General features: G+C 43.8%; 3 protein-coding genes and 1 non-coding gene across 8 annotated transcripts; 1 reads left to right on the top strand and 3 right to left on the bottom strand.

Annotated features, from left to right (window-relative positions):
- Window positions 1-1,401: 1,401 nt before the first annotated feature.
- On the top strand, window positions 1,402-19,284 carry PGAM5 (PGAM family member 5, mitochondrial serine/threonine protein phosphatase). 3 transcript variants are annotated; one of them, XR_009555965.1, is made up of 7 exons: window positions 1,402-1,831; window positions 9,424-9,602; window positions 11,226-11,351; window positions 13,510-13,598; window positions 14,538-14,671; window positions 17,874-19,099; window positions 19,139-19,284. XR_009555965.1 is itself a non-coding variant. In XM_060249490.1 (6 exons), the coding sequence occupies exons 1-6, from the start codon at window positions 1,557-1,559 to the stop codon at window positions 18,022-18,024; spliced, it is 954 nt and encodes a 317-aa protein (XP_060105473.1). In that variant the 5' UTR covers window positions 1,402-1,556; the 3' UTR covers window positions 18,025-19,284. The 3 variants fall into 3 exon arrangements, 2 of the variants coding, with proteins under 2 accessions (XP_060105473.1, XP_060105474.1); XM_060249490.1 differs by having other exon boundaries at window positions 17,874-19,284; XM_060249491.1 differs by having other exon boundaries at window positions 14,541-14,671; window positions 17,874-19,284.
- A 1,685-nt stretch (window positions 19,285-20,969) lies between these two features.
- ANKLE2 (ankyrin repeat and LEM domain containing 2) lies at window positions 20,970-50,091 on the bottom strand. Of its 2 annotated transcripts, none has more exons than XM_060249281.1 (13): window positions 50,062-50,091; window positions 43,028-43,480; window positions 40,599-40,793; window positions 39,568-39,761; window positions 36,670-36,858; window positions 34,167-34,289; window positions 31,933-31,999; window positions 31,436-31,617; window positions 30,530-30,636; window positions 28,629-28,822; window positions 25,081-25,789; window positions 24,502-24,633; window positions 20,970-23,341 (listed from the first exon to the last, which is right to left on the bottom strand). In XM_060249281.1, the coding sequence occupies exons 2-13, from the start codon at window positions 43,467-43,469 to the stop codon at window positions 23,101-23,103; spliced, it is 2,775 nt and encodes a 924-aa protein (XP_060105264.1). In that variant the 5' UTR covers window positions 43,470-43,480; window positions 50,062-50,091; the 3' UTR covers window positions 20,970-23,100. The 2 variants fall into 2 exon arrangements, with proteins under 2 accessions (XP_060105264.1, XP_060105263.1); XM_060249280.1 differs by lacking the exon at window positions 50,062-50,091 and adding an exon at window positions 49,728-50,011.
- On the bottom strand, window positions 29,552-29,618 carry TRNAS-GGA (transfer RNA serine (anticodon GGA)). The gene has a single exon. It is a non-coding gene; the product is annotated as a tRNA-Ser (tRNA).
- A 4,654-nt stretch (window positions 50,092-54,745) lies between the features above and the next one.
- GOLGA3 (golgin A3) lies at window positions 54,746-115,239 on the bottom strand. 2 transcript variants are annotated; one of them, XM_060249013.1, is made up of 24 exons: window positions 115,182-115,239; window positions 109,348-109,677; window positions 107,976-108,134; window positions 105,503-105,615; window positions 103,472-104,154; window positions 100,185-100,296; window positions 97,601-97,907; window positions 95,392-95,594; window positions 94,107-94,244; window positions 93,196-93,357; window positions 85,557-85,925; window positions 84,141-84,218; window positions 82,917-83,180; window positions 81,758-81,852; window positions 77,872-78,088; window positions 76,536-76,679; window positions 75,456-75,653; window positions 74,498-74,614; window positions 72,117-72,256; window positions 69,908-70,040; window positions 67,754-67,876; window positions 66,280-66,444; window positions 62,591-62,754; window positions 54,746-61,466 (listed from the first exon to the last, which is right to left on the bottom strand). In XM_060249013.1, exons 2-24 carry the CDS (start codon window positions 109,466-109,468, stop codon window positions 61,259-61,261), a joined length of 4,413 nt encoding a protein of 1,470 aa, XP_060104996.1. In that variant the 5' UTR covers window positions 109,469-109,677; window positions 115,182-115,239; the 3' UTR covers window positions 54,746-61,258. The 2 variants fall into 2 exon arrangements, with proteins under 2 accessions (XP_060104996.1, XP_060104995.1); XM_060249012.1 differs by having other exon boundaries at window positions 107,853-108,134.
- Between the last annotated feature and the right edge of the window lie 1,756 nt (window positions 115,240-116,995).

Below are 116,995 nucleotides of genomic sequence, written 5' to 3' on the forward strand. Positions count from 1 at the left end.
CTCAAAGACAGAGGCTGTCGTGACACTCAGCCTGCAAGGGAAGCCTCTCCACCAGTCCCAGAGATAATTTCCAGGCCTCTGCCATGCAGGACTCAAGCCTGGTCCTATGGCTGCCCCCTCCCCCAAACCTGAGAATTGCCCGCTCTGGGGTTGCCAACTTCTAGGTGGTGGCTGGAGATATGTTATTGCAACTGTTCTCCAGGTAAGAGATCAGTTCACCTTGGAGAAAATGGCAGCTTTGGAAAGTGGGCTCTATGGCATTATATGGCATTCCCTCCCCTCCCCAAACCCCACCCTCCTCAGGTTCTACCCTCCCCCCCCAATCTCCAGGTATTCTCCAATCTGGAGCTGGCAACACTAGGAGAAATAGCTGGAGATGTTGGGATGGAGCCTGGGCTTGGGAAGGGGATGGACCTCAGCTGGGTATATTGCCATAGAGTTCACCCTCCAAAGCAGCCATTTTCTCTAGGGGAACTGATCTAGTTTGGTAGATCAGCTGTAATAGTGGGGGATCTCCAGGTGGTGCCTGGAGGTTGGCATCTCCCAGGACCCTTTTCCTGCCCACAGAAACACCAGTAGCAGAAGGCTCAGGCTGGGATGGTGGCTCAGTGGTAGAGCATCTGCTTGGTAAGCAGAAGGTCCCAGGTTCAATCCCTGGCATCTCCAACTAAAAAGGGTCCAGGGAAATAGGTGTGAAAAACCTCAGCTTGAGACTCTGGAGAGCCACAGCCAGTCTGAATAGACAAGACTGACTTTGATGGACCGAGAGTCTGATTTAGTATAAGGCAACGTCATATGTTCAAAGATGGCAAGCAGGCTGGCAGCACAACACGCCAAGGGTAGAGTTAGGGTTACCAGGTCTGTGTTGGAAAACACCTGGAAATTTGGAGGGGCGGGAGAGGGCAGGGTTTGGGGAGGGGAGGGGCCTCAGCAGGGCTTATTTTGTAGCAGGAACTCCTTTGCGTATTAGGCCACACACCCCTGATGTAGCTAATCCTCCAAGAGCTTACAGGGGTCTTCTTACAGGGTCTACTGTCAGTTCTTGGAGGATTGGCTACATCAGGGGTGTGTGGCCTAATATGCAGAGGAGCTTCTGCTCCACAAAAAGCCCTGGGCCTCCGCATGGTACAATTCCATAGAGTCCACCCTTCAAAGCAGCCATCTTCTCCTGTGCCAGCTGAAGATCAGTTGTAAAAGCGGGAGCCCTCCAGGCCCCACCTGGAGGCTGGCAACCGCCTGGCACCTGATCGATGAACCCTTTCCTCTCCTGGCCTAAGCTTGCCTGGCCTTCCCAGTCGAAAGGGTTCTTTCTCCTCAGAGAGCCGCGGAAGAATCTTGTCCCGCGCCGCGCTCCGTCCGAGGCGGGAGAGGCGAGGCCTGATCTCCTCTCCTTGCCTCGCCTGGGCCTGACTGACTCGCCAGGGCGGCGCTGTGAGGGGGCGTGACGAGGCGGGCTGCCCGCGGCCGGCTCTGCCTCTGGCCCGGATAAGGCGGCGCTGCCGAGCCGCCCCCGCTGCTTCTCTCTCGCCTCGTCTTTCTCTCCCTCGCCCGCCTTCATGGCGTTCCGGCGCGTCGTGGCCGTGACAGCCGCTGCCTGCGGGCTGGCGGGCGGCTCCGTCCTCCTTTCTTCGCTCGCCATCGGGAAGCAGCAGCAGCAGCAGCTGGTCAGCAGCAGCAAGGCCGGCGGGGACGCGCCCGAACCGCTCTCGGCGCCTCCTTCCCCGCAGGGCTTGCTGTTTCTGCCTTCGCCCGCTGCTTCTTGCCCCGCCGCTCCCGGCTGGCTCGAGAGGAGCAGCAACGGCTGCGGCTACTGGGATAGCAACTGGGACAGGTAGGAGGAGGGCAGGCCCCGAGGGGCAGCGGGGGGCTTTGTCCGGAAAAGCCGGTTCACACGTGCCGCTCCGAACACCGCGTGTTAACCCGCCGTTGCTGAGCACCCGGGAAGACGCAGGAGGCTTTACATCAAGGGTGGCCCCAAACTGCAGCTCGGGAGCCACATGTGGCCCTTTCACACATACTGTGTGAAAGTCCCGAACACCCCGTCCACAGGCTTGGAGAAGGCATTTCTCTCTTTAAATCACTTCTCCAGACCAAGCCAGCCAGCGGCTTGGAGGATGCATGTATTCATTATTTATTGCTTTGCATTTAAACTTGCTTTCTTCCCACCTCTCCCTCCCCCCTCTGTTTGCCTGCCTGTCTTGCGGCTCTCAAATTTCTAATGTTCATGCCTTGCAGCTCTCGAACACCTGACATTTATTCTGTGTGGCTCCTGTGCTAAGCAAGTTTGACTACCCCTGCTTCAAATGCACGAATATAAGGTCTCAGTAGGGAAGGCGAGGCGGCGGCGTTCAGTGCCTGTGTCTTGGTAGCGATGTGTGAAGATTCAAAATATGCGTATTAAAATGGCTGATCGGTTTACGGGTGGATGAGTGTAGGTACACGTCTGACGGCAGAAACGGAAACAGCTTTCTTTAGATAAGACGTGGGACAAACAAACCACACGTCCTGAACGTTTCTTGCAAGGTTTTTATTGTGTCGGTAAGACTAGTAGCCATGGACGGATCTGTCATCCCATTAAAGTGTGTGTTGTAAACCCTTTCAAAATTGCCTTGTCGAGGCCTACCATGTGTTTCTTCTAAAGAGTAGGCAAACTGAAATGTGTTTGTAATCTATTTTACCTGGTTATTAGTTGCTTGGGTAACAGTGCAGCTTTAAATACACTAGTACGTGGGTTTTGCAGTGATTGATGGCTAGGCGGAAAGGTGCCTTACAAGCAGCTCTCGAACTTCCTCTAAGCTGTGGAGTTTTATGAGCAAAAAATGTTCTCTGCGAGCTACTGGTATTAAAGTTGTGAACTACTGCATAAATTATCTTGCTCTGGGACCATTTTTCCTGAGCTAAGACAAAAATGTGTGATCCAGAGGTTAAAAAACTGAGCTAACTCACACTAACTCATCTTAGAAAGAACACTGCTTACAAGAATATTTCACCTCTGTTGCACTTCATAATACATACAGGACAAGCCAGTCGTAAATGTCAGTAACTAGCCATGATGAACAAATTTTGAGTCCGGCGGTTTCATTTTACTGCTTCAGACCAACACGGCTGCCTACCTGGATCTATAGCCATGATGACTTAAGGAAAATCCACAGCCAGAGGTGAGAAACTTCTGAATGCCAGTGATGGGAAGCATCATTAGCAGGAAGCTTTCGTCTTTGCGCCCTGTCTGTTGGCCTTGAAAGATAGCTAGGACAGTTTGATGGGTGTTCTGTAAAGCAGGATGCTGGACTTTAGTCTAATCTTCCAAGACTATTCATATGTCCTTCACTTCTTCTGGTGTGGTGAGGGGAAATGTGTTTTTTGTGTGTTCTGAAGTGCTTTGGTAAATTGGATATAAATCCAATATCATCATCTTCTTTTTAAATAATTCCTTCATAGGTTACAAGATGGAGGTGTTTTTCTTTCTTTCCAACATTACTGGTTTCTGTTTCACTTCTTGTGCTGCCTTTTCTCAGTCTTGTTTCAGTAATATGAAGCAGCTAGCAGTAGAAGAAGAAGATATTGGATTTATATCCCGCCCTCCACTCAGAAGAGTCTCAGAGCGGCTCACAATCTCCTTTATCTTTCTCCCCCACAACAGACACCCTGTGAGGTGGGTGGGGCTGGAGAGGGCTCTCACAGCAGCTGCCCTTTCAAGGACAACCTCTGCCAGAGCTATGGCTGACCCAAGGCCATGCTAGCAGGTGCAAGTGGAGGAGTGGGGAATCAAACCCCGTTCTCCCAGATAAGAGTCCGCACACTTAACCACTACACCAAACTGGCTCTCCAGTATAAAATGTTTGTTCGTTGCAGCTCATGTGTTTCTGCAACCCGTATCTTTTTTAACACAAGATTTTTATTGAAGTGTGTCAGTAACACTGTACATGGATAAAAGTTCTGGTAATTTGTCTTGTGGTCATATGTATACCTGTCAGGTAGACATGACTAAGATGCCAGAGATGTGTAGTAGCAAGAGCATGCAAATGATTGGTCAGACCAACTTGTTTTCAAAAGATAATTGAATATATGTTGATCATGCTTACTATGCATCACTTCAAGGATATTTTTTTCTATGAGTAAGAACATCCTCTGGCAGTGAATTCCACATTTTGAGTTCTCTTTGTCAACTCTCTCCATCCCGTGCATAATTTTATAAATCTTTCTTTTTATACGGAAGGTGCTCCAGCTTCCTAGTCATCTTGGTTGTCCTTCTCTCTACTTTTTCCAGCTCTGCAATGTCCTTTTGGAAATATGATGACCAGAACTGTACACAGTGTTTCAAATGAGGCCATACCAAATGAGGCCGTACTATACAGGGCATTACAATATTAGCTGTCTTATTCTCAATCCCTAAAAAGCACTAACATCGAGTTTGCCTTTTTCATTGCTGCAGCATACTAGGTCGACACTTTTATTGAGCTATCTACTATGACCCTGACAATGCTGATTCTAAGCAGAGCTGTGCCCTTTTAAACCCATTGACTTGTATGAACTTGAAAGGGTGTGGCGCTGCTCAGGGTTGCATTGTTTGTGTAGGATTCACATAACTGAAAACCAGGTTTTTAAAAAAAGTACAACTTTTAGTTAAAAAACCCCACTGTTATAATTTTTGTTTTTTTATTATGTGTCTCTCTGTGTGCATGCATGTGCACGCCTGGAAGTCATGGCAACTTCTGCCAATCCCTACTAGGGCATGGAGGATGTTCAGAGAAGTGGCTTGATACAGCCTACCTCTGTCTCCCACCCCTGGTATTCCATCCAAGTACTTGCCTGCTTAGTTTCTGAGATCTGACAAGATTGGACTATCTAGGTCAGGCAAAATCCGTTTTATTTTTAAAAGCGTTTGATTTTTATCCACTCTGGAGAGATTCTGTTGACTTATTCTGGATTGGGTTATGGCTGTCACCCTGCCAGTTAAAGAAATTTTAATCAAGAAATCATATGCATATGTTTGCATGTGGATCAACAGGAGTTTTGAGTTAAGCCCTTTATGATGTCAAGCTATTATAATGATTGCAGAGTGTTTATAGAAGAGTGAAAAACCGTGATACATGTTCCTTTTCTGTGTTTCAGACACTTTTTTTGGTGTGCGTTCAATATCATCTAATACAAGCAGCTGCCTCTGTTAAATGGCACTCTGATCCCCTTGTTTTACTAACAGTCAGGTTTATCCTTTCCAACTGCTCATGTGGCTGAAGCGTGGATTCTAATCCGCATTGGTTTTTCTCACCTTAGCACTAAGTAGTTGTTTTTGCACTTTGAATAATTAAAACAGGGTGCATGAGAATATGATCCTTGATATGAGTTGTCAAACTTGTATTCCAGTTTATCTCAGTGGTTCACAGTGCCTGAAAACATGCATTTACATTTTTTATATTAGCTCTTCCTGCAGAGAACTTAGATGTTTTGGTTTTTTCCTATCTTCACAACAGCCTTGAGAGATTATGACTGGTCCAAGTGTCCCTGTAAACTTTGTAGCGGAGTGGGGATTTGAACCCAAGCCTTTCCAGTCATAAATCCAATACACTAACCACTGCACCATGCTAATATTTAATCTGCTGGCTGGTGCATATGTGGTTGAAGGGCTCATGATGCTAAGGAGGTGTTTGGTTAGAACCTGGGTCGGAGATCTGTATATGCTACTTTGAGTTCAGTGTTGGTGGATAAGTGAGATTTTTAATTTATTGTCTTCTATTGAAATCCCTCCCCTTGGGAATGCCCCCAAACAGTTTACATGTGGTGTATATCTGTGGTTTGGATTGCAGACATTGTCAGGGGGTAGCTTGCATAAATGTGGTAGGCTGCTTTTGCTCTTGGATGCTCATATATTGTAATAACTGCAATAGATACAGGGAATCCAGTTAGTATAAGGGATTCCACTGCACTTTTCCGTCAGTTTGCTGCTGTGAAGGAACATGGTTACTTGCTGGAATTTGCCCTTGCTTAGGGGCATAGATATAGTGTGAATGAGCCCTAATGAACTGTGAGCTGCCCCTGAGCTGCTGTCTACATTTTGGCCTTGTTTGTTGAAATGCTGTTCTACCTGGCCTGGAGAATGGAAATTGGGCTGTGTTCTAATCACTTCCAGTAGAAAGTGGAGTCGTTCCGTTGAAATGCAAGGCGATTTAGACTGAGGTACACCTACAGTTTTGGCTCAGATACCTTTATTGTTAACAAATAATCCTTCTTCTGAGAGATAACCCAGCAAACATAATTAATTTCTTATTTAATACATTTTATGGCAACTCTGCTGTGAATTTCTGTGGATCCTTGAATCCGGCAGTAGATTTTATATATACATCACTTTTAATTTGGGATTGAAGAATGATTGTTTAAGCAGATGAAAAGAGAAAGAGTCTAGTAGCACCCTAAAGACTAACAAAATCTGTAACAGGGTATGAGCTTTCGTGAGTCACTGCTCACTTCTTCAGATATCTCACTTCTCTGCTCACTTCAAGTGCTAAAGGGTATGGAATAACCTTTAGAACATGATTGCATTGAGATTTTGTAATTAACCCATTAGAAATCCAAGCTTTCGTTTTTATTAAGCTCTTCTCTGGAGGTGTGTCCAAATTATCCAACCAGTCTAATAACACTAAATAGGAGCAAAAATCCGTCAGGCTTTTAATTTTCTAATAGGCTCATTGTGAGGAGTGTGGGGAATATAAGTATTAGGCTTATTACAAACTAGTTATGTGGTAACATCTGATAATACTTGATACTCTGATTATTCCTCTCTGCCCCATGGCACTGTAGTTTCTCAGCTTCTGTTGGAGGGGTAAAAATATACAGGTCTCCTACTTTAAATGATACTAAATACATGCCTAATTCTGTAGGGATGTTACTCTTTAGTAGGAAAATGTACTCCGTGAAGCGGTATTGCAGCCTGATGTGAATTCTGTTTTGTTGTTGTTTACTCTTTTGCATGGAGACTGTCCATTTTGGCTGGTGTAAATGACAGAAGGGCATTGTGGGCATATGAGATATGTTAGCAGGTGTGTAGGTGGATGAAGCTGAAGAAGATGATGATGATATTGGATTTATACCCTGCCCTTCACTCTGAATCTCAGAGTCTTAGGGCGATTTACAATCTCCTTTACTTTCCTTCCCCACAACAGACAATCTGTGAGGTAGGTGGGGCTGAGAGAGCTATTTCAAGGACAGCTCTGCAAGGCTATTCCAGCAGCTGCAAGTGGAGGAGTGGGGAATCAAACCTGGTTCTCCCAGATAAGAGTCCATGCACTTAACCACTACACCAAACTGACTCACTTAAGTTAACCGTATGGCTAGGGGTACTGTGACATTGTCACTTAGTTGGACATGAGAGGACAAACTTTAGCGCTGGGGTTTCTAGCAGGGGCTGGTTTGTTTATCTAACAAGTGGTCCATCGTTGTTTCGTTCCCTTGTGCTTCCTCTGATTTGATACATGCTGTTATGTTTTGGCCATGCCCTTCTTTTATTTACATCGGCGAAACCAGGCAGAAGTTTTTTTACTAAAAGATTTATGTACACTATTCAGATGTCTCTTATTTTTGGTCATTCATCACCAGTTGGCAATGGTTTACACCCATTATGATAGATTAGATAGACCCCAGTCCAATAGCACCTTTGAGACCTGCAGAAATTTTTGGGTATAAGTAGGGCTGCCAACCTCCAGGTCACAGCTGGAAATCTCCCACTATTGCAACTGATCTCCAGGTGACAAAAATCAGTTCACCTGGAGAAAATGGCTGGTTTGGGAGGTTGACAAAATGGCATTATATCCCCCTCCCCAAATGGACATGCTTTTGATTTTTTTAAAACAAAGTTTTAGAAGCCTGCCCATGCTTTCTAATCACCAGCCCATGCCTGCTATCATAAACTTCAGGTCACTGCTGCTTGACTTGGTAGACGTGGCTTGTTTAAATAGCAACGGTCTGTATTTTGCAGTGCTGTCATTTTGGAGATTAAGGAAGGTAGATCCTAACCATCATATTATGTTTGCACATTTCTTCTTAAGATTGCGCTGCTTAATTTGTTTTAACCTTTAAAATCATTGAGAGGATTGACATGGAGGGGGGATGTGATTGTATGCAAAACACATAAGCAGAAGTGAAGAACTAGACAGCTACTCTGACTGGCGCATTTTATTATCTTGACCAATATTTTAGCTTTTCAATGTAGTAGAATATTAAGTGGGAGATAAATAGGTGGCTGCCCCATAGAACTACCTTCCAGCAGACTGGCAATATAGATTGGGGATGTTACTGTGGTAGGGATTTCTTATTACAGGCTTTGTTGTTTACAGTCTGCCTAAATCTGTTATGGAAGCTAGAGAGATGTGGTTCTCGTATAAGATCTATTTCTGGGATTAATAAAAGGTTAAGACACAAGAAACTTAGTGCCAAGAACACTGTTCAGTATGCTACCATCAAGAGAGCAAAGGCAAACAAATAATGTGCTCATCTTTAAGCAAAATGATGGATTAAATGTTTTTATCTTTTAGGTTCTACTGCTATCAGTCTGGATTTTACTGCAGATAAGGCACAAGACAATGCAACCAAATTGTTCCAGTAATTGTCCAGTGAACAAGCATCAGCTAATAGTTCCAGATGTTTGGGAAGTTTAAAAATTCCAGAAGCCTCTACCCATAACATTTGTTCCGTACTGTGTTCTTTGCACAGCAGTTTCTTCCCTTAACTCCTACTAAGTGGCAGAATGGTTTTGCGGTTGGTAAAGCTTGCATAATTCTATTATGATATTGCATGGTAGTTCTGGTGGTTAACATACAAAGGTCAAAAATTCCTTGGGTTGGTTGTGCCCAAGCTCTTGGCCATCCCTAAGTAAAATAGCTCTTTGGAGATCTGTGATTGGGCAGAGAATCCTACCTTAGCTGTGGTGTAGCGGTTTAAGAACTTCAGACTCAAATCTGATGAACCAGGTTTGATTCCCTAGTACTTCACATGCAGCCAGCTGGGTGACCTTGGATGAATGAAGCTTAAATTGGGTCAGTGAGTCACAGTTCTTTCAGAGCTCTCTCAGCCCCACCTACCTCATAGGGTGTCTGTTGTGGGGAGAGGAAGGGAAAGTGATTGGAAGCCGCTCTTGAGACTCCTTCAGGTAGTGAAGGGCAGATATAAAACCAACTCTTCTCCTTTCATTATCCTGATTTCACAACCATACATAGTAATGAGGAATACTGAACTATGAATAATCTTGGTCTTGGTTGCCAGCAGCACTTGAGTTTTTAAAGGAGGAACTGTCTGGGAAAGTTGGTGTCTTCCAAACTGAAGCTCGTGCTCTTGGTTGCAGAAACCTGTAGTACCAAAAAAAATGAGTTTGAGCATGTTCAGTCACCGTAGTATTTGTTGACACAAAGCAATAACTTTTAAAATTGTTTTCAGGAGAGAACCAGTGGCTCTTATTAATCTGAAGAAGAAAAATGAAGAGACTGGGGAAAAGGAGCTCTCATCTCGCCTAGACCACTACAAAGCAAAAGCTACCAGGCACATATTCCTCATACGCCACTCTCAGTACAACTTGGATGGGCAAGCGGATAAAGACAGAACTCTGACTCAGTTGGGTATGTATACTTGGCACTTTGTTGGATTTTGCATGCTTCGTACCAGAGAGATCTTGTGCTTGCTGTGAGGCCAAACCCATAGGATCTGTTACAATGGAGATTCTTTGAATCTATGGTAGAAAAAAAGACTGTTTCTGTGCTGTAAAAGTCTTTTATGTAGGTACTTAAAACGTCATCAGAGACAAGCCATGTAAACTACTACTCTGGGAGCAATCACTTGTACCCTGTATGCCCAGACTCTTCATTTGTGGTTTATTTTATATAGAGAATTCTAGGCAGCCTCTCCAGAGACCTGCTTGAAGTGCCTCATGAAGTAAAAATAAAATAATCTAAACATTAAATCTACTGCAGGCATAAAAGCAGTTTAGTTTGCATGTGAAGTGCCATCCACTTGCAATTGACTTACAGCAACCTCAGCAAAGAGCTTTCAAGGCAGGTGAGAAGCAAAGGTAGTTTATCATCACCTTCCTCTCCAGAGTCTTCCGTGGTAGTCTTCCACACAAGTATCAACCCTGCTTAGCTTCTATGATCTGATAATGGCCTGGAAAAAACTGGACAAAAGCAGTTTTCTTAAGACTTTTTTCTAATTTTGAGAACCATTAAAAAAACCCCTGTACAGAACATTTTTCTTTTCAACTAAATAAAATGCTTTTTAAGGCAAGGTTTTACTGAAATATGCAGTATCAGATTAAAAAAAATTTTTTTGAAGTGCTGAGTAAAATTCCTGATTTTTTTCTTTCGGAGTGAGTAAACTGTAGCATAGGTGCAGCAATTTTCAACTCTCTCTCTCACTTCAATATTGGGTTATTTGTAATTTTGCTTGTAGAAAACTAAGGCATTTATATTGTTAAATTCCATTCATCAGTTCATACAACTTTATGTGCTAAGATAAATGATACATTTCATGTTGTTAAAGTAGCAAAATGGGTTTAGGGAAGAATATTCCATAGATTTCAGTTTCCCCCCCAAAATTCCAGGGTTTTTTTTTGTTTCGGGGTTTTTTTTTTTTTGGAAACAAGGATTTTTGGACATTCTGCAGTCTTACTTCTGAGGCCTAGGGAATGACTTGAGTAATGATCTGAGTAACAGTAGGAAAGGTCGTGAGGTTTTAGTTGCTTCTAAGGTTTTTGTTGTTGCTTTGGGGTTTCCCCAGTTGGGCCCACACCACTGCCTGCATCTTCTATTAACTTCAGAAATGATTACTTGCTCTTTGAATGTTTCATTATTTGACAAGCCTGCTTTAAATGGATGATCATCTTTAAGAGTGACTTAAGAGGAAGGAACCTTCCCTAGACCTTCAGAAAAACAAGTTTCAACCTATGCTGCAAATGTTGCAATCCTTTTATTAATTAACAAGAGTTGTAAGATAAGTCGCCATAAAACAACATGCTTACATCTATCTCCAAAGTATAAGCAAGATTTCATGCAATAATTTCTGTTATCCAGTTGGGTAAAGAATGCAAGCGGGAACAGTGATAATGATATTCTGAAAATCTTGCATGTTTTTGTGTAAAGAAGAAAGGGAGCGGTACATGCTTATGTCAGCATTTATTATTTTCCTGTGAACGTGCCAAAGTAATGCACTGAAAGTATTAGCAACTCACACGTAATCCTTCTTCTTAGGACGTGAGCAAGCTGAGTTGACAGGGAAAAGGCTAGCAAGCTTGGGACTGAAATTTGACAAAATCATACACTCCTCTATGACCAGAGCGTCCGAAACAACCAACATAATCAGCAAGCATCTTCCTGGTGAGTGACTCCTCTCAGCAGTCTTGGGGTAGAATTTCTGCTGAACAGCTCGTGTGGCTTTTAGCCAGTTGTGTTCTAGAGCCCCAGTGGGTTGGATGCCAGGAGCTGCAAATGGGAGGAATGTAGTGACTAGTGCTGCTGGACAAAAGCATGTGTGCAGTTCCACAACTTGCTGCTTCTTGGGGAAGGGGAAGAACATCTTTGAACTGATCCAGGTGGGCAGCCATGTTGACCTGAAGCAGTAGAACAACGTTTGAGTCCAGTGGCACCTTTAAGACTAACAACGTTTTATTCAAGGTATGCTCGGTTATATGACCCTGAGCATACCTTGAATGAAACGTTGTCCTTTTAGAGGTGCCACTAGACTCAAACTTGGATCTTTGAACTGAGTTTTGAACTAGTTATGCAACACCAAGTATACCTTGAATAAAACTTCGTTGATCTTCAGTATGCCACTGAACTCAGACTTTGGTTTTTGAGCTGAGTTTTTTCTCATGTGCATTGTGAGGCACAAAAGCTCTTTTGGATGTAGAAGTCCCCACCTGTCTGTGACAAGCCCTGGTAGCATGATAAACTTTTTTAAAAGACCAGAAGGATTATCAGAAAATGAAAAGGCAAGGCTGCAAGCTGCAGGCTGCTGTCTGCATTCTTAATCTCTAAACACTGTTTTTAGTTCACTTTTTGAATTCCTCCTCCCTCAGGTATGCCTTTTTTATGGTTTTGTCCTAATTGATAGCCTACTCAGTTTGGGACAGTTAACTACTGTTTGTTTGGTTTGTCCTCTGTCTGGAACACTTAAAACTACTGTTTGTTTGGTCTGCCCTGTCACTGTGCTTGAACCAAGGAGCAATAACTTGACTTTTTTCACACAGTCCTGATAAATATGGTCAAGGATGCCAGTTTTGCAACTCTGTTGGCTCTTGTAACTTTAAGAGTGGAGTAGACAACAAGACAGTCAGTGACGGCAACTTGTCATGTTGCAGGTTGTTTGAAAATCAGTTCTGGGTGGACATTTCCTCTGGTCAAAGGCGCTTTGGCCCAGTGTTGAAATGCCAGTTACCTCCGAGGTTGTGTCCAGAGATTAGTTGACAGAGGTTGATAGTAGGTTAGTGATCTCCTATGGCAAACCTCTTCTAGAAATGCACAGCTCCCTTTAAGGAGTAAGAGGGTCAGAGGATGGAGCTCCTCATGCAGGAGATGCTCTGATGATGGGTTCTGAAGATTTCATGACAAAGCTGGCAAGAGTCTGTTAGAACAAACAAGTGCCAATTTGGGATCGCTTTCAGGAATAAAAATTAACTGAGACACAGCACACTCGGTAGTGGGGAGGCAAACAAGTACCAGCTGTCTTAAATCCTGCTGAAAAGGTTTCAGTATGCTACTGAACTTCGAACCTTAGAGAAAGAATATAATGTTGTCTTCGGCACTGATAACTATGTGCGTCCTAGTGAAAGATGGGTTCCAAATTGGTAGTCAAGGGTTGCCTGAATATTGTTTAGAAGATACTCCATGTTCAGATCCTTTGTGTATTAGGAGCAATAATCTTAAGGGGCTCCAATTGGGAGAAATGTCTGATGAGGAGTGTGACCAAGTAGTAGATTTGGATGGAGAGTTGATAGCACAGCAAGTGGAACTTTCTGATAGTGGCCCTCCAGGTTGGCTAGAAAGGTTAGGAGCTCTTTCTTAAGTTTGCTCTGGAGTGTCCATGGACCTTCAGGAATAGATGTTAGTGATGGTCAAAAATGCATGTGATGACACCACTGGAAACTAGATAAGGGGAACATGCTCAAACTACAGGAGCAGCTGAGAGCACTCGGAGTGGAGTGTGAGCACTCAGGGAGGACTTAAGCCGATTGGGCAGTGAGAAGTAGCTGTACGGACTTACGGCCAAGATTGTCATCAGATAAAGGGAAATAAATAAAATAAAGAGGACATCTTGGAAGCTGGAGGAGGACAGAGTGGAAAAGTGGCACGATAAACTCAGATAGGTTAGGAACCCATCCCATCAACAGACTGTGTCTACTAGTCTAATGGCCTTTGTGGGATTTTGTGTGTTGGGGTGGTACCTAAAACGAGACAGAAGAAATCTCTTGTAAAAGTTGTAATGTTTGGCGGGGTTTAGAGGCTTGCTTTGTGACACGTGTGTTTTGCTCCTCAGGGGTGAAAAAAGTGAGCACCGACCTGCTGTGTGAGGGATCTCCTATTGAGCCAAACCCTCCCATCTCTCACTGGAAGCCAGAAGCGGTGGTAAGAGTTTTGGGTGACTGATTGCTGCAACAGTCTTGTAATCTTGTGCTGTATTTCAGAATCGCTCAAACATCCACCGAATGGGTTTCTGTAGCACTGATTTCCCACCCCCTCCCCTTAAATCACACCCTGTTTGTCTCAATGTAGCCTGGTTTGGAAGCTGAGTAGCTTTTTATGTCAAAGAGCAGGGCCCACTCCATTCAAGGTCTTGCTCTTGCTGCATTGTGACTTTTGTAAATTGAAGAATTTGAAGGAAAGGACTTGTATATGAGGAAGCTCATTGAGGGCCCTCAATACCGACAGAACTAGTCTGTTGAGAGTTCTGTAGTCCCTGTGAATAGGTGGGCCACTACATTCAACACCATCTGAAGCTCTCTATCTTCAGAGGCAGCTCCACGTAGACCATGTTGTCATAATCCAAATATTTTTAGTGTGGTTGGTAGTCCTTAGGGTTTAACTAGAAAAGATAGAATAGTTTTATTTATTTATTTTATTCAATTTCTACCGCGCCCTCCCCGCAAAAGCATGCTCAAGACGGCTTACCATGTTCATGGAAATACATGGAAATATAAAATCACATTAAGATATAAAAACATAAAAATCAAACCATTTCAAGTGCTATAATGATCTTTGAACTGTGCGAGCTCTCGCAGGGCCCTAACCTCAGGGAGCTCGTTCCACCAACATGGGGCTACAACAGAAAAGGCCCTGGCTCTAGTTGTCATGAGCCTGGCCTCTTTAAGGCCAGGGATTGAGAGCAGATTTTGTGACCCTGACTGAAGTGCTCTCCAGGGAACATGTGGGGAAAGGTATGCAGGTCCCTGACCATATAGGGCTTTTCTGCATCTGACTCTATCCTTGAAAGGTGAAGGTGCAAAGAACATTCTTTTAAAATATATATATATATATTCATTTCAATAACCTTTCATCTGCCCTCAGCAGTATTATGAAGACGGGGCTCGCATCGAAGCTGCATTTCGAAACTACATCCATAGGGCTGACGTGAAGCAGGAAGAGGATAGCTATGAAATCTTTGTCTGTCACGCCAATGTCATCCGCTACATAGTATGCAGGTAATTATGGGACTGCAATAATCCGCTAGGGGAGGGTGGGGGTGCCTGCTGAGAGAGTAGCCCTTCCAACTGGGTAAGGGCACAAACCGCAGCAGTCAATTAACACTGGGCAGTCGGGTGCATTTTACAGATCTAAGGTATTTGGCGGGGATGAGTGCCCAATACTGTACGAACAGCTGCCCACAAAACATATGACTGCGGGATTAACTTTAAGCATTTGCTCTAATCCCTGTTTCTGAGTAGAGATTTTGAAATAACAGTCCTTCCATACTAAATTATTTTTGATGTTAAAAATGGAAAAGCATGAGAGCATAAAGATTTCCTCTCTTGCTCTAGCTTGCAGGCATTCCACATCATCTACCAAAGTGCAGGTTGTTATTAGCACGGTACCCCCTCCTTTCTGAGTGATCCATCCAGGAGGTGCCTGTTGGCCTTGTAGAGTCAGAATAAATTTCTTTAGAACACTTCATATTAAACAATACAAAAAAGGCAGAGCTGAAACAGGATAAGAATGAAGAGTTCATCATTCAGCTCAGTAACCTTCTAGCTCCTGCATGGGCTTTCCCTCCTGGCTTCTCGACACGCTTTTTTGCAAAGGACCCTGGCTGTTTCTGGCATTACAGCCCGTTCACTTGTGCAGCAGAACAAAACAGCACAACTGTACTGTCTCAGAACTGTGCTGAAGTTGCAAGCAGACAATGCTGAACTCAGTTTAGGTTGCCTGTGTTGGAGGGGCATCTGCGAGAGCTGTTGTGATGGTTAAAGATGCCAAACGGTGCTAAGTGGGCTATAGTTTTACTCTGTGCTCTGAACAGTCTTCTACTGAAGCACTGGAGGATGGAAGCATATAGAGCACTGCTCCTGCGAACAGACTTTGTCACAGAACCTAGCATGCTGGTGCAGATGTTAAAGGAACGCAAGATTGTTGAGTATGCCTTATTTCATGTGATGCAAGAGCCATCTGGTAGCAATAACTTGAATTAAACTGCATATTCACTCCAGCCCTCTCTGACCCAGAAGACTATTTTGTGTTCCATCTGCTTTTTAGTAATTAACAAGCAGATGTTGAGAGGAGAAAGGTGGGCAGGTGCCGAGGCGTCCCAGGCTGAACCCTGTGGATCCTTTGGGCAGTTGTACCCAAGTAACCAGGTGATTGTTTAATAACAACAACAACAAAAAAAGATTTATAAAGTTTATTTCAGTTTCTATCAATATGAAAATTTATTCTGTAGCCAACACATTACTCTGTAATCATGAAGCTAGAAAATAAGAAAAGCTATCTTATCTAACACTTTTTAGAATTTGCATTAAATGGCACAAACCTTAAATTCAAAGATCAAAGGCCGAAGCTCAGGCGTTCTCTGTGTTGCTAGCAATTGCAATTCAAGCATGCCATCATTCAGGCCCAGGGTCTATCAAAATCCCAGCTAGTTTCTCGCCTTCAGGGCCTTAGCTCAGCTATAGTTTTGAGGCCCAGCAATGTCAGGTGAGGATGACATCCAATCAGGATGTGTTTTCAGGAAAAGTCTCTAGAACAGAGGTCCCCTGGCCATGGACTGGGACCTGGGCGGACGAAAGAGGCAGTGTGGCTTTGCTCCGAAGCTACCTCCCTTTCAGGGGAGGCAGCCTTGCCACCCCTTCCACCTGCCCAGGACCTAGGCAGATGAAAGAGGCAGTGGGGACTTGCTCTGCATTTATAGACCCAGCCAATCAGCGGGTCTTTAAATGGGAGACAGATTGGTCACTTCTGCTGCCTGGCAGAAGAGCCCCAGTCTCCCCCTGCCCCAATTTAATGATCCCCTGGGGGGGGGGCAGCCAAAACCCCAGCACCACACACATCCACCGGTCTGTGGAAAAATTGCCTTCCACAAAACTGGTCCCTGGTGCCAAAAAGGTTGGGAGCCACTGCTCTAGATTACCTCATCACACCCAATTCTCCCCCTCCCATCACACAGACTGCAGGTTCTCATGAGAAGCTAATCACCACACTTCCATCTGTGGCCTTGAAGATGGTAACTGTGTAGGCCAAGAGACCAATTAGTAACATGTGCAGGATGGACCAGGCCCATTACTGTTCACATCAACCCTTGAGGGCAGGCCGGGGGTGCTTTGCCTCATATCCGATAGCTGAACCTCAGTTCTGGTCTTAGAAATATGGCCTAACAACATGTGTTGAAATGAGACCTGGCATCAAAGGCAAGAGGTTGCGTAACATCTGCTACAGGTAGAGCCTTTTTAGTTTGAAGCTTTGTACAGTTGACTGTTGATAACAGGCTCTTCTGTAACCTCCCATCAGAACATGGCTCTTGCTGCACACAGGTAGAAGCTGGAAATCATTTTAAGCATTAGGTCCAGAACACTCAAAGGTGAATCTGTTAGTTTTACTAGCATTTTCTATCTTATCAAAGATTTCAGGTTTTCACGGCTGGTAACATCATTAGGGTTTGTAGAGTCTTTCGGGATCAAGTGCCGAGTGGGAATGCACTCAATGCACAGCAGCCTAGAAGGCCTGAGCACCTGCTCCGGCTGCAACGCCACTGAGGATGTTCTCCGCAGCTGAGAACGAAACGTCTGGAAGGAAAACTTTCTCCAGTAGAACACGGCACTTGATCCCGAAAGACTCTACAAACCCTAATTTTCTATCTTGTATGTGAGAAACCCAGAAATCACTTGAAATACTTTTTCCAGTAATCATTCCCATCTGCTAACTTAAATTTAAAATTAGCAGTGGTATGTGCTTGCATTTGGTGGCGCATTTAACCAGGTTAATGCGCAAGCTGTAATGGGCATACCAAGTTTTCCTGTTGACACACAACAGATGGTGTGTCAAAGCGCTCCCATGGAGTCATCTTGGTCTGATGTGTACAAACAGAACTATTGGCTTCCTGATGAATGCCTCTGAGAGCCAGTGTCGTGTTGCAGTTATGAGCAGTGGATTCTATTCTGGAGAACTGGGTTTGATTCCCACTCTTCCACATGAGGCCAGCTGGGTGACCTTGGGTCAATCAGAGTTCTCAAAACTCTCTCAGCTCCACTTACCTCACAGGGTGTCTGTTGTGGGGAGAGGAAGGGAAGGAGATTGTAAGCCAATCTGAGACTCCTTTGGATAGTGAAGGGCGGGGTATAAATAACTCTTCTTCTCTGGATTGGTTCAGATCACCACAGTAACTGCTTTCCCCTCTTTGTGTGTGCGTGCGCATAGAGCATTACAGTTTCCTCCTGAGGGCTGGCTTCGGATGTCTCTCAACAATGGCAGCATCACTCACTTGGTGATCCGTCCCAGCGGCAGAGTGGCACTGCGAATGCTCGGGGACACAGGGTTTATGCCTCCAGAGAAAATCACACGCACCTGAGCAAGCAACACGATGGTCTTTCTGGAGCCACAGACTCTCCGTGCACATGTGTGGCTGTGGTACAAAGTTGTGGCTCGGTAGGATATCGAGTTTCAAAACTCTGCTTAACATCACCAAAAAACCCCAACTAGCCCCTCCCTAACTTCTGCATCAGCAGGGAGGCCTTCCAACATGGAAAAGGGCACATAAGGAGACACGGCACTCCCAGCACATTCCACCAAGCGCTACTGTGCATCTTCTGCGTGTCTTGCTGAACTCTCCTGTTCCATTGAAGTGAATGGAGCCACTGCAACATCACTTAATGGACTGAAGAGATGGAAAGACAGGAATCTACCTACTTAGCAGCTGACATGACAGTAAGCCTTGCCTTGCTGCAAAGGGAAAACTCCTGACTTCTAACCAAAGCTTATTCCTGTGCAGAGAGGCTTCTTTCTCCCTCTGCTGGGAGAGTAAGTATTCTTTATTCCACTGATAAATTAGAAAGGGTTGTAAATACTATGGCTGGACCTGTGGGAGCGGTGTTCTTTCCAAGGGTAGCTGAACTTTCAATATAGCTTTAGGACTTGTAGGTATAACTCTTCCTGAACTTGTCAGCTGTATCTGGTAAGATTGGTGGTGGTGGGGGGGTAAGGCACTAAGAATTTTGGGCAGCAGTGTCTCCTTTAACCTGGAGCTCTTCATTTAAAGCAAATGATACCCAGGAAGATGGCTTTACTCTTTGGCAATGTTCTGGGTAAAGGTGATCAAAGACAGAACACTGTTCTTTTCTCCCTCATGCCCACAACTGAACATTTTTAAACAAGTGTTGCCTTACGTGCACCCCGTTCACAGCTAGGCTAAAAGCTTATTCTAGGTCCTGTGCCCTTAACAACTACTGTGGCTACTTGCATTCTTCTGTTACCATACACCTTAGGTTAAAGAGCACATCTGAGGCCACTTGGTGCTATTGTACGAAACTAAAAAAAAAATATTTAAGTGAACTTCTTCCCCCTAAAGAGCACAACACAGCATACTTCTGAATCAGAGCCGAGGCGGGTAAAGCAGTTCTCGGGGAAACTCCTTGCCTAGCAACTTGGTGTGCACTTAGAACTGTGGCCCCAGAGCCAGGCAGGAGCGGGGGCGGGAAGAGAAGATTCTTCTGTACTTGTGAGAAATGGTAGTGGTCTGTCTTTGATCAATGCAAAAAATTTTTAACCTATTCCTAACTTTGTAAAATGACTGAAAAAAAAAATAAAAGAATGTTTGTCTTAAGAGTTGAAACAGTCGTCTCCACTGAATTTCATTTTGTGACTTCCTTGTCCGTGCCATCAGTCCTGCAAAATTAGAATTCTTCCTACCCAGATGAAGGAAATTGGATGTCCTCTAAAGCAGGGGTGGTGAAACTTAACGTAAGAGTCACGTAGAAAAAATGTCAGATGTAGGTAGGAAGGAAAATAAGAGGTGGAAGGAAAGCAACTTTAACTTTAAATGCATTCTCCAAGCTGTTGGCCCTGCTCTAAAGTGTTCTGATAAGGTTATGGTGGAGGTAAGAACGGAGATACTTCCTAAGTCACAGATGGCTGTCTTAGCTATTGTTTGGTATTTGTTCTTAATAGGTTTTGGTATAAATGACTATTCATCCTCAGTAACGTCCAATACAGAGATCAGAGTTCTGTATGAATACTGAAAGCCTAACAGTTACTATAATTGACCTTTGGATGGCAGCAGAGAGTTGGCCCCCCACGTGTGACACATCCATGAGCTGGGGGTGAAGCAGATCCACACTGCCCAACATTGCTTACACTACCCACCGTCACTCCTTGGGTTCACACCAGGGTAGAGTCAGAAACTTGGGGCGGTCCAGAGGTCTGATGACAAGTGCAGAATCCCCCCCCCCCCCCTCCAAGTGTGGGACAATTGCCATCATGTGCTCTCTGGGCAGCCCTGAAGAGGAAGGAACCCCACCTTGTGGAACAGCCTGGCTGAGGTCAAGAAGGTCCCCACCCTCCTGCAAATTATGCAAAACTGAATTATTCAAGAGGGCTCTTCTATGCAGGCAATACAGCTGTAATGCACCAAATGATTCACAAAGTTACTTAGAAAAATTACTAGGAATTACGGTCTATACTACTGTGTATAGCTTGCTCAAACTAGGATTGTACTATGGAATTTTGCATCATTTGGTTATGCTGACGTGTAGGTTCTGCAACCCTAATCCAAGTGCATTGATTATAGAATGTCCCATCTGTCAAATTGTATTGACTCACTCTGTGCAATCAGCCTTGAGTCCAAGATTGTAAGAAATGCAAATACTGGAGCAGCCTGCTGAATCTGAAGTCCTCTTCAACAAAGAGGGCCTACTGTGCAATGCAGGCAGCTCACCAATCATGTGTTTCTCCCTCTTGAGTTACCTATCTCTGCCTGCTCCTTGGCGTGCTGAAGGTCCCAGGTATAATTACAGGCATCTCCAGGTGAAAGGATCAGGTAATAAGTGAGGTGTGAAACTTCTACCCAAGGTTGTGGAGAGCTGTTGTCAGTCTGAGCAGAGAAGACCTGTCGATGAACCACTGTTCTGATTCTGTAGAGGACAGCTCCATGTGCTTCTCTCTGTTTTTTCAAAAAATTAAGTGGCTACTGGGTAATTTCTGGGTAAAAAACCTGCTTTTGCTGTGGTTCTTTGCGAGGATCTATATTGAAGCAAACAAGAATGGCAAGACTGTGCTCTGGTGGGATTGTGGGGAAGACAGAATAGGGGACATCTTTCTATCCAGACTGCCTGATGCTATAAAAGAGAAAAGCAGGTTTGGGAAATTGCATCAAGGATGGGGGAGGCACAACTGGGCCACAAACATCATGTAGATGTCCTACTTACCCCCCTGCCCAAGAGTACGGAAGCAATGTGGAAGCAAGCACAAGGAGCAGGGCCTTGCTTAAGACTGATATACACACAAACTCAATGCTAATAGTGTTTTTAAATAAGCAAATTTAATAAGGTGGTTAAAAAGTCAGGTAACACAATTGACCAAAAAAAAAAAAAAAGACTCAAATGTGAATTCTAGTCACATTAATGTTACTCTAACACCAACCCTTTGGACCCCTCCCCACCAACACACAAGTGTTACAGAGTTTGTGCTCCAGAAGTACACACTTAAATACAAAAATGCATACATATCACAAGGGCAAAGAAGAAGATATAAAACACTGTTGGTTTAATTTTTTTTTTAAATCAACGTTCTGCTGATGTTTCCTAGTGAACATTTTCAATTTGTTGACAGAGTTCTACAAGGACCTTTGAATGTGTTCAGTAGTTGGCCATACATAGCTAAGTAAAAGCATTCCTGTCTGGTTTGTTTCCAGCTTTGTCAGAGATACAGAGTGGGGAATGGGTTTCCCAAGTCAAGTTTGGACTTCTTAGCAGAGAATACCACACTGTAGTATTTCTAGAAATTGAATTCTAATGTTGGCAATGTTGCCCTCCCACTGGAATCTTTAGGAAACTTCTTTCCACACTTTTGCAGAGCTGAAATCCCTAATATATCAAGCTGTCAAAACTAGCTTCTCGCTGTGCAGGACAACACTCTTGCAATCTGTTTTGCTACTTAAGGGTAAAATGTGAGACTATTAATTCACAGGCAAAATATGGAACAAACATATAAAAGTAAAACAGTTTGCACCATGTTTTGAATATCCAATTATTTAAAACTAGGAAGTGATACATAATAAATGGGTTATCATAACTGCAAATACATTCATTAGTTTACATGTAGGCCAGCTATATAACCTATGATTTAAAATAAATATACTATGTAGCAAAAAGCTGTTTCCAGCCTCTCCGAACAATGTAAAAAAGCTTAAAAACACTTTACCTAGGTGTTGGAAAGTTAAAATGAACCGAAGTGCTTGCATAAGGGAACAGCACTTATTATTAAACAACATAAAAATGTTACAAAAGGCACTAATAAAATTGGAAGAGCCTTAAGTGCGGTTCTGGAGTAGAGTACTGGAACAGTATAGAAAATGGTTATTACACCTGGTGTAAGAAAGACACCAAACCAGTCAACTGACACAGTAATGATTCCAAGCCGGATAGTCTCCCCCTTCTCCTCTCACTTTCTCTTCAAGCACTATGTTGGAAAAAAAGTACCTCTTGCTAGATATATTCTAAATAACATATACATGAGTCAAGACAATGGATAGCTTTATGGGCAGCTGCAGAATTATGCTGCTATGAAGGCTCATCGATACAACAAAAACATGTTGGTTCATTCCTAAAATTGCTACATCTTTAGCTCTCAAGATAAATTACAAAGTATTTTAGTGGGACCTTTCTGTTACCTATTCTGGGAAGTTCAAGCAAACCAGTTCCCATCGTGTGATAATAAATGAGACCACAATAGAACATTTGGAAAATGTTGTAATGTTATTGCTAATGCTGACTGTATGTGGGAACTGTAAAGTCTGCCCATGACAAATGCATGGGTGGTGGGACAGAAAACTATTCGAACACATACTTAAACATTGTCATTAATTTCTAACATTAGATCTTGCTTATAAAGTTTCAACATAGGACACTTAAGTGATCACCTGCTGCTTTTTTAGCCAACTTTAATTTTAATTAAACAGTCATCCATAAATCTGTTGCCTATGTACACTGATGAACAGTTCAGTTTTCAAGCAGACTGGGGGAAAAAAAGCCATTCTCTCTCACGTCAACTGGAAGACTCATCTTAGTACACAACCTGATATCATGAGTGTTCTGTTGTCTACACCGGCTACTATGAAAAGGTTATGAATGTGGAGACGCTAGAGTAAAGCAGACTTGGCGACAAGCACTTCTTGTTGCACAAAAAGGCCATCCTTTCTAGCCAGGATTACTTTTAGGAATGTTTTAGTTCTACTGTTTAGAAGGAGACCCTCTCTTTACAAACACATAACTTACTAATCTAATCTACTAAAATGGAATGAAGACATTTTCTGCAAACAGCCCCTTCTTCCAAGAACAAAAACACACCACGTCAAGTGTTTCAACACCATAATTTTCCCTTCAGTTTAGAGAAAGGAAAAAACCTTTCATTATTAAAAAAAAAAAGTTCTATTCTAATGAGTCGGTGCTCCTGAAAGATGATGCAGTTTGGATAACAGAATGTGGTTCACATATGCTGGGCTGTACCGTCCAGGGCTCACAAATTCTGGAGAAAAACTGGCAGCAGCTGTGCTGTACTTGCCAGGGCTATTGAATACCAGAGAGTTCATTCCTGGGCTACAATACAGTGGACCACCTGACGGGCTTCGAACTGTTTGTCTCTTGAAACAACCTTTCGGTGTTGGACTTGACCAACTGAGGAGGAAAAAAACAAGTTTTTGGAGATACCACAAAAAGATGAAACACTGAATGTAAGAAGCAGCCAGGTCAGACCACTGGTCCATCTAGGTTGACACACTCTACTCCAGGGGTGTCGAACTCATTGGTTATGAGGCTGGATTTAATGTACATGAGAACTTGCCAGGCCATCCTTTATACATAATTCCCTTGTGGTGGTGGCAAAATCGAGTACCCTCATTGGTTGGAACTTTTCTGCATGAACTACTGGCTCATGAACCATCTATCACCGTCTCTGGCCTCCCACTGGCTGACTCCCCTGCAGGCCTAGGAATGTTTTATGGCTGCACCACCTTTACTGTCTTTCCTGCCTCTTTCCTGTCACTCCTGTCTCTCCTCAGCTTCACCCCAGGATGGTTAGCTGAGAAGGAGATAAGGTTGCTAACTCCAGGTTAGGGAATTCCTGGGGACTTAAGGGGTGGTGCCTGGAAAGGGTGGGGTTTGGGGGGGGGGCGGAACCTCAGACAGGTAAATGGCATTTCCTTCTAGGAAACCACTGTTGCCAATCTCCAGGTGAATTACAACTATTCTCCTGATGGCAGAGATCAGCTCCCATTGAGGTGTGTGTGTGTGGGGGGAGTGAATGCCTTCACTTGGGTGGGAAAACAGCAAGGGGGGGGCACTCATCCAGAGCCTCTTTCTAGAGCCCACTGTATTTCTTCTCCACAGCAGGGTTCCCAACATCTGCTACTTTTGATCCTTTATTTGGTTTACCATCCACCCCGTTATAAGAGAGGGCTGAGTAGGAATGGGTACAACCCAGGAAAATGGCATGCCCAGTTCAGGAGCCATGAACTTTCACAAACTTTAGGTGCCAAAGGAACCAGTTTGGTTTGTGACACGATAGAACAGCTCCCTGGTGTGTGAGAGACACCAAATTTGTCAGGGATCTCTGGCTGACTCTCCTCTACCCCCCCCCCCCCCGCAAAGAAGGTGCCCCCAGGAAAGTGCTAGTTTATGAAAGCGTCTGCCACAGGTTACAGATGGCCTCCTCTTCCTTGTTGGCATGTGTGGGAAAAAAGTAGCCTTTCTTTAATCTTTAAGGCAAGCCATCCACACAAAGAGCACAACATGAAAACAACCAGCTGACCAACTTGAACTAATAAACTTGAGTGTACCTTTGCCGGTCAGAAGGTGAGCAGGACTGTACAGATGCAGACCACCTATAGATAGTAGGATATCTTTGTGAGTCAATCTCTACTCCGTTTAGAGCTGTTAACACATCATTGTCCAACTTGGATGGCTTCTCACTAAGAAGAAAGAGAACTCAATTAAGAAAACTGTTCTGGCGGTTGCTCACTGTCTACTATCCCAGTATTTTTAAATAAGTCTGCTCAGACCTTATCAACTTAGTCCATTTCATTAAGACATGATTCAATCTTTGGCTAACCAACCGTTAAGAGCAGATTAATGGATAAAAAGCACCTCTGACTAATCATTTCTAGGGTTACCAGGTTGACGCAGATAATTGGGTTGAGACAACAGAGCCTGGCCAGCCAAGGAAACCAGTGGGTATGTTATGTCCACTGCAAATACTTAAGAATTGAACTTCAGATATACATGGCCCACCCCCAATACTTAAGTTGAAAACTTGTGATTCCAACACCCTAGCATGTAAAATTAAATGTTTAAATGTGCCTGCTCACAGACAAACACACATGGAGCACACAAAGGAAGCAGCTAGTAGCTGGCCTTACCCTAAAAGAAACAGCTTCTTGACTCTTTCAGGTGAGTTCTCTGAGAGACATCCTGGAGACATCTTGGGCTGCAGTTCAGAATTGCTAACCTGCTTTGTCTCTTTGCACCGGACATCCATTTCTGCTGATGGTCTTCCATCAAGTGGCATTTTCTCGTCTGTCCTTATTTTTGTGCCCTCTGTCTTTCCAGCAGCTGTACCCGTCTTAGTAAGGTGGTCCCTGGGTTTCCTAAGCTGCCTCGTGCTTTCTTTCTGAAATCTCTTGTTCTCACTTTCTGAAATGGCCTGGCTTGCCTTCCCATCTTCTTCATCTCCCACTGCGTGCTCCTGACAAGCCAGTTTATCAAATTCTTCCATTAAGTTAGAGACAGGTGACGGAAGGGCCTCTTCTCGGCTGGGATGTCTCCCGTGAGTGCTTACTGTCCTATCCCTCGGCACAGAACTACAACATCCATTTTTACTCGCTGGATTGCCATTCTCATAGTGGCCGTTAGAGATGTCGGCCATTGGTATTATCCCTCCAGTATGTGCAATGGAAAGGATGTCACGCTCTGAACTTCCAATGTCACTGATTGTCGGCTCACTGGATGCATTTGCCCGGCTGTAGTTCCGAGCTGCGTTCTGCCTGTTCTTAACTTCTTCCAAGCTCATGTCATCGTCATCTAAAAAAGCTCCAACAGAGATAGAATTGCAGCTTTTTTTACCTTTGCCTAAAAAACACAACCAAAGAATGTGGATAGCCAATGGCCCATCTGATGCAAATTTGACTCTTTGCTTAATCTTTGCATTCCATGTTATTCCACAGGGCCCCTGGAGGGAAAAAATCAGTAGGAATCCCCCTCCCCCCCAAAATAAATTATGCCATACTAAAGAAATAAGTCCACTCACACTGGCAATGTCAGCTGTTCCACATAAGAGATTGCCAACTAATGGTGCTTGGACCAAATACAGAATAATATTGTTTTCATTTGCTTACTTTATTAATATCCCACCTTTGCCCCCTGGGGGTGGAGTCTAAGGTAACTTACATTGTTCTCCTCTCCACCTTTTTATCTCCACAGCACCCCTGTGAAGTAGGTTAGGCTGAGAGTGTAACTGACCCAAGGGATACCCAGCAAGCTTCCATGGCAGAGTGAGGACTCAAACCTGGATTCCCCACTTTAACTATTACACCACACTATATTATTATTATTTATGTGCCACCATCTTCCCAAAAGTTTGGACCTAAGGCAGGTAAGAATGAGACAGAGGCATTAATTTATAAGTTCAAGGCAACTTAGTGTACACTATACAATGTACATTGCCCCTTAGTCTACTTTCTTGCTTGCTATCTCAGATTGGACTGCAGGGGCAGGTAACACTTCCTTCCCTACTTGGTGACCCTCGTTTCCCAAGAAAATGCCTTGTGTTCCATGTTATTCCCCACTAACTACTACACCACAAGCAAGTGTTCCAAGCGCTTTGGCCCCACTGCTTAACTGAATAAAAGAATGAGTGAGAATTCCACATGGCTTTCTAGGAAGCAGGCATCCTCCCCTCAATAGGTAAGCTAAGTGAAAACTCTGTGTGTGTGTCTGCACATGCACACTTAAAAGTCTGTTTTCCAACTTTGATGGAATTGTGCTAGCTACTGAGTAAAGCCAACGCAAAACATGCCTGGCAGCTTGCCCAGTCTTGGGATGAGGGAGCCATTCTGTCTTTGCTACTTAAAAAGGGCTATGCTCAGCAAAGCTCCTCATCAGAATAAAAGAAGTCCACTTAGCCTCAACCTGGCCCAGGGCATTTTCTGCCCTGGCCCCTACCTGGTGCAACAAGCTCCCATTGGAGATTAGGGCCCTGCAGTTCCGCAGGGCCTGTAAGACAAAGCTGTTCTGCCAGACATTCAACTGAGGCAGTGGACATTTTGTTACTCTGTGGCCTCCCTGCTGCAGGGATCCTGATGAAATTCTGTTGAACTGACCCACAACATTAAGGCAATGTCATCTGTCTTATACCATCTGGGTGATGTATGGGAGGAATGGATGCAATTTGGTATCGCCATCAGCAGAATTTGATCTGTTTTTAAGATTGCCACATTGTTTTATTGTATGAATTAATTTTAACTCTGTATATTTATTAATGGTTGTTCCCTGCCCTGAGCCCACTGAGGGAAAGGTGAGGTTATAAACTGGAAATAATAAACAAATGATAAATAAATATATTCAGATGAGCCAGTCTTCCCTTCTATGATCTATTTCAGTCCCCACCTTTCTGCCCATGTAGCCATTATTAGCCTTATCTCAGCTCCAGATGGCACATATCCCATATCAGAAGAAAAATGCATTTAGGACAGCAGAGGTGTGCTTTCTCATACCATCTAATCTGTGCTGTATAGCACCTTTGCCCCACACTGCAATGTCCGGTAATGACAGCTATTTCTGGATGACAGCAAGCCATTTTGCACTGGTATGATGGCCCTTTGTCCCTATTCACTCAAACACAACACTGGCATGTGCATGATTTACAATGCCATAGCAATTTATTATGCCCCTTCATGTTTGCTCTTTCACTACATGTATAGTCAGGACCAAACATGAATGATACTTCTCTCTCCCTAACGTTCAACTGAAAACATAGCCATGGGAAGAGAAGATAATTTTAAAAATCATGGATGGTAGGAATGATTTTAAGGAGAAGAACAATAGTCCAGCAAGTCTGCTCAAGTATTTTAACATTACAAGCTAGATTTGAGCCCAGTAGCACCTCAGAGAGCAAGATTTTTGGCATATGACCGTTCAGGAAAGTTCTCTTCATCAGAACTGACTCCCGAAAGCAAATACCCTGAAAATCTTGTTGATCTCTAAAGGTGCTACTGGACTTTAATTCTAGCTGTTCTACTGCAGACCAACACAGCTAAGCTCTGAAATTAACTATACAAACAACCTTTTGAAAACACAGATTTCATATTCTGCAGTTTTGTGAAGATGTTAGGTCTTGAGTTCATGTGTATGGCAGAATGGACTTTGGGCTTCTAGACCGCTTAGGCCACAATCAATGTGTTAGTTTTTTCAGGAGCTGCAAGACAGAATTTTTGCTGTGAGAGACTAATCCACAGGTATTAATCCTTGCTCTTCCATGGAGCTCAATGGGTCATCTTAAGCTATTCACACTCTTGCAGCCTAACCTTTGGTTGGGAAGGAGAGGCAGAAGAGAGAGTCACACATGCCTTCTTGGGCTCTTGGGAGGACAGCAAGAAACAAAAATGAGTAATGAAATTATATGAGGGTCCTAAAAAGTGGTCTAAATCAGTGTTCCCCCTAAGCTGAGTTAGTGTGAGCTAGCTCACAGTTTTTTAGCCTCCGGCTCACACATTTTTGTCTTAGCTCAGGAAAAATGGCCCCAGAGCAAACCAATTTCTGCAGCAGCTCATAACTTCAATGCCAGTAGCTCACTAAGCAGATTTTTTCCTCACAAGACTTCACAGCTTAGTGAGAGCATTTGTCTATATTCCTACCAAACCTTAGCATTGTTCCAAGCCTCAGAAGATTTCTAAAAGACATTTTTCTTTACCAGAAAGTTGTGCAGTTTTGTGTCTGTTGTGGGTTTCATTCTCCCCTGTTTCTTGCTGAGCTTTATCGCTCATTTCCCGTTGATTCAAGTATTCTTCAAGAGTTCGTAACCCCTCCTGGGAAGACAGATCAACAAAACAGCCCAGAAATTCCCAGTATTCAACCCATGGGTACCCCCGTTCATGAGCTAACTCCCTGCAATAAATAAGATAGAATGAATCATTTGTGAAAACATCAAACAAGACAAAGTTACTGAACATGTTTTAAAAAATAAACCAGTGCAAAGACTGGGAATCAAGTATCAAAAAATATTTTTAGTACAACTCAAGCACCATCACAAGCTTTCACCATAGATTTCGTTTAATTTTTACATGTAATTCTCACATAAAACTATTTGGTAGGACTTCCAGCATCCTGCTGTCAAAACAAATAAGTAAGATGAAAAATAGGGCTGTTAAATCCAAGAAATGCTCCCTTCCCCAAAGATAACTCCTTTACAAGAAATTAGAAATTGATCATTCATATGGCATACAAACAGGCTCTCAACATTAAAGACTTATGCCTATGTGCTGCAAGAGCCAAGAAACTGAAATGGAACCTTTTCTGCTTAAGTGTGTAACATTATTTCAAAATGCAGCTGCATAGTATATAGGTGCATGCACCAAATTTGTAATCTTGTAGTAGTATTACTACTTCTACAATACATTTATTTACCCTTAAGAATGATACAGCATACAAAAAGGGGTTGTGGCAGTGAATGCAACAAGGTATGGGAATGGCAGTTGGACATATGGACATATGAAGCTGCCTTATACTGAATCAGGCCCTTGGTCCATCAAAGTCAGTATTGTCTACTCAGACTGGCAGCGGCTTTCCAGGGCCTCAAGCTGAGGTTTTTCACACCTGTTTGCCTGGACCCTTTTTTGGAGATGCCAGGGATTGAACCTGGGACCTTCTGCTTTCCAAGCAGATGCTCTACCACTGAGCCACCGTCCCTCCCCCAGTTCAGAAGCCCATTCGCAGGAAGGACAGGATATAAATAAAAATTAATAAATGGGTTTAACTTGAAAAGGAAAAAGGTAGTCCCCTGTGCAAACACCAGTCGTTTCCAACTTTGGGGTGACGCTGCTTTCAAAACATATAGATGACTGGGGAAGGCGATGGCAAACCACCCCGTAAAAAGTCTGCCATGAAAACGTTGTGATGCAACGTCACCCCATGGGTCGGAAATGACTGCTGCTTGCACAGGGGACCTTTCCTTTACCTTTTAACTTGGAAAACAAGGGGGAGGGATGGCATGGGGAAGATTAGCTTGTCAAACAGAGGGCACCTGTTCCAGCCATAGATAGTGGAAAGCAGGGCATTTTTTAGCAGGAACGCACAGGAATGCAGTTCCGGCTGGCTCAGCATCAGAGGGTGTGGCCTAATATGCAAACCTGCTGGGTTTTTTCCTACAAAAAAAGTGCTTGGCAGGAAGTGAAAGGAAGGAAGCCTTGACTTCTAAAATTATTGGAAACTTGGAACTGATACTGAAAACGACAGTGTCAAATAAGGGGAGAGAAGTGACATGACAAAGATTATAGTAAAGCTCTTAAAAGAAGCATACCTCTCTTAATTCTCCCTATTCACTAACAGAGCACAGCATCATCTCCACTGCACCCAGAGGACACAACTGAGTTTTACTTTCCCATAACCCATTCCATCTACAAGGAGAGCCCAAAGAACCATAAGGCGGGTTGTTTTCTTCTAAGTACTGTTACTTTATCATGGTCCTCCAATACTGCTGCTTTTAAATTTATATTCATGTGCAGAAAAACCACACACGTGAGAGGAAGAGCATATGCACACACACAACGTTCTGACTACTGCTATATCGTCTCATGCTGTGAGGTGGTTCAATACCTTCCAACTCTTTCAACCCCTCTTTCCAGATCAGATTTTCGAAGATTGTGAAAAAATCCTGCTCTCTCTCGAGGTGGAGTCTTCCAAAGCCTGCGGAATTCATCTGCCTTTAAAACAAACCAACAAACAGTTATGCAACACTACTACCAGGAATTATAACCTAATCCTGTATCTTCTTGAAATCTGAAATAAAGTACCTTTCCAGAGGTCTAGAAATATCTAGATCCAAATTAAAAAAAAAAATCACAGACAAAATCTGATCTTAAACCCCCCCACACCAAAAAACTTAAGGCCTTTTCAAAAACTTAGGACCTCTTCTGATACTTCCTTTAGATGCAGCTCTTTTGCCAGTTTGGTGTAGTGGTTAAGTGTGCAGACTCTTATCTGGGAGAACCGGGTTTGATTCCCCCACTCCTCCACTTACAGCTGCTGGAATGGCCTTAGGTCAGCCCTAGCTCTCGCAGTTGTCACTGAAAAGGCAGCTTCTGGGAGAACTCTCTCAGCCCCACCTACCTCACAGAGTGTCTGTTGTGTGTGTGGGGGGGTGTAAAAGAGATTGTGACTGCTCTGAGATTCAGAGTATAGGGCAGGATATAAATCCAATATCATCTTCTTCTCTTTACAATGCTGCCAAGGTCACATCAGAAACTCTAAGTCACACGTGAGGAATCCACAGTGTGGCAACCTTCAACACCCCATTTTTAAGGAAGAGTTCTAGACTTTTGTTAGGCAACAGTTACCGAAATCTAAGAAATAGCTTAGGACAATTTGTACTTGAAGTCAGGTGCTTCAGGTCAAGCAAGAGAAACTGGAATTGTATCCAGTTTCATGGTAACTTTTTAAAATTCATAGTCTAAAAACACTGAAAGAGGAGAACTCAGTATCTCTTTGTGTGATTTCCATTACCTTGGAAGGGCTCATTGGGCCAGCGTAAGCCCTCACTGTTAGCACAGGATCTTTAGGGCTGCCTACACATCTGGGCAGAGAAACACGTGGGCTATCATCTGTCTGGTCAGGTGACCAAGGTGATCCAATCACAGGTGGTGAGGCATTGTCTTCTGCCCGAAAGAGCGGCACATAATACTGACCTAAGTCACAAGTAAACATAAGTGGTGTTAAGGGTTGGTTAACATACTTAAATATTATTCATATCTATTTGCTCAAAAATTTCTGACAGGAAGTTTTAAAATCACATATGATTACTCTGATATCAGATCACTTTAAAGCCATACAAAGACAGGCATCAAGTTGCAACATTGTACTACCTCTTACCATGACATCACTTAATACAAATCTTTTAAATCAGAAAACTACCGGTATTTGAAATTACTTTAGCAGAAGTTGCCAAAACAATCAATCAGAAACAAAAAAAGAATCACAAGATCAACATTCTAAATGCAAACCTTTCAAATATTCCCTGATTTTCTCTTTCAGATCCACAGATTTATTTTTGCTCCTCTCACAAATTACCTGTAGGAAAATATGCAAGATATTAGTTAACAGACACTGTTTCGAATTCCTCTCCGCCCCCGGCAAAGGGAACAGAAAACATTTTCTCAGTCAACATCTTTGCACGTACCATGTTTCAATCATTCAAATCACCAAAATTAAGCAGTTGTTAATTTTCAGCCATCCACAGAAGCATAAAAAAACTAAAGGGATTTCACTCAAGCATGCCAAGCAGATGGTGCCATTGAAGACATACCACTGAGAGCAGATTCTCAAGACCCACTTGCTGTGGGCATGTTCTGTTAATCCAAGCAGACAAAAAGCCCTCCCCATGCCACACCATCACACACATACACCTTCCACCATAGCAAATGCATTCTCTTCCACACTTCCACCTCAACCTCTTCCTTATTCCAACCCCAAGAAGGACAAGAAGTGCCACTGTTTGTTCATGGCCACTTTGCTGTCAACATTACTCTATCAGTACACTATGTCGTGCCATTTCTGAAGGGCTTCAAAGCGGGGGAGGAGCTAGCTCATCTGGCAAAAATCAACACCGAATGTATGAATTAGGTAAATGACTGTACAACTGATATAAATCAAATTTAAAAAGCAAGCTTAGGGGGAAAAGGGAGGGGTGTCTTTAACCAAAAAGAGGGGGAAACACATAAAAATTAAACATATATAGAAGTAGGACTGTGCAAGCACCAGTCGTTTCTGACTCTAGGGTGACGTTGCTTTCGCAATGTTTTCATGGCAGACTTTTTATGGAGTGGTTTCCCATTGCCTTCCTCAGTCTTTTACACTTTCCCCCCAGCAAGCTGGGTACTCATTTTACTGACCTCGGAAGGATGGAAGGCTGAGTCAACCTTGGGCTGGCTACCTGAACCGGCTTCCGCCGGAATCGAACTCAGGTCGTGAGCAGAGAGTTCAGACCACAGTACTGCAGTACTGCTGCTTTAGCACTCTATAAATTCAAAAGTTTCTCAGACATGTAGTAAACAAATTGTAATCCAACTACAGTTAATGTAAGCCTTTTCAATAAAAAAAAAAATGATGATTTATACCTCACCCTTCACTCTGAATCTCAGAGCGGTTTACAATCTCCTTAACCTTCCTCCCCCACAACAAACACCCTGTGAGGTAGGTGGGGCTCTCTCAGAAGTTGCCCTTTCAAGGACAGCTCTGCGAGAGCTATGACTGACCCAAGGCCATTCCAGCAGCTGCAAGTGGAGGAGTGGGGAATCAAACCTGGTTCTCCCAGATAAGAGTTCACACACTTAACCACTACACCAAACTGGAATATTAGCATTCAATATCTGTATTCAGTTCAAGTGCTTGTGTAAATCAAATGTGTTTTCGCCAACACATATCCTCATCAGCAACAACAGCATGTGGCATGAATACATTAACAGAGTTAAAAACATTTACATTCTGTTAAAATAACAATGTAATTACAATTAAATAAACAAATAAGCAAAACAGTTAAAAAAAGGAATGAAATTAGATTTTTAAATTCCGTTTACTCAAATCTGTTGATTAAAATGTTTAATTTAAGCATGTACGGAATGTTAATTCCAGCTGTGTCAGTCTCTAGACACAGAATAAAGCAGGAGTTCAGAGCCAGCTTAAAGACTAATGAAACCTATTCCAGCACAAGCCCTCATGAGCCAGAGTTCACTGCATCAGATGCCTAATGAGGTGAACTCTGACTCATAAGAGTTTATATGCTAGAATAAGTTTTGTTAGTCTTTACTTCACCAGTGAACCTCTGTTTTGGTCTACAGAAAGTTAACAATCACTTCATTAAATGTTATATTTTACAGCCAATGTGGGGTGGTGGTAAGAGTGTCTTAATAGGATATGGAAGGCCCAGGGTAAAATCCCCACTTGGCCACAAAGCCCCAATGCTAGCTGGGTGGCTTTGGGCCACTCATGCACACTCGGCATCTCTAAGAGTTGCTGCGGAGATAAAATGGTGAAAGAGAGAGCAATATATGCTGCTCTAAATTCCCCTTGGTGAGAAAGGTGGGGTATAAATGAAGAATAATAAGAAAATAAAAGCTCTAGGTCAAGTATGGTCTACAGACTACAGCCATTAAGTTGAGAAACTTTTGAAACTGCAACCAGTTGGTTATTTCCTTACGTGCAGTTGATCTTTTGGTATGAAACAGGAAGAACAACTTACGTCTGCTGGTGCTTGTTCATACTTGTTCTTTGAGTGCTTTTCAATATCTGGGTGCGAGGTAAGCACACTAACGACATCTGGGTTCCCAAACTTGCAAGCAAAATGCAATGGTGTGTCAAAACCCTAAAAGGAACAAAAAATACCAATGTTTTAATGCTCTGGAATCTCATTCTATACAGTATGCATTTGAAAGTTCCTGTGAACTGACTGATTGTATCTCAGAATTCTACTTTGGGTGAGACTGGAAGCAAACTTTGGGTTCTCCCCTCCCCAACTTTCTCTATGGGTGGAAGTAAAACACTGAACCAGCTAGAAACTCAGAAGTAAAATTATCACCAAATAAATTTTATGTGCTATTTCCTCCTTTAGCAGGTTTTCTGGCGCTTCCACATGTCTTAAATGGAAATTTCTGATTCACATAAAAAAGGAACCGCTGATTTAAACTGCAGAACGATGTTTAATTGTTAAAGATGTAATAACCTTTTATTGTTAACAGATTATCACTAATATTAGGAAAGTTTTTGTCTATTCTTCTAAAGAGAGAATGCATTCTGGAACACTATAATAATGATGTTCAAATATCTGCTTCTATATATGAAATTATCTGAATATTATATTAAAGGAAATGAAGGTATTGGTTATAGTTTTAATCTTTTTATTAGCAATCTATTTATTAGCATATAGTTTTAATCTTCCACTAGCATTTAAGTATTTAGTAAGAATAAGTCTTAGAATCTGACAAATGATTAATTTAATATACAGGTTTTAAGGATGATTTAAACTCAGTGCAGAAATTTGTTCTGCTGTTGAGATGTTATTTAACTGTTAAAGATGGAATCTGTTTAACTGTTAAAGATGGTATAAACCAGGGGTGCCCAAACTGTGGCTCAGGAGCCACATATGGCTTTCACACACAGTGTGGCTCTCAAAGCCCCCACTGCCCCATTGGCTGACTTGGAGAAGGCATTTCTCTCTTTAAATCACTTCTCCATGCTAAGCCAGCCAGAAGCTTTGAGAATGCATTTGAAGTTAAAGATGCTTTCTTTTCACCTCCACCTTCCCCATCCATTTTCCTTCCTTCCTTCCTCCGATGTTTATGTTTTGTGGCTTTCAAATATCTGACATTTATTCTATGTGGCTCTTATGTTAAGCAAGTTTGGTCATTCTTGGTATAAATTTATTTTTTAAAAGAGAGAACTCATTCCAGAAAACTGTGTTAATGATGATTTATTATCTATTTCTTTATCTGAAACACATACTTGTTGTACATAATATCTGATCATAACTTAGATGAATTTATATTTTCCCATACCCCCTTTTCTGTACACCCCCCCAAAAGAAAGAAACTGCAATGCCTGTCCAGAATAAACATCCTGCATGGTGTAGTGATTAGAATGTCAGACTAGCATCTGGGAAACCTGGGTTCGAATTCCCACTCATGCCATGGAAGCTCACTGGCATACCTTGGGCCAGTCAGTCTTTCTTAGCCTAACCTTACTTCACAGGCTTGCCTGTTGGGAGGATAAAATGGAGGAGGGGAGAACTATGTTAGAAACTACTCTGTTATGTTATGTTAGAAACTACCACTGGGGAGAAAAGCACTGTATGAATACAATTAAACTGTATTATACAGCAGTGAATTATACTGATTTCAATAAACACACTTTCAATTACACACGCCCAGAACAGTCTAAAATATGTATTGCAGCACATTCTTTCATTGCTGCTTTAATAGTCTTAACAGCAGGACACTAAAAAAGAGCATGTGTGGTGTTAGTGGTTAAGAGTGTCCGACTAGGATCTGGGAAACCCAGGTTTTAATTTCTGTTCTGCCATGGAAGAAGAAAATATTGGATTTATATCCTGCCTTTTACTCTGAATCTCAGAGTCTCAGAGCAGTCACAATCTCTTTTACCTTCCTCTCCCCCACAACAGACACCCTGTGAGGTAGATGAGGCTGTGAGAGCTCTCCCTGAAGCTGCCCTTTCAAGGACAACTCCTGCGAGAGCTACGGCTGACCCAAGGCCATTCCACCAGATGCTTTCTGAGTGTGCCCTTGGTCCAGTCCCACACTCTCAACCTAACCCCTACCAGTTTGGTGTAGAGCCAGTTTGGTGTAGTGGTTAAGTGTGCAGACTCTTATCTGGGAGAACCGGGTTTGATTCCCCACTCCTCCACTTGCACCTGCTGGCATGGCCTTGGGACAGCCATAGCTCTGGCAGAGGTTGTCCTTGAAAGGGCAGCTGCTGTGAGAGCCCTCTCCAGCCCCACCCACCTCACAGGGTGTCTGTTGTGGGGGAGGAAGATAAAGGAGATTGTGAGCCGCTCTGAGACTCTTCGGAGTGGAGGGCGGGATATAAATCCAATATCTTCTTCTTCTATCTTCTTCTTCTACCTCACATGGTTGTTGTGGGTATAAAATGGAAGAGAGAAGAATAATCTAAGCTGCTTTGGGTCCCCATTGTGGGGAAAGGTGAGGTAGAATAAAAATTTTAAAACGAACCATTTTATCTGGTGTATTAAGATAGAGGTCAACTATGTATCTGATACGCTTCTGTAACATGATCATATCATCATCCGGATACATCATCCGCATAAATTCAGGATTTTCCAAAGTGTCCAACAGCAACCGGCAGATACCAGCCTGATTCTCCTTGGCTGCCACATGCATGACATTGTACCTGCAGCCTTCCTACAAAAGAAGACAGATATTCACCATACATAAAGTCTAACAATCTGCTCCCTATTTGGCATCAAAATATAGAAGTCATCTTTTTAAATCTGATGACAGCGCATCAAAACTGCACAGTGGAACTTGTTTTAGAATCTGCAGAGTCACATAACAGAATGCTGTGCTAAGACTATGAGGTTTAAGATCACTAGCACTACCAATTAGAAAACCTTTTGTTCCAATTAACAACTCTATGCTAGCAGTTTGGGTCCACTGCATTAAAAACAGCAAATTTAATTAGATGCCACCATTATCCAGGAGTAACAACGCCATGGAACATTGGACAAGTCTGAGGGGAAATGTTTTAAGTCCAACAAAAGTTGGGTTTTTCTCATGGTTATGAGTGTGGATGGCTGTTCCCTTCAGATGGTATGTATACAACTTCTCCAGTTCAATCACAGGAAAGAGTTGTATGGTTTTAAAAAAATAGATCCAAGTGGGCAGCCTTGTTGGTCTGAAGCTATAGAACAAAGCAGTAGACAAGTTGCACTTTTAAGGCCAAGTTTTATTCAGAATGTAAGCTTTCGTATGCTCTTAAGCAGACTGCTTAAGAGCATATGAAAGCTTACATTCTGAATAAAACTTAGTTGGACTTAAAGGTGAAACTTGTCTACTGCTTGGTTTTTAAAAAGTTAAAGCAATCCTACAGATTGTCAGTTAGATTAAAAATACTGCAAGCAAAGGTCACAGAAAAGATTTTGTCCCCTTCCTGCTACAGTCTCTCAAACAACCACCCCTGAAAGGGAATCCTCTGTGCGAAATACGATTCTCTGATTCTATATGACATGAAGAGGGGGACTCCAATGAGAACTGATCGAAATCCCCACCACCACCACTACTCTTGCATGAATAGGGCAAGAGTTGGCAGAAGAGTGGGAGGTGTGCAGCTTCCACCAATTCCTAATGAGGCGGTGGCAGCTACAAGCATAGCAAGCTTCAAGAGGGAATTGGATAATATATAGAGCAGAGATCCATCAGTGGCTATTAGCCGCAGCATATTGTTGGAACTCTCTGTCTGGGGCAAGTGATGCTCTGTATTATTGGTGCTTGGGAGGGGCAACAGTGTGAGGACTTCTAGTGTCCTAGCCCCACTGATGGACCTCCTGATGGCCCTTGAGTTTTTTGGTCACTATGTGACACAGAGTGTTGGACTGGATGGGCCATTGGCCCGATCCAACATGGCTTCTCTTATGTCCTCATTTAGACCCCATGTTCCATCTTCACATTATCACCCAATTGTTTGAGGGGTGAAGAACATAAGGAGAATAGCTATCCTGGATCAGGCAATGGCCCAGCATTGTGATTTGAACAGCTGCCAGTCAGACCTACAAGAAAGCTCACAAACAGGCTCATAGCCCCTGCCCACAGACTGTTCTCAGCACAGACAATCAGAGGCATTCTCTGTCTTTGAACCCAGAGGTCCCATCTAGCCATCATGGCAAATATTCTATTCCTACATTTTGTGACAGTCAGTTTGCCTGTACTTGCTGCAAGAAGCGGTTCTTCCCTTGTCTTTCTTGAGAGGCTGCAGAAAGCAGAGGAGGCAAAAATTTGGTCCAAGATCTTCATTCCACTCTTGGTAGTTTGGAACCAATTCATGAAAGAAACTAAGCTGTTGCTTTAGCAGGACTGTTTTTTGGTAGAATTGTGAACACCTTATACAGCTGCTTTGAACTTCAACTCATTGTTTTCTGGCCTTTTATATGCAAAGGCATGTTACATTAACCAATAATTCTGGTCTGAACACTATAAAGTAACAGGCCGTCACTATAATGCCAAGGTTTATCATGCCACTCAAAGAGGAGCCAAATTAAGCCCTCTGGTCTTGTTGCTTTACTTAATAGGCAGTGCTCTGTCACTGGGATGGAGTCATTTCAGTAAAAACTCATCATTCTGACCCTAGCAACAGACATATTTTATTTCCAAACTACAAAAGCATCCCAAAGCAGTTTGTGACAAATGGCCTTAGAGACAATCATCTTATTTTCAGCTCCAATTTTAAAGTTACAAGCCAGTTCTCACCGTCAGTGAAAAAAATGAACAAAACACTTGGATGCATTCATGTAACTTCTACCGCAGGTTAGACTCACTTGGAAAAAACTTTTTGTCTCCCTTACTTAAAGGCCTCTTTTTTATTTTGGCTATTTTCAAGTCCAGAAGATACTTACTTATCTTTGCACTTTGGCAAAAACAAGATGGACATCCAAAGGAAGTTTAGAATACTAGTAAGGGGCCAAAAGTTAAAAAACATCAATAGTTATACACAAAAGTACATATGTTTATTACAAAAACATATAAAAACCTTGTAGGGGCCCAAAATCATCAAATTGACAAATGCACACGAAAGAACCATACATGACCTGATCCATTTCGGCCTGCAGAGGCCTTCTTCAGAGGTCAAATAGTAGAAATTACAACTTACAACAAAGTCCCTGCTACACTTGCAAAGCAATAAACAATATAGGACTCAAAATATTCAAATCTGGAAATGAATGACACAATTGTTTTGGAAGGTCACAAATGTATCTGGCCTTATGTCAGCAGCAATTACATATACAGGAAATACTAATATTGCAAATATATACCTTCCAGTTTAGGTCCTAAGAGTAAAATCCTCTTCTCAGGGCCAGTGTAATATCAGTATGCATGCAAGATGGACAACAGCTTTACCTGGACAATTGTTGGGTTGTCTCCAGAACCAATGAGATAGCGAGGATTACTCCAGATAAGTTCCAAGAATGCAGTTTCATCTCCTTTCTCAACAGCTTTCCGAAGTTTGGCAGTCAGATCCTGTGTACGGGGACTTTTAAAACTGTTGGCTCTCTCTTTACTAACTGTTTCCATCTCAGGAGAGCATAACCCATCTATAAAAATTTTAAATATATATATATATTATTGCTGATGGAATCTAGCTGTAGGAGGCTGTCAAGTCTTTTCAAGGGTTGTGGATTCTACCCCTATCCCACAACTTCACTGAGAACAGTTTGAAGCCTTCCTTCAGCATAAAGATCTTTCCTTCAACTAAAGTGGAGGAAGAGTCACTTAACCTGAGGAAGTCTTTATCAGCTAGAGAAAGGATTCTTGGAGGAGGACTGGAAGTAAAGAAGCAGGACACTGCATAGATAATGAAAGAAGCAAAACTGGCAACCCCAGAAAGGGCAGACACCTCCAGTTACTTGCAGTACTCCAAGAATGCAGGAAAATAAGATTAAATTAATGAAAAATAAAAATGCTTTCAAAAACCTGCATGTTGAGGACTGGGAAAGATTGAGAAAGGATGGACAGTTGAGAACCACTGACTGCCAGTTAAAAGAAAACAGCAAAGGAGAGGGGAAAAAAACTCTACCTCTTCAAAACCCTAAAAGATTATGAAATCCTGAAAGGGGAGAATCAGTGCTATGATTTCCAAAATGCAGCCTCTTCCAGATCCCTCACTCTGTACTTGCATTATAAAACTCAAACATATTTTCTTCAAACAAGAGAGAAAGAAATAGACCAGATACTTTAACTAGAACTAATTTAAAAACCAAGAATATTTAAGGTCTTTTCATTTACACAGGGATTCACATGCTCTATATCAGAAGACATTTCAAAATTGCTTTCAAGGGCTGGAGGCAATGCTTGAAGTAATTACAACAGACTCAAGCATGAAAGTAATTTAAAAGGCTTCAGAATTGGACCATATTTAAGCTTCCACTTACCTCTGTTAAAAACTGAGCAAACTTTCACAGGAGACAAGGCTAAAGAGGACTTGGTTGGAGAGGGGAAATAATCACATATTCCTTTAGCAAATTTCTCTGCATCTTCTCTGTTTGAGAAAGCTTTAAATCGTGAGCCTTTTATCATTTTAACAGTTTGCAAAGCTTCCTTTTTATCCTCATACACATGCACTCTCTCTAGAACAGAAAACAATAAAACCAAATTAATTTTTCTCCATGACTACAGTTGCCAAGGTCACACAAGTTCAACAGATCTGGCCTTGTAAGCTTTGCTTCCAAATTCAGCTTGACTACCTAGCACCACAGCAATCTGCAGAAGAAGATATGCAAACCAGCTTTCAAACTGACTTACTCTCAGGGAAGAGGCTGAAACCAAGAAGCAAAATAACAAAACCTAGTTTGGTTCACTGTCCTGTCACATCTCTGCAAATTTGCCAGGGTCTTCAGCTAGAAAGAGGCCAAGGAGTGCAAGAAGTGTACAGCAGTGTTCCTTTGACACAAAACTTTGCTTGATAGGAATTATCCTCATCAAGGCTATGATGCAATCCCTTGTCCTTTTCCCATCAGCAAGAAAACAATCGCTGCGACAAAGGGCAAGTCTCCCTTCCAAATTATTTCACTTTTACCTTACTCAAGGTAATCTTGGTAGCATTATCAGTACTGAAACACAGCACTATATCACACCTAGTTACTGCTGATGTATATACACATGCACTCCATTTCATGGTCATACCAAACACAGCAATCTGTATTTTTAGTACAAGAACTGCCAACACAATCTGCTCCAAAAATAAGCACTGATTCTTGAGAAACCAAGTTTCCGTTTTCATGCTGAACAATGTTTATTGTGCCAGTGCACAAAAAAAGACGATCTCCTCCATTCTCAGTTAATTCTAGCAACCTGCAGCTGCACACGGGACAGGCATCTGGGGGGGGGGGACAGCCTAAGCCGATAAGACCCCCATCTCCCTGCTACATTTGTGTTTAACTGGATGTGAAAAAGAGGCTGAGGCATTTCTTTCACCTGAGTTACACTGGGCTTATGGATGCTTAGTCTGACAAACCATTATATCTCCTGCTTGCCCATGCTCCACAGCATAATCAGAAACCAGATTAAGAAATAGGAAATGAACAAGAGTAAAATGGGTCAACTTTCAAGCGCCTGCATGGAAGAATTTAGGGACTTCCATGAAAGCAAAAAATAGTTTGTCCAAGCACTGATAATCAAGGCAAAGGGCAGAATGAGTTGGCTGACCCTTAGCTTAGAACTTGCATAGTTACCTGCACCTTCTACCTCTTTGGCCTGACTTCCTATATGCACCTAAACTCATATTGAGGTTATAGATCCTGCTGTAATCATCTTTTCTACAGAAGGTACTCCCCCCCACAAAAAAGGGTCCTTTACCTAGGTACTCATCCACGAGAGTCAAGGCAAGCCACCAGCACAGTATAAAAACTGGGATGGGAGCACACCGTCGAAAATAAGTTAATGAATTATTAAGCAATCATTAAAAAGTACAGAAACAATTTGGCTAATGATTCCTGTTCACAGCATCTTAGCCAAAGATTAATCACCATTCATCGAGGAAAATAAGGTGAATTCTTTAGAGAAGTTCACATTTGATATTCTTGTGAAAGTTGTCCAACATGTATTTACACGCTGTAGGATGAACCATCTAAAAAAAGGATTCACCACTTCCACTGCTTCAAAATTCATCCCCACAAAAAATGACGGGTACAGTTGTGATTAGTCTCAATTCTGAGTCTGTCCTAAGAGCCATTAACCTGTGGTTGTCAGGGATTACACTTCACTACACCACATCTTCTTGAAAGGGCAAAAGTCGTTTCCTATTTCTCATAATTACAGATCTTTGCAATACATGTTGAAAATGGCTTGATTACCAGAATTTCTTTTCATTTATTCATTTACCTACTTCATTTCTACCCAGCTTTTCTACACAAGACTGAAAGCTGTTTACATTGTTCTCTCCTCCATTTTATCTTCCCAACAACCCTGTAAGGTAGGCTAGGCCGAGAGTGTGTGATTGGCCCAAGATCACCTAGCAAGCTCCCATGGCAGATTTGGAACTTGGTTTCCCAGCTCCTAGCCTGACCCTCTAATCATCACATCACACTGAGTCTCTAGTTCAGTTAACAAATAGAACGGTTTTAAGCCATGTCATTAGTAAGTCACTTATCTACCAAATCCTCAACGTTTAATATTTTAAATATATGTCATAAATTTTAATTTTGAGAGTTAATCAAGGAACAACTTATAGCAACAGCACAGATCACATTCATCAGAAATGCTAAAAAGCATAAGTCATCTGAAGCTTCTCAGAGTTTCCTTTAGTGTACACGCTATCTTTAGCTTAACAGCATTATATTGCCAGAAACAAAAAATATATTACCATTTCTCGCCAATATATCATCATAAACTGGACATACTCCATAGTATTGCTGAGGTTCCTTAGAAGGAGTCTGTGAACTTGTTGGAGAATCAGCTCCAGCAGCTTCATCACTGGATCCAGGACCCATCTTACGCATTAGGGCTTCCTCTTCTGGTGGGTTTAAACCCATACTGTACCCAAAATCAGCATCTTCAGAAGAGCCTACATGACCATTTTGACTCACAGGAGGCTTGTTGGTTTCTAACTGGCCATTATCAGCTGTTGCAGTTCCGTTTGAAACAGATGCCTCTCCTTGCTCTTCCCACAGTGACTGGGCCAGTCTTTTTTCAAAAATTGACCTAGTGGTTAGTGTAATAGGACCACATTTCTGTCCTGCCTTGACAATTTCTTCTCTCAGCTCATCAGGAGTTAGCTGCTTCAGGCGTGACAATATGTTATCCATTGTTATTACCCCTAGAACCAGGGAGGGAAAAAAATCCAAGTGAATCATCGACACCAAGGCCCATCCCTAACACTGTATTTTAAGACTGAGGATGAGTATTAAAGAACTTCCTTAAATACAGGTTGTCTGGTCTTATTCCAGGGCATATATTTAAAAGTGAAGAGGCAATTAAGATTATATGATCCAATGGTAAGCCTTAAACCCCTCCAAAAACAGAAAGAACAGAAAACTAAAATGTCTCCAATAAAAAACCCTTTGGCACATTACATTCATGCGCGCTTCTCTGGGAAGTTCTTCCCCTGTTTTAAGAACTTTCAGGTCTGCATGCACAGGTGCTGCATCTTCTCTCACCCAGCTGCTCAAGCATCTTATTAAAGCCAGGCATAAAGACAGTGCTGCTGAAAGCAACCCTAGAGAATACTTTTTGCTACCTGCAAGTCACAAGGGGGGGAAAATTTATCAGCTGCCAGGATATGGAGCTCCTTACAAAAGTCCTCACAATGCCCATCTGGTAGTTAAGTACAGAGATGGCCACGTCTGAGAGGCAACAAGCATCCAGCAAGCAGTTGCTCTGGGTCACCACGTTCATAACTTCTCTATTTTTTTCATAACGATCAAAATGAGAACGCCCACCATTTTAAAAGCAAACACTGAGACGTAGCAACTGCACTTTCAGTCCCAATTTCTGATTTGCATCATCCACCCTTGTATTACTTTTGTTTTTATGTTCTTTTTAGCTCCTTACTACAGCTGGCAGTTTTATGCAATGGATACTGTGTTACTGCTACTCTATGGTTAATTCTGCTTCATGTTTTTAATTGCGACTGAAGACACCTACATGGCTGCATATTGCAGGACATGCCTTAAAACAAGAAATACTTCCAGGGTAACCACATGCTGAAGCAAACAAGAGGCATTGTGTTGAAGGTGCCAACAGGATGGAACAAATTTAATGGTGATTTCATATGTTCAAAACAAGCACTCTCAGAGGTGAGGGGGCGCAAGACAGGACTCAGTTCCTAGCATTAACCTCCTCTGCTAATTTCATCTATGCAGTCAGCATAAATTTAAGATCAGTCATTGAGCACAATCTCTAATTGTCATATCAAAGTTCCCTCTCTAGTGCCATCTCTTGCTACAGGGAAAATGAGATGTTCTTTCAGAACAGAAAGTACGCTTAAAAGTATGGATCAGAGGCTTTGTGGTATCTTCGTAATCACCTTTTAGCATTCTAGAGCACTGGCAATTCTGCTCTGTAAACAAAAATTTGGATTAATAATATATGCACCATTTAACCCAACATCAGGTAAGAACACTGTGCAACTAGATTTAAACATGATCTGTACCTATATGATCTCAATTTTGGAACGTTCACTACCAATTTAGGAATGTTAACTATCAACAAGACCAACTAGTGACTATCAGTGTTTGGAACTGAGATGATCTAATTTTTTTTTTTATTTTCGGGCAATCAGAACCAGAAAGTTTAACTTTTATTTTACATTCCCCATACAAATGACATCACCTCAAAGGCTCAGGAGAAAATCTGCTTAGCTTCTTATTCACGTGCAAATCATGATACATAAGATAAACACTTCATAGGTTCACTTGAACATAGAAAAGAGGTACAGAAATAATTTAATATAATAAATGTTTTATCTGCAGACCAACTGGGTAATTAATTATTTTCATATGACATTGTGTGTAAAATAAACAGGAGATCCTAAGATTATCTGGAAGCAAGAAGTTCTGTCTCTTTTAGTGTCATGCACCAACTGGATATTTTACACTGAAAGATATTTAAGAGGCACTTTTTTTTAAAATGCCCAGTAGTTCCATTCAGCACCTATCAAAAAGACTAAGCAAGACAGTCATGCTGCAACTTAAAAACTGTGGCCCATAAGCGTTTATACCACACAATAAACATGATAATATTTAAAGTATCACCATTTCTTTTTTGCTGTGGCTGCAACAGAATGACAGGGTTGCCATTCTGGAATAAAATACCAGGTCCCAGAAAATGCTCCACATAATTATTTCCCAAAACTGCACAGAACAACTACTTGTTTTAAAAACCTGTATAACTAGAACGGTACTCTGAAGATTCAGTTTCCCCTAGGTAAAAAGCAGATAGGCCATACTACATAACAAGAGGTTCATGATGTCGATACTCCTGAAGACTGCATTAGTCAGCTCAGTGCATTAAGGAACTTGGCTTTGAGGATACAAAGATAAGTGTCTTCCTTGGATAAGCAAAGCAACTGTGTATGCTGCAGCTAAAACACGAACATAGAATATTTATATGGACATGGAAAATCAGATAAGCCCAACAGCAGTGCTCTCAACTCTCTCCATTTAGCACAGCATCTAATGTTAGCAGCAAGCCTACTGAGCGTCATTTCAGATCTTAGTCATGAAGCATCTGGCAAGAAGCTTGAGCATCTACTTCTCCTTCCCTACTTAAAAATAGAATGAATCAGAAGCAATCAACAAACCATAAAAGGATGTAAGGGGGAAAACCAGAAAAGAGTATTTGAAAGAGATGGACATAACCAAAACATAAGTAGAATGTAAGAACACAAGATATATTCTACAGTTCAACCAATTAGCTCTGTTTTTAGAACAAAACACTACATCATTTTACTCTCCCACGGGAAATTTTTCAAACATTCTAATGCACATTCTCATTTCAATCTGAGCAGTATTGCAATCCAGCATCGCTGTACCTGAAATTGAGGGTGTCCTAAAATGCTCCTCCATTCTCTGCAAAACATAAGGGTTCAGCAGCACGGGCACCTCACCAGAAGTTATACTGTTATTGAGTCCTTTAAAGCATCCAGGGTTGACAATCTAAGCACCTTAGCTTGGGAGTAAGTCCCACTGAACTCTGTGAGACTTGCTACCAAGCAGACAGGCACAGAACTGGCCTATAACAATAACTGTCTAGATTTCATGAAGTTGTTACAATACCGCATATTATGGCCAGCATTGGGTATATTCCAGCAACAGACATTATCTACAATTTGTGCAGGAGGTTCTAAATTCAGATGTTTCACAGAAAGGAGGTCTCCTAATTAGTTGGGGAAAGTTAGCTTTAATGGAGACAGAGTAAGAGGCAGGAAACTTGGGATCTCCACCAAGGTATGCTAGGAATTTCCCTTAGAGAACACTCAGGTAAGCCAAGCAGATGTTCAACTGGAAAGGCTCTTTATTGAAAGAAAAGTAAAAGGGCTACACACAGACAGAAACACATACAAAAGCTAATTAAGAGGAAATCATGGAGGAAAGAGGGAAACTTTTTTTGGGGAGAAGGGTAATATTTACCAATCTGCAGAGGTTCTGGAGGAAGCATATAAAATGGCTAGCATTTCACAGGAGAAGACAACCCACAGAGTGGAAGTGTGGCCAAGAACACACACAGAGGGACTGTGAGCTTTATATAGGAAAGTTATTCCCTGGAGCTCTGCTAACATGATCACCCTCCAAACAACACCTTGGTGGGTTTGTCTGGAGAATCAAAGAATTGTGAGAAACTTGTTTCATCTTCCTGAGGTAGACAAAAAGTATAAATATTTCTGGATGCCTGTATATGGGGAGCTAAAGGCTGCTTGATGACTCTGCAGTTGCTGGATAGGAAATAACCAAGTTGTTGTAAATGGTATTAGACAGCTGTAAATCAGCGTTAAAAGGGTTAGGATGAAAGTTAGTTCAGAGTTTTCCTGGGAAACCCTTTGTTCCTTTGTTAGACATCTCTTTAAGGGAGTGTAGAGAAGTGTTAAGCCAACTGAGCATTGACTTCACCTTCAAAAACCAGGAATTTTCCCAGGGCTGTCTCTGGTTTGACCCTTGCTGGCATCTATTTTGTGTGACATTTCAGGCCAAGAAGTGTATGGTTTCTGTAGGTGATATTAGTATGAAGGGCGTTCTCCTTTCTCTCTGACACTAACTCCCCTTCTGCAGGAGGGGTCTGACTGCTAACACAGTGGGGTGTTACTCTGCATTCCTTTCTGATGTGACTCTGCAAATACCATGCAGCAACCTCAGCATACCTCCACAAATACCATGCAGCATAACCTCAGTTAGTTCACTGGACTAACTGTTCCCTTACCCTAGCTCTCCAAAACAGTGATATCATTTGGACTGAGGTTTCGTCTTAGATATGAAAGAAGCATTTTAAAATAGAATAAACATGGTAAGCAAGGAGGAAGCTTTTTTTAGGGATGCTACAGCAGCTGCTTGCAATTCAAGAACAAGTTCGATGTCATTCTCATAAAATTCTGTGCGTAAGAGCCCCAAATCATGAGTATAACTAGCAATCAGAACTACTGTCTTGGTAAGTACTAAAATTCTAAGATAAAAGGGCACCTGCTATATATACACACACATACTCAAACCAGTCTCCAAGCAGATTTTCCAAAACTTAGAGCAGTACTAACAACAGGAATATGATTTTATTAATTTTTTTTTTACTCAAGTCTTACACATACTGCTGTGAAATCAGTGTGAGTAGGTTGGCCTAAAGAATACACCTGTTAGGAGTCAAGATCTATGTTTCTCAACAAATGTATTTCCCCAAGTGGGAGTTAATTCTTAGATGATGGTCTGCCAGTGGCTCTATCATATCAGAAGTCAGAGAAGCTGGTACCTCCAAGAAGCAGAGATGACAGGTTAAGAGTGGCATATATAAAGAGAATCTGAGTTTGGAACACACGAAACCACACAGACAACAGAAAGGAGCAGCAGGGAGTTGCCTGAAATACCTCTGGAGTGCAACATCTCTCTCTGGGGATCTGATGCAGGGCAGTGAATGTGTTCCCATGTTTGCCTCCATCTCTGCTCTACTTACATATTTACAAATAAAGCAAGTACAAAAATGGTATAAATAAAGCAAGTACAAAAAATTCAAAAAAATAAATAAAATAATAAATAAGTCTTCAGTGCGTTCTCATTCAAAGGGAACTGGTCCAAATAACTCTGACCTAAAACTTTTTCAAAGTATAATAATATTCATTTTGAAACACATCTCATTTTGTTCAATGGGACATGATCCTGATGGCTCTGAAGCAAAAGCCATGCTTCAGCTAAGATTACACACACATCTGACACAGCAAGCATAATCTCATATGTAAAAGAGAGGAGGAAATACCTTGTCTCTGGCAACATTTGCTATCTATAGTCTCTGGTAAAAATACTTAAAAAAAAACAACTGATGACCCGATTAATTGGGGTTCCTCTTTAATAGATAAAAAGGTTTCCAACCTAAACCTCATTTAACACTGCAGCCCTAAGATAAATCAGCATGTTATATTATGGGCAAGGATGCACTCCTTAAAAGAAGGGGGGAACTAAGAGATTCTTACAGCCCCTTCACGAACAGATTTATTGTGACAGAAGTTTATGTGGGGTTGAGCCTACACAGGGTTCTTGTCCACTAAAACGTCTGCTATCTTCTATCTGTTAGCTTCTGAGGCACTACAAGTTTCCTTTTTTTAAGCACTTATCATAGTTTGCTGTAACTGACTGAAGCTTTTCCCTTAAAGCTCCATTCTGCCAGCAACCTCAGACCAATTTCACTCTAGACCTTTAATGCTGGTTTAGCCCTGTCTCCAAGCTGATATTCTACACTGAAACCATAGAATCATAAGAGTTGGTTTCTCTGATTCTACTGCAGAATGTCAGTTTGGGGACAGGGCTAAACCAGCATTAAAGGTCTAGTGCAGGGATGGCCAAACTTGCTTAATGTAAGACCCACACAGAATAAACGCCAGATGTTTGAGAGCTGCAAGACATCAGAGGAAGGAAGGAAGGAAGGAAGGAAGGAAGGAAGGAAGGAAGGAAGGAAGGAAGGAAGGAAGGAAGGAAGGAAGGAAGGAAGGAAGGAAGGAAGGAAGGAAGGCAAATAGAGAGAGGAGAGAGGTGAGGTGGAAAGAAAGGAAGCTGGCCGACGGGGGGGGGGGGCGCTTTGAGAGTCACACAATATGTGTGAAAGAGCCACATGTGACTCCCGAGCCGCAGTTTGGCCATCCCTGGTCTAGTGCGAAACTTGGTCTGTCTTTAAGGCTGTCGTTCTCGTTTCCTCACCGACCTCAGGGCTATTGCAAATACACACACGATTTGTCCTGTTTGGAAGGGAGGGAAAGCCACAGGAAGAGCCTTGGAGAAAAAAAGGAATGACTGCTCTTTGGGGGAGTGTGTGGCCTGAGGGGGTAGCCTTTGTTCCCTCTTCTTCAACAGTCCTCCCCTCCCTCTTTCTCTCACCTTGGCGACTCCCCCGGCAGCTGGGCTTCTCCTCAGGCCCAGGAGTCGAGCCCGGCGGGGCAGCCCCTGCTCCAGCTTCTAGGCCTCGGCGGCCCCCGGCTCTCCTGTCCCACAAGCGCAGCAGCAAGCCCAGGGCGCCGATCACGGCGCAGGCGGTCAGCAGCTCCCATGCCGGCCAGCCCGCCCAAGCGTTCCTCCACGTCCCGCCCCAGCCCGACCACCCTGCCAGAGCCGCCGTCGCCGACGACATCCACAGCTCCATAACTCCAGCCTTAACCTAACCTAACCCGACGCGCGGACCGCTCCGAACGCCCTTTAGGGACGGGACGAGTACCTCAGAAGCGGCCTCCCGGCTTCCGTCGCTTCCCCCCCCCTTCGCGCACGCGCGTCTCCCCCTCCCCCGCGCGAGGACCCCCACCACCACAGGGGTCGTCTCGAGTCTTTCCTCTCCTCAGCAGCCGTCGCCACACCCCGCGTTGTCCTGCGAACTGCCTGTCTCAAATTCGGGGAGGGGGGAGGAGAGAAACCGTCTCTTTACCTATCCCCCGATTTATTACTTTTTAAAAACTGTTTCAAGGGCCGCAGCCTGATAGAACATCCACATGTGCCGCGACCGAGAACCACATCCCCAGCTAATTCTGAGCCTGTCTATTCTGATGCCTGACGGAAACCATCATGGAAGATCAAAACAAAAAAGACGGTTAGCCAAATCGCTCCCCCCGGTAAGAATGCCCCTAAGACCTCCCCCTCTCGACTACTCTTCCAGGTTTCTGACAGGAATTTAGCAAACAAACAAAAAGAAGAGAAGAGCTCTCTGTAGCTAAGCGACACGCTATCCAATAGCATCGCGGAATGTCACTTTTTTGTGCCGCGTTGTATGATGGGACAGGAGTTCTGAGAGTGGCCGTCTGTAACAGCTCGCCTTCTTTCCCAAAGAGGAAAAGAACAAAGTTTGAGTCCAACGCCAATAAAAAAGGGGAAAAAATCAGAGTGTGCGCCAGGGTTTGAAGGAGTGGCTCGCATTGCCTGATGGGAAAAACATACCCAAGGTTCTTTGGTTGCCGTGGTAACACCGAAAAGTCTAAGGGGGACGGGGGACGGAACAGCACTCAATGAATTCGAGCATTTCTGGTTCCTTGTTTGAATATGCAGAGCAAGCCGCTGCAAAGAACAAGACAGCCGAGAGATTTGGGGGTGGCCGTGGGGAATAAAGAAAGGGTCACGGATAATAAATATACTTTCGCCCCGCAGATAGTCGTGTTCAAATGGGAACCGGAAGCGATTGTTATATGCAACCTTTCCTTTTTTGCTTTGTGCGAACGACGGTAGATCTCAATTTGCCACGTGGCTTTTTATTTTGCAGTGAGGCTGGGCTGGCACATGCAACGGCTTGGAAGCGGTAGGATGGACTATACCACTACAGACTGAAGGGGTGGCACTTTTGGATTGGTCCCCCCTTTTTGGCAGGGTGGGAGAGAACTCCCTGCAAATAGAAAACCCACATGGCAAGGGTGACGTTTCTTAGCCGGTGCTTTGCCTATTAAACGGATTTTCTGATAGGATTTTTTTTTGTGGTGGTGGTTGTTGTTAAAGAGAACCAACATGTGATCTCCCCCCAATGGCACAGCCCGTTACAGAGCCTCGCTCCGTTGCCTGTGTGCGAAACCTCCTTTACAGGCATTGCAAGTAACTTACATCAGACTTGCCTTAGCCCTGCGGGAGAGGCTTAGTAGAAAGAATTCCACCATTTCAGACAGCAAAGTCGGAGGAAGCTATTTTTGGATCCTGTACCTATTCAAAGACTTCTTGAAAATTAAAAATAAAAGGCCCAGGAAGAAATATAGTTCAGCCTACCCGCTTCTTTGCTAGCTTCCCACTTGCACGGAGTTTTGGAAATAGAAGTACATTTTAAAAATTCGATTCTTCACTTGTACTCCTGAGTGCTACTGTCCAAGCCAACACCCAGGAATCTAAGGCTTAACTAAGCTGAGCTCCTGCGTTAGGCTCCGGCTTGATTTAAGTAAAATGCTTAGCGTTGCAAGCCTCCATATGGGGCCTTGGGATCTTTCAGAATAACCATTGATCTCCAGACTATAGAGATCACTTTTCCTGGGGAGGGAAGGCTGATTCGGAGTGTGGACTCCATAGCATCACATTCCAATTAAGGCTCTGCCCCCAAATCTCCAGGAATGTTCCAATTTGCAATTGGCAATCCTAAAGATGCTAGTTGGGAATTTAATTCACCTTTGCAACTTGAAGCTGCATAACAGCTTCCTTATTGGGCTGCAACATCAGCACACCACCTCTTCAAGATACAGTTCTCTGGCTTCCTAACATTACAGGTGTAATGGCCAAGGGCCCAATTTAAAGTAAGATGCTAGGAGCATCCTGTGAAGGCAGAAAAAAGCTTGGCCTATTACACTAAGATGTCTATGGGAGGAGAGACCACTAAGGCAGGGTTTCCCAAACTTTTATTTCCCGTGACCCAGTTATTTTTACACTTCTCCTTCGTGGCCCACTAAAATTTGGGGGTGGAGCCAGGAGACTTTGGGGTGGAGCTGAGACAGGAATTATGTCATTTCCTGTGGTGTCACTTCCAGGTCAAGGGCCAAGTAATGTCACTTCTGGGGCACACTGAACCAAAACTCCCACCTTTTCCTGTGATGCCACTTCCAGGGCACTCCTCCAAACCTGCCTCTTCTGAAGTAACTTCATTTTTAGAAAAATCTCTCTGAAACTCATGCTGAGCCAAAATGGGGGTGGAAAGTGGGCGGTACTCTTTCCACCCCCACACCTGCATGCACCTATCCGTTTGTGTGTTCTTCTCCAGCTTGGAAGCATTCCTAATGTCCATGTTCAAATTGCCTGCATCACCTACACCCCTTCCTCAACAGCACTGGCCAGTGTATGTAGTTGGGAGTGCTGTTGCCATTGCCATCAGGAATGCTGGCACTGTGTATCACCCACACTGGTTCCTAGTAGCTGCTCTATCTCAAAATATGCTGATACATTTAGTAGGCCCTTCCTTCAGCTGCTACTACTGGAACCCTGCCTCAAGCTACAACCAAGCCTGCTTGGTTTCAAGAAAATCTTTGACAGCTATATTTTTCCTTGGCTGAAACACTGGGAAATTGCTGTGAAAGGTAGCAGAAAATTGTACTGCAATTAATGAATTAATTTCAAGTTATGACATTCACACAAGCTTTTCTGCAGTTATCCCAAAAAGGATATTTATGAGGGGCTTGCAGCTTTTTACTGGCTGTGTTTCCCATGCCTTTAAAAGCAACCTGTTGTGCATATATTTAGCCAGTGAACTTCTTTCACCCTTTTTAATATCTTCAGGAGGAGTTTAATTTTGGTGTCAGACAGCTGTTAAAAGCAGGACCAGTAAAATGACGCCAAGTTCATAGTACCATCACTTCCAGTGCTGTTGAGATATACAGCAGTAATCTTCAATAATCTCTTTCTGCCCCACACCTCTTACAGAAATCTAATAGAAAGGCCAGCTGCCTACAACTCGGTGTCAACTTTTCATTGGCAGAGCTCCTATGTCTGCAACAACAGTATGATGAATAGAAAAGTTTCATCCAGTAAAAATGGAAGGAAAGAAAGAAAAAGAGAGAGAGAAAGAAAAAAATGGAAGGAAAGGAAAAGAAAAGAAAGAAATGGAAAGAAAGCATATAAGAGAAGCCATGTTGGATCAGACCAGTAGACCATCCAGTCCAAGATTCTCTCATACAATGCCCCAAAAGCACCAGAATGTCCACCAGTGGGGCCAGGGCACTAGAAGCCCTCCCACTGTTGGTTTCCCCACCCCCCAGCACCAAGAATACAGACAGAGCATCACTTGCAGGGAAAGAAAGAAAGGGGGGAACAAAGGGGGGGGGGAAGCCTTACTTACCATCAGATGACCTCAGTCAGCAACAATTCTGCACAGGGGTCATTTGGTTAAAAAAAAAAGCTACTGGAATGCCCACTCCCTGCCCCTCCCAGCTGAAAAAAACATCCCCCCCCCCTCTTTGCCACCCAGGCCTCCCAGGGAAATCTCAAAAAAACATACTGCAAGGCACATGAAAGCTCATATCTTGAAGAACACTTCATGGGTCTAAAGTGCCAGTGGACGCCAGTGTTTCTCTCAAACACTGGGAGGGGGAGAGAAGGAATGAGAGGCAGCCCAGCTCCTCTCTGCACAACACAGAGACAGGAAGGAAGGAAGCCAAACGGAGCTCAGGCTTTGCAGCCTGTGTTAAGTCTTCAAGGGTAGTTTTTCTCTGCACAACAGAGAGACGGGAGAAGGAAGGAAGCAGAGCAGAGGTCATGTTTTGCTGGGGGCGGGGCTAGCTTTGGTTTTTCTTGTGACCCCATGGTGAGGCTTCCATGGCCTGGTACCAGGTCACAACCCTGTGAATGGGAAACACTGCACTAAGGGATTCTCTCAAGTTATTCCAGAGAAGGAAGGCAGCTTTAGGGCTGTGAAACAGGGGGCAGGCCTAAACTACCATTTGGGCTAGGACTAAGCAGCAAAGCAGATAGTCTGCAATTTTCAGCTCAGGTATCATAAAAGTTTCTTATCACAGGAGAGGAATCACTGATTAGTTGGGTCTTGGTGGGAAACGTGCAGCCAAACCGGCAGATGCAGAGGAATCGGGACAACTCAGGCTGCAGTAGTGGGTTGAGTTTCTGCTACCTTGAGCCCATTTTCCAAGAGGGGACAGAGTTGTCAACTCCAGGTCCTGAAATTCCTGGAGGGTTTTGTTTTTTTGCCTGGGGGGGTGGGTAGAGCTTAGGCAGGCTGGGGTTTGGGAAACAAAGAGATCTCAGCAGGGTATAACAAATCATTGTTCTTTGTCTTAAGTAAGCCTTCACAGCTCAGCTGCCTTCATCTTTTTTCCCATTTGCTTTGTTTAGACGTTTATTTTGACCCTATTGCTCTGCTCTCTCCCAGTTTCCCTTTGGCTTCAGCTACTGCCCCCCCCCCCCCACCAACCCAAATTCATCATGAAAAAAATAGGCGACCATTTATGAAAAATAGTTTATTGCACAAAACCTTCCAAGAATGTTTATGCACATCTTAATCCTTTTTAAATTAACATGCTTTTTTTAAAAAAAAAATCTTTGTCACAATCATTAATCCAGAGTCAAACACAACTTTAACTATTCCCTCACAGCTGGATCTCCCAATTAAAATTGTTACAGAGGTGATTTATTTCCCCCCTTACCAATACAATCTGACTCAGCAATTGGTTGGAAACGTGGACAAAGAGGCAACATTTTGCATGATAACATTCAGAAGTTATTTCCAAGAAATTTATGCAGGTCTACTTAGGGCAAGTCCAAGGGGAGTGCGGTTAGAAGGGAGAAAATGCACTCATTAAATATATTGTTTTTGTTATGTATGTGCATTAAAGTGTGTACTTCCTGCCGGCTCATTGGAGCCAGGAAAGCAGAGCTTAGGAACTTTATAACAATGGATAGTGGGATCCAAATACCTACCACCCTGCACCTATCATAGACCCCTGCCTGTTTGAATGAACCAATAGCAGGCTAGCGCGGGAGATTAGAGTTGTATATAAGTTTGCCCCACAGGCCCTTAGTCAGTCTTTGCTGGAACAGCCTACACCATGCTTTTCCTAATAAAGAGTTGTCCTCACTATGATCTCGTCTCTGCAATACTTTGAACCCACTATATTACAGTGGCGACACAGGTGGGATCCTGGTAGGCGACACAGCAACCGGCAACGCACCACGCCTCGCAGCAAGCTCCCACTCTGCGCATCGCACCACCGTTGCTCACAAAGGTTGCCACGCCAGGGCAGGAGATGAGTCAGAGCCAAGCTTCTGGCTCCCCCAGAAACAACTTCTCCAAGGGCCAACCCCGACCAGGCCGTGGCACTGCAAGGCCACGCTTATCCGGTGCCGGTGGTGGGTCACGTGTTGGCCTTGTTGGCAGGAGCTAAGATTTTTGGGAAGCTCAATTTGCCCCGGGCTTATCAGTAGCTTCCAGTAGATGCCGCCACCGCAGATGCAGACTATTATCACACACAAGGGGGCTTTCAGGGTCAAACGGCTGCAGTTCGGCATCAGCGTGGCCCCAGGGATCTTCCAGAACTTAATGGACTCCCTCCTTAAAGGCGTTTCCGGGGTGCAGCCCATTCTTTGATGATGTGCTGATCGCCGCAGCCACAGAGGAGGAATTCGCATCCCGCCTCAGAGCAGTTTTACAGCATTTCGACAGGGTGGGGTTGAAGGTCAAGAGAGAGAAATGTGAACTGGAGGTGACCAGCATTGACTTCTTGGGGTACAGCGTGGATGAATAAGGGATTCACCTGGCTAGGGACAAAATTAGGGCAATTTGTGATGCACCAGCCCCCAGGAACAAAGCAGAACTACAATAATTTTTGGGACTTCTCAACTGCTACCACGCCTTCCTTCCCTACAAGGCGGCAGTAGCGGAACCTCTGCATTGCCTACTGGACAAAAGGGCTCTGTGGGTTTGGGGTCGCTGGCAAGCATTGGCATTTCAGGCGGTAAAGGACATTTTTACTTCCAACAGCTTGCTGGCACACTTTGACAAGCGACTGCCAGTTGTCTTGGCCTGTGATGCATCACCATATGGGGTAGGGGCAGTCTTAGCTCACGTGCTGCCGGATGGCCGCGAGGTCCCTGTGGTATACTATTCCCGAAACTTGCAAAAGCTGGAGCGCAACTACGCGCAGATTGACAAGGAGGGTCTGGCTATAGTTGCAGGGGTAAAGAAATTTCATGACTATTTGTGCGGCCGGCACTTCACAATACACACAGACCACAAGCCCTTGCTAGGACTGTTTGCCTCCGGCTGCCAGACACCACAAATGCTTTCACCGCGGGTCTTGCGGCGGTCCATCTTCCTTGCGGAGTACCAGTATGGCCTGCGCTACTGACCAGGGAAGGTTATGGGCCACGCAGACGTATTCAGCCGACTGCCGCTGCCTTCCATGGACCCAGAACCTGCCCCAGCTTACCAGATCATGTCATTGGGAGTCCCTTCTGGGCTGCCCGGTACACGCTACGGACATTGCCCGATGCTCCAGGAAAGACAAGACCTTCTCAAGGGTTCTGGACTGGGTATGGAGGGGATGGCTGGCGGCCCGGGTGGGGTCAGAGTTCTCTGCGTTTGTATCCCACCAGGACAAATTGTCTGTACACAAGGGGTGTCTGTTGTGGGGAAATAGGGTGGTGGTACCCCTGGTTTTAAGGCAGCGGGTCCTCAATGCACTATATGAGACACACCCCGGTATTGTGCACATGAAGGTGCTAGCCCGCAGTTATGTCTGGTTGCCAGGGATCGATGTTGCCATTGAGTCCTGGGTAGCTCATTGCCAGCCATGCCAGGAGACTCGGCCAGCTCCGCCTAGAGCCTCAGGTCAGCAGGGGAACACACACTAAACCCCTGGTCCTGCCTGCATTTAGATTTTGCGGGGCTCTTCCAGGGACAGGTATTCTTCCTGATCATAGATTCCCAGTCCAAGTGGCTAGAGGTAATCCCGGTAGCATCCACTTCCACCAGGGCGACACTAGGAGCGCCCCGAAGGATTTTCGCCACACACAGGTTGCCAGACACCCTTGTCTCGGACAACGGGACAGCATTCACTTCAGCCGAGTTCCAAGACTTTTGTGGCTGAAATATAATAAAGCATATAAGGTTGGCCCCCTTCCATCCCGCCACAAACTGCCAAGCGGAGAGGATGGTGCGGGCTACCAAAGAATCGCTTCGCCGCATCGTCCAGGGCGACTGGGACGCCCGTCTAGCTGAATGCCTGCTCGCCCAACACTACACCCCTAGTATAGTAACCGGCCGAAGCCCAGAAGAACTGCTTAGCACATTACTAAACCGCATGCACCCAGACCGGGCCCCAAACCTGCAGGAGGTACTGGAGATGGTCCAGGTGCCCATAGGGTTCGACACAGGGGACCTGGTGTTCACTAAAAACTTTGGAGGGGAAGTGGCATGAATACCCGCCCAAGTCTCCAGGGTACTGGGGGCCATAATGTATGAGGTCACCTCAGAAGAGGCGACACATAGACCAGTTACGGCCCCGTGAGGCACCAGGGGGCAGGGTAGCAAGCCCTGATACCTCATCGGCTGCCAGTCCGGAAGTGGAGACAGAGGAAGCAACAGCTGACATCATGGGCTGTAGTGTGGGAGGAGGGGCTAGTAGGAAACTGCAGAAATCCACAGACACCTTCAGGGGTGGAATTCTAGCGGGAGCTCCTTTGCATATTAGGCCACACACCCCTGATGTAGCCACTCCCCCCAAGAGCTTACAAAAGAGCCTTGTAAGCTCTTGGAAGATTGGCTACATCAGGGTGTGTGGCCTAATATGCAAAGCAGCTTCTGCTAGAATTCCACCCCTGGACACCTCCATTAGTGAGCAGAAGAAATGCATTCTATGTGAGCCGCTTTGGATTCAGCTTTAGATCTGCAAGTCCTTCTTCCTCAACAGTCAAAACCAGAAGAGATGGCAGATGTAACTAATTGGGGAAGGGGAAAAAGGTGGTCCTGCAAAGGAAAGTCTATTGGGTATATAAGGAGAACTCTTGATTTCCTTCAGCTAAAATACAACATAAGTTGCCGTTTTCCCTCTGAGAAGGAAAACATGGGCTTAAGGCTACACTGCTTTATAAATACACAGTCTGGCTTCTTTTAACAAGCTGGCCAGGAATTGGTGAAACCTTGAAAACTGGTTTAACTAATTCAGCAGAACTAATTCAGAGAATTAATTCGGTATCCTGGAAACATAAGGTTGTTCAGCAATTGCAAATGTTTCAGCTTCTTTTATGCTAAATAAATCCTTTATGGGCACACAAGGTACCCAGCTGAATATTAATATATATATTTATATATACATACACATACGCACACATATATATACCAGGTCCTTTCTTGTAAATAATACAGTGTACTGAGAAGCAATATGAAAACCTCACTGGTGTAGATTCTGGAGCCGCATATATATTAAACGATTACAAAGTATTAACTTTGGTGTTTAAACACTATTTTTTCCCCTTTTTTAAGTTAGCAGGTACATAAACTTCTAGAAGGTGGAGGACAGCAGCAAAAAAAGAAATCATACATTGCTATTTACTTGGTAAAACAGACTTAGTAGTATAAGCCTTCAGTGTATCTGGATTAGTTAATAAAGCTTTTGGGTATTTTCTTCCTTCTTGATAAGTTGATTAGTATTACAAAATAGCTTACATCATGTTCAGAGAGAATTTTCCCCACCAATGCACAAAACAAAACAAAAAAACCTCCTCCAAACCTTCTTTACATTTAAGTGAGTACCTTTCCTTCATATATTATATGCAACAATTATAACATCTTACTAGACTTTCAAAAAATCAGTTTTTTTCAACAGCAAATATGTTCCAAATGCAAGTAAAAAAAGAAGCTGGAGAATCGGCCAGTTATTAAAAAGCAAAATGGGAAAAAAAGTATATATATAGTTCCCTGTCAGTGAAGGAGAGTTAGAGTTGGGCCAACTCTACATCAAAACTTTAGTGCCGTTGCTGGATGTTACGTGAACTGGGTCATCTGAAACACTCCCAATGTTAACAGTGCCGTCCGAAGCAGAGTTACACTTAGTGAAGTCAGTGGGTTTAGAATGGTGTGACTTTGCTTAGGACAGCAACGCAAACATTACCCTCCACAAAAAAAAATGTACCTGCCTTTAAGAAGTTTGATTAAAAACAAATCTGCAGATCATGCTGTTTCCAGAGGCAGAAATCCTCAAGCCACTTCCTCTAGGTTTTTCACGTCTGCCATGAATAGATCGGTCCTATCGTTAAGCTGGAACAGGACATTGTAACGTACACACAGCTGCTGCTGAAAACAGCAGTTGTGCACCCAGTTCCCTCATCTCCATAATATTTAGTACAACATACTCATGGTTGTTTGGGATGCTGAAGAGAGGAGTGATCCAAATGTTATAAGGCTCAATGAACTGAACACTACAGCCTAGACTTCCACACCTTTTCAGCCTCTACCATGCTTTATCCTACATGCCCATTCATTTCTCCTTGCTGGAATTTTCTCTAGCACACCCTAAAGTGCAGTTCAAAGGACGAAGCCAGCAAAACCAGGGCTGTTTGCTTTGAAAGCTAGTGAGATGGGAGCAAGTCTTTGCATCATCAGCTATGGGACAGGGACGGAAGAAAAGTCTAAGGCATGTCGCTTCAGCCTGCTGATGTTAGATGTCAGATCAGCAGCGGTGTCCGCAGACAAGGTTACATGAGCACCAAGCTCCTAATCGGGCATTAGAAGGAAGGAGGGAAAGAGTTAAAGCTAACAAATAGAGGTTTATAGGCAATATATAACATTCGTCTTTGAAAGTATTCTATAACTGAATTAATTACACTGCTAAAAAGCTGATTTTCGGGCTAGCTTTCCTGAGCCCCTTATATACAATATTTTCCAAACACCAAACTTAAGATGTAATTACATTTAAAAACAGCAACAAAAACTCAAAACCCTGGCAGTTTGTGACCTATAATATATAAGCCCCTTAAAATATATGCTCCAGGACAGGTTAAATATTTATATAGACCCCAGCACTGGAGTTGTCTTCTGCCTAATCCCCCACCCTGTACCCCCAAAAAGTGCAAATAAACTTGCCAAAGTAAAACAGAGCTCTCTGCTGGCTTTTGGTTGTGAATGCGTAATTCATTTACTCTGAAGCAGACCCAGTTGATGCAATGGAACTACTTCAGAGTGCGTGATGTCAAGACTCACAGTTACAGAGAAGATATGCTTCATATGGATCATCTGCTATTGTTAATGCAGTAATCAAGGGTCTCTCTCAACAAAAGACATGAAACAGAAAAAAATCTCCAGGTGTCACAAACTGGCTCATATTCCAAAATCTGGACCAGACTGAGCCATTTTCGAAGACATTTGCCAGCTCAAAAGAGGCAGAAAAAGTAGTCCTTTTCAGATGTTACTTTCACGCATACTGGGAGACCAGTAATCATATATAGATCCTCCCAATACATGCAGTTGCCATCTTGTCTGAATGGAGCAACATGCTTATTTTGCAGGTGCAAATCTCTTTGGCAACCACTGGATTTTCTGAGTGTATCTGGAAGATCATGGGTAGCGTGGACTCCTGATAAGTGTGTGTGTGCAACATCTAGGAAAAAAGCCATTTGTCATGAAACCCAGTTCTTTTTGCAACCCAATTCTGCCTCCGTTTGTTACAGAATTGGGGGTGGCAGGGAGAAAGAGAGAATATTTCTCTTGGAGACTTCTTGGTTTACTGAAGTCTCAACTCCCTACCAAATTATGACTCCCTCTCAGATAAGATGGATTTAAAAACAAGATTAATAAAGTTCTGCCTTCAAGTAACATTTTGCCTATTTTTGTTTCTATTAAGAAAAGAAAGATGGAGAACTCGAAAGTCTGTTCTAAAAAAACACAAATGTGTTGATAAAAGTTGTTTTTTTTTTTTTAACATACTTAGAACGGTTATCAAACGAAGCAACGAGGACTGAGGTCACTGCATCAACCCTTCCTTCCCACCAGCATTGTGATTATGCATCTTTAGATCTCTGTTGGGAAGTTCCTGGTTGCCTGATGCAGAGGCAGGGAAGGTTGTAGTAAGGTCTGTTAGCTGCCCTTCTATCTGCGTCCATGAAGACATTGATTCGTGTACCGTGATCGCGTGCTCCTCCATTTGACGCTGAAGACTGTCCATCTCCTGCCTTTGGAAATCAAAGTAGGAAGGGGGTGGTGACGGAGAGGGAAGCAATCAGTCAGATGATAAACACTAGTGATGGACAGATGTCACCAGAGACAAGACAGAGTATAACTTCCCATCTGAACCTGAAGTGCTATTTGTCGGGTTTTCTTAAAAAAACGTTATTCTAGATGACCTTCTGGAACTTGTCTTGGGTCTGATAATTAGTGATCATATTTGTATTGCCTCACATTGGAAAACAAATCAGTACCCAATGCAAAATCCCAAATTTGCTTGTCCAAATATGTTGTCCAAATCAACATATTATGGAAGATTAAAATCCCTGCTGTAACAAATTCACTGACAAACAGGAATTATTTGTAAGGCTCTGGAATTGTAAATAACCATTTGCTTGTTTGTTTTGTATCAGCTGGTTAACTTGATAATTACTGGGAGAGGACTGTCAGCTATATGTATTGATACACTGTGTACTTGCTTGTGGGTGTAGATAATTAAACCTGAAACTAAGAAATTATCTCAAGTGAGGGATAAATGGGTGGCATCCCATAGCAAACAAACCAAACATTCTCCTAAAAAACTCGATTTGACTAAGCCCCAAGAATACAAGCCTGTTGGGTTATAATGAGGCCATGTGATGAAGGGGTCAGAGCCTTGCAATCAGGTTTGAATCCCTACACTTTCATCGGACCATGCTGAATGACTTGAGGCCAGCCGCACACTTTCAACCTAACCTACCTTACAAGGTAGTTGTTAGGTCAAAATGGAGGAGAACAAAGTGGGGGGGGGAGGGACTTATGGCCTGCAGATAAATAATGGCTTGGTCAATTTGACCAATCTTTTAGCATTCAGCTAACAGAAGGGGAGGTTCAGTATTTTTCTCAGTCACATTTTTGCTTGGGTGTGAGCCAGTGGATTGCCAGCCATGCCATCAATGGGTAGAAGTCCCACGTCTACTCCTGATATGGCCTATGGTGCTGGAGACAACAAAGAATGCCCCTCCGGTTCCTGAGACTGGTTTCTCATGATCCCATTTGATCAAACTTTTGGATCAAAAGCTCACCAAAGCCCTCAGACACTGAACGGGACTGCTAAATGTTAATGACACACAGTTAAACGAGATTTACTCACTTGAGTTGCTGGAGGCAGCTGTTGAGGTTCTTTAAAGGCTCTTTACTCACAGCTGCTGGGGGCTTCAACAGCTCTTCCAGCAATGCTGCGGGGACAGGGCAGTCAGGGATCTTCACCGGAGTCACGGGATTTGAAGAATTTGACTCTCCCTTCAGTTCTTTCCTCTTTGAAAGGGGGGAAAACTCATGTCAGAAATAAGCAAAGCAGCTTTCTTAGTTCGTAAGCCATTCCAAGCAGGCCTCTGGTGAGGCAGCGTACATTTTCCCACCATAAATAAAAGGACCTTTCCTCCATATGCATGTGGCTCAACAGCAGAGCCTCTGCTTTGTGTGCAGAAGGTCACAGGTTCAGTCCCTGGCATCCCTAGTTAAAAGGAGCAGGTAGCAGGCGGTGTGAAAGTCTTCTGCCTGAAACCCAGGAGAGCCACTGGCAGCCAAAGTAGACAATGTTGACTAATACGGACCAGCAGTGTTCCCTCCAAGGTGAGTTAGTGTGAGCTAGCTCACAGATGTTTAGCCTCCAGCTCACACATTTTTGTCTTAGCTCAGGAAGGATGACCCCAGAGCACAATAATTTATGCAGTAGCTCACAACTTTAACGCCAGTAGCTCACAAAGTACAATTTTTGCTCACAAGACTCTGCAGCTTAGACGAAACACTGCTGACCAGTGGCATGACTCAGCATAAGGCATCTTCACCTGTTCATAGTAGCCAAGTCGAAACTAGAACATTTGAAGTCAGACTCTGTGATTTCTTACCAGTAACAGTTCAAATCAAGATGATCACAGAAAACTGAGAAAAGTCAGTTTGGACTTAGCAAATAATAAGGACACGTATAGTACTGTTGTGTTTAAAGCACTTCACCTACACTCTTGCAATCTCTATGACAAGATATTATTCCCAAACTAAAGCTAGCTAGAGGCAAGATTCGTAAGCTCAGCCCCTCAGCCACTGTGCTTCAATAATTTCAAGAACACTTGTTCTGTAATTGATGGCGTTTGAGAGAGTTGGAAAGGAACCATGAATTATCAAGGGTTCACTCCCAAGCCACAAGCACTGCTGCGGAGAATAGTAAACCAGCTGGTACCTGTGTGGGCAACGCAACAGACAAGGTTGAAATCTCTGCTTAGGGAACTCAACAGGCATGCAGGAAGTTATGACATTGCAGATTAATCAAATGGGGGGAAGCTGCCTGATAAAGAATGAGTGTACTCCAGCAGGAACAGAAAGGAGAGAGTAGCTGAGAGGCAATTAAAGGGGAAACTAGTGGCAGGAGGGGAGTCTACCTGCACAAGCCCCTGAACACTTTCAGAATGTTGGAGAAGAACGGGGTGGGGGGTGGGGTGGTAGAAAAAACCCAGCAGGAACTCTTTTGCATATTAGGCCACACCCCTGACACCAAGCCAGCTGGAACTGAATTCCTGCTCAAAAAACCCCCCTGGAGCAGAATATTTGGAGGGATGGGATTTTAAACTGTTCCACCCACCCCTAATATTTCTCACAGGACCCCCAGTATGTATTCCTAAATGGTGTTCCTTCAAGTCTCGGCTTAAACATCCACAGAAGGAGGCAACACAACTTGTAGATCGTCAGCAGTCCACTACAATGATCTGGCTAGCCTATGACGAAGGAAAATATGGAACTATGGTAAGCTTTGCTAAAACAGAATGCTGCCATCTAGAGGAGGAGAAAGCCTGTCGCGTAGAGCAGGGGTGGCCAATGGTAGCTCTCCAGATGTTTTTTGCCTACAACTCCCATCAGCCCCAGCCATTGGCCATGCTGGCTGGGACTGATGGGAGTTGTAGGCAAAAAAAACATCTGAAGAGCTACCGTTGGCCACTCCTGGTGTAGAGCATCTTTATGGGCAAGAACTGTGGCTGGCTGGATCCTGCTATTATTATTATTTATTTTGGTAGATTTATATTCTGCCCTTTTCCATAACGGGCTCAGGGCGGATCACGAATATAGTAAAAGCAGTTAAAATCCAACAATAAAATAATAATATACAGTTAAAACAGCACAGCTCAATAAGATATAACATAGGCGGGGCGGGAACATTTTGCAGATTAAAACATAGATATCAGCCCAAATATGATAGTTAGTGTTTCCAATATATATATTAGAAACACTAACCATGAAAAATAGAATATGAACTGGTTCAGTGATGTGAGGCTGATTTGTTTTATGCTGGGAAAGGAAGACAGTAGTGTGGGGTTGCTTTGCAAGTGGATTCCAAAATCTACAGTGAGGAAAGCAGGTTGGTCCCACAGAGTGCAATACAATGCAGAAGTGTGTCTCCCTTCAGAAAATGCAGGAACTACTGCTCCAGGGGATGGGAAGAGACAATTAGAAGCCTGCCAAAGAGAACTAAAAGGATTTCTGGGTGAGGTACTGTCTGTACCTTGAGGCTGTCTGAAAAGAAGCGACTGTGGGCCCTTTTCCCCAGCATCTGTCTGAAACTGCCAGTGCTGGGAAGGAAGGCTGGGCCCAGAACCCTTGAGGGAGATAGACTTGAATGCAAACACCTGCTGCTCAGGCAACACTTCTACTGGGCATCAGATCACCCACAGGACATGGCTAATGCCAAAAGGCAAAAAAACCTTATTGTTCACTGGCCACTTAACTTCAAGAAGCAGCTCTTGAGCTAACTTTTAACCTTTCACATTACCCTTGCTTTCCTAGCAGAACCAGAGTTCGCACTCCATCTCCTTTCCCATATTTAAATAACAAAACCTTGTTTGGAAATTATACTTCAGGCTTGTGAATGTCATAAGGGCCCTAAATGCTGGGAACTTTTATTTTTAAAGTTAGCTTCAAGTCCAGGAGCACCTTTGAGACCACCAAGGTTTTAGAAGTATCAGCTTTCAAGAGTCAAAACTCCCTTTCTTCAGATACCAGGTATCTGATGAAGGGTGCTTTGCGGGGGGGGGGGGGTTTAGAAAAAGCCCAGCAGGAACTCATTTACATATTAGGCCACATACCCCGACATCAAGCAAGCCGGAACTGCGTTCCTGTGCATTCCTGCTAAAGAAAAAAAGGCCCTGGTTCTTTGACTATCAAACGCTTACACCCTGAAAATCTTGTTGGTCTCTAAGGTTCAACTGGACTCTCAAATCTAGCTCTTCTACTTCAAACTAATACGGCTACCCTCCGTATTATAAACTACTTATTTTGAGAGACAGACAGACAAAATACATCTTTCTTTCTTTCTTTCTTTCTTTCTTTCTTTCTTTCTTTCTTTCTTTCTTTCTTTCTTTCTTTCTTTCTTTCTTTTCTATTTTTGCACAGAAATTCATAGGCCTGGTTAAACATGTCATGGTCTATCTTAAGTTACAAAATATCCAAAAATGAAAACTGTTGCAGCAAAAGACAGTCTTGTGCCACCTTGAAGATTAATGTGTTTCTTATGGCTTTTGAGAAACCAAGCCAACATCATAAAATGCATGAAGTTGGCAGATTTATATACACATCCAGATACATGTTTTGAGAAATAAAGTGTTGTTAGCAGCTGGGTGACCCCAACAGCTACCATTTCCCCCTACCCTCGTGGGTGAGATAAGCAAATGAGGATAAGCGGGTTCTGTTCCTCAAGAGCTTTTGTCGCTATGAATAATTTCACCGGACTCCCTTCTCCTCCTGTTTGACAGTTGCTCCAGGAGAAACCAGCTCCTTTCCCCTTTTGCAACATACCTTCTTCATCTTCCCATGTTTCAAGTCCAGCTTCAGCTGCTGGTTCTGTTGGAGCAGCGTCTTCATGCTGTTCTTCAGTTCGCTCACTTTTGCCTGAAGCATGAACCTATCCTTCTGGGTTAAGGACAGATCGTCTCGAACCATCTCCAACTCCGCCTTGATATTCTAGGAGGAGGAAAGAAACGAACTCCCTTGGAGCCTTCCACGTCTGATACAGAATTTGAAGTCAAGGGGAAGCTGGGAGAGCACGTAAAGAACAGCACCGGCTTTGCTTTGAAGACACCGTAATTGTTAGACTCTTGGATGTTCTGGCCCAGGGTTGCCCAACACGGTGCCTGCGAACACCCTGACACCCACGGAGGTTTACAGACAGGGTTGGCGTGTGGGAGTTCGCAAAGTAGGTGGCTGCTTCGGGCGCCACCTCACGGCAGGGGCAGGTACCCCCTCCCCTTCTCTGCTCACACCAACCCTTATCCTCTTTCCAGCTCCCTCTGAAGTGGGAGAGGGCCGGGCACGGGGAGAGCCGAGCCGTGCGTTCTTTCTGAGAAGAGGCTCTGAGGAATGGGCGGCCCTCTTCCTGGCTCACTCTGAAGCAGGAGAGGGGCGGGCCAAGCTGTGTGTTCTTGAAGTGGGAAAGGGCCGGGCACAGGGTGGCCCAAGCATTTGCACTTTGTGTGCCCTAATGATGTCACTTCTGGTGACATCATTGGGCTGTGTGTGCGAAGCAATTAGAGCACTGGGGGGGGGGCGTGGGGTTCGGCCTGGGGTGCCAGAAACCCTAGAGCCGGGCCTGTTTACAGACAGCAGCTGAGGCCACTGTAGACAGGGCTTGTCATTGACTGCTCGCATTGAAATAAAAGGGTTTTCCACTGAAAGATGAGGCGTGATAAGAATTGCAGATTTATACCCCATCCTTCTCTCTGAATCAGAGATTCAGAGCAGCTTACAATCTCCTATGTCTTCTCCCCCCACAACAGACACCCTGTGAGGTGGGTGGGGCTGAGAGGACTCTCACAGCAGCTGCCCTTTCAAGGACAACCTCTTCCAGAGCTATGGTTGACCCAAGGTCATTCCAGCAGCTGCAAGTGAAGGAGTGGGGAATCAAACCCGGTTCTCCCAGATAAGAGTCCGCACATTTAACCACTACACCAAACTGGCTCTTGGATTTTCCTTAGTCAGTGTTTAGTTCCATTCCCCCTTCAGGCTTTCCTTCTTTCAAGGAGAGGTGAGGAGAGAGATGTTCCATTCAGCTCCACCTCCTGATGCAGCCATTTTGGGTTTGGTTCTGCCTGCCACAGCAGCCATTTTGGGGTGGCATGCACCCACCCCTCTCGAAATTCCAAAGCTGCCCACAGCTCAAAAAAGCTTGGGGAACCCTTGCTCTAGCCTCTACAAAAAAAGGCTGTTTAATGAGTCTTTCTCCCCGATTATAGCCGACTAGGTCAGTTCTTTTGGGAGAGGTCAGATTCAATACCTGCAGCACCAACTGTACGCCTTCTAACTCTTTGTGGTTGCGCTGCTCCGTCAGGTCCAGCTGCTGCTTCAGGGTCTGGATTTCTCTCTCCTTCTGATCTACCTCCCACTTCAGGTCTTCAACCTATGTGTAGGAAAAATATGTTAAAACCCAATCAAGCCCCCAAATTTCAAGCCTTCAGTCCTGTGCAGAGTAACATTCCACTGAAGCCAATGAGAATTTTACAGCCAAGGGGTTTGTGCAAGAGTGCAAAAGAAACAGAGGATGCTGCGCCCCAAATGGAGACTTACAGCGCTGACACTCAGGTACCTGCCCACCTCCGCAGTCAAGGACAAGCAATAGTCATGATCAGAAACAACTAAGCAAAAAATACATTTACAAATTACAATTCTATTAATCAATCTCAATCTTGATACAAAGTTACCAATAATCCAAAATCAACATAAGAATTCATCAAGCCTCTCAAAATCTTTAATCCATCTAATTTTACTTGGAAAAGGTCTTCCTTTCCATTCTTCTCCCACTCTTCCTATAAAGTGCTCGTACAGTCCGAACCTTAAATAAAGCTCATGCAGAATTTGAAATGTTGTGATGTCTTCATTAATTTTACAATTATAAGTAGATTGATAGATAGATAGATAAATTTATTGTCATTGTTCTCAACAAAAAGAGAGCAACGAAATGAGGTGCTCTTCCACAAAACATACCAACACAACAAACACACATATTCATATTCATACCATTTAAATACATCTAAAACCATTTAAACCATTAAAACCATTTAAATACATCTAAAACAGATAAACATTCATAAAACCATTTAAACCATTTAAATATATCTAAAACAGATAATCCTTCATAACCCTGCATTTAGCCTAACCACAGCACGTGGATAGAAACTGTCCTTAAATCTGTTTGTCCTAGCCTTCAACACTCTATATCGTCTACCTGACGGTAAGATCTCAAATAGCAAATGGCCCAGATGTGAAGGGTCCCTTAGGATCATTTGTATCTTCCTTTTACATCCCATATTATACAGATCCACCAAGTATGGACCCTGAACACTAAGCCTCTGCCTAAATCACCATTTCTCCTAAGTCTTTATCAAAAAGGCACCACCGAAGGCCCGTCTCATTCCAATAAGGACAGTCAAATCTCAAGCACTTCTTTGGAGAAAATCCTCTGCAATTGAGCAATGAGAAGCTGGTTTTGCAGTAAAGTCTGTTCACAAAGGCAATGGCTGAGGTCCACAATTCCTTCCGCCTCCCAAAAAGCAATTTTGCTACACTTTGCAAAGCGACTGTGCTTTAAAAAGAGCACTGCAAATGAACTGAAAACACAAAAAAAACTCATGCAAGCCCTTTGTTTTCCTTAAAAAAAAAGTTTCCCATCAGAAATACATTGGGTTGGATCCAGACTAAAACTTCCATTGGCAGAATGGAATTATCCTGCTTCCACAGAAGCCCACTGACCTCCATGAAATGCTGCTCTTGGGAATAGGGATCCTTGAGGAACAACATGGAGCCGGGGCAGAGGTCTACAGTAGGAAAGCAGAATCAGTGGATATTGCACATTTGCTCTGGACCCAAGATAAAGGTGGACCACAGTACCAGCGAATCAGCCCAGGGCACAGCCAACTGCCAGCCAACCACCTCTGAGCACAGCCACAACCACTGCAGAACTGGAAAAACCAGCATACAGGAGAAGCAGAGTTTCTATCACCTTGCAGCAGCAACTGCTGTTAGCAGCAACAACTACATGCACCTCAGTGGGGTGCAGAATTTTAGCATTAGCTTACTGGTGCAGCAAAACAGTGCCTTGCATAGGCACAAGGGTGAGTTAACAAGGAGGGGCCGTGGCTCACTGACAGAGCATCTGCTTGGGAGGCAGACAGTCCCAGGTTCAAACCCTGCTGCCCAAAAAAACTTCAGTTAAAAGGGTCAGGTAGGAGGTGATGTGAAAGACCTCAGCCTGAAGCCCTGGAGAGCTGCTGCTGCTCTGAGTAGACAATACTGACCTTGATGGACCAAAGGTCCGATTCAATATAAGGCAGCTTTCATGTGTTCATGTATTAAAAGCATCGCTTAACTGTACTTTACAGCAAATCATGTTCAGTGGTGGCGAGCAGTGAATGAACCACATTAAAGCTTTTACCTCTTGATTTTCCACAGGCTGCTGGCTGAGCTGTTCGTCCAATTGCTTCCGCAGAAGCTGAAGCTGGGACCGGGCTTCGGCCAGCTCTTGCTGGAACTGGGATACTTCTTCAGAATGCTTCCCCTCGTTGGCCCTAGAACAACAAGGAAGACTCAAAACAGCTGCCTTTAGCCACAGTTCTCAAAGTGCTGCACAAGCCTCCCAGAAAAAGACCAGACTCATTCCTTAATTCCACGACTGGTCCAGTCAGATTGCATAGATTGATGGGACCATGAAGCTGAGCCCTAATCTCTGTCATGGGTGCTATGGAGATGACTGCAGATCTCTTCTACTAACTGGCAAGTGATTGGAACTGCTCCTTCTTTGCTCAGGCTTCTTATCATTTCCCGAGATGGCCCTAACTCAGGGACTCTTAAAATCCGACTGCCTAGAGCTGCCCAAAACCCAAGGGACCAACATATAAGCAAATCTCAGCTGGGCGGTCTGTTACTTTTTGTCGCTCTCAGGGAAACAAAAGCATTTTTTCCCCTTAGCAAAGCTTGCTATAAATACACTTGATAGATCTGCTTGAGACCAACTATTTCAATAACTGTGTTCTTGAAAAAGTGCTCTGGGAAGCGGAGAGGCGGGACTATGTTGCCTGTCAATCATTCCTGTGCACAGCCAATCAGCTACCAACCCATCAACAAAAAGTCATAAGGCAACTTTGTAATGGTTTTGTCTGCTCCCTTCCAGAGGTCATTGCCAGTAGACTCTAAGAGGTTTTTGCATTCAGTAGAGGCACAGGACGGGCCCGCTTAAAATCATACACTTAAGCGGCTTTGAGCTAATTTGCTGTCAAAAGAACGGCTTGCTCGAAATTAAAATTAAAAATAAATAAATAATTAGAGAGAGCAGAAGAGCAACTGGCCATCTAAAAGAACAGCTTGCTTCTAATAAAAATATTGCAGAGGGCAGAACAGAATGCAGAAGGAGATCACAGCTTTGGCTCCTAGCACAATGAAGAAAAAGATAACTGCCCCACCTGAGCGCAAATACTCTGTTTGTATTGGTGGCCAGCAAACTCCAGAAGGCTTGTGCATCTGGTTAAAAAAATGTTTGGACTGGCTTAAGCTCCAAATATAAATATATGCATTTAAGTGTCATTGAGTGGATGAAGAGAACTTGATGTAGAAGATGTTGCAGAAGAGCATTTACAATTAGTTGTTACAAGAAGCTGGTAACCCTGGAAGAATTTTAGGAAGTCCATTGATGAAATGAGCCTACATCCGGATGCTCATAGGACTTTCTTTGTAATATTGAAATGTGAGAATGGACCTCTGTTAATTTACAAAGGTTTTTAAATGGTTTTATTAAATCTTGTTAGCCAGCACATCACAGTATTTGTTTATTTCATCGCCCTTCCAGAGGCTATCTGAAATCTCTCCTGAGCTCTCCCTCCTTGGAACACAATTTCCTGTTAATCAGGAAGGTTGATTTAACTTCAGGTGGGCCATCATGTACCCTATACACAATTGTTTGCAAAGCACATTAGCCCAGTGTGCTTGGTGTTTCAGTAGCTGCTCACAGGCACAATTAACAAAAATGTATGTGTTCTGACTTGACAGTCCTTCCCCAGTGAATTAATGGCTAAACTAAGAATCTGAATAAAGTAAGTTCTACATCAGCGGGGAACACGAGGCTTATCGTTCAGTGATAACCAAACTTTGCCACTTTCTTGAGCAAACAATTATTCCAACAACAGTTACTAAATTCTCCCCAAAATACCATAAGAAACACGGATCATTCTCATACTGAAAGGGTTACATTCCTGCAAATGTAACCCTTCTCTAAGCAACTTCAGAAGGATGGCTGGGGTATCAGTAGAGACTACACCAGGAGATATTTCATTACACTGTCAAACGAGATGCACTTGTGCTCAGAGTGGGGGAAGATGGAAGAGGAGAGGGAGAGATGAAAACTGCCTAGCAAGAAGGAGAAATGACAAGACCAGAAAATCACAAAGCAGCAGAACCCCAATGGCCTTCTGCAGGCACATACACAGTAATCAATAGCTACACATTCAGAGCTGGCTTCAAAGAGACAGCTCCTTAAGGCCCTAGAAGCAAACCAGATGCATATGTTTCTCCTGAAATATGAAAAGCAATCTTGCAGTCTCATCAAACACCATTCTGAGAAATGCAGCACTGAGTTGGATCAGGATACTCACTGAAGCTTGTCCACTTCGGTCTGAAGGGCTTGGATGAGCGTTTCTTTGGCCTGCAGCTCTCGTTTCACCTCGCTGAGCTCAAGGGCAGCCGCTTTATAATGACGGCGATTATGGGCCGCCTCTGCTTTGGCTGTTGCAACCTATGACAGCAAAACTGCATTACTGTAACTGCCATATTCCAGCTTTTCAATGTGGAAAGCACTCTTTTAGGCACTTAATAAATGATGCATACAACAAATAAGTGGGGTGCTAGATCAGATCAAGCCTGGACTCTCCCTAGAAGCTAAAATAACTAAACTGAGGTTATTGTATTTTGATCACATCATGAGAAGACAAGGTTCACTGGAAAAGTGAATAGCACTAGGAAAAGCTGAAGGCAGCAGGAAAAGAGGCAGCATGAGATCCATTGGCTCAATCAAGGAAGGCACGGCCCTCATTTGGAAGAAGAAGAAGAACTGCAGAGTTATACCCTGCCCTTCTCTCTGAATCAGAGACTCAGAGCGATTTACAATCTCCTATATCTTCTCCCCCCACAACAGACACCCTGTGAGTGGGACTGAGAGGGCTCTCCCAGCAGCTGCCCTTTCAAGGACAAGTCCTGCGAGAGCTATGGCTGACCCAAGGCCATTCCAGCAGCTGCAAGTGGAGGAGTGGGGAATCCAACCCGGTTCTCCCAGATAAGAGTTCGCACACTTAACCTCTACACCAAGCTGGCTCTCCAGTAAGACCTGAGCGAGATGTTAATGACAGGAGAATGTTAATCCATAGGGTCAACTTAAGCTGGAAGAGGCTTGACAGCACTTCACATACATATGACATGTACGTATGTAAATAATATAGTTACCAACCAGAGAGATTAAACTTCTTTACAAACTATTCCTGAAGAGGAAAGAAGGCAATACATTTAAAATTCTGTTATCTACCTGTTTAAAGAGGGCGGTATCCTTCAAGAAACCTGGGCCTACTTGCCTGTAGAACTGTTTGGCTGCTTTTGAAATCTGCAGGCTCATGAAGCTCACACGGATCTGGGCCTTTCAAATACAGAACAGTCACAAGGGCTGGACTAGAGCCACCCAAGTGAGTTTCATGGCTGACGGGGATTTCAACCCAGGGCTCCCCAATCCTAGTCCAAAACTCTAGCTGCTACCCCACACTGACTTTCAAGCATAGTACTTAGTGTACCATAATGGGTGTTCATAATGCACTAGAGTTGGTTATTAATTCATTAGATGACACCTGTTTACATTTAATATAATATTGTAAGTGACGTCATTATTACAGAGTGGTAGCGCAGGGGCTAAGAGAATGGAACTGTGGGTGGTTCCTGGTTCAAATTCTGCGTTTGCCGAAAACTCACTGCGTGGGTTCACGGAAGCCATCCTCACAGCCTTAAGAACCCCCCCTCCACCTCCAATCTGCAGGATAATAAACCAGACTTATAGGGCCATTAGGAAGAACACAAGAACATAACGAAGCACTTTGACAACAGAAAGGGCTATATAAACGTCAAGTGTTATTATATATCTTCTCCACTTTGGATCCAAGACTGGCTTCCAAAATGACTTGCAACAAATTCAAATTTATCACAAAGGCAATGTGCAAGACATTAGGGATTTGGGAGCATGTGTGAAGGCCTATGGCTTGGAAGAGAAAGATTGTGGCTATTATATATTAGCTTCGGATTTGTTTTTCCTTTATTGCATGGGGGAAGACTTGGTGAGGAGAGGTAGCCAGGATGTACTTGTTTGCCTAAGGCCAACTGGTGGTGTTTGGCTACGGCTTGAGGCAGAAGCTGAACAGCAGTGGGGAAGATCTCACGCTCCTAGCCATTCCCTATACCAGCTCTCAGTGCTAAAAGTTCACAGGGATGCCTGCAACTCATCCCAACCTGGATGGCCCAGGCTAGTGCAATTGTGTCAGTTCCTGGAAGCTAGGCAGGGACAGTTGTGGTTAGCACTTGGATGGGAGACCACCAAGGAATACTGGGCGGTCTCCCACTGGGGTTGTAATGCAGAAGCAGTCAATGGCAAACTACCTCTATTTGTCTCGTGCCTTGAAACCATATTAGGTCACCAGAGGTGGAATTCTAGTAGGAGCTCCTTTGCATATTAGGCCACACCCCCTGATGTAGCCAATCCTCCTGGAGCTTACAGTATGCCCTGTAATAAGAGCCCTGTAAACTCTTGGAGGATTGGCTACATCAGGGGTGTGTGGCCTAATATGCAAAGGAGCTCCTGCTAGAATTCCACCCCTGGAGGTCACCATAACACAGCTGCAACTTGATGGCACTTTGCCACGGCTGCATTTCATGCCAAGGTTTTTACCTAGAGGCTCAGGCTGCCTTTAATGCCTGTAATGAAAGTTCTTCGCCAAGCCCGTACCTGTTCTTTAAGGTCATTCACTTTCGTCTTCTCTTTCTCTAGGGCCATCTGCAAGGCTTGAACCAGTTGCTTCATTTGCTGATCCTCCTCTTCTTTGCGCTTCAGAACTGCTTGCACCTGGGGCATCGATAAAACCCAAAGGTGAGTGGGATAAAACCAGACCACATGTTGCAGTGCATTGGGATTCCAGGTGAGCTTTACATATCCTCCCAGCTGCAGTCCATAAAGCAAATCTGCACATTTATTTGAAATATTTACACCCCACCTCTGCATATAAACATCTTGTGAGGCTGCTTATAATAAAAACCCTAAAAACAATACAATAAAACCAAAGATTTAAAAAGTTATCAATAGCAGCAAACACGGACTTAAATACATTCAAACAGCATCAAGCTATAGTGAGGAAATGGGGTGAGGCTGACCCAGATAATTGGGAAAAATGGATCTAACCCCCCCCCCTTTGCTTCCTATCCTTCCCAATTCCATTAGTGGTATATTCCTTAACTTTATTGAGGATCACTGATTGTGATTTTCTTGGTCCTCCCTTTCTTTCATTATTTCTTTATTGTAAATGGCAAGATCTATACCCTGTTGGTGTCATCTAAAGGGAAATCCAAATTAGCATGTAGGGCAAAATTTTAAAAATTTATATTTTTCTGAATTGTTAAGTTTATCTCTGATTCCTTTGCTGCTGTTCTATTCCTCTGTGGCCAAACAAGAATACTGAATGAAGGTCGCTTCTTCCCCTAGTGGCACGCTCAGTGCAATCTCCAAGGATTTTTGTTTCTATGACTTACTTTGGGGTCTCTTTGACCCAAAGTCATGAAATTAACTTTTTGTTTGATGGAGGATTACAAGATGCTTTCTTAAGAAGTCGATTAAAAGAACCACAGTATACAACATGCCTTGGGCATACAGTGATCCTAGATTGCTGACCGAGTGAAAATGCCACATGTACCTGAAGATTAAGCTGCACCAGATCCGCCTCTCTCTTGGCCAGTGCTGCTTCAAGGATGCGATTGTGTTCCCGTAGAGCAGCATTGGACTGACCAAGACCGGTAAGTTTCCCACGTTCGTGCTCAAGTTCAAGCGACAGCTTCTTGTTGATTTCTTCCAGACGCTTTATTTTCCTCCGGAAGCCCCTTGATTCTTGAAGCTGAAAAACCATATGAAATGTTACTGAATAATGAGCAATCCGGGAAGAACAGAAATGTGCACTTTCACAGCAGGGCTTTCTAAGGGTTGAATCCAGACTCAAACTTCCATCAGTGGAATGGAATTTCCCTCTCTCCCCTTCCCACTGATCTTCATGGAATGCTGTTCCGGGGGGCTAGGGGACCCCAGATGGCATGGGAGGGGTGTCTGCAGCAGAAAGGAGGAACTGGCGGCAATTTCAGGTGGCAGGAAATTTAGTCCAGATCCAACCCTAATGTTTTATTTCAGTGCCATCCTTTGAAGGCGAATAGTCCAATGCTCCCAGATATGCATTAACTACTTACAGGGATGGAGACAGGGAAGAAAAGTCTAACCTAGGGGTCCCCAACCTTTCTGAGTCTGTGGGCACCTTGAGAATTGTGAGAGGGGATGATGGGCACCATGCCACTGCAAAATGGCTGCCACAAGAGGCAGAGTCAAGTCCAAAATGGCTGCCACGGGAAGCAGAGCCAAATGGAATACCTCCCTCCTCACACCTTCTTGGAAGAAGGAAAGCCTGAAGGGGAAATGGAAGCACACATGAACTAAGAAAAGCCCAGGTACCTACCAGTCCTCCTCATCCTCCAATGAAAAACCCTTTAAGTTGAATGAGGGCAGCCAATAACAAGCCTTCCCTTTACTATAGAGCCACACACTTTCTGAAAAGTTTGCTGGGCACCATGGCACCTGTGGGCACCACACTGGGGGACTCTGGTCTAAATCATCTTCTAGACAAGCTAGAAAGGCAAAACCTGAAAGGGTCATAGTATGCCAGTAGGTAGTAACAAGAAATATCCAAATGATTTTGGTTTCTTTGTTTCCAAAAGGGGCAAAGAATCATTACCTCATCTTCAAGTTCAAGGACTTTTTCTCTGTATTCCTCCAGCTCTTGGCTGGTGACGGAGATCACTTCTTGCAGTTCCTTTTCGAGCACCATCTTGCTGTGGCCAAGAGCTTGTAATTCCACCTCCAGAGCCTGAATCCTTTCCTGAAGCAAAGATCCACAAAGCCTTATTAGAACTACCACTGCAGCAAGAACACAACTGCTTTGCTGATAAAAAAATTAACAGACCAGTATTCATGGCATACTCTTATCATCTGCAAATGTATGCTGGTCAAGCAGTTGATCAAAATGAAAGCTCATATAATTAGTCAATGGAGATACCTTTAATAGGGTAACAACTCTAAATATATGTTATCTATGCACTTGAAGATGAGTTTGGGCCAAGAAACAGAAAGGGACCTGTAAATCCATTATATTTTTGGCCCTGGAATTAACAGGACCTAAAGCTGGAGAAAACTGTGCATTAATTGGATACAGCCAAAGAAGTAAAGGTAGTCCCTCTGCAAGCACCAAGTTATTACCGACCCATGGGGTGACATCACATCATGATGTTTTCTTGGCAGACTTTTTATGAGATGGCTTGCCACAGCCTTCCCCAGTCATCTACACTTTACCCCCAGTGAGCTGGGTACTCATTTTACTGATCTCAGAAGGATGGAAGGCTAAGTCAAACCTTGAGCCGGCCACCTGAACCAGTTTCCGCTGGGATCGAACTCAGGTTGTGAGCAGAGCTTGGACTGCAGTACTGCAGCTTACCGCTCTGTGCCACAGGGCTCCTGCCAAAGCAGTACTAAGTTTAAAAAGATGTGGTTTAACCCATGTAGTTTAGTGGCTAGATATCAGACTAGAGTCCCAGAGAAGTGGGTTTGAATCTACACTCTGCCATGGAAGTTTGCCTAGTGATCTTGGGCCAGTCACACACTCTCAACCTAACTCACCTCAATGGATTATTGTTAGGATAACGCTTCGAGTTCTCACTAGGAAGAATAAATTAAGAAGTGCTACCAGAACAAAGAAGCACTGCCTGATGCAGATTCAGATCTCACCTGTCTACTGACTTCAGTCACTTTCCTAACCTCGCTAGCCAAGATCCCTTTTTTATCAGAGAGGCCAAAGATGGAGCCTGAGATGTGCAAACCATTTATAAACTCTACCAGCTACTGCTCTACATCACTTCCATGTAATGTCTTCCTTCTGTTTCAGTTCATCTATAACATCCCAACCCAAACTAAAGGCTCTTATGGATAGTGGGTTTCAAGGCCCTTAACAGAGCAACCAGGGAGGGCCAGATATGCTTCTGCTTCAAGTAATGCAAATCTACGGGACGTTTGTCTACCTGGCCTGCCTGGCTCTGTTCTCCATCGGTGATCTGTGCTTTTAGTTTGCTCAGCTCTGCTTCTGATGCTTCCTTTGCAGTGAGGGCTTCTTGCAGCCGCCGACTCAGGATTCCAACAGCATTCTCGTAGGCTTTGTGCTTCACTTTCATCTCCTTCTGTGCTGTGTTCAGGTCAGACCCCAGTCGCTTCATTTTTTGCTTCTGCTCAGTAATGGCCCTAATTTTAAAACAAAACCAGCAGACTTGTTAAATGACTTCTCCAGGACACTGATTCGTTAAAGCGAATACCACGTAATTCTAACGTTCTTCATCCAAGGTCCACAAACCTGTTCCTGCGGTTACCATTCCAAACTCCTGTGTCGTATCTGAACATTCCTATGTTTGTCTGTTCACACCATACATTTATTACGCCCTCTGTATCACTGGAAGGCTAAGTATATTGTCCTGGGCTCCCTTCAATCAAACTGGAGAGCCAGTTTGGTGTAGTGGTTAAGTGTGCGGACTCTTATCTGGGAGAGCCGGGTTTGATTCCCCATTCCTCCACTTGCACCTGCTAGCATGGCCTTGGGTCAGCCATAGTTCTGGTAGGAGTTGTCCTTGAAAGGGCAGCTGCTGTGAGAGCCCTCTCCAGCCCCACCCACCTCACAGGGTGTCTGTTGTGGGGGAGGAAGGTAAAGGAGATTGTGAGCCACTCTGAGACTCTTCGGAGTGGAGGGCGGGATATAAATTCAATATCATCATCTTCTTCAATCACCGCTTATGTACGAACCTTCTGTTTACAGAAGGAGCCTTTCTGCAAACTCTGGATCCATCCATTGCAGAGTCATTTGCATGCCAGGACTGAGAAATCCAAGAGGCACAAATCCTCTTTCCTTGCTAATTAACACGAGGCACAGAAGAGCTTCTCTGGATGCTGTGTAACAAATCTGCTTGTTCCCTCTTCCCCCGTGCTGCCCCTTTAATGATGCCCAAAATGTATCACCTGAAACATCTGCCATGTTTTGCCTCAAGCTTGCTAGAACAGAGCTCTTCCTCCCCCACTCCCTGGAAAAAAAAGAAATCTGGGCTAGAGCTCAGAGGGCATGAATATTAACATTTTATTCAAGTTAATTTGACCAGACTATCAGTAGCACACCCACAGTACACAGCATGTACCATATAACAATGGGATTTATGAGCAGAATGTTGGCAACAATCCCAAAAACAAATACTTATTAATTCCACTGTAGTTTTATACCAACTGGGATTAAAAGCTAAAAGGGATAACAAGCACAAACCGCATTACACAGGCAAATACGTAATTAAACAAGTCACATCGAATAGAGACATATTGTAAGAATCAAATCTCGCCTTTTTAAAAAGCACTGTTCACTTAAAGCCATATAATTTAGGCGCATTAACCTAAGGAAGCTACTTTAAAGAGAATTCAAGGTCACATCAACTGCCTATTTGCCTCTGACAACATACGAGGACAGTAGTGTGGCTTTCAAAATGAGCAAGGATGCTTGTCGATACGTGCCTTTCATTTCAAAGCGACTTTGGGGAGGGGGCCATGGCTCAGTGGTAGTGTCAAGTCCCCTTGCCATGTTAATGCTTTGTTCTCTCACTGCTCTGTTCTGAACCACCTGCAGTGCCGCTTGGAAAATGAAAGTATTTGGGCCCTCTGGCAGTGCCTGCCTCCCAAGGTCATCACTATCTGCTAAGAATGTTTTGCTAACGAATTTCATAGTGTGAGAACGTCTGCTTTGTAACAAGTTAATGTTTTGAACTTATCTCGCGCCATAAAGTTAGGCGCGCATGTAACGGCTAACTGCTTCCATATATATTTATTCACTCAACTTGCATCCCGGCTTAATTTCGTCACTGGCTTTGTCAGTGGTACTATCCAGTCATACAATAAACGCTAATCCTGAAAAAATAGAGAGTTGTTATTATTGAAGACAGTCATAGGCCTGACAGGTAGAGCATCTGCTTGGCATGCAGGAGGTCCCAAGTTCAGTCCCTGGCATGCCCAATTTAAATGGATCAGGAATCAGCTAATGTGAAACCCTCTGTCTGGAAGCTGCTGCTAGTCTTGAGGAGGCAATACTGGTCCTGATGGACCCAAGGATCTGATTCAGCATAAGGCAACTTCCTGCATTCATAGCTTTCATGAACCCAGAGCTCATAGACATGAACCCAGAGCTCATATAAGGCAACTTCCTGCATTCATAGCTTTCATGAACCCAGAGCTCATAGACATGAACCCAGAGCTCATATAAGGCAACTTCCTGCATTCATAGCTTTCATGAACCCAGAGCTCATAGACATGAACCCAGAGCTCATATAAGGCAACTTCCTGCATTCATAGCTTTCATGAACCCAGAGCTCATAGACAAAAGCATCGCCAATGAGCACAGCAGCAATTAATAAAACAAGCGACAGCGCTAAAGATTGCACAATAAATAGCAGTAGGTGGTTACCGTGCAGGTACTGACTGCGTGATGTACTTGGAGCAATACATTTAGCAAACCCTTTGGGTAAGCAGATACAGGTTTGGAGAAAGCTTGAGATAGCAATGATTTATCTACGTGGCTCCAGGAGCAGTGCTGGATGCTCAGAAAACTCCCCCAGCTTACCACAGGGCAGAAATCTGACCTTGTAACTCCTGGCTTCAGGTGCTATAGACCAGGGGTGTTGAACTCATTTGTTAGGAGGGCCAGATCTGACATAAATAAGACCTTGTTGGGCCGGGCCATGTCGGGCCAGGCCATGTCTGTACATATTCAATACTAGGCAGCAGAGATATAAACTTTATAAAGGACACAAACACAACTAAAGATTTTTAAAAATTAAAATAAAACAAGCTTAAAACATTAGCACTTGTAGGTCTTAAAGGTGCTTTCTCTGTATTCTTCCCATGGGATCCAGGGAACTGGGCGAAGGAGGCTCTGGCTCTTTTCTTCATTCCCCAGGAGACCAGGACGGGGAGGAGCCTCAGCCAATAGAAGGAAGAGAGGCTTTGCTCAGTAGCTCCTGGGTGATTCAGCAAGCCTTGCAAAGTAGGCTGTGATGCAGAAAGAAGCAAGAGAGAGGGAGAAGGAAGCAAATGACAGCCACTTGCTCATAGGCCTGATAGGAGCCTGATTCAGCCTCTGGGCCGCGTGTTGGTCACCCCTGCTGTAGACTCTTCTCTCTGGCTTTGGTCAAGTTGCTTGACCTGGGCACTGGCATTGGTGAGAAAACCACATCCTTTCTCCTTTTGTGTTTTACACTGAGTCCATTTCATACTCTGATTTCAAACTGATGCTCTGGCTTTGACAAGAACCTTGGCCGCTCTTCACTTCTTGGGTTTTAGCCAAATGTACCCTATCCCTTCCAGTCTACACTAAAATGGCTAAGGAAACACCACTGAGGGCAGCAAACACAGATGCATTTCGCAGACAAAAAGAGAAAGCTTATGAGGTCTCATTGGATCAGTCCATTCGCAAAAGAGGATGCAAGCGTTTCAGTTTCGCAGACCACTTTGGGAGCCTCTAGCCCAGTTTCTTGGAACCTCAGCAGCCTTGTGCGACTGCATACGTGGGAGGGATTTCCAAAAACATTTTTTCTTCTCTCAACTATTTCCTGAAGGCCTGAACTTGTATGTTCTGAGCTTTGGGCCTTCTTCTAAACAGTAGCTGTAGAAAGGTACTGATGCCAGAAGCATCAGAGGCACAAGAGCCCTTTTCTTGTGAACAGGCCACCAGCCCACATCCCTAGTCCCATACGTAATCCCTCTTAATGCCTGGACAGCAAAAATCTGGGCTAAAGAAACTCATAGAAATGAGGCAACATGATGCACTATGTCTGCTGAAATTGACAAAATTATTCCACATGGCTTGACTACACACACTGTTATACTCACATTTTGGTTTCCTGTTGCATTTCCTCTACCTGTTGCTTTAGCGCCTCATTCATCTGGGTGAGAGCAGCCATTTGTTCTCGGTCGAACTGCAAAGACTGAAAAGCAAAAGCTGAGTGTAAGCTGCATATTTCGTACTCCAAAGGGCTTAGATTCGTCAACCACAGTATGATCAATGAATGATGAATTCATATGAAATGATAAACACAATGTTCTCACCGGCTCTCCTCCATCATCCTGAAACCACAAATCTATGCCAAAACATTAGTGCATCCATTTATCCCAGATACTCAGTGGCCACTCCAAGTGACACACAATAATTCCAACAGACAACGGTTTGGGTCAGACACCTTTTTTTTTGCCATCAAGTCTCAGATGACTTATGGCAAGGCACATTCAAAAATGGCTTGTCACTGCCTGCATCACAAACCTGGTATTCCTTGGTGGACTTCCATCCAAATACTAACCAAAGCGGACCCTTGGTGCAGGCTGGGGCATCTAGTTTAATTAATTACCTGCGGGTAGTGTGAAACAATCTAAACATGGGCTAGTCCACCAGTTATTGTTAATTAGGATGCTACAAGACCAGGATCTGACACCATGATTTGGGTTGCAGTGATGTATAAATGCATAAAAAAGCAGCTGAATAGCTTTGACTAGTCTGAGCTCAACAGAGCTTGGAAGCTAAGCAGGGTCTGCCCTGGTTAGTATTTGGATGTTGAACCACCGAGGAAGATGAGTTGCTATGCAGAGGAAGGCAAAGACAAACCGCTTTTGCTCATCTCTCACCTTGAAAACCCTGCTGTTCTGAGGTCACCATGAGCTGGCCGCAGCTTGACAGCACACGATTATGATAATGAACATGGACCACTTTGGCTTGTTCCCAAGTACTGCCTTCTTTAGGCTACAGAGAAAGCTGGCCAGAGTGGCTCAAAAGCAAAGCCTTTCTGGACTTTCACCTCCTCTTGTTATCAGTCTCTCTAACCAATGAAACCAGCACTCTTAGAGACAGCACAATGCAAATGACTGTCTGCAAGCTGAATCTTGGTATCAGAAATGAACTATGGTTAAAATAAACCAGCCATGGTTTCATATTAAGCCTGAACTGAGATGATGTATTTATCTTGGAAGCTAAAAAGGATGGGCTAGAGTTCTGCCACACCTGCAGATGGGTCTCCATGTCATCTCGTTCCTTCTGCGCTGCTTGCAGATGGCTCTCCAGCTCTTCCATCTGTTGCCGAACCTGTGAGACTTCCTTCTCCAGTCTTGATTTTTCCACCTCCACAGATTTCTTCTGCCCCTGAAGCTGTAGGAGCTCCCGTTTCAGTTCCTTCATTTCAGAGTCCAGTCTCTTCTTCGTAGCTTTCAGCTCGCTGATTAACTGATCCTTTGAGCTCGCATCTCTGCGGTATGCTTCCACCATCACCTACATGGCAAACGGGAGTTTTAGATATTCGTTTTTTAAAAAGTAACGGCAGCATAAAATACTAAGGCTACATCTGAGTGTATCATACCCACAAAGCAAAATTGACTCAAGCAAGTCCATCCAACGATTACATAGGCGAATCATTATTTTCTGAATAAATAAATCGGTTTTGATTTGCACGAATAAATAAGCGAATAAAGTGGGTTAACTGCACAGCAACATCATTCCAGGCCAGTGCAAATGCAAAGAGGCTCTCTTAACTACGACCAATTGGACTGTGAAATCATGGAGTTGGAGCCACACTAACATTTCCCCACAAGCAAAAATGCAGGCTGACCGAGTGCAATTTTCCTACTCCTGCCCCTCCACAGCAGCTCAAAATGCCACCTAAAGTCCTGTTCTCGGGGGAGAAAAGACACTCCCCCCCTTCCTGGACAGCACTATGGAAGGCCTTTCCAGCTGCCATAGAACTGAAGGGATGGAAATCATGCTCCCTGGCTGGAAATCCTTATGCCCACAGAAACACCTAGCTGGGATCTAAAGTCATGCTCTCCTTCCTCACATTCCCTGCTCAAAAAAATTCAACCTATGGAGAAAGGGCATCTGCCCTTGTTTAGCACCCAAATGGTAAGCTACGGAAGAGCAAAAATCACTATATATTTTATTGACTTCATTTATCCCCCACCTTTCTCCCCAGGGAAGGACACAATGTGGCCTACATTGATCTTCTCTCCTCCATTTTATCTTCACAACAAGCCTATGAGGTTGGTTAGACAGAGAGTGTGTGGGTCACCCAGCAAGCTTCCATGGACAGTGGGGATTCAAACCTGGATCTCCTGGATCATACTGTAACTACTATACGGCCCTACTACAGCGTGCTGGCTGCAAGAGTCCAGTAAGAAGTGTAACTGAAACACTACTTGAAATAAATAGATTATAAACATGGACACGCATACATACCTTTTGCTGAAGGAACTGCTCTTTCACTTTCTGCACTTGCTTCTTAAGACTTGCACTTTCATGCTGCAGATTCTCCACCTGTTGAAGAAACCGCCTCAGCATTTTCTGGGCGCTAATTGCAACTGGATATAGACTCGAAATGAACATTCATTCTGGGACCTTCAGCAATTTTTTTTTAAAAAAATGCTATAGAGATGCTACTTTGACTACAAATCTAGATGTTGCTGGGGTATGTAATGAACAAAACTGAACCTTAACATAGGAAAGAAAAAGGGCTGCTGAAAATCTGCTGCTTTAAAGCTAATACATTTTCTACCTACCAGACACATTCTTTACATCACTATTCTCCATATGTAGAATACCGCAGGAGAACTCATTATGTAACTTATTTAGTATGTGGGCTCACTGGAGAAAATAGCATATTTGCTTTTTAATGCTTCTGTTTGCAAGTATGAAGATGCATGGGCATTCGCAAAGGAATTCCAAACCAATGCTACCACCTAACCCTGCTCTCGATGCACCTTTAGAAGAAGAGTTGGTTTTTATACCCTGCTCTTCACTATCCAAAAGGAGTCTCAGAGCAGCTTAAATCACCTTCCCTTCCTCTCCCCACAACAGACACTCTTGTGAGGTAGGTTAAGGCTGAGAGAACTGTGACTGACCCAAGGTCACTCAGCTGCCTGCAAAGTGAAGGAGTGGGGAATCAACCAGATTAGATTCCACCATCCTTAACCACTTATAACATGGACTATGCACAAGGCATTTTCTTACATTACATTACATCTCCTCTGTTCAATTAATATCCAAAAATTAAAACATCAAACAGCTTGTGCACAACTGAACAGGGGTAAGCGCTAGCAACAGAAGATGTTGATCCAACTGCCAATAAGTCAAATTTCTGGAATGGTTCTACCAGAATGTGGAATACAAGCCAGATAACCTACATGATATTTTCTATGAACCCAGCAACGATGCTACAGTTGGGACTTGGTGGAAATATAAATATTATGTTGGCAAGACTCTAGCTGAGCTTACTGTGATGACTGAAGCTTCATGAGCATTCACAGTACAGGAAGCACTGGTCAACACATGTACTGTTTTCACACACAGCTAACCTCGCAGTCACAGTCCTGTTCCCTCCGCAGCGTCCAGTTGGATTTCGCACCATCTGTGCCAGAGTTCCAGGAAGTCCCGCAGCTTTTGTGTAGCAAACGTAAACCGCTTAAACCCAGTTTACGTTTGCTACGCAGAAGCTACGGCACTTCCTGTAACTCCGACGCAGATGGTGGGAAATCCGACCGGATGCTGCGGAGGGAACAGGATTGTGACTGCGAGGTAAGCTGTGTGCGAAAATGGTAATGCTTGGAGGCGAAATTTTTTAGAAAAGAAAAGGGTGAGCAGGGGAGAGTTTATTACCTGACTCGACTTGATAGCTAGTTCCTGCTTCAGTTGCTCCAACATGTCCGATGCTGCCTCCGCGCCTTCTCCTAAATGCTTGACTCCTTCGTTGAGGCCTTCTTTCCCCGCTTTTGCTACCTGCAGGGCTACTTCCAGAACGATCTTCTCATTCTGTAAAAACTGGATGGTCTCATCTTTGGCAGCAGTCTCCCCCTGCAGTTCCAGCAGCCTGGCCTCCACGTCATCGTAACGGGTCTGAAGGTCACTCAAGGACTCCTCGCGGGTCTGCAGGGTCTCTTGGGTGGAAGTCAGCTGCTTCATAAGATCCAGCTGCTCCTGTTGCAGAGCTTCCACCTGGAGATCTCGTTGATGCAACGTTAATTTCACCTGAGTGGAAAAAAGCCTGTTAAGGATTCTCTCCCTGTCATGAGGCTACCTGTGTCCTCACCCACTTCAGACCATTAAGACCCATAGACAGATCTGTACCCCAAGCACCATTACCTACAACTTCCTAGCATTGCCCCAAGGCTCTAGAACAGAGGTGTCAAACATTTGGCCCAAGGGCTGAATCAGGCCCCCGGAGGGCTCCTCTCAGGCCTGCAAGCAAGTCTGCTTCCTTCTCCCTCTCTCTTGCTCCCTTCTGCATCACAGCTTGCTTTCCCAGGCTTGCTCAATCACACAGGAGCTACAGAGCAAAGCCTCTATTTTCTTCCTTGGGGAGGAAGGAGGGAAAGGGACAGCTTGCTTTGCCAGGCTCTCTCAATCGCATGGCAAAGCTACTGAGCCAAGCCTCTCTTCCTTCTATTGGCTGAGGCTCTCCCCCCTCCTCATCCCCTGGGGAAGGAAGGAAAGAGCATTGCTCAAATCCCTCGATCCTACAGAAGAGGTACAAAGAACGCACCTTAAAAAAAATAAAAGAAAGCATCTCTGTGTCCTTTATAAACATTATATATCTGCTTCCTGGCATTACATTTTATGACACAAATGACCCAGCCGTAACAAGGTCTCATTTATCTCAGATCTGGCCCTCATGACAAATTAGTTCAACACCCCTGCTCTAGAACAATCTTCCAGCAGAGGTACAATGTAATTCTTCCTTAAAATAAAAGCTTTGCCATGGGTGTCTGGAGCACAGAAACTGTGGCGATACCTTTCTATCAACTTTTGTTTCTAGTTAATAACTGAGCAGTTTTATTGTCACCAAATAACTGCAGTTTGTTTTTAAGGGAGCAGAGGAAAAGTGAACAAGGTTGACTCCTTTGATTCCTGTGCAAGGACGGTGGTGTCAGCAGTGAGGCAGGGATGCGGGGAGCAGACACCATGAGCAGCACTGTCCACTACTGTTTTTCCAAGTGGTGTTAAGAAGCCTGCATCCCTTGTTTGTATGTTCCCCACTTGCATTTTTCAAACCTAAAATGCAAATTATGAATGGATGAACGACCACTGGGTACTTACTGTGAGGGGTCCTTCTCCTCTGAGGATAGTAGGACACCTGGTGGGTGATTCCCAACCCATCAGTAGGAAGGCAGGACTAAATTTTCAACTTCCTGTTCCCGTTGGGAGTCACCCTCAACTCAGTTCGGCAACTCCTGCAAGCAGTAGGAACCTTCCTTCTAACTCAAAAAATATAACTGATATAACCATTAGAACTAGAATAAGGCAACGAAAACAGGACAGAAATACATAGCACAGTTGAAAAAACAGGGTAACAGGAATATTTACACTTTCTTGAGAACCTATAACTTGGGTTTTTCTCTCTGTTTCTGCTTCATATAAATATCTTTAGATATCCGACGCAAGTCGATGGCGAGAATTAAAGAGTAGGGCCAAGGTGTCCTACTATCCTCAGAAGAGAAGGACCCCTCATGGGAAGTACCCAATGGTCGTTCTCCCTCTTGAGGCGTTGGACACCTTGTGGGACATCTTAAAAGCAGCGTCCCAAGATAGTGGGAAGGATCTCACCATCGGCGTCCCTCAAAATATGTTGCAGCACCTTTCTTCCAAATGCGGCGTCAGCAGAATCATATGCATTAATTTTGCAATGCCTGATAAAGATTGAGATTGATGACCACGTAGCCACTCTGCAAATTTCCTCTACAGATGCCCTGTTAGATAAGGCTGCATTTGCTGCTACGCTTCTCACCGAGTGAGCTGTCAAACTTTGCGGAGGCAGAAGTTTTTGAGCTTTATAGGCCTCAGTAATACATATACGTAGTGATTTGCTAATGGCAGCATTAGACATTCTTTTGCCGGTGTGTGGTGGAGATATACTTAAGAACAGAGAATCTGTTTTATGGCAGCCCTTGGTTCTCTCAATAAAGCATCTTAGAGCCCGTCTGACGTCCAGTTTATGCCACAACTTCTCCTTGGGATGTACCAGATGTGGACAAAATGAGGGTAAGTAGATTTCTTGAGCTCTATGAAATCTAGAGTCCGCCTTTGGTCTAAATGTGGGATCCGTTCTGAGGACCGCCTTGTCAATGTGGAAGATACATAAATCCTTGTGGACTGAAAGCACTCCCGATTCAGATACTCTTCTGGCAGAAGTTATGGCCACCAGAAATTCTAAGGAATGACAAGGAAATCTCTGTTATAGGCTCAAAAGGCGATTTGGTTAATGCAGTGAGTACCGTGTTTAATTTCCAAGTAGGAAATCTGTGCGACTGGGGAGGGAGCAAAAGAGTGGCACCTCTCAAAAACCTAGTGATATGAGGATGTCTATTCAGTGCATTTTTGCCATCTAAATTTAATACAGAAGCAAGTGCTGCCGCTTGACGACAAAGTGTGGCTGTTTTGAGCCCTAAAGAAATTGTCCTGAAGCCGTCCTGAAGAAATTGTAGAATTTCTTTCACCATAGGTTTCAAAAGGTTGATCTTTTTCCTTCTGCCCCAGCGGACGAACGCTTTCCAGGTCACATTATATATACGGACTGTAGAAGATCTCCGAGAAGCTAACATTGTTCATGTCACCTGATCCAAGTATCCCAGATTTAGCAACTTTGACCTCTAAATTTCCCCAAGGTCAAATGAAACCACTCTGGGCGCGGAAGACATATCAGCCCTTGATACAGCATGTCTTCTGATACCGGCAAAGGTAGCGGAAGATCTGTTGATAACTCTTGAAGATCCGCAAGCCAGGGACGTCTTGGCCAGTATGGAGCTACCACTGTAGCAGGAAACGCCCGCTCTGTCAATTAAAGCCGGTGCTATGACAAAGGAGGCTTGAGGCGAAATCAGGAAAACAGCCAAACTTTATTTGATACACACGTGCGGGCCCAGACCAAGATGGTCGTCTGAGCAAAGACCACAGAGGCACGCAGGCCTTTATATACCATTTGCACAACTGCCGACTCCTTTCAGTTATTCTTGCATAAACCACGTAACCCAGAACCAAAAGCCAAAGTGTACATAATATGTTCCCTTTTTGGTTGCCTACTAGTCCCTTTCCTAACCCCTTTTGGTCCATCTGTTTCCTAGGTAACCTTACCCACAAACCATCTGTGGTCTCTTGGCGGTTCTGCTTCTGGGAAGCCTTTCTGCTTCCTCTTGCTTCTAGCACCTGCAAAGCCTGAGTCACCCTAAGCCAAGATACTATTGTCGTGAGCCTGAGCTAAACCGAGCTACCTTGCTATTTTTGTATACCTGAGCTAAGCTGAGCCAAAGTGCTATGTCAGCAAGCCTGAGTTAAACTAAGCCAATACAGTCTTTTAGCCAGGCAAGTCGGGACATGCCCGAGCAGGCCTGTCTCCATTGATCCCTGCATCCTAGTATATTCTTTTTCCATAAAACTAAAAAACTCTTTCCAATACCTCCTTCCTCATCACTATTATCTCGGTTTGAAGTAGTCTGATTCTCCTTATCAGCCTTGGTAAGAGTGGAATTGGTGGAAAAGCAAATAGTAAGGTCTGCAGCCACTTGGCTGTTAATGCGCCTGTGGCCTCCGCTTTCGGATGAAAAAAGCGTGTGAAGAAGTGCTTTAGTTTGCTGTTGTACGGGGATGCAAACAGATCCACTTCTGGTTGGCCGAAGTGATCCACTATCATCTGGAATACTCTGTGCTTCAATGCCCATTCCCCCTGACGTATTTGCTGACGAATGAGCCAATCTGATTGAATATTGGAGGAGCCCTTCACATGTTCCGCTCTTATCGAAGCTATGTGAAATTGTGCCCAATTTAACAGACGAGTCGCTTCCTTGAGAAGAAGAGTAGACTTGGATCCTCCTTGTCTGTTTATGTATGCTTTCGCAGAAACATTGTCCGTTCTGACTAATACGTGGCAGTTGTTGATCCTTGCAGCAAAATGGATCAAAGCTAGTCCGATTGCCCTCAGTTCCAAAACATTGATCGGAAGCTTGGACTCCTGGTTCCAGGAGCCCTGGACTGGAACACTGAAGCATGTGGCTCCCCAGCCTGATAGACTGGTATCTGTATATATTTAAATCCATTCTCCGATCCAAAACTGTTTTCCCTGAGTCAGGTTGGAAGTCTTTGTCCACCAGCGTAGATCCATCTTTAGTTTCAGTGGAGCCATCAATGAACAGTCCATCTTCTTTGAGATGCGGTATTGGTAGGGTCGTAAGAAGTTCTGGAGTGGTCTGGAATAGAACCTGCCTCATTGGATGACAACTATTGTTGCAATCATTAAGCCTTGTAGCACTGCTAACGACATTAGAGATGAGTTCTTGCTCTGAATCACTGCTGTGGTTGCTTCCCTTATCTTTTGCACCTTGTGAAGTGGTAGAACTAGGCGATTCTGTAATGTGTCTATTATAACTCCCAGGTGTTCTAGGAGATGCGATGGCTCCAGTGAACTCTTGTGACTGTTGATTTTGAATCTGTGGCTCTGCAGAATCTTGATGGTCTTGTTGGTGTCCAACTGTGCTCTTTCCAATGTTGCCGCTCTTATAAGACTGTTGTCTAAGTAGGGTGAATGTGAATACCCTGTTCCCTCAGCAGGACGACTAAGTTGACCAATACTTTGGTGAACACCCTTGGAGACGATGATAGGCCAAACGGTAGTGCTCTGAACTGCATATGATGGTTGAGATAGCAAAATTGAAGGAACCCTCTGTGACCCACAAAGACTGGTATACGTAGGTACACCTCCGTGAGATCTATTGAAGTTACTAGTTCTCGTGGTTGTAGAGCTTCTGTTACCGAACGCAGTGTTTCCATTCGAAACTTCTTTGACAGGATGAATGTATTCAGATATTTTAGATCTAACACTGCTCTCCAGTCGCCTGATCTTTTCAGCACTGTGAAAAACATTGAATAAACTCCCTTCTTCTGTTCTTCCAGAGGAACGGGTTCTATTGCCCTTATTTCTAAAAGATGTTGAATTGCTTGAATTGTGCTATCTCTTTTGATTTGTATGACTTGATGAGCAGACAAAGTGGTTGCATGGTATTTGACTGAATTCTATTTTGTAACCGTCAGAGACTATTTCTTTGCACCAAGCGTCCATTGTTGAATTCTGCCACTGATGTTGAAAATGGAAGAGGCGTGCTCCGATTGGAATTACATCATAGTCACGCTTTGTTTGGTTTGTTGTCTCTGTCCGATCTTTCTGTCTGTTTGCCTCCAAACTTGTTGAATCTGTTCGAGATGTTGTGACGAAAGGGCTGTTTATTGGAATTCCAGGCTCCTCTTCTATTGCCTTGTCTAAACCGGGGTAACGTGTGTTGCGCACGAGAGAAAGACTGAAACCCCTGTCTGTTGACTTGACGACAGAGAAACTTGGGCATAGCCTTCTTCTTGTCTTTAGTATCTACTAGTATTTTATCTAAGTCTTGGCTGAAGAGGTGCCCTCCATGAAACGGATAAGACATCACAATATTTTTACAATGTGTGTCTGCCAACCATGCTCTCAACCAAACAGAACATCTGGCTGCCGTTGATGAAGCAATAGCTCTGGCAGCGAAGATCATGGAGTCCATGGAGCAGTCTGCCAGGAAGGATACAGCCTTTAAGACCCGATTGGTCCCTTCCACCATGTGATGGTCTTCCTCTGGGATCCTTGAGATAATTTTCCTCATCCATACAATTGAAGCTCTTGCCACCATGGACCCTATTGCCGATGCTTTAAGCACCATAGCAGAGGCTTCATGTGCCCTTTGTAAGGCACACTCTGTCTTCTTGTCAATATTATCTTTTAGTGTGCCTTGACCGTCTTCCAGCACCAGACCATATCTCTGAACAGCTGCAAGTGGAGCATCAACTAAAGGAATCTGCAAGAAATTGTTAGTAAAGAAATATAACTGGTAGAACTTTTTTAGAAATCCTGGGTACTGTTTATTAGCAAATGGTTTTCTCCATTCTGCTCTGATCTGCCTTTCAAAATACTTTGAAAATGGAAAAGCCTTGGCATAGGATGCCCTTTGTGGAAAAAATTCCATTTCCCCTTATGTTCTGCTTTCAATTTTCAAGCTTCCTCATCCTCATCCTCAACATCAAGATCTAATGCTGTGAGGGTTCTAATGAGTAGATATTGATAGTCCTCCATTTTAAAGAATCGTTGGGCAGACTCTGGGACCTCAATATTTAAATCTTCCTCATCTGAGAGGAATTCTCCTTCTTCTTTGTCATTGGTTCTATCAGACTGGTCATCTCCTCTAGAGGGAGAGGAATCTCTTCCTCTATTTGGAGAGAAAACCTGTTTTTGTGCTGCCTTGTAGGCCACTTACCCTTCCCTTTTGGTCTTATAGTAGGGGAGGGTGATAATGATGAATCGGAGTGAGATCTGCGTCTCTTTGTACTGCGATGCTTACAAAAGGCCTGCATTTCCTCTCTCATTTGACCTCTAAGTACAGAGAAGAAATCGCTAAGGAGCAGCACAGGAACCAAATCCTCTTGTGCAGTACCTGGAGTAGCCGCTAGGTCTACTCAAGAGTAATGTGTAAAGGCTACAGTATACAGTGGATCAGAGCCCTGAAATTAGCACTCTACTGCCCGGCTCACATGCCTCACCATCTCCACTGGACTGGGAAGGATCTGGATGTCCCGAGGCCTGCATTCTGCCTTTCGCTGGGGCGTCTTTCTCTTTACGGCCCGTTTTGGCATGCTTTTCTGAGGCGCCACATGAATGCGGCAACAATGGGGAGATCCGCACAAGCCGCCTCTCTTGGGTCTTGTCGGCTCCACTAACCCTCTGTTTGCTCAAGGGCTCGCACTCCTCGCAGGAAAGGAAGCCGTCGTCCTCGGAGTGCCTCATTTGCAGGAGCCCACGACGATCTCAAGGCCCGTTAGAAGAAAGTACTGGGCACAAAATGGCAGTTGGGATGCCTGAAGGTGACTCCCAGCCAGGGAAAGGAAATATTGAAAGTTTGTCAGAGGAAAAGATAAGAGGGAGGATTAGACAATAGAACAGTATGATGAGTAGATAGGTAGCAAAGGATCAAGAAATTGAGTAAAAGTATCTAGATGAAGAGAATAATAGTAGCAGATGATCCTATATTCGAGGCTCTCCCTACAGAGGCAGGAAAAGAATTGAGTTGAGGGTGACTCCCAATGGAAACAGGAAGTTGAAAATTTAGTCCTGCCTCCCTACTGATGGGTTGAGAATCACCCACAAGGTGTCCTATGCCTCAGAGGGAGAAGCAGAGCTTTGTATACAAAGGTGTCTTTCAAAGAGCCCCAAGGATCTTCCAGTCATGCTCACCTGCTCTAACTCCTGCTCCAACGTTGCTGCTGAATCTGCCATTTTTCGGAGTTGTTCCTTCTCCTCCTCGAACTCCTCCAGTTTTCTCTGCAGGTCCTCTTCCACCATAGTCTTGGCCTCCTGGATCTGCAGAAAGGCTGCTTCCTGGTCTAACATGTCAGCCTGTTTGAAGGAAAAAGCAGACAGCTCTGCCATGGGAAAACTTGCAATGCCCATGCTAATAAACAGCAGACTGGAAATCAAACAATGGTTCAGAGCATAAGAACCTAAGAAGAGTCCTGCTGGATCAGACCAGTGATTCATCTAGTCCAGCATCCTGTCTCACATAGTGGCCAGTTGGATGCTCCAGGGTTGGGCATGACTTAGTTGCAACACAACAGCACCTTCTTCTTCACAACATTTCAAATCCTCTTGATTTCAATGGAAACAAAGTTCAAATTTCATGGTAGCAAATGTCATGTTTGCCACTAAGTGTGGACAAAGCTCCACACTGTACATGAAATATTTTGTAAAAATGAATTTTCTTCCTGGGCAGACATCTACACACGTGAAGTTGCCTCATAATGAATCAGACCCTTGGTCCATCAAAGCCAGTATTGCCTACTTAGACCAGCACTGGCTCTCCAGGGTCTCAGCAGAGGTCTTTCGCATCCCCTCCTCTCTGGTCCTTTTAAATGGAGACGTTGGGGACTGAACCTGGACCTTCTGCATGCCAAGCAGGTGCTTTGCCAGTGAGCCACAGTCCCTCCCAAACAAAACACAACAAAATGGGTGAAGGGTTCCTCACTTCTAAACAAGCATATTTAGAATTATGCCTTTAACAGGCACCCATTCATGTAACTTTATAAGGCATGTCACTTCCTAAAAAATATTGGAAAACATCGGCGATGCATCTACAGAGCATCCCTCACCTCAATGTTTTGCAGCTGTGAGGCTATCCGTTCCTTCTCTTTGATGGACCTGTGTTGAGTTTCCGTTAACTGATGAGAGAGTGTTACGTTCTCTATCTTAAGGTGTTCAAGCAGACCCACTTGGGTCATCTGCCCAGCCTATGGGAGACAAAACCCCCCAAAATAGTTATATTATAAGCATCTTAGGTGCTCTTCGACAATAATAAAAAACAGAGACCAGAGTACTCAAAACTATTTGGGTGTATATTTTGCCCACCCCATCCCCCCGCCCTGTTTTAAGGGAGAGATGTACAAATGGCCCATTTTTTGATGCAAAACTATGGTTTAGTTCACACATCATGGCAAACCATGTTTGAGGACACTTATGTTTTGGTATTGTGCCTGAACCGACAAACCATGGTTCATAATTGTTTGGCAAACCATGGTATGAAGTGGGATCTATTTACTTCATATATATACTGCTCTTCTCCCCAGTGGAGACCCAAAATGGCTTGCGTCATTCTCTTTTCCTCCATTTTATCCTCACAATACTTCTATGAGATAAGGGTAGGTCAAGAATGTGTGACTGGCCCAAGGTCAACCGGCAAGCTTCCATGGCAGACTGGGGATCTGAATCTGGGTCTCCCAGCTCCTAGTCCAACACTCCAAGCACTATGCCACACATGAAATGGTTTCCTGTAATATCTAGATTGACGCACTGTAATTATGGCTGCTGCTCCATCTCCAGAAGTCACTGCACCAAGGGACTGAATTGATGAGCAAATGGGAAATGAAAAGTGTTATACAACTCTAATCCTTGACTTCCTTGTTCATTTGGAACCGCAAACCAAGGTTTGGGTTCTAAATAAGCATTAACACAAAACAAGCTTTGGTGTGATGTCTGATCTGAGCACTTTGTATGTGCTGTATTTCAGCTTTTTAAACGTTGTGGAAGCAACAATTTTGATGCTTCAGACTCGACTGTCTTTATGTGCACGCGTGTGTTTTTAAGTGTTTACATAAATGCAATTATACATACGTGTACGTATACAGTGGTTTTTTTTAAATCCCTATCTAAAAGTTTACAAATAAGGGCAAAAGGGGAGTGTTTTGGAAGGATACAGATCTAGAATACTCTTGTACATGTCCCTTGTTGGCCACAAAGCTTCAAAGTTGATCTTGGGAAACTCATCCTCGTATTCACAAGACAGTTACAGGGGTAAGGGAGGGAGCCCATGTATTCTGCACAGTGCCACAGCACTGCAGTTTGAAAAGCAGTAAGAAAGAAGATGAAAATCGTACTGACCTGTATGTTTGCCATCTCACTCTGCAATCTAACCCTCGCCTCTTGTGCTACCGCCAGCTGCTGCTGGTACCATTGCCGAACTTTCTGCAGCGAAGCAATCTCTGCTTGAGACGATTTCAGCTTGTTGGTCAACGTTGTGCGGTCCAACTGCACCTGCTGGAGCTGGTTTTGCAGAGATGAAAGCTGCTGTCGGAGGTCATGAACTGAAGAACCCAGGGGAAAAAATTAAAAGGGTGGGGTCAGGATAAACTAAGCTAGGGGTTGCAAGGATGAACACATGAAGCTGCCTTATATGAATTAGACCCTCGATCCATCAAAGTATTGTCTACTCAGGCTGGCAGCGGCTCTCCAGGGTCTCAAGCTGAGGTTTTTCACGCCTACTTGCCTGGACCCTTTATAGCTGGAGATGCCGGGGACTGAACCTGGGACTTTCTGCTTACCAATCAGATGCTCTACCACTAAGCCACTGTCCCTCCCCAAATGAGCCAATCATATGCTTTATGTAAGCATGAAATCTTCCTGGAAAGTTCACATTTGGCTCCCGAATGAAGAGATTAACTCACATTTCTTGCATGTGAGGAAACAGTGTAATTTCCAGCCACAAACTACAGTTTGTTTGCTTTTTGCTTACAAACCACAGTTTGTTGCAAACTATTGTTTGCAACAAAGGACAGCAAAAGACCCATCTTTGTAGTGAAAATCCACCCACTACCATAAAAGATGGGCAGGTTCTCCTTTCTCCCAACCACTGAAAGTGCAGCTAAGTAGCACTGGGATTTCACAGTACAGCAGCCTCTTGGTATATTGCACTAACCACAAAAATAAACACGGTACATAAATTTTAAGAAAACCTGATCAGTCCTAACGAACAAAAACTAGTTATATATAAAGCATGTTAGCATTTTATTAACATTACCAAAAAGGCATATATTTTGAAACAAGCCAAAAGATTTTGGAAATCGAAAAAAAACACACGCCAGTGCCCCCAACCACCTGCAAAGTTACTGAAGTAAAAAGATTTTCAGGTTCTGCTTCTTTTTGTAACAACAATACGTGAAGTAATGTCTCCATTAGGTGACATCTCAGTTTGGAAAGCACTTGTGTAATGTACAGCGTAACATGGAAAACACTTAAAATCCAATGAGGAAGGAGGCTGGAATACTAGAAGAATTAAGACATCCTACAGATCAAGCATGATCTTAAACTTTTTGGAATACTAAAACATACATGCCAAAGCCCCAACAACACCACTATTACCAGAGTAGCCCCAGTCAATAAAACTGAGGTTCAGCAGGAGATCTTGCAAGCCACCTTGGAAACAATCTGGATTCAGGATAAATGTAGCACAGTCACCAAAGTAGGGCTTGTTTGAGTGGTGCCCCTCTTGCAGAGAGCTACCACAAAGATAATATATAGAAGAAAATCCTCTGAAGCTGTGTCAGAAGTCATGGTGACACAAGGAGAAGAGGCTGTTAGTCAGGGTACCCAAGACATCTAGCAACTTGGGCAATGTGCAGTTATATAACACAGCCAATTGCTTAACCCTGGTTAAACTACCAGGAGGCTTCAGATCGTGGGCTCTCATTCCTTACCTGTTCCATCCAGTTCTGCCTTCCCTTCCCACTGCTCTACTACTAACCATGGTTTAGACTAACCAAGGTTATCAGGATTTGAAGCAAGGCTCCAAGCTGGGTTCAAAATTTTCAATTTTAGCAACAATCTTGGTTAGTTTTCTATGGCTATTGTTGCTGTTAACACTTGAATAACATTATGGTTGTTGGTGGGAAGACTCATTTGCTTGATACAGACAAGAAAGCACAAAACACATTGACCGCGCTTGCATGGGGTCAATAACAAAAGGTATTATCATATGGTCTGACAGTAAAAGATTATTTAATCTCCTTAATTAATCTAAGAATCATATCCCTTAGGTAAGTGTGATCTGGATCTGTGGAATGATATCTCTACAAATCTAACGTATATACACACATTTACCCTGAACAAGGTAAAAGTCCAGTGGAAATGAATTTCACTTTGGCTGCTGCTATAAGTTTTTAATCAGTGTTTTTTAATTGAGGCCATGTTTTAATACAGTTTTCCGCTACAATGCTTTTTTCTTTTTACGACCGTTTTAATTATGTCATGAACTACCTCAACAGCTGTGCGACAGGAAGAAACAGCAGCAAAAATATTGCATGCAGATACCCACCTGCACTATCCTTGCTAATGACGCTTTTCTGCAAGTCCTCCACTTTCCCCATGAGTCTTTGGTACTGTTCTTCTGCCACCCGCAAATCGTTATTAGAAGCAGCCAGGCTGGCGTTCTTGGCCTCCAAGGCAGTCTGCAGCTCCGCCATGGCCCGCTCCAGATCCCAGCACGACTGCTTCAAGGTGGCCACCTCCGAGTTCAGGGAATCCTGTTTCTGCTGGCTGCTGTGACTGTGTTCCATCTGGGTCTGAAGCTTCATGTTCAAAGCAGCAAGCTGGGTCTGTAATTCTGTTTTCTCTTTAAGAGCCTGAAGAAAACCATAGTTTTTTTAAATTGACAGTTCCAGAGGACATGAAAAACCCAAGCAGTTTTAGATGTTTCAGATCAAGTGTTCCTACTTCAAAGTCCTCCTTAAACTCTACTTTCCCATGTATGGCTCTATTAACCTCTCACCTTTCAACTCCCCAAGCTTACGGAAGCTTTCAAACATAAAAACAAGCCATGTATGCAGCATGAGAACTGAAATGTCTTTTCAGTTTGCAAAAAAACTGCAGTTTGCAACAAACTATGGTTTGTAAACAAACAAACCATAATTATACAGTAATACAAAGCCTAATGAGCTAGAATGGCAGAAGTATTTACAACAAAAAGACAACTTTATCATAAAGAATAATTGACATGATTTCGCAGTTGGAGGGCTCTTTTTTGTAGCAGGAACTCCTTTGCATATTAGGCCACACACCCCTGGTGTTGCCAATCCTCCTGGAGCTTACAGTAGGCTCTGTACTAAGAGCCTGTAAGCTCATGGAAGATTGGCTGCATCAGGGGTGTGTGGCCTAATACACAAAGGAATTCCTGCTCAATTGTAAATGTTTTATGAATCTAAGTAGGAATCAGAATGGGAATTATGAGGGAACAAAAGGCTCTTTTTCTTCCTAAGGGTCTTGGATAATTGCTGCAGGATTTTGCATGTACTGCACTTGACAAACCGCAGGATATATCTGACTTAGGAAACAATGTGAGCTCTTTCTCCAGTTAACTGCACAATGGCGTAATATACTAAATTGTTTTGCCACTGAAAGCCAAGCACTTACACTTTGGCTGCATCCACAGGGTGACAACTTTCTGTGTTTCTTCGATGCAACCAAGAAGGTAAACTTTGGGATGATTTCTCTTTAACAGAGTAAACAAATTGAAACGGAAAAAGGTGTAGAGAAAGAAAGTCAGAGCCAAAGACAAGGGGCCAAATGAAAAGGGGTGCGGTTAGGGGAGATAGGGGTTATAGCAAAGGGTAAAGGGGGCCGAGTTACACTCTGTTGCCCTGGACCCACAAAAACCTGGAACTGGCTCTGAACATGATATAAATCAGAGGCCCCCAACCTTTTTTATCCCAGGGACCAGCCCCAGGGCTGGCCAGCTCACCGTGGCCCCAGAGCCAGCGGCCGCCCCCCCATGGTGCCTCCCCCTCCCCCCGTTTCCTCCTCTGCCCCGCCCCCCGCAGCCTTGCCACCCGCCCCTACGCAGCCTCACCGCCTCCTGTTTTTACCACTTTAAGGCCACTTTACCACTTTAAGGTGAAGCGCCTTGAAGACCGACCTCCTCCCCCCACCCCCGCGCCGCCGATCAGCTGATACAATCGGCTGGGGAAACTATGGCAGTGTGGCTGTTTCAGCGGTCGCTCGCCACTGCTGCCGCGGTTTTCCCCGCTGATTGGATCAGCTGATCAGCAGGGGGTGGTGGAGGCCGGCCTGGAAAGTGCATCATGGCACCTTCCCCAGCCTTAAAGTGGTATAAACGGGGGGACAGAGAGGCTGCACAGGGGGGGTAGCCCACATAGAAACAGGCCACAGACCGGTACCGGCCCGGGGATTGGGGACCCCTGATATAAATGACCCTTTAAGAAACTGCAATAGCAGCTTTCAAAAAAGCAGCAAAATGAGATGGATTCTGAGAGAAGGGAATTTCTGCTTGTGAAAATAGCATGCGTGTATGTGTGTAGGGATTCCAGCTGATTCCCCCTTCCCACTGTAGACCCCCATCCCATGCTGATCTCAGAGGTTGCTCAATCCTTACGAAAGGCTTTCTAGGAAGCTCTATGAGGGAAAGGAGATGTAAAGAAAGAAAAAGTGGACCCCTGTTCATGATTCTTCAGTTTGGCCCATTTTTAAAGCATAAAATGTTACTTTTAACATTTTAAGTGGAGAAATGCATTAGTGGGGGGAAAACCCTCAAAACCAGAAGTGAAACAAGATGTAAATTCAATCACAAACAAACTAAATCATGTAACTGTTATAAGTCCAGGTATACGAGCTACAAGTATTTTCACAGGCAGTGGAAATAACTGAGGAACACTGGTAATTTGTCACTGGGAAAACAATTCATGATGAAATGAAGCATAAGAGCAGAATAAAAACAATAGGGAGGCTAGGGTAGGATAGGATAAATATGTGTATGACAGACAGAAAGACTCCCTTTGGGCAACCCAGTTTAGCTGTACTGTTCTTTTAGTCCTGGATTCTGTATTTTAAGTGCTGCACAAGATCCTTCAATAAGCCTCAGCGCTTTAAAACACAAAAGTTTGTACCTCACTGGCTTCTAATGACAACGCTTCTAGCTGGCCTTCCAGTCTCATCTTCTCTTTGAGGACCTGCAACATTTCATCATGCGTGCCCATAATAGAGCTTTCCATTGATATACTGGGGAGAGACAAAGCATACACTTCAGTGTCAATGTTGTGCTACTTATGTACATTGCACGCATATTAACAAAAGCAAAATATCCGTCACCGGCTCATGATCTATCTCCAACACAGACTGCTATCCTGGTAAAGGCAGCAAAGCTAAATCAAGGCAACATGGCTGCAGTCTCACCCACTCTACAGTGACACCATCATAAAAAGAGAGAGCAGAACTTACTTCCAGAAATCAGCACAATTACACCAAACAACAAAACTCTGCCTAAGGAGGCAGGACAAAAGCACAATGTCTTGTGATAACTAAAGCTGGCAGCTCAATGCCCCTTGACATAGAACTACTGTGGACTGATAAAACATAATCCAGGGATCCCCAACCTCTTTGAGCTTGTGGGCGCCTTTGGAATTTTGACACAAGATGGCTGCCTCAGGGAAGATCCTTGTGATGTGGTGCCAGCTGTTGCCGAAGTGATTTTTTAAAAACCTGCACAGCCATTCAGATCTCCCGAGGCTAATCAGAACCCTTGCTTGGCAAAAGGCCCACTGGGCCCTGCCCCCTTTCTAAAAACACTCAGTGGTAGGGTTGCCAGGTCTATGTTGGAAAATACCTGGAGACCTTGGGGGTGGATTTAGGAGAGGATGGGGTTTTGGAGGAGGGACCTCAGTATGCCACAGAGTCCACCTTTCAAAGCAGCCATTTTCTCCAGGGAAGCTGATCTCTGTCAGCTGGAGATCAGCTGTAAAAGTGGGAGATCTCCAGGCCCCATCTGGAGGCTGGCACCCCTACTTGGTGGGCATCAGGAAAGATGCTGACAGGTGCCATGGCACCCACAGGCACCATGTTGGGTAAACTGTTGGAGCGCAATACGGGTAAAGCTATAGTTAGGCCAGGCTGTCGCTGATAGGAACTCGCTGAATCCTTTTCCCTGCATGTGGTTTAAGACACTCTTAAGTTTAACAGAGGTGTGATTTCCAAAGAGCTAACACCTACCCGCCATTTTTACAAAAGGGGTGAAAGATTTTTCATACTCCATTCAGATTTAATCCCAAGCCAATAGCATTAACTTTGAAGAGAGGCAACAGCTTTGTTTTATTGACTAATTTACACTTGATTTGAAAGAGGCACTTAAGATATCATTACAATATCAAACAAGCTTCTGAGAAATGAAGGGTTTTTGCATTCCGAGGGCTGAAGTGGATAAGAGTGTCTGGGGGAAGAACCCTTGAATCTTAGTTAAGGGCAACATGCTAGAGAGATTTCTCTATTAAATACTTAACAGATATGAAGAGGACAACTGAGGACTTAAAGACAGAAATGTCTGTAATGTCACCCCCACAAATATAACATGGGACAGTATGTTGTCCAGTCTGTTCACTGGGTTGACCCCCAGTACAGTCAGCTGAAAGAATAAATGGATATGGTACACAGACCCAGGACTGAACATTGCTAAGGAAATACATATATAAACAATCTGAACTCTTTGGATAAAAGAGTTGTATGGCTTGGGTGACTTCCATCCTTCTTGCACGCTAGTGCTTAGTTGCCTTGTGTCTAATGATAGAACACTGATCATCTGCTCCCAAGACAACCCTCTCTCATGATCGCCAGCAGTGCTTATCTTCAAAGCACAGGTTGTTTTTTTCCCACACTGGAAGCCAGGTGCAAGTCAGCCTGGCCCAATCAAGTGTTTGGGAATCATTATTTGACTCATAGCCAGCATTTAGCATACAAGATGTATAGTTTTAGTCATGCCTGTGGTCTTGAAGTCTGGCTTTTGCTGTGCGTGTGCGCGCTCAAGGTCAGCTGATAGAAGCCCAGCTTGCATCTTCTGTAACTCTGATGCATTGTTAAAGATCTCCTTGTAAGTAAACCTGGATCTCTCATATTATTTCTTTAGGAATTTCTAAGAGCTATGGAGTCCTTGCCAGGGTACACAACAACAGCGCACAAAATACCACCAGCCATCTATATTTAAGATAAGATTCTTCATATGTGGCAGAATCCGGGTTTCAAAGGATTTTTTTTTTAAATTCTTAAGTGATGTCTTTGTTTTTAGATTACGGATTACTTATCCTAAACAGTTTTGGGTCGGTAACAGTACTGGTCTGCGGTAGACAAGCAAGATTTGAGAACTAATAGCAACTTAAAGACCAACACGATTTCCAGGTTATAAGATTTTGAGAGAAAATGCTCCCTTTGTCAGATACAAGTTGGAATGGAGACTGCTGAGCCCTGTTACCCCTATCAGAAGGCGTTGCAAGGAAAGGAGGTGTGATGCAAAGGTACAATGCAAAATTTAATCCACTTGATTAGAGCAGGGAAACAACCTTTAAGGGCAGAAAATTCTCTCTGGTAGTGAAATAAGAATCCCATGTCCATATTCAGCCTGGGGCAGGGAGGGGGGTCAATGTTCTGAATTTGTGAATGAGCTTAAGTTCAGCCATCTACAATGCAACAGCCTGTACCCTGGAAATCTTGTTTGTCTTTTAAGTTGCTATTGGTCTCAAATTTTGCTCATCTACTGCAGATCAGTACAGTTACCTACATGAAACTGTTTAGGATAAGAAATCCTTAAGCTGAAAACAAAGACATCGCTCCAGGATTTTTTTAAAAAATTATTTTAAAACTCCAAGCAGGCAGCCATTTCCTTTCCTTCTGATGGACACTGCCATGATCACAAGAGCCACAAGCTGCTCAAAACCAGCTAGATCCTTTGCAACTCGGTTTCTGCCACATACGAAGAACTGCTAGAGAGGAACTCCCCTCTTTGCACAGCATGGGCCATTTATTTCAGTGCAGCAGTGGTTTCCAAACTACATTCTGGCAATCACTGGGGCTCCCTGGATCCTTCACGGAGGGATTCCTCACCAAAAAGGTCAGCAACAGCAGGGAAATTTCCCTGAATGAAAACTCACTTACTACTGCTGCAGTTTCCTTGCTACAAGCAGATGCAAGAGTGCAACAGATGTATTTGGTTGCTCAGTAGGGCACAGCAGCAATGAGATTTGTCTGGCAACCAACCGCACACCTAGTGACCATGTCCCAGAAATTTCCACAATGCACACATTCATGATAGTAAACATGGAGGTGGCTGACAAAGCCAATGTAGAAAGGATCTCGCTTCCCCCATCCACAACAAGTGGTGCAATATTAGAAAGATATCGCAGTAAATTCTTACCTGCTGGAGATGCTGTCTCTCCGACTCCTCACCTCCCCGTTCAGCTCCTGATCCTGGCTATGTCCTTCCTTCGCTGCGGCCTGCAACACTTCCCGGATGGAAGGAAACTGTCCAACAGCATCTAAAGGAATCTCCTGGCCATTCACAGTGAACGAAACGGCCTGCTTGCTTTCTGCATTGAGTAAAGTGCTGTGCAGACCCCTGCCTGAGACACTGCTGTAGGTGGAGCTGTCGCTCTCGTTGCCATCCAGCCGCATTCCGACATCACTTCCGTCAATTTCCGACACGCTGTCTTCTGCCAAGGAGGAAATCTCCAGGCGGTCGTCTGGGTCAGGGGTCAGTCTGATCTCAGACACGACCGAAGTCAGGCTGTTTCTGTTTTGCTTTAGAGAAGCGCTGGGTGAATCGCCAGCCGGCACAGTCCCACTAGCGTTTCCCTCTGCGTCTTCAGTTCTGTAGTCGGCCAGGGATCGGATCTTACTTGACCGGGAAGATTTGGAACTTTTCCTCTCTTTAGACTGCATTGGAAGGCCAAGGCTTCCCAATTTAGGTCCCCGTGGGACACTGGTCCGCAGGAAGGAATATTCTTTTGTCATAGCTACAGTGCTGGCCCTTGGCAAGATCTCTGGGTTTAACATTAGCTCAGGATCGAGGGTACTGGAGGGACGGGTTTTAGATTGCTTCTAGGGAGGAGCAGAATAAGATAATACAATCCTAGATCATTCAAAAATTAAGACTGCAAAGCAATTCAAGCTCTTTTACAATGCTATACTATGCAAGCTTACTTCAGTCTAAGGCTGCTAATTTTAATGCAGTAACTCTGCACTGGACAGCTCTGTCGATCAATTAATTTCCTAGGCTCTTGATAATAACCATGTTTCCTAAACTATAACAAAATACAGCAAGCTTGCCTTTTTAAAGCTACTGGAGACAGTTTCTTTTTCAGTGTGAGAACTTTAACAATAAACAGAAGCTTTTACTTGTTGGAAGAAAAAGACAGGTTTTCTGTTAATTCAGCGACCACAGGAAACCAAAAGCAATATGATTCCATAAAATAAACAAGACCTATCAACAATTTCTGAGAGACCTCATAGGCCATTAAACTGATACCATTCCACTAATAAATCAGGCATATCCCCCCTGAATTCAGCAAGCACTGTGGCAAGAATTGTGGGACGTCTAAATTGCAGATTTTTTTTTTTAAAAAGCTGATTAGCAGTTGTTCAAAATTGTACAGAGTATGATCCTATCTCCAGCTTTTTGTTACCCAGGAGGGACAAAGAATGCTGCTGAAGAGCTGCAAGCATATCAGATCTGCATGCAGAACTGCATCCTTCAGTTTCTGTCTCCATTTTTTAGTTTTCGTTCTGTCTTCATCCTATCAGTTTCTGTCTCAGATGATGCGACGCATATGCATGAGTCATATGGTCCACATAGCTTCTAGGGCTCATGCCTTAGAAGAACACAAACTCAACTAAGCCACCTTATCCCAATTCAGGCCACTGGTCCACTGCTATTGATCTAAGCCAGGGGTGGCCAAACTGTGGCTTGGAAGCCAAGTGCGGCTCTTTCACACATATTGTGTGGCTCTTGAAGCTGCCATTGTCCCATCAACCAACTTGGAGTAGGCATTTATTTCTTTAAATCACTTCTCCAAGTCAAACCAGCTGGTAGCTTGGAGGAATGCATTTAAAATTAAAGTTGCTTTCTTTCCACCTCCACCTCCCATCTTCTCTCCCTGTCTTGCAGCTCTCAAACATCTGATGTTCATGTCTTGCAGCTCTCAAACATCTGACATTTATTCTATGTGGCTCTTATGTTAAGCAAGTTTGGCCACCACTGATCTAAGGCAAGGAAAGGTCATTCCCAACAGGTGCTACCTAAGAGCCATTAAGTGGAGATGTTGTGATTGAGCCTAGGACTTTCTGCATGCAAAGGAGATACTCTGTCACTGAACTCACCCTGTGTCAGAGACTTAAGTCCACAGACTCATTAAAATAACAATAACAAAGCAAAACAGAGAATCCTTACTCTCTCCTGATGCCTTTTCACACGGTACTGCTTCAGCTGCTCTTCAAGGCGCCTTCTTGCCTGAAGTCTGATTTGTTCTTCCCTCTCCAAAGGAAGAGAAGAATCAGAGGAACCTGCATCATGAAAAGAGAAGCTTTCAACATATGTTATGTGGGTGGGTTCTGTGTGCATCAATCACAACACTCAGCGTATTATCAGTAATTATTATTTTACTATAAAAGAACAAGAAGTTAGGGAGGAGGTAAAAAGAGAACAAAGGCGGGAGACTGAAGAGATGGTCACTTTTTTAACAAAGCCGCTTTGGTTATAGGGTCACTGAAAAGAGGATAAGCTACACCGCTGGCTTGTCAAATTGTACTCAGAGCCTTGTTCAATATTGGGTGCAGCAGCCCAAAGGCACTAGTAGGCTGTGGGTATCTCTGCCAGACTGTCAACAGCCATAAGGGAAACAAATGAAACATGTCAAGTCTAACAAAGCAGTCTGGCTAGCCAGCAGGCCACATTTTTATGCTCAAACTGAAAGCATTAGTTTTTCATAGCAGTGTTGGTATGCAAAGAAATTTAATATCCTCCTTTGTTCATCTTTACACCTACCAACATGGGAGGCAGAACATTAGGGTAATTTGACAGATGGAGAAAGACAGACAGAGATGTCAACAAGCCACCCATAAAGTCCAGCAGAAAGCAGAGATTCTAATGCAAGTTTCCTGGCGGCTGGCTCAGGACTGAGAGGGGTGATGCCTCCCCACAAATTCATGCATTGAAGTAAAACATGCATTATTTGCAAAGTGCGCTTACTAACACACAGTGAAACGAGGTGCTGCACCAGCCCACAGAACCCCCAGTCCCATTGTGTAAGCACTGCTCTCAAAAGCGCCATTCACTTACTCCAAAGGTTACTTCCAAGCAACATGTAAGAATACCCTCCGTGTTACGGACACTGCCTGCTTCAAGAACCCTGGTCACCTACTTATGTTAGCACAAGAGAAGGACAATGATGGGGAAAATCAACTTTTATGGTGTTAGGTTTTTAATTTTTAAGGGATCTTGAAAGCAGGCTCTGTGGATCAGCAGAGTGGAAATGATGCAAATAAATGAGTAGGTCTCTGTCATGGTTGGACACTATCAGGATTAAAAATCAGTATCATGTCAGGACTGAGCCTGACTAAGTTTGATCTCACAGGTACACTGCACTAAACAAAATGTTCTTCATCTGTTTGCATACATTCAGCTGCATTCAGCGGTCACAAACAAATCAGAGCTTGTTTCCAGTGAGCACAACCTTGCTTTGTTTCTCCCTGTTCCCTTCCTATCTGCTCCTGTCATGTGCACAGCCATGATTGAAGACTTCCTGGTTTGATCAATTTGCTAGGACAGCCAAATCTAGGCACCTTAACCAATTCCTTTCCCAGCAGGCAGCATTCTAAACCATGGTTCATTCTTCAGAGAATCCCAGTTCCTAAGAATGGAAATTTGGGCACTGCAGCACACTGGCATTAAACTGAAGATTTCTTAAAACCAGGAAATCTTCAACTGGCACTCTGTACATGAGGAGAAGATGGAGGGAATGTGTGAGCCGAGGAACAAGCCAAGTTTGTGCTCAGCATAAATAAACTCTGACTTCTTTGTGAGATGTGAATAGAGCTTAGGCCTGTAATAACAACTCCAAGCCAACAAAACTGGCAAGCAGCCATGTTATTCGGAGGGAAATATCCAAAAGGACCAACAAAAACATAATGAAATGTTAGGGAACAAGCTTTTTAGCTCCTCAGCATTCTTAACCAGGCTAGCTGGCAAACAAGACAAAAATAAAAGGGGAGACGGTGAGAATAAGATGCTGTTGCGCATGATGAACTAGCCCTTCTTGCTGTGGGCTGCCACAGACTCCAAAAGGAGCACAGGAAGTGCAATGACTTTGGGCCAAGCCAGGTGTAAAAACTATCTCCAGTTGCGTCCAAGCCCACTAGGACTGCACACAAAGGCAACTTTAAAAAAATGTCAACATCAAGGGGTCATTCAGATCTCTCTCCAGATCAACACATACACCAACCCAATAAAAATCCCTAGTTTTTAACAGAATTGTTTAAAAATTGGGAAAAGAAGGGGAGAAAAAAAGAAAAATAGCAGCACCTATTGAACCTGCACTGTTAAGTGAAGTATTGTTAATTTTTGCAGAGTCACATGCTTCAGAGGCCACAGAGCACAATTCATTATAAATTGAAGCTTTAAGTCATACTTGGAGAGGGATCCTGCACAGATACCTCCCCGCCCCCCCAAGAAAGAAATGGAGAAAGCTTTTTTTTTTTAGGCACAAGAGAAAGCAGGGGCTCTGCCACGGAGAGATGCTTACACAATTCCGTTTCTTGCATGGGAAGGCTTAGTTTGAGGGACTGCAACGCTTCTTTTCTAAGAACTACGCCCTCAGCACTAGCTCCCCGAGACGACTTTAGGTTGGCATTGAAACCAGGCACACCTGGAGCGGGCTCTTCCCCACGTGGGCTGCTGGCAAGATCGACAGATGCAGGGAGATCAGGAAAGCGAGATGCTGGTCCATTCTGGAAAGGGCTCTCCTCATTGTTCGGTGCCAGACTCTCTTCTTCAGCTGGCACTTGGCCATCATTTGCACAAGCAACTGGTGGGGCGGAGACAACATTGCATTGCTCTAGGTTAACACAGTATTAGAAGCACGATGGGTGAATGGCACAACTGGAGATGTCAAGGTCTGGAAAAATTCAGGGCAGGAAGGTCCCCCCCACCCCAATTTCTGAGAGAAGTGCTGCCGGTTGGGTTCAATGACTTGGACTAAAGGTCAGGCTTGACATAACGCAGCTTCACACATTCAACATCAGGTACAAAATCAACAACAGATGAATAATAAACCAACTCCTTTGCTTTCCTCTAGGATGCACTCTAGACCTAAGGCAACCTTAAAGTAAGAATGTACAAAGTGCCTTACTAGATCTCCCTACTGTGGCTCAGAGAGGCACAGGGAGACCATCTAAGAATTTCTGCTCCAAAAAAATTCTACAGATGCAGTTTGGTAAGTCATATTATGGTCAACAAGAAGCATCTGAACTCAGAAACACTGCTGTTCCAATGTGCAAGGAACACATTTGATGGTAGAATCAGGACAGACAAAAAAAATATATAAAATGTATGTAGCAAGATTTAAGCCAATGCCTTAAATGGCATTAAAGGGAGGGGCAGACAAATTTACAGAAGATACATCCGTTATATTATGAGTAAATAGAATTTCTATGTTCAGAGGAAGTATATCGTTTGCTGGGAAGCAATGACAGGGGGTTTATGGCCCTTTGAAGGGCATCCGATTGGCCACTGGGTGTTTATATGATACAACTCCACAGACCTTTCCTCTGATAAACAAAGTTCTTTTTACATCTTTAAAAATATCCAATCTAAAAGATAATCCAAATGGGAAAAGGTTTAATTTCTGTTATGTTAGCGGCAGCTGAAGTGATAATAGCATATCAACAGAAAGCTAAAGAACTTCCCACAATAAACCAATGATTAAACAAAATATGGGAATATTTTACCAAGGAAAAATTTATGATCTAATATCAGTATCCAAGAACGTGCTACAGCAATCCTTTTTTTTTAGAATGCTGGTCCCAATTTTTGGATTTTGTTGAGGGAGATAAGAAAGGTAAAAAAGGAGATCCCAATAAAATACAGAATATTAGCATATTAGTTTTAAATATGAGAAAATATACTACTGCTCTTGTTTAAAGTTTAGCTATGTTGAAGTTTACATTCATAAAGACGTATTATGCAAAACCATATAAAAATAAAGTTATAAAAAATACCCAGTCAAAAAAATTGCTTACTCTCTCTGCCATCTCCTTCTGCAGGTGACTCCAACCTGGCCTTGAGGTCCACAAGCTGTTCAGAACCGCAGGGGGCTCCATTGCTGTCTGGCTTTTCCAGCAGGAGAACGGACGAGTCCATGGCAAAGACACTGGGAATTCTCTCATCTGCTGAATAACTCACTTCCAAGTGAATTATCAAGTCCTTTTTCTCTCCATTGGAGGCACGGCTACCACTGGGCACACAATGCTAATGCTTTTTCATCTGTTGTTTTAGAGCGGGCAGCTTAGTTCAGCACAGTCTGCAGGCCACTCGGAAATTCCAGCAGGTTAATAAAGCACTCTGTGGGGCTGAGGGGGGAGAAAATAATTACCAGGATGCATATATGTCTAGAAACTGGAGACATTTATTTTTACAAGCTGCTTTGGAGAGTGATCAGATCTATCATATATAAAAGCCAGACTGACATTTGTTGTAGTCTGACCAAGAAACAGAAGCCAGGAGGGGCGTAGGCAAACAAAAAGGTACCCTTATGTAGGTAGGAATGACTAGTGCTTGCACAGGGGACTATCTTTACCTTTTTATGTAGGTAGGAACAGCCACAGTTCTCAAATACTGGGATCAGCAGGAACAGGGAGTTGGTTAAGTTTTAACTTCAGTGGCATCAACTCACAGTACAATCCTAAGGAGAGCTGGTGGTGGAAAGTGCTGTCAAGTTGCAGCTGACTTACGGTGACTCCATAGGGCAGGGGTGTCAAATGAACTGGCCCGCCCAAGGCTTTAATCAGGCCCATGGAGTTCCTTTCTCCCCACCCCACTCCTGTCCTCACCTTTTAAAGCCCCAAGGCTGCCAAACTTCTCTTCTCTTTCTGTCTTGTCTTTGCCGGCTGCAGCGGGAAGCAAAGCTACAAAGAAAATGTGGAGTGGATTTTCCATTAAGGGTCTCTGGGTACAGAGACCCTTAATGGAAAATCCATTCCAAATCCATTCCAACTTTGCCTGTGCTACAATGTGTTTCAGTGCAGTGAAGCTCAGTTTAACTTCCCAGAATTCCTAAGGACAGCTGAAGTTATGTCCTTGCCAATAAAGGGTTGATGCTCTGAGCCAGCTTTGTCTCTAATAAATGGACCTGAGAACTAGTGCCTAGTGAGTACTCTAACCTGGGAACCCACAGCCAAAGGGGGATATTACACTGGAGAGCTATTGCCAATCTGAGTAGACCCTGGTGGTAGGGGGGAGAAGTTTGCAATGCCCAGCTATTTCATGTTTTACCAGGCTGGGAGCATTTTATGCTTTTAGTTTCTGCTGTGACCCTTGTACTTTTTCTTGATGTTTTATTTTTAATTGCATTGCCAAATCCCACTATTCCCTCACCTAGCATGTTTGCAATTTAAGTTAAAAATTAATATTTTTAATTGTGTTTGCCTGTGTCCTTTATAAAGTTTATATCTTTGCTACCTCACATTACATTGCATGACACACATGGGCCGGCCCCACAAAGTCCCATTTGACACCCCTGCCATAGGGTTTTCAAAGCAAGAAAGATATTCAGAGATGATTGGCCAGTACTTGCCTCTACAAAGCAACCCTGGATGATCTTGGTGGTCTTCCGTCCAAGTACTAACAGGATGACTGCGGGTCTGTCACTACCTCCCAGTATAACTCCCTCACACAGTTGTTGGGAAAATAAAACTGGAAGAGGAAATCATGAATGCCACTCTGAGTTCCCTGGAGGAAGGGCTGTATAAAACCTATCGATAAATATGCTCTATTAAGAAGGATTTATCATTGAGCTGTGCATGCAGGCCGAATATTAAATAAGCCAAAACAAACAAACAAAAAATTAAACTAAAACCTGTACATACAAAATCCCAGGAAGCTAAAATGACTAATCTGAGACTACCATACTTTAGTCACATTATGAGAAAACAAGAGTCACTGGAAAAGACAATAAGGCTAGGAAGAGCTGAAAGCAGGAGGAAAAGAGGAAGACCCAACACATGATTGATTGACTCAGTCTAGAAAGCCACAGCCATCACTTTGCAAAACCTCAGCAAGGCTGTAAACGACAGCATGTTCTGGAGGTCTTTCATTCACAGGGTTGCCCTAAATTGGACGCAATCTGATCACACGTAACACACATACACAAATAAATCAATGAGCCATGTCAGCAATCTAGCTAATTTAGGAAATATTATCATACAGTTATTTTCCAATTAACATAGTTTGACCAAAAGTAGATATTCAAGAATGAGAGACCTGGTGTAACACAGCAGTTGAGAATGTCAGACAAGGATCCTGGGAGGTGGGATCTGGATTTAAATCCCTTCTCAGCCATGAGACGGACTGTGTTCAGCTTAACCTACTTCACAAGGTTATTGTGAAGATTTAAAAAGGAGGAGGAAAAATAACCAAGCACGCTGCTCTAAACACCTTGGAGGAAAGGAAGGATAGAAGTGGGGGAGGGGGGTAGTGGGTGCCAAAATAATGATCCAGGACTCTCAGAAATCCTCAGAAGCATGGAGAACAGGCAACATGTGAAGCTGCTGCAGATTAGAAACTGAGCCAAAGAACTATGCCTGGAGGCTGGTTGGTGAGAGAAAGGTAAGTTACACAGAGAAGCAGGGGAGTGGATGACACCCTCCCTTTAATTATTATCTGCAAAACTGGAGTAACCTAAAAAGTGCCACAAGCTTGCAGGTTTACTGATTTTGAAGCCTGTTCCTGCACAGTGATTGCATTAACTGGATCAGAGCAATTCCAAGTACAGCCATTGCTACAGGGAATACATTTTCCATCTCAATTCATACTGCCAGCTGCGTTTTATTTTCACCATCCGTAGCTGAGGACTAGATCACTTTATCCATTCAGGTTCAGACAGGTTCACTGATACAGCAACACACTTGTTTACCAAGCTCATGCATCCAGCACTGTAACTATCATATATCACAGTGCAGGTCAATGAATTACAAAGAGTCCTGATGCAGTACGATGAAGGTTCACAGCCAGGCAAAGCTGGCCTACTGGCAGGGAGAGGTTGTAGAAAAGCTTTTCTTAAAGTTCTTTTAAGGAAGAGCCACCAGAACAAAGTGCACCTCCAGAGGCCAAAGACCCTCTGGAAGCTGCAAAGGATGCTGGGTGGTGTGCTAATGTGCACCCTTATTTCATGGAAAGACAGCACTTTTCAGGGGAAAACTGGGGAAGTTCCATCATCACCAGTATTCTTCTCAATGGGAGAATATCTTATAAGGAATTCCAGCGTTCCTCCCAAAACACAATTTAATATTGCTATAGCTCACTAGCTGTCTCTTATAGGATAAGAATATAACATTAGGAAGCCATTTGTCTCATTGGCTGAGCAACTACAACACCACTTGTCATGACTTCTAAACCATACAAAGGCTCTAGATCAGAATCCACCTACACAGCACACTCTGAGCACTTCACACACATTTCTTCACTAATCCTTAACAACAGCCCTGTAAGGCAGATCAGCACTGACATTGCAGAAAGGGTGGTTTGCTACATGGTGAGTTTGTGGCAGAGGAGAAATCTGAATGGGGCCTCATAGCTCATTCCCTTGACCACTCTGCTATATACCAATTCTCCTAGTGACTCTATACCAATTTCAGATTACATCAGTTCTACTACAGAAGAATAAATATCTTCACCACACAAAGTCGCTTCATCTGTCCCTTACAATTTATGAAAATCATTACTCACAAGAAACAGATATATTCAGGCGGGTAGCCATGTTGGTCTGAAGCAAAATAACAAAATTTGAGTCCAGTGGCGCCTTTAAACCCAACAAAGTTTTATATGGGATATAAGCATTCGTGTGCCTGCACACTTCTTCAGATATCTGAAGAAGTGAGCATGTACATGAAAGTTTATAGCCAGAATTAAACTTTGAGGGTCTTAAAGGTGCCACTGAACTCAAACATTCTTACAATACTGACAAGTTCAGAAGGTGTTCTTATCATCCCTAGAAAGAACCAACCGCCTGACAATTATATATCCTGTATTTAAGTAGGAAATAATAGTAAGGAATACTTTACTTTGATTTATATCCCGCCCTCCCCGCTGAAGCAGGCTCTTTACTGTTGTAAAGAAGTCTTTCTGGATTGTGCTTTTTAGAAAAGCCCTACCCTTTTTTAAAAAAAGAAATCTCACAAAATCAGCTGAAAGTTAATGCAAGCCTTTTCTATATGTTAATTTAAAGGAGGGAGGACCATGATAGCCATGCTATTTAAAAAAACCCAATCCCTGCTGAATGTTAATAAAGTACTATTATGGTATCCAAGACACATCATAAGGCAAGTATAGGAACTCAAAATGTGTATACCCCAAGAGACATTTTATTTATCAGATTTTTTTTTAATACTGCCTCTCCAGCAATCTGCCAGGTGTGGTGTAAAAAAATTAAAAATTCTAAAAATAAAATGTTAAAAGATATCATTTGTTCAAGGAGTGGAGGAGAGATAACTTTTATCAAACAAAGCAACATTCTCTACAAGGAGAGAAACACAGGTAGGGTGAGGTAAGCGAAACAGAAACACATAATTGTATCACGAAATAACACCTCAGGGGCCAACAGAAACTGTAAAATAAGAAGAAAACATCGGCTTGAAGACCTAACACAGCACAAATCTAGCTGATCTTTAAAATGAAATAAGCATCTGAAGGGAAATCTGAGAGCTTGAACAACAATAAGCATGTTGCTTGCTCTCTTCCGCACTTCTTAAACCCCAGCCAGGATGTAACATGCAAGGAGGGTTGCCAACTCTGGATTCAGAAATACCTGGAGATTTGAGGGTGGAGCCTAGGGACGGTGCAACATGTCATCAATGTTCCCTCTAAACTGTGGAGTCTTGTAAGCAAAAATTCAACTTTGAGAGCTACTGGCATTAAAGTTGTGAGCTACTGCATAGTTTGCTCTGGGGCCATTTTTCCTGAGCTGAGACAAAAATGTGTGACTGTCATGCAGTCTGCTGCCGAAAGCAGCCAGGAAAAGTGGCATAAATTATTTAAGTAAATAAATAGTAAACAAATAAGTGATTTATGTAGTCTGGAGATCAGTTGTAATTCCAGCAGATCTCCACCGCCCAACTGGGGCTGGCAACATTACATGCAAAGGAAATGGCATTTAAAATATCTCCATGGACAGGATCCACCCTTGTTTTCAGGGAGCAAGGGCTTCCTCAACCCAAATCCCTAGGTTTCTTCTTTTTCACCTCACACAGAGGCAACGGTGAATATCTGAGATTGGATTTGGGCCAAGGCGTGTATGTATACATCTGGAGGGGGACCTGAGTTTTAGCAGAGGGAAGACTGAGCGCCGGGAAAAACTTACACGCGCATTTTGTGAACCGAGTTGGTTTCTGAAGTCAGGAGAGGGACACATGCAAGACGACCTCAATAGCATTTCGTAGAGGGGAACCAGGTTTCGTTTATGTTTGTGGAAAGTGAAAAGTGTGGGGTTGTGGGGGGAGATGAAGCTCTGAACTGGGCTTCAAAGCTGAAAGATGGCCTTAGGCAAAAGCCTTTGTCGTGGGGGATTCTCAGCCTTAGCAGAAGGGAAACTAAGCACTGGTATGCCTTTTGTGGACTCGCTATTAAAACCAGGGAAATGTTCATAAAGAACAATTTTAGAAAGCGCCAGCCTCCCTGCGTGTCCAGCTGCATACTCTCTCCCTCCCTAACTCAGCTGCTCATCGCCCCCCAACAACCAAAACAAACGCCAGCTCCAGCCACTGCCCTCCCCCGGCCAGACTCCCCCCAATGGCACCCCGCCAGGCCCTAAGCCAGCCCCCTCCTCCTTCGCCCAGCCGGGCCCATTCCCCTCTCCACTGACCTGCCTGAGGCTCCTGCCCTCCCTCCTGCCCGAGACGTGGCGCTACCGGGACTGCTCCCTCAGCCACAGGCAGGCGGTGCAACTTCTTTTCCCTTCCCCCGGAAACGCCTCCCGGATTTGGCTCAAGGGTGATCCTGGGGTTCGCAAAGCGGGTGGGGAATCCCCTTTCCCTGCTTCAAAGGTAATCCCTCCCCTCGACGGTGAGAAGGGGGCATATACGAGTGACAGGCCAGCGGAACGATGTAAAAGGAGGTATGTGTTTCCCCTGAGGGGGAAGGCTTGTAGATTCGGACTATCCGGTTGGGATAGCGCTGGTTTGTTTTCTGACGTCAGCAGCTTGTGGCTCCTCCCTAGCTAGAGCTCGCTGTGATTGTGTGCAGTGTTCCTTGTAAACTGAGTTAGTGTCAGCTAGCTTGCAATTTTTAAGCCTCCAGTTCACACATTTTTGTCTCAGCTCAGAAAAAATGCCCCCCAAAGCAAACTAATTTATGCAGCAGGTCACAACTTTAATGCCAGTAGCTCACAAAGTTTTTTTTGTCAGCTTTTTTTTGCTCACAAGATTCCACAGCTTAGAGGGAACATTGATTGTGTGCATCTTTATTTATCTTCATGGCTAGGCATTATTCTGTATCACTGAAGAATTTTTAAAATTATTAATGCCAGCATATTCCCCATTACTATGGATGGGTGTGAAAGTTGGATAATGAAGAAAGCTGGCAAGGAGTAAGGATGCCAGGCTCCAGGAATTACAGCTCATCTCTAGACTACAGAGATCAGTTCCCCCAGAGAGAACAGATGCTTTGGAGGGTGGATTCTGTGGCATTGTGCCCAACTGAGAACCCTTTCTTCCCCAGGCTCCAGACCTAAATCTCTAGGAGTTTCTCATCCTGGATCTGGCAACCCTAGCCTTCCACCCCCCACCAGTAGCTAGGGGAAAGCTGGCAACCCTATTTGGTTCATTTAAATGTAGTATTGGAGAAGAGTTTTATGGATACCCTGGAATACCAAAAAGACAAATCAGTGGGTTCTAGATCAAATCAGGAATGAACTCTCCCTAGAAGCCAAAATGAAGCTATTGTATTTTGGTCACATTATGAGAAGACAAGAGTCACTGGAAAAGGCAATAATGCTAGCAAAAGTTGAAGGCACAGGAAAAGAGGAAGACTCAACATGCGATGAATGGATTCAGTCAAGGAAACCATGGCCCTCAGTTTGCAAGACCTGAGCCAAGCAGTTAATGATAGGACATCTTGGAGAACATTAATTCATAGGGTCACCATAGGACAGCACTCAGCACATACACATACACTTATAGACTCACCTGCCTCCCAAATCACTGAGACTCAAAGAGGACAACAAATCAATTATTGAAAATATATGGAAATAAATGTTTGTATTTAAGGTGCTGTTGGGGCTTTTTCATACATTAACTCCATTTAAAATCATAGAATACAAAAAAACCTCTCAGACAACACAGAAGTCAGCAAACTGAATAAGTTAATGATCACCTCAATGTTGAATGTTCTGTTTCCTTTTTGGCAAAGATATTATTAAAAGCTGCATGCATTTCTCACTGCTGCTATTAGAAAAAAATTCAAACTGAATCAACAATTACGCTCTTCATTTTGGTGCATTTGAATGAACACATTTTTGAGGGATTAGCTGTGAATGGTACTATATTTACACAACCAAAGAATTGTTCATTAAACTTCATGAGATGCTACCACTCCATGGTGGAGCATTGTTGAAAACCAGACAGATGTGGATCCGATCAGTGCCTGGATGAGAGTGTATGGAAGTTCTTCTGACATTTC

The sequence above is a fragment of the Heteronotia binoei genome, chromosome 11, assembly GCF_032191835.1.
Source record: "Heteronotia binoei isolate CCM8104 ecotype False Entrance Well chromosome 11, APGP_CSIRO_Hbin_v1, whole genome shotgun sequence".
NCBI classification, from domain to species: Eukaryota; Metazoa; Chordata; class Lepidosauria; order Squamata; family Gekkonidae; genus Heteronotia; species Heteronotia binoei.

Excerpts from the sequence above, each read along its gene's own strand:
- PGAM5 (XM_060249490.1), top strand. The coding sequence starts at position 1,557 with ATGGCGTTCCGGCGCGTCGTGGCCGTGACAGCCGCTGCCTGCGGGCTG. Across the intron at positions 11,352-13,509 it reads AATCAGCAAGCATCTTCCTG|GGGTGAAAAAAGTGAGCACC; the intron begins GTGAGTGACTCC and ends TTTGCTCCTCAG. Across the intron at positions 14,672-17,873 it reads ATCCGCTACATAGTATGCAG|AGCATTACAGTTTCCTCCTG; the intron begins GTAATTATGGGA and ends GCGTGCGCATAG.
- GOLGA3 (XM_060249012.1), bottom strand. The coding sequence starts at position 109,468 with ATGGACTCGTCCGTTCTCCTGCTGGAAAAGCCAGACAGCAATGGAGCC. Across the intron at positions 104,155-105,502 it reads TGAAAAGGCATCAGGAGAGA|AAGCAATCTAAAACCCGTCC; the intron begins GTAAGGATTCTC and ends GCTCCTCCCTAG. Across the intron at positions 66,445-67,753 it reads GCGTACAGTTGGTGCTGCAG|AATATCAAGGCGGAGTTGGA; the intron begins GTATTGAATCTG and ends TCCTCCTCCTAG.
- ANKLE2 (XM_060249280.1), bottom strand. The coding sequence starts at position 49,989 with ATGGAGCTGTGGATGTCGTCGGCGACGGCGGCTCTGGCAGGGTGGTCG. Across the intron at positions 30,637-31,435 it reads GCCCAATGAGCCCTTCCAAG|GCAGATGAATTCCGCAGGCT; the intron begins GTAATGGAAATC and ends TTTGTTTTAAAG. Across the intron at positions 25,790-28,628 it reads CAAAACTGCACAACTTTCTG|GCAAAGGTAAAAAAAGCTGC; the intron begins GTAAAGAAAAAT and ends TGTGTTTTTTAG.